Source organism: Arvicanthis niloticus, chromosome X (genome assembly GCF_011762505.2).
Source record: "Arvicanthis niloticus isolate mArvNil1 chromosome X, mArvNil1.pat.X, whole genome shotgun sequence".
Classification (NCBI taxonomy): Eukaryota; Metazoa; Chordata; class Mammalia; order Rodentia; family Muridae; genus Arvicanthis; species Arvicanthis niloticus.
The window spans coordinates 52,726,656-52,870,305 of record NC_047679.1 but is presented as its reverse complement, the minus strand read 5'-3'; the positions used below and the strand labels follow the sequence as shown (position 1 = coordinate 52,870,305).

Here is a 143,650-nt window from a genome sequence, read left to right as displayed (position 1 = left end):
GCTGATGGACAAGGGTGTTCCTCAGGCTGACAGAGCTGGGTGTCATTAGGATTGTTACATGCCCAGATAGGTGGGCTAGATTTCCAAGAGTGATTGCTGCCAGCTGTTCAGAGGGCCACTTGCTTAGCAGGATCCAACCTAGGACATCCCCAGGTGGGTTGCAACCCTCCTTTGATTTTTGGACCCACTTTACAGCCCTGCTTAAAGGGTCCCAAGCCAGCTATGTCCCACAAACATTGGAAATGCATCCTAGCCTCTTAAAATTGACTGGTCTCAACAAGCTCAAAGGAGCTTTGGCCTTCAAATTCTACAAAGCTGGCCTGTCCCTTTCTGGGGAACCCAGGCCTGGGGAGCACCTGCTCAGTTTGATTTCCTACATCAATTGGGCTCTGCTTGCAGAGGAAGGCAGGCAGCCTCACCCTCACCTGGGAAGCATCCTCTATCCCTGACTCACCAGGAGCTTGGGCCCAGCTGTGACAGGAGGAAGAGTAGAGGGTGGGGCTGCTTTGGAGCTGTAGCACTAGAGGACCACCCCCTTCTGCCTCCCTGGAGCTAAGCCTGGCCCTTTCCTGACCCAGACTGGAGTGTGAGGGAACTGGGTGAGAAGCACCCATGTTCCTCAAGTCTGGCAAGGAAGAGGCAAATGGGGAAGTGAGGAGTGGGGAGTCACCTGTTTCCCTGTCAGGGAACTTCTCTTATTTGAGTCCTCATGACCCTCTTCACCTGGTGTGTATTTTTGGGTAAGTTATGCCTTGCAGGGTTTCAGTTCCCCCCATCAAATATGAGGCAAGTAATTTCCCTACCTGCCATCTTCACAGACCATCTTCTGCAGCTCAGAGAGATGGACCATGTTACATACAGTACAGTTAGGTTCCTGGTGAAGGATGCAACATACTCGATGGTATACCTAGGAGTACCAGCCACAGCACTCGTGCCAGGGAGCAGCCTGCCAGGAGCTTTCTAGGCTTCGGTAGACTGCCCAGACTTTCCTTGGTCTCCTCCTACTAATGTTTCTTTATATCCCCACATCTTACTTCCAGGATCCTACCCTTGTCCCCTACCTCACCCCATCACCACTGAGGCAAAGGCAATTGACAACCTTGGCCAGGTTAGGGGACTGCTAAAAGGACACTATTGGGGAGGTCTAGGTAAGACTCACCCAACTTGAGATCAGAGACAATAATCTGTCCAGAGCTAGCCCTGGTCAGAGACCCCCAGCTCAGGCTGGGCCCCACTCTGGGCAAGCAGTCAAATAGCAGAGGTCTGATCTGATCCAAGCACTTCCTTTGGTTAATGAGAAACCAAATAAACAGACTCTGCCCCAGCTGGCTCCAGCAGCACCCCAGGCTGGCCCAGCCCTATTCTAGGCCAGCCTCTTTCCCCTCCCCTGGCAAGTCCCACAGTCTCAAGGCCCTCCTCCTCCTTCCTTCTCTATGCACTCACTACTTCCCTGGGAGCTGGGCCTGCTCCTTGCCTGCTCCAGTGGGCTTCCTGCTCTGGATCCCTTCCTTCCTCCTCCTCCTTTCCTCTATCACTTTCTTACCCATTTTTAGCTGGTGGGATCTCACTTGTCCTCCTCCCCTGATATCTGTCTTAGCTGTTGCCAGAGGCAGTCCCTTGAAAGGCTCGCAGGCTGCTCTGGGCCCTGCCAGTCTGTACCTCTTTTCAAAGGGTGGAAAGCAAACCCTGTTTAGGACCATCAGCACCCTTTCTGACCTAAGCAAGTCAATTACTCATTGTCCTGTGGAAGGAAGCCTGGGCATCACTGTTGTTCTAGCTTCAGGGCCTTCACTGCCAGCCAGAAGCCACCGAGTATACCATGGTGGTACCTCTGGTGTGGGCCCATTGTGAAGACAGGAAAAAAAAGATTGTTTTGGCTGAGAGGCCAAATGGGTATGAAGTCACCTAGTGCCCAGTGGGCCATCTTTGGACGTCAGTTCTCTCCAGCTCCAGACATCTTGGGGCAGGACAGGGCTGGGCCTGCCATCAGGTTCCACATTTAGTCCCAACCAGGTAATGGCAGTACCTGGAGACACACCCAGGTTCCCCACGGGAACACCTTCTCTCCATCAACCTTTTCTGGCTGAGCCTGGTGCCAGCCAGGGCAGGTGCCTATGGTCTGTGCCATGGAGGTGACAGGATGGATAGGGTGGAAGGGTGGACTCAGGCTCCAGGGCAGCAGAACGAGGAGGCCAAGACACTTAGGAGGTAGAAAGCGGCAGGAAGGGCATGGGCACTTTAAACACTTGCTTCACAGGACAGCCACCAGCCCTGATCACCTCCGGTTTCACAAAGGAATTCTCTCCCACACAAGTACAGGCACACACACATTCAGACACACTATCACACTTCATTCCCCGACAGCATGACACTAGTTTACACTCATTTCTCCATGTGGTTAATTTTTTTTTTTTTAGTTCTCATTTTTTTTCTAAGAAAAAAGCAACAAGAAAATAATTCAGAGTTTATACAAAACATCTTTACATTATTTCTTCCAAAAAAGACTAGTATTTACACAAATGGCAACAGAATCAAAAACAAAAATCCCTTCCGACTGCCACCTGGAAGGGGCTGGCTGTTTTGCTCCCTCTCTCGCCTGGCACTGGGGTGGGCAGCTGGCCAGGAGGCAGTGTGGAGGTGGGTGGTGTAAGGCCCAGTTCCTTCCACGGCAGCTCTGGGAGTGCCTGCAAGGCGCAGATGAGTGGCAGTCTGTTAGCAGCCGTGCTGGCAAGGAGCTGGGGTCAAAGTGCACTGCAGGCTGGCCCAGCCCCAAGCAGCCTCTTCCTCTTTCCAGGCCTCAGCTCAAAACTAGGGGCAGGGGGGCAGTGTGAGCCATATTGAGTGAGTGGGGGTGTGTGCGTGTGTGCTTACTTGTACTAGAACCCAGGGAAGGAGCAGGCCACCTGGCCTTACACCCTTAGATCTCCACCTTGAACCAAAGATGCCAAAGGTAAGGAGAGAACAGGGTGGTGGGGGGAAACTCCCAGCTCTGCAGGGCAAATAGCCACCTGGGCACCTCACCTCCCTCCACCCCCCATGAGGTCATCTGCCTGCAGCAGCTCTCCTGTTCCCCAGGCAACAGCCAATTAAGACATTAATTACCGTGAGAGTGAAGGAGGCAGGAGATGCCCAAGAATCCCACAAGGAAGGGATTTTTTTTTTTTTTGGTAGAAGGGTGGTAGTCACTACCCCACTGCTAGGAACAGCATTGTATCATGAGGGTCCGAAAAGGAGGGTGGTGCTCTCCTCTCCCTGGTAGGCAGAAATAGCCCTGGCCTACCCTCCCCCACTCCCCTGAACTACTGAGGAGTCTATAAAAGACATGCCATCCTATGTTTCCTGGCTGGCCACATCCTGCCCCAGGCCCTCTTATACTGGGTCAGGCCGGGCTCAGAAAGCCTGGGGAGGGGCTGCCTTGTACATTTTCCCATTTTTCTCAAAAAACAGATGAAAATGAGTTGACAGCTAAAAAAAAATCAACACAAAAGCATTAAAAACAGTGATGATAGTGGACGATAGTCCTGGGGATGGGTGAGGGGATGAGGAGGGGGCAGGGCCAGGGGGCTAGCTCCCTGCCTGCAGTCCGTCAGTGTCCAACCCTGCCCTCCAAGAAAGGGCACCCCCACAAAGCCCAGAGGCCTGGCCAGAGGGGGAAGGCACAAGAGCATGGGGATTGGGGGTACAAGCACCCCCTCCGAAGCCCAGGGGGCAGGAAAAACGGGGATTATAAAAGCCAAGAAACTACAAAACTAAATACAAAGGTGGGCACAGCTGGCAAGGGGAGGGGTGTGGGGGAGAAAAGAGAGGCCGATCCAGGCCAAGTGTCCTGTGGAGCCTGAGGCCATGCTGCGCCTTCAGACCTTGTAGTAGATGTTCGCTGGGCTCTGAGGTGGCATCTCCTGGACGATGTAGACAGGATGCCCGTAGTCCCCACTCACCTTCTCATAGTGGGGGCAGTAGTTGTTCTCTGTAGTCCGTAAGGGGATGATGATGTCGCTGGGCTCAGTGCCCGCTGTACCACTCCCCCCTTTGGGGCTGGCTAGGGTACTGAGCGAGAGGGCAGCCGCCCGCTGCTGTGTATGCTTGCGATGTCGCTTGCGGAGCTTGAGTAGTAGGACTGTCAAGAAGATGATGATAAGCAGGAAGATGACACAGCCAGCACCTACAGCTGCGAACAATGCCACCTTGGAGTTAAAGAAGCTGTCGGAGTCCCCGCTGCCACTACCACCTGCACCTGGGCCACTCTTCTCTTCCTGGTTCACAGTCTCTGAGGAAAGGAAAGGAAATCAATGGTCAGTCAGGAGACAACTGCAGTCAACATAGTGGCAGCAAACAATGCCACCTTGGATCCAAAGAAACTATCAGGGTTCCTGCTGCCACCACATTCACCAGGGATATACAGCATGTCTCGGGGAGGAGGCAGGCAGCAGATACTTCTTCAGATACAGGATGAAGAGGAGGCCTGAGAAATACCCTCTGCAGAATACTAATATCCACTTACCATGCTTGCCATCAGAGTCACCCTGGGATCCTCGACCAGGAGCCTGTGTGGCTGTCTTGATAGTGTTGTCTGACTCCTTGCTTGGCCGGCTGGTAGTCAACTGCTCAGGTGTCACAGCATTTGGATCTGAGGGCCGAGAGAAGACAGATCAGAGGGAGGACTTTGCCAACATGGGTGCCCTCAATTCCCTTAGGTGGGCTAAGAATGGCCTGAACATTAGAGCTCTGCCCCTCTAACCCTCTGACTACTTCCCCACTACCAATATACCCCAGGCAACTGCCAACATGGGTGTCCCAAAGGCCTAACTGGGCGGGTACTCACCTTGCCCAACCTTCATAACAATCTTCATAGTGCGTGTACGGCACACACCTCCCTCCCGGTTCTCCAGCCCTTCCAAGCTTCCATTGGACGTTGCTGTAGGAAAAGGCCAGAGAAATTAGAAACTGGAGTTTTCAATTTACTTTTTTCTTTTTCTTTTTTGACAGAATCAAGAGAGAGCCAAGAACAAGGATCAGCTGTAGATCATGGCAAACAGCTTCTACCTATCTCCCCAAGGCCTTCTACCTCCCTCCCCATAGGAAGTAACAGAGCCAGCCAGGCACATGCTGAGCCCCTCTACTGAGGGCACTCCTTGTGGCCAGGCCTTGGTCTTGGGGGCGACACTAAGGTGCGCCTTCTTACTGGGAGATGCTGCTCAGACCAAAACAAATGGAACTGGTACCATTAGAAGGGCTTTGTCCTAGACAGGAAAGAATCCAGAGTGAGGCAAGCCAGGCTAAAGCCTCTATATTATCCCATCAGCTCCTTGTGTGATCTGAGGGAAGGTGCCTATGCACTTCTTTGAGGGACCAGAGAAGGAGGGTAGTGGCTAAAGAGTGAGCCAGGGCCTCATGGATGTTCGTCAGGCACTACCACTGAGCTACATCCTGAGTCCTATTCACTTCTTAGTGCTATAAATCCACTCTATCTCACCCCCAAAGTGGGGGGGGGGGGCAAGGCAGTGAAGCTGGTTATCACAAAGGGTTCAGTCAACTCTGCCATTCTCAAGAAATGAAGAGAAAGCCACATGGATAGGAAGCCTTTCCCATCCGTACCCTGGAGCCAAGGCAAGCGGCTGTGTTCTGAACCTTGAGGACAGAATTCTAAGGTCAGGCTGGGATCACATCAGGCAGCACTGTAACGTGTGCATGTGGTATCACTGCATCACTCGGAAGCTGCCTACCCACAGACAGGAGACTGCAGGAAGGCAGAGCTGAGTCTAGTGAAAGAGCCAGTGATGGGTGGGTGTGGACTCACATGTAATGTAGTAATCATGATACTTTTTGAATTCCAGGCCCATGTAGTTGGGGCTGAACTCTTGGAACTTGATGGTAAAGCGGATTTCCTGCTGTGGCTTGTTGCAAGTGACCAGTACATTGGGATCAAGCACAGTGCTGCAAGCAGCTGCCTGCTCCGGCCGCACCAGGTACAGCTTGTAGTACTCGTAGGGCCGCCCTGCTTCTGCTCGGGGGCAGATGATGTCCAGCTTGTCGCCAATCTTCGGGTAGATCACCAAGCCCTTCCCACTTAGGAACCTGCCCAGAAGAAAGAAAATGGTCAATGTCAAGGTTGGGAGCTTGGGCTATCTCAAAACCAGGTGATATGACAGTGAAGGCCGGGCTAGTCCTACTGGGTGGAGATATTAAATCAACCTTCTGCCCTTCCTCTATCCTTGGGCTGGGGGTGGGGAGAAAGAACCATACTGCCAGCAGGGTGTGGAAGGGGTGGCCCATAGGCAAGGCTGCCAGGCTTTCAGTGCTTTACAGGGTGGAGCAATGCCTGGCTAGAGGAGCCCTTTGTCCTAATGGGGCATTTCCGCAGGGGGGCTGACGTGGCCAAATGGGCCAGGTACCTATGTGTCAGGCCCAGGCTGCCTGGAGGTGGTGCCTGTTCCCCATACTTCCCAACACATTCACATTCCTTCAAATGCCACTGCTACTGAGACACAAACACACACACACACACACAGAGAGAGAGAGAGAGAGAGAGAGAGAGAGAGAGAGAGAGAGAGAGAGAACAAGAAGAAGCAAGCCCACACATGTCTTAGCCACCACCACCCCCGCAGCTCCCAGCCAAAGGCTAGAGGAGCTCAACCTGGCTGGAGCCTGCCCCCCATCTTGCTAATCTTCTGCATGATGGGGAGATAGAAACAAGTAATAGAGCCAGGATCTGATGGCCGCCTCTGGTTAGGGACAGCTCTATAGTATTATTCTGGTGATGTACCCATCCCCACTCCCAGTATATGAGCAGAAATCCCCAAACTTGAGTAGTCTTTCACTCCTAAGATGACTCAGGGAAGGAAAGAAAGGGTACTCCTAGCAGGGGCAGCAGAAATTAGTCTAAGAGAGGACCTCAGAATCCCACACAGCTGTAAGCTAACCTCTTGCTCCTATACCACAGCTACTACAGATCCCAGGAGGCGATGAATAAATGCCTTGAGTTGGGCTTCACTGTCTAACCTGGAAAGCAGAGTAAAGAAATGAAGCTCTGCTGGCCATTTCTCAGCTTGTTCAGGCAGAAGCTGAGGGCAAGGAGAAAGAACACACGTTGGAATCAAATAGAGTGCTTACTAGCTCCATAGTCTGGGACAAGCTCTCTGAACTTCAGTTTCTTCACTTATGAAGTAGTGCCCATAACCCTAGGATTGGGTGGGATGAGCACCCACAGTACAGTAAATACTCAATGAGATTGAACCCTTCTTTGAAATAGTCTGCCAAGAGGCAGGAGATCAGATACCAACATTAAGTTCTATAGTTTCTTAGGTAAGATCTAGAAAGAGAAGATACAACATGACTGTCATGGACTTGATTGTCTGGTTTGGTCAAAAAAAAAGTAAACAGCCCACACTTCAGCTACAGACACCTCCAGGCTATCTGTAGGTTACAGGTAAAGACGGTGCTTCATACAGCCAGGATAAGAGGCATCAAGAGGGAAAAGATGGCTCAGCTGACAATAATGCTGTGATGCTCTAAAATGGCTTCAGACAAAGATCAGGATGAGGGTGGATACCAGGTGAATGATAAAAATGTCAGGGCATAGCAACAGTGGACAGCAATGGGTAAGACAAAACCCAAGCTCGTTGTCCCAACACGCCGCGTGGGTTTCATCCACTTGGTGGCAGGCCCTCCAACAGAAAGAACAATGGAGGACTAAACATAGCCCATAGGAAAAATTAAATGAAGAGTGTCATTCCGTGTATTGGTGTAGAATCCCAGGTCACAGGCTACCACAATGTAGTTCCATTTGCTGAGGCCCACAACCGAGTGGGGGACAAGCAACGAAGGCGAATTGAAAGCTCCAAGAAGCCTTCATTCACATTGTCAAACACATGCCCTTGTCCTGACATCTTCCTAGCAGAGGAAGGAATCTAAGTGGCTGAAGCAGATAGGGGGGGAAAAAAACCCCAGCCCTCCTTCCATGTCATGTGATGCTCCAAGCTAAGAGGTGCCATCTTGATATGCAGGAGGGTCAAAGCCAGAAAGGGGTGCTTTGTCCTTTGGACTCTAACTCTACAGCTCTGCAACAAACAGAAAGTAAGCAAACAGGGCATGGGGGTGCAAGTAAACATTTGACAAGAAATGCCCTCATCCCTTTTGCCATACAAAGCCCACAAGTTTCACCAAAGTGTGTGTTAATTCTCACGGCGGTTTTTTTTTTTCACTTTCCTCTGGTCCTCCCCAGGTAGCAAGAGCATTTCCAACATTTCAGAGCTCACAGGAACCCTAGGAACCAAGCCCAGGCCCTTAATATGAAGAAATGAGTGATCAGAGAACTATTCCCGCTGAGGAAAGCTTCTCAAATTCCTTAGACTTTAACAGAGGCTCAACAGTGTCTGATACTTAGACCATTGCACCTCAGCACAACATATAACTGCAGCTACACAGATGACATGAACATGGGAGACAGACTGGTTCACTTCCTAACCACTGGGCCCCAGCTTCCTCACCAGAGAAATGTGTGTCTGCTCTGGTACGCTCTTCCACTGCCACCCACCCAGACGCCAGAGCCCCAGGACTGAACAGGGCTTTTAGCTACTTGGGGTTCTACTTTGAACCCAGACACATTGAGGAAACAGATGTCTGCATGGTGGGGGGAGGGGGAGAAGAAAGGACTATTGCCCCCAACACCCCTCAGAGTGTCTCCAACCTCAGTGAACAGACCTCATAAATATTCATCAACTCATTTGCATAGCAGCCGGCAGAAGAAAACTCACCTTCTCCTAAAGTGTGGAAGGGAAAGGAGTCTAATGAGGCCTGCATCCCTGACCCCAATCCCACGCTTTCTTAGCATCTTCCCCTAACTGGAAAATTTTCACTCAGGAAAACTTCCTCAGAAGTGCCATGAGGAAGTCCAAGAAAGTGTATTGGATCACTAGGGTTGGGTGTATAGCCAGTGAAAGTGAAGCCCAAAGCCAGGCACAGTGTTACTGATACTTTTAGGGACACCATACCTAGCTACCCCTTTTCTCACCAAGTTATGAGTGGGAGGAGAGGAAGAGGAGGAAGTCTCTAACTTAAACTCTTTAGGCATCACCTTTCAGAAATGACTATCCGCCCCCCCCCCCCCCCCAATCATCAAGCCAAGCTTTCCTTCCTAGGGCCACCCCCAGACAAAGCCCTTTTCTGGAAAATAAGGGGATTGACATGGCCCTGCAGGAAGCCTAAATCAGGTCACCATGGCAACCTGAGGCCTTCCCTCCCTAGTCTCTGATAGCCCTGGGACCCCAGGGAGCCACCCCAGGGAGTAAAAAGACTTTAGGAAGGCAGCTGGAACTATTTCAACTCCAGTCTTGTGGCCTGTCCTTTCCCCTCTTCCCTCACCCGTCTTCCCCTCAAACTTTCTCATTAGAAGTGCCACTGTAAACTATTCAAAAGAACTCTGAACTATGGAAAGCCCATAGAGTCTGGGGACAGTAGCCTCCAAGGCCCAGAAAACACCAGAAATTAAATAGCCCTTGGACTTGCACCTCAATCCAGATGAACTACTCTCTACCTTTCTGTAGATGGCCTACTGGGGAAGAGCTTACAGTGGGGACACTTCTGCCTAGAAAGCTATTCTTATCCCACCAGGCCAATTCTTGGGCCTACCAGAGAGATTGGTTTAAGGGGGAGCCTGCTTTCCAGCCATGCAAGTCTAAATGTGGTAGAAGACTCTAGCCACGATTTTGGTTTGGTGACCCCACCACTATAAGGCCTGTTCTCACCCCACGATGACAATACTAGTGAGGGACAGACCCCAAGCCAGAACTCAAGTCTGCTCCCATCCCAGCTAGGGTGGGGAGCCCCGAAATTAAAGGCTCCTCTTTTACCCCCCAGCTCCACCCAGCCCCCAAGGCAGCAGGAGCAGGCCTGGCGTGTCCCAGCAGTGCCTGCCCAGGCGTGGGTGGGCAGGAACAGCAGCTGGGCCCTGGCACACACACAGCTCTGTCAGAGGCAGGCGAGCCAGAAGAGTCCTAGAGGAAGTCACTCTCACCACCGACAAGAACTGTGCCCGCCTCTTTGTCCCACCTGACCATAGCTAGTCTACTGGGGCTTAACCACACCCCTGCCATGTTTTCCCTGGAGTTCCTAAGAGGAAGACATTCCTGGCCTAGAAAGGAACCAAAGGAGCTACTCAGAGCTGGGAGGGGCAGAGTGCCAGTCAGTGAGTGAGGCTAGGTCACCTGTGCAGTGTGCCCTCAGAGCTAAGCCTCGGAAAGTTAAAGGAAGAAGCTGGAACACTACTCACCCCACACAGGCAGGGCTTGAGTCATAAAGCAGATGCAGGCCCGCCTGGGAGGTGAGAGAGGAGAACCCAGGGGCAGCAGAGGTCTGGTTCAAAGCCCACTTTGAATTCCTGTTCCCTACAGCAGGAAGGTATGGAAAGAATGGCACACAGTGTAGCTCTGCCTCTGCCGGACTCAACAAGTCACTGGCTGACCTCAGACAAGACATTGCCACTTTCTGAGCATATGCCTCCTTCTCTGGAAAATGGGGCCAATGCCTACTTCCCAGGGCTGTTGGGAGCACCCGATGAGATCATCTATGAGAATACACTGTAAGTAGCAAGGTACTACCTGCCTATTACTTAGATGTCAACCACAGTATCATTTAGAAGTAGCAAGCTGAAAATGCTTATACTTCTGGCTTCTGACCCCAAACCACCACCACCAAATCACACTGGAAAGAAGGGACTTTCATAGTCTCAGAAGGCCATCAGTGAGCAGCCCCCACTTCAGATGCCCTTATAATTATGTGAACTATCCCCCAAACCTGGTATTCCCATGACAAACAGCAATCTCCTTGTTGGCCCAGTGACCCCATACATAGCCCTAACCCCAGAAAACAGCGTTGCACAGCAAGCAGTATCGAAGGCCTGGCCATCCCCATGCACCTAAGCTAGTAAGGCAGCTGAGGGCCCCACGAGCCCGAGAGAAGAAAGGGAACCTCCAACTCAGTCCTCACCCCAGCTCCCTCATAGGCTCTTCTGGCCCTTGCCTAGCTTCCCTGGGTGGGGTCAGAGAACAGGAACCTTTAGGGCTCCCAGGCTCTCACCTGTGGCCAATTAGACGTAAAATAGAATAGTCGGGTCCCTAGCCACTCTGCAAAGGAGTCCCTTGGGCTGGCCTCCCCAGGACTGTGAGCTAGAACAGCTGTGAGGGGCTGGGGCCAACACTTTAGCTTGTAACAGGCAAGCATGGGTTGGGGTCTGCAGCTGCCCCACCCAAGTTTGATAGAGTCAAGGGTCCTGAATGCCAAACTGAGCCCCCACCCCACCCCAACCCCATTGTAGGGAAGGTCTGTAATGTGATCTCACATTCCCACTTCTTGGAGGTGGGGGAACCTGAGCGGGGAGCAGTATAGGGTCAGAATGGGACTGAGAGACTGAAGTGCAGCAGCTGGACCTGGCTGAGGACTCAAGTGTGAGGCTTACCGGCTGCCCCAAGTTCCCGAGGGGAAGCAGCTGGGGGAGGTGGCTGCCCTGGGACCATTTAGCCCATGCCCCCTCCCCAGGCCCCAAACATGCTCACTCTGGTTTCCACGAAACCCCAGTAGGACCAACCCCATCTTCTCACTCTTGGGGCAAATCTGACAGGAGGTGCCCAGGAAGCAGAAGTTCCTATCACCCAGGGACTACTACCGGGACAGCCCCGTAGCAGCAGTTCAGGAAATAGATAAGACCGGCAGTCTTAAGCTGGCCCTTCCAGCTCCCTAGAGCTGGGGCTGCATGCGCCCTAGAACCTAGAAGCAGACCCCATCACTTCTTTATTTTGATTTTTTTTCCCAAGGAGGAAGCAATTAAGCAGGGTTTATAGGCACTGGGAGATTTTTAGAGGGAGGGATGCCAGCTCCTGACAGGGCTGAGGAGAGGGGACCAAAAGCCAGGAAAGGAAGAGGGGAGGGATAAGAGAAAATGAGCCTGCGAGGGAGAGCACAGAGCATGGGCATGTGCGAGAAACAAAAGGACTTGAGAAAAAGAGGCAGAGAGTGACTAAGAGTGAGAGGGAGTGTGAGAAAGAGGGAGAGCAGGCGAGCCTGGCTGGAGAGGGAGGTGAGCTCCACGCTCACAGGGTGTGAGCGGGCAACAATGTCGCCTGAGAGGGAGAACTCAGGCAGGACACAAGGAAGCAGAGACAGGATTTATTGGAAAAGCTGGGGCAGCCTGAGGGTTGGGTGCGGTAGCACAGGCAGCCCCCCAGAGCTGAGGGCAGTGCCTTGGTCCAGTCCTCCTGCCCTACACAGGGTGCCAACAAACACAGACATAAACTGCATTCCAGACCCCTGAGCATCGATGAAATGGGGTTAGGAGACCACCAGGATCAGTCCAAACTGCTCCCAGAATCTGCTCAATTACGGGATAGAATCTAGGCAGGTTCTACTGAGTCCAAAGTCAGTCCCCTCCAAATCCCCAGGACGCCTGTCCTCAACTAGAGGTGGATTGGAGAGAGGGCAGAGGGGACACAGCCTCCTCAAGCTTGTAAACTGCTCTAGAGCACTAAAGGCAGAGAACACAGAGAGAGGGACGCTCCCATGGATCTGGTTTCTCCCAGCAACCTCAACTCTGCAGGAGGGCTCTTCTCCAGCTGTGGAGTTGCAAGGTATCTCGACCCAAGAGAGCAATTAGGTCACTCCCATGAGCCCCTAGGATAGGCTACCCTAGGGGGATTGCAATTCCCCTAGCTAAGGAGCACTTCCAGCCTCCACCCTTACATCGAAGAACTGGACACTTCACAAGCTCTTCCCATGGGCTTAACAGCCTAGAGGGTTCCCAGAACAATTTGAGCCCCAGCAGTTAAAGCACAGTGACCAAACAGGCTTCTGAGTAAGGTAGAAATCATTGCCAGTCAGTCCCTTTCCTTGTACGGAGGCAGAAATCTCTACCTTGACCCCACTTTAGCCGCGGACTGGTAATGGGATCCTACCTTAACCCGAGGAGAAAACAAGCCCTCTTCTCTCACTTTAGGGGTGAGAGATGCACCATCCCTGGGACTCAAGGGGCTAAGAACCTAGGAAGTTACCAAAAAGCCCACAAGAGTGGACAGGAGGAAATTCCAGAAACGGGAATCTGGGAACATGGAAGGAACAGGTCAAGCGCTGCCCCCCCCCCCCCCCCCCCCCCCCCCCCCCCAGTTTTCCACTGTTGTCCACAACCGGACTGCCAGAAAATGAGAAGAGTGATTACGACCCTGAGTTCCACTGTGAGTCCTAGATGCCAAAAGAGAAAAAGGTCCAGAGGTCACAACAGCCCAAGATACTCCCCACCAACAGCCCAGAAACCACTGAGCCACCGCCCTGAAAGGTGTGTGTTGTTTAGAGATGGGAGGGGGCAGAGTTAGGAAGGAGAAGAAAGAAAAGGACCTCCTTTATATCATTACCCCCCCCCAAACCATAGGGGAAATCTAAGCATGGCTCTAGTCCTGGGGGGGGGGACTAGGACCTGCCTGGACAGGAATCACACGTTCCCCACCCACCTCCCTCGCTGGCTCCACTACCATTCTCAGCCCTTGACTGGCTCGAGAAGAAGCTCTGGTGCCTGGCTCAGTTGGACCCCCGACGGGCACTGGATCGAACCCCCTCCTCAAACAAACCCTCTTCCACTCCGCCCTTCTCCACCCGCCGCCTTTGTGAGCCTGGAAGCAGCGCCCGCCTTTCTACCTCCCCGGCAGAGAGAAATGGGGGGGGGGGTGCGTGCAAGAAGAGACGGCAAAGAGAAAGACAGGGAGGCAAACAGAAAGGGAAGAAAGACAAATGAAAATGGGAGAAGCTGGAGAAGGGATACGGATGCTACCACTCACCCCGGGGTGATAGGTCCCGAGCCGCCCTGACACCTAAGCAAATGAGGAACCCGTGTTTTGGCCTGGTCCCTTGCTCAGGTCGATCTCCCCCCTGGAGTGGCTGTGAGTGAAAACCACCACGCTCCCAGAGGCCCTGGAGTGGGTGCTTACTCGCCCCCACCCAGCTCTCGGGTGCGCTCTGGAGCGCCCAGACATTCTATCTGCCTGGTGTGACCAATGGACTCTATCCGGACTTGAGGAGGCTAGGGCCGAACCGAAGGGTCGAAACCCAGCCAAGTGCCCCCACCCCACCCTTCTGCACCCTATCCCGACTGCCCGCAGCAAAACACTAGAAAAGGCCAGATATAAAACAGGGCTCCGTACCTCCTACGGACAACCCCCCCCCACGCACTTGGGGGTGCACGACCTCACCCCGAAGAAGTGCCTCCCACCCCTAGGGACCAGAGTAGATAAGTTACTCACTTAGGGTTAAGAGAGCTCCAGGACACGGGCTCCAGGTTCTTGGCCAACGGCGTGGCAAGCCGGCAAAGCGTCAGCACGACCATAGCCACAAGCCACTTGCTGAGCCAACGCTGCCCAGGCCGGGCCATTTTCCCGGGGGCAGGATGCACTTCAGGATCCCCTAGCGCCTCCTCAGCAAAGATCGCCTCGCCTGCCCGTGCCGCGCAGCGCTCGGAGCCACTCAGGCGCCCATCCTCCGCAGCCGCCGGCCTTGAAGCACTCCTCTCCCGCCGGCCTCGGGGTCGCTCTCCTGCGCCCGGCTGGCCAGGAGGACTCACTGGGCAGGCGTCCCCAACCCGCGCATGGACTGCGGCCTCCGAGGACTTTCTCCCCTGGCCTCTCCGCTGCACGAGGCGCGACGGGGGCTCGCCGCCCCCGAGTGATCCCGCCGGATTCCGCTCGGCTCTCCCAGACTGTTTGAGACTGCGAGTCCTCTCCCCGACCGTGTCTCCCTGCAGAGCGCTCAGTGGTTGCCCCGACGCCTCGACCGTCTTGGGATTGACGCCTCTGGGAAGAAGAGGCGGGTTGTCTCCCAACAATGCGAGCTCGGTCCCCAGACTCCCGACTGGGTCCCCCTAGCACGGACTCCGTTCCTCCGGGCCACGGTGGGACTCCGCGCCGGCGCGTCCCACGACAGCTTCTACTTTAGCACCGGCCCTTCTCAGTATACTTAAAAGACTAGTACTGCCCTGCTGAGCAAATCAGTCCCATCAATTTGCGCCTCTGAAGCCTCGGCCGGGAAGCCCGGCAGCCCGGTCGCCAAGTCCTTAATCCCGGGCGATTGAGCCTGAGTGTCTGCAGTCAGTGCGAATCTCACACACCCCCCACTGCTGTCCAGCGCGCATAGACTCCCTCCGCTGCCGCTGAGCTTTCTACTCTCCTGCTCAGGCGAGCACAAGGCCAACCCTGCTCTTTCGAACCAATAGAAAGCTCTGTGACGGGGTCCTTGCCCCATACCACGCCCACAGAGCAGGAAGGGGTGGGGCTTCGGGAGCTCTTAAGGACGCTGCTCTCTCGATGGCACTAATCTGAATGTGCGGCTCTTGCGGTTATGGTTGTGTCCCGCTTAGTCTGGTTCCCAGGGAGTTCTTGGGAAGTTGGCGCTTCCCAAAAGCTACTGGCCTGCTCTCCTTTATGCACACCTGGTCAACACCCGGCCCACTGACCGAGACCAGAAAAGCCCTGTCCCAAGTACCTCCAGAAAGCACCATTCTTGCGTTCTTTTTACACACACAAATACACCCCACATGCGCATACTCGCATACCAGCCCCAGAATCCCACTGTGTGCCCATTTCTGTCAGCCCGCCTGCTCCCAGTCCAGTATCCACACTCTGTTGGACCGTCTTTCTGTCCTCGCAATGCACTCCTTCTTTGCATTGACCACAACAGGAGTAATAGCTATGGGTGGTGGAGACTCAGGAAAAAAAAGTATTGTGTCCAAAGGGAAGGAGGGATTTATTTGCATCTAGTGCACCAACCCTTTAAAAATTTCATCTTTGAGAGAGAGCCCTTTGAGACCCTCTGCCCCAACTCCGGGCACGCAGATTTAGTCAGTCCTAGCTGAAGGCACACGAAAGGGCCTGGGGTAGGCGAGTAGGGACAAGAGGTCACAAACTGTACAGAAAGCTCCAGGACAGAGGGGACAGGAGCACAAGAGAAGCACTTTGAAAGAGCAAAAGCAGGCATCTGGGCCCTGAGATTCCGGACTCCAGCATTTCCCGGCCTCAGCCTCGCCATCTGGGTCTTTGTCTCCCAGCACTGGCCCATTCTCTCCGCCCCTCCTTGTCTCTTTGCTTATAATTTGGCTCAATCCCATAGCTCAGACCCTCCCGGTCTGACCTACTCGCCTTCCTCAGGTCCCAGCGGACGTACTCACGTGCTAATGTCTCCCCCTGCTGGCCTTCTATAGACTTACGGGTTTCCGGGATAATCGGAGGCCTCCCATGAGAGCCTGACAAGCAAGTCTGGCACTCAGAGCATACACGGGCAGGCATGGCACTAGCAAGAGCCCCCTGTTGGTGTAGGAAAGGTGGGAAAGAGCTGGGGGGAAGATCGGGGTTTGTGGACTACAAAGGTTAGAAAGGCTTCCTATATTCAGGCCCCTCCTTTTTCTCCTCCTCGACTGCCTCCTCTTTTCTTTCTCTTTTTAATGAATCACGGCTCTAACTTAAGGCCACAGACTTACTAGGCAAGGTCTTTACCAAGAACCAAATTCCTTCTTGTTGCTTCTCTATGGAGATAATTGTCTGAGCACTATTCTTTAGGGGCTCTGTCATTTATACGAGTTCTATGTCCATTACTGAGCTATGGAGTCCTTCACTGCATCATGTAATGATCTCTGTCGTTGTAGTGGGGGGATCCATGTTGGGGAGAGTAGGGAGGAAGAAGCTGACCTCCTACCTTTGGAGCCAGAGACCTTGCAGCATTCAATAGCTCTGGGTACACAGTCTAGGATCTTTGTTTTCCCAACTGGACTCTGCACTGGGATGTAAGCAGAGCAAGGAGAGATATAAGAAAGGTAGAAAGACACACCAGCAGTCCATCTGAGAGCCACACCATCAAAGGATTTCCAGACAGGAATCTAGAAAGCAGCCAGTTGCTTACAAAGTCCCCACAAGACATCAAGGACCATTGTAGATGATTTTCTTTCACCACCCTTTGAAATCAGTTTTTTTTTTCTTTTATTGGATATTTTATTTATTTACATTTCAAATGGTATCCCCTTTCCTGGTTTCCCCTCTGGAAATGAAATCAGTTCTGCTATCCCTGTTTTTACTTAAGAGGGAAACTAAGGCTCAAGATTGACATATCCGGATCCATCCCTGGAGTCATTCCTGGTGTCTCTGTCCCCAGTCCTATGACCATTCTCTTGTACAATCCAGATGGACCCACTGGCAGCGACTCCATGCATACTTGCTCTCTTGGCTCATTGTAAATTACAAGCTGCAAGGGTCCTGCAAACCCACGGCCTTCAGGATGGCCAGACCACTGCTCTTCACTCACAGGTCTTAGAAGGTCACTAGTCTGAGGAAGGGTCATTCATTTTGGCTCTAGACCAAAGTTCTTCTCAGACAGAATCACTAGTGCTAAGCCCAGATTGACCCCAGATTTTTCCTTTTCACGGCCAACATGTCTTGTTGTCTTCTAGAGGACAGCCCCACACAAAATGGGAGCTACCAGATGTGGGAAACCTAGGCAGATGGAAGTGGTTCCTGAGTGTGCCAACATCTAATTCTGGGCAGAGGGGACAGTGGAAGATGAAGACAGGACTCTTAGGTCCAGACTTCCTCCACATACTGCTCATCTCTGGTCACACCACTGCCCTTCGGCCTCAGCCTGCCCATGTTAGCTACCAGGACCTCAGGAGCATGGTTAGTGTAGACAGGCACTCTGTGCTTTAATCAGGGCCACCAGCTGAAAAGTTCCCACCCCTGCCTGACCCTAGCAGGTTCTTAGTTGTAGAGATCCAGATTTCCTGACTGAGGGAAAAAAATAATTCTCTAGGGGAGCCTGGGAGGAAGGCCGGCTCTGTGGGGACTGCTACAATGCTCTTACTAGCCCACGGACTGTCACAGTCTAAGACTCCAAGGTCATTGTGTCAAAACACACACACACACACACACACACACACACACACACACACACACACACACACACACAAGCTGTGTCTTTCTGGGCCCAGCTGCCCACACCCATAGGATGGGAGAGAGGCTAGCTGTCAGCTCCATCCCCTTGGGCAAATCCCCTCACCTCTGAAGGGCCTGTTACTGTTCTGTGCAGGGCCACCATTCCTCCTTCACAGCTCCCTGGGAGTATTTAATGAGATAATGTGCCCGCCAAGGCTCAGCCTCATGCCTGGCCTACCACAGGGCTTACTAAATGGAAACTCTTATTCTTCCACAGAGCCTCCCATGAAGACACTCTCATCCCTAAGTGACACACATTCATACCAGTTCACACACGCTTTGTGTGCCACACACATATTTTCCAACCCCCTCTAGTTTCACACATGTGTTCACATTCACATACAACCCCCCCCCCCCCCCCCCCCGTTTGCTGAGCAACCACTGGCAAGGTGAGGTTCTGGCCTGATGGAACTTAGAGTCTAGCCCCTGATTTTTCATATTCACTGTACCTATGGAGATCTGAAGACTACCTCTTCTCCGTTTCTGTGGATCATGCCCTTGACCTCTCTCTGCCTTCCTTATACTCAAGACACAGAGCAGTGAAGCTATTCACCCAAGGCCATACTGCCAAGAAGCAGAGAAGTTGGGCCATCTGGACAAACAACTTGACTTTCTACTCACAGCTCTCTGTTCTATCACAAGGCTCTGGGCTGAGGAGTGGTGTTTTGCTGAGCCACCAAGACCAGCCAGAGCTCGCTTTTCAACACCTGGAAAAGCAAAGGAAGGGTCAGGGAGCAAGTATAGTGATCCTTGATGTCATGCCAACTGGTGAAGCCAGTGAAGCTGGCCACCTCTGATCTCTCAACAGTTATCTCTGTGCCCCCTTTCTGCCCCTCTTATAGTTGTACATACCCACTCCCTCCAGGAAAAGAAGAGCCCCCTTCGTTAGTCCCCCCCACCCCGGAAGCCAGAAACAGCAGGTGACTGCTTTCATATGGTGCTGCAACACCTTTGTTTAGTGTTTGCAACATCCCTGACATTGTGCATTGCCCTGTTTTAAACATAAAACACCCGAGGCTTCGAGTTCAGTGTGATTGCATCCTGTCCTCTGCTCCGCCATCTTTAGTTTGAAAGGACCTCTATCTCTTGTTAAGCAGCGTAGCCTCACCCATGAGCACTTCCTGAGCCTCCTAATGGAGGGCAGCTGATCTCCAAGTTAACTTCCCGCCTCCAGTGAATGTCTTCCCTTTTCCCAAATGACTAAGTCTAGGTCTGGCTCAGGGGGAGCACAGGATGGAGAGAACTACCCCACTTCTCCCCGCCCCCCACCAATTGTTCTAGGACCCTAGAGCTATACTGCAGAGCCCTGTGCTCCGGAAGAGAGTTTCACAACATTGGCCAGGGAATGTGGGGGTGATCCCGAAGGCCAAAGGTTCAACCATTCTTTTCCCCTATCTCCTCCCTATCCCTGCTCCAGCTGCAGGCCTGGTTTATGGGTGTTTGCACTGAGATCTCCTTGATCTGTCAGGTGACAGCCCGGCTCTGGTCAGGCTGATAGCACCTGGAATGAAAAGACCTCCACCAAGCCCAGTCAGTCTCCCTCCCTGTGTCTCTGGACTGCCTCATGCCCCTTTAATCCCATCCTGGATTCCTAGCAGGCGCAACAAGTCTGTATGCCCCATTCAGGCAAGTGGCTTAACCTTGTACCCAAGAGAGTTTGGAAAGGGTGTACAGAGAGCATAGGAGAGCCGGAGCCTAGCAGGTGGATAAGGTTCTGGCCTGCAATTAGGGGCCTGGGCTTTTCTAAGGTATCACCCCTGGCATCTCAGCCCTCTTGTGTTTTTGCTGAGCTGATCTCAGCTTCCTCTACAAGGTCCTCTGTCCTGGCTTCTCTCTGGTGCAGCAAGAGGTAGCCCAGGTGCAGGAAAGCCTAGAAGAGCACTGTGGCCCGGGCCACCTGTTGCTCCCTCACTCTGGTTACCTGGAGAATGTACAAGGAGGGGAGAGGCCATTCATCACTGTCTAGGGCTCAGGAATTCAGGCGAAGGGAACAGCAGCTGTCCCCACTTATCACTGACCTTAGCCTGGTTCCCTATCTTAGATGGGGGAGGGCAATGGTGCCTGGAGAAACAGCACCTTTGCCCAGACCGGAGAAAACACCGGAGAAAACACCGGACACACGAGGCTCTGTGTTTACAGAGTAAAGTCGCTGTAGAGGAACAACCCAGACTGAGCAAGCAATGGAACATTCCTAGGAGATGCAACTGTCTGGGAGATCTAAGCCCTCATAAGCTTGTGTACTGATTTCTTGCCTCACATTCCCCGTAAACAGGCTAAAGGGGCAGATTCTAGGTTTTCTTCACTGATAACCTCAGCCCTGTGGGATACAGGTCATGAGTTGCAGGGGACATCCTTGGACAGATGAAGGTCTGAATCCACCTTTCCAGAAAACTACTGGCAGATAATAGTACTCCGGCCCACTGCCCTGTCCCCCACCACCCTTGAGTTAATTCAGAAACATGGCTGATACTGAAACCTCCCCTCCCTGCTCACAACTTAGCCCAGGTGGGCTTTATGCCACACCCCTACCTCCATCTACAAGACTCCAGGGTCTTCCTAGACCTTTAGTCTCCTCACTTAAGTCCCAGGACCAGACCTCTATGTCCCCAAAACTGTCTAAGGAAGTCAGGCTCAAATGCTGACTCATCTGGATTAACAAGCCACCTAGGATCTTCCCCCACAGAGCGTTTTCACTCTCACTACCCTGGCCTGGCTTGTCTTTCACAGCCCTTCAGTTTGGGACACAAAGCAAAGCATTTGTGGCAAGGCTTGTGAATTTTCTTCCAGAGATTTGTCCTGGGCAGAGATGTGAAGGTAGGAAGATTAGGAACCCCCAAAGGGAAGTTTCTGAGGGATTAGGGTTCCAAAGAAAAGAGAAGAAAGGGTTGGGTCTCAAAGGTGGGAAAAGAGGAGTTTGGGCAGGTGAAGGATTCAGAGATGGAGTCCTAGAGGAAGTAGTTCCCTTTTTTCTAGTACCTTCTCTATTCTTCAAACTCTGTCTCCCTCCAATGGCCAGTTTGGAAATTGCATTCTCAAGGCTGACCCAGCCATGATCCTGATGCTTGACCATCCAACAACAGGATGGGTTCAGGAGTCTGTCTATTTGCAGTGCTGGCTGGGTCTGAAGGAAGCTAGGAATGCATCCTCCACTCCCTTTCTGTATACCGTCTGTCCCAAGATGGAAAATCACATTTATCAAGTCTATCCTTAAGCATTTACTTCTGGGTGGCCTCCTTAGGAGACTGCTAGTCTTGCCTCACAGTACTGGCTGAAATTGGCATTTCAACTCAGGTTATTTATGTGCATTTAATTAATTATGTGCATCCCATTAAATACCAACCTAAAACAGAATTTTCTGACTGTTTCTCCTTTATCTGCTGTGCCAAGGCTAAGTAAAAGGACGGGCATACAGGAGACGCCCCACAATTGTTAATAGCAACACTACAATTTACTGAGCACCTATTATGCTCCATGTGCTTTCTATACATTCTCTCACACAAAATTTATTCTATATACAGACAAGGAAGTCTGGGCTCCCAGAAGTTAAGCACCTTAAACATCACCCCCTACCCAAGAAGTAGAACCTGAGGTTTGACACAGGCCTCCCTGGACCTTAGCTACAGGTATCTCAGTATTCTATGTGACAGATGCATCCTTGGTCTTTGAAAAGGATACAAGGATGACAACAACTCAGTTCCTAACAACACAACTGGTGTGAACCCCAGTGAGGCTTGTGTGTGGTGCAGTACACATAGTGGCATGCTGTATATAATGTCTCCTGTCTCCCATCCCAGGCCAACTCTGCTGTATCTTGTCATTAGCACACAGACAAATCTCAGCTTAGATGCTCAGTCTCCAAGATGCTGCCAGATGAGCAGCTGGTTAAGTTAAAGACTCTTGCAGTCAGCAGACCAAGGAAAATGTCAAGACTCCAGGGCTAAGGAGAGTGAGTCCCTTAGAAGTTTGTTCAACACTCCTAAGGATCAGCATGGGTCAGTCCAGTTCACAAACACTGCTGCCTTCTCCAGAAGCCTGTCATGTTCGGAGTCCTGAAACCTAATACACCAAAAAGAACCAGATTTGGTAATATATTCTGGTAATTACAGCCATTGATATATGAAAGTAGGAGGTTCAATTTCATCCCCAGATACACAGTGAATCTGAAGCTAGTCTAAGCTGCATGAGGTGTTAAGAGGTGAGAGGGGAGGGGCAGACAGAAACAGACACACACAAAAAGACGGTTTGTATGACTCCTGTCTTTGATGTTATACTGTTGGCTAACTCTCAAGACAGCAAGTGCTTACAAAAGAGGCTCCTATCAACCTGATCTTTACTTCTTAAAAATCTTTATCTTATGCCTACGGGTTTTTGACTGTAAGTATTTTTTTTTGTGCAACACACGTGTGCTCCGTGCCCAATGAGGTCAGAGGAGGACATTAGATTCCCTAGCACTGGAATTAAGCATGGCTGCAAGCCACCATGTGGATGCTGGGAACCAAACCCAGAGCATCTGAAAAGTAGCAGGTGCTGTTAACTTCTGAGCCATCCCTCCAGGGCCCTGGACTTTACTCTTCTCTGGCTTTGCTTGAGAAATCTTATCTGTGTGCAGCTGATGACCCTGGAGGAAGGTGAGGTAGATTACTCTTGCCAGAGGAATCCCACTATGAAGATCCCTTTGGGAGCTCAATTGTTGACCTGGGCAAGATAAGTGCCTGTTTTGGCTTGAGCCAACTGTGAGGAACGGGGGTTGGTGCAACACCCCCCCCCCCCGCCAATCCCTAGCTTTTCCTATCTCCCCACTGATGTGGCCACAGCCAGACATTAAGGCCTAGGACTTGGAGACTGTGATTCCTCTCCCCTTTTTTCTTCATTTGGTGAGGGACATACTGATTAATGCAGAAAATCTTGACTACCCTCAGGCCCCCCGCCACAGTCCCCAGGGCCTCCCACGACCCACTGCTGAACAAGAGCATAGTGGGCACACTCAGAAGGAACTGGTCATCCTTGGCAACTCAACTTCCACCAGCACGTGACTGGCTCTCTTCTAGCCCAGTTGATTGCTAAGACCGTTCTCGGCACTTGCCTGGCACTCAGAAAATCGGCCCTCCAGGTGCTGATTAGAGTAGATGGATTTACGTGCTGTTGTCCTGCACATCCAGAGCCTCCCTAAAAAGCAGAGCCAGCAGCCTGCCCCAAAGGCATTCAGGTCATCAAGCCTCCCTGACGTGCTTAGCCAGTCCCCTGATGAAATCAGGACGCTGGAGTCAGTGTTGCCCAGGTGGGCCTTGTGAGGAACACATGTCACCCCCTCCCCACAGCTCACCAAGGGTCCTGGACAGGGCAGAGCTGTCACTCAGGCTTCATTGTGAGAGGCCAAGAGCCTAGTTCACAATCATGGCAAAGGTGGAATTACCCATAAGAAGCATTTATGTGGCAAATGCCATAGAAGGATTAGACCTGCTTAGTTGTCTTCGACCTCTTCAAATATTTGCTCCCCATTTATCTCGCATTCCTGCTTTTCATTTTTATTGTAACTTGTCTTTGGAGTCTACGTTTCTTTTATTGTGTTACTGTTTTTCAGGTTATTCCTTATTTTATGACAACTTCACAGAGATAGAATCTGTATGCCATAAAATCTGCCCCTTTAAAGTGTACTAACCCAAGGGCTAGGGTGTGGCTTTTCAATGGAGAGTTTGCCCGGCCATGTTAAAGGCCCTGAGTTCCACTCTCTGCAGCACAAAAAAAAAAAAAAAAAAAAAAAAAAAAAAAAAAAAAAAAAAATCAAACAATTACTCAACCAATCAATCAGTGGTGCTTCGATTGGTACATTATATGCACTTGGATTGCTGTGAAAACATCACCATAGACCAGTGTCAAAAGATTTTCCTACCACCTTGATAAACCTATGTCCATTATCAGGCACTACCCGTCTCATTCCTCGTTCCTCATTCCTCATTCCTCCTCTCTCTCTCTCTCTCTCTCTCTCTCTCTCTCTCTCTCTCTCTCTCTCTCTCTCTCTCTCCAACTCCCGGTGAAGGCTATCCTAAATATGTCATGTAAATGCATACACTATATGGTCTCTGGTGACTGGCTTTTTATGCAGGATTTATTTTAGAGGTTCCTCCATGTTGGATGATACTTGTACATGATATTCTTCTGTACTGGTGGATGATATGACTTTACCCCTTCATCCATCCCTGAATATTTAGATTGTTTCTACTCCTGCCTATTAGGAATCACATTGTGGGGCTGGAGAGATTGTTTAGTAGTTAGAAAAGGTGGCTGTTCTTGCCGAATGAACACACACACACACACACACACACACACACACACACACACAGTGGCTCACAACTGTCTGTAACTCCAGTCCCAGGGAATGTGATGATGTGATATCCTCTTCTGGGAACACACACATCACACACACACACACACACACACACACACACACACACACACACACTCCCTGATGAGATGTGAGAAATCCACTAAGGATAACCATTTAGATGGGAAAGTTAGATGGGAAAGGACTCATGAAGGAAGTAGCAGTGGACTGTAGGGTGTAGGGAATTACTTGATCTTCCAAATAAAACCATTAGAAACCACAAAAAGAAACCCAGAACCCATCAAAATTTACAAAACTAAAATCTCAGTTTGAGTCCCCAAACAAAAAGAGTCAATGTTCCCACTGATGACCTCCAGGAAGATGGGGGCAAGGACCAGGCAGGCCTTTGTTCTCCTCAGCAGACCTTCAATTGATTGGCTAAATCTCCTCCACATTAGGGAAAGGCAACCGTCTTTACTCACTCCATCAACTTAAATGTTTATGTCAGGGATTAGTGGTTAAGAGCTCTTGCTAGTCTTGCAAAGGACAAGGGTAGGGTTACCAGACCAACATGTTGGCTCATGGTCATCTGTACATAACTTCAGATCCGGGGAATCCAGTGCCTTCTTCTGGCCACCTCACGCATATAGGATGGGAAACACATGGTGCTCAGACACACATGCAAACACTTGTACATATAAAAAAATAATGCTAACATCATCCAAAATCCCTCTCATAGAAATATCCAGAATAAACACTTGGATTTGGTGGTATTGTTATTGTTATCTTTTTTTTCTTTTGGCAGCAAGCTTTGGGGCTTTATTGTACACTGAGGGGGGCTCACACCTTCACCCGCCTATTCCCAGTGTTTTAAGTCATTACTACTTTAAGACTCCTCAAGTTTGTAATAAAGAGACCCTAATGTGATTATATCAGAAACAGCACTTTGGTGGTCTTTTGGGGTTCATGAACGATTCCTGCCACAACAGGAGGTGGTAGTGTCTGGTTGCTAGCTGTCTGGCTTCAAATCCAGCACTCCTTACTACAATGCTCAGCTTCCCTTTCAGAGAAGCATAGAAACTGGGCATTGATTTCATTTGCATCTTAATATAGCTGTTGAGGACCTGGACTCTAAGGTCAAATTGATTTAGGTTTCAATTCCACTCCTGACCCTTTTAAACTATGTGACCGTCTTGAGTACAGACTAAAGCTGATGTACACAGCTCTCTAACATGCACTACATTCTCTCAAAATGAGACACACAAAATGAGGTTTTGTGTGTGTGTGTGTGTGTGTGTGTGTGTGAGAGAGAGAGAGAGAGAGAGAGAGAGAGAGAGAGAGAGAGAGAGGCCGAAACAGAGAGAGGCCGAAACAGAGAGAGACAGAGAGACAGAAACAGAGAGACAGAGAGACAGAGAGAGAGTGTTGGAGAAGATAGCTTGAGTTAAGTGAGGGAAAGAACGCCTGGCCGGGGTACCTTGGGCCGTACGATACCTAAGTACTCCTGTTAATATCATGAAGAATAAAGACACAAAACTTCATGTGTCTCAAGACTCACTCTGCAAATGGCAGGTGATGATCTCTGGTTAGCCTTCAGCCCACTGGAGAGGTGAGTTGGGAAGGGGAACGGTTGAAAGCGATTATGTCCAAGTGAGAGGCTCAATGTCAGTCCACATGTATGACTTCTTGGACTTACTAGATCTTAGTCAGGGATGTCATGTGAGGAAAGGGCAGTAAGTGAGGGGAGCAGACGAGTGAGCACAGCAACATCATCATGCTGTCAAACCTGTTTCTCAGCCCCTCAGCAGAGCGGTGAGCACACCAGAGATGCTCTACTGATTAGATCCTTATGCTCCAGGGAGAGGAGAAAGGAGAAAAAAGAAAGAAAGAAATGAGGTAGGGACAAAGATATAGAGTCACCAACAGTCTAATGAGGATAAGGCAGGAGTATGGCTCAGAAAAGGCTAGTGCTGGTGGGTGAGGTCCTTTCAGAGGCCAGCATAGTGGTTTCCATGGGGAGTTCTTGTGTGAGCTGAGATCAGGACAACAAAAGGAGCCCTGATCATCACTACAGTTTTCCTACACCACAGGGCTGCTTCTGAACTCTCACTGTAGCGCAAGCTAGCTTTAAACTCACAGCAGTCCTTCTGCCTCAGGCTTCCTACTGCTGGAATTCCAGGCATGTACCAGGTACCAGAATTCTTAACCTTGACTAGTGACCTTACTGTGAGTGTTCCTTCTTTCTGTCTTACCTGGCCTTTCTTGGCCTTCTGCCATCTTATGATGAAGAAAGAAGGCTCCCAGATACTGACTTTTACTTTTTTTTCATTTGTTTGCATGCTGTTTAGTTTCTTGTCAACTTAACACAACTAGGTTATCTGGCGAGATTCTAAATTGAGGAAATAATACCATTATATTGATATTTTATTTGATTAATGGTTGACGAAGTACAACCAAGCTCACTGTGGGAAGCACTACCTCTAGGCAGGTGGTCCTGACTTAGAGAAAAAGTAAACTGAGGGGGCTGTGGAGAGCCAGCCAGTAAGCAGCATTCCTTCATTAGTCTCTACTTCAGTTCCTGCTTCCAAGCTGCTGCCTTGAGTTCCTGCCCTGACTTCCCTCCATGACTGCATTAATTGCTTTTCTGTTGCTGTGATAAAATACCATGGCCAAGGCAATTTATAGAAGAAAGCATTTATTTGGATTTACAGTTTCAGAGGGTTAGAATCCATAATGGCAATAGGCAAGTGAAGCATCAAACTGAGAGCTCACATCTTGAACTGCAAGAATGAAGCAGAGAGAAAGAGAGAAAGAGGGCACTGGAAATGGTGTGAGGTTTAGAAATCTCAAGGCCAGTGATGTATTTTCTCCAACAAGGCCACACGGCCTAGATTTCCCCCAAACAGTGCCATCAATGGGGAGGTGTGTGTGTGTGTGTGTGTGTGTGTGTGTGTGTGTGTCTGTGTCTGTGTCTGTCTGTGTCTGTCTGTGTCTGTCTGTGTCTGTCTGTGTCTGTCTGTGTCTGTCTGTCTCTGTCTGTCTCTGTCTGTCTCTGTCCGTGTCTGTGTTCAAACACATGAGCCTATGGGGGACATTCTCATTGAAACCACCACAGTGATGGGCTCTGCTGTAGAAACACACAGCAAATAAATTCTTTCTTCCCCAAGTTGCTTTTGATTACCGTGCTGGTTAGTTTTGTTTGTTTGTTTGTTTGTTTTGTCAACTTTACACAAGCTAGGGTCATTTTTGGAAGAGGAAACTTCAATTGAGAAACTACCATCCACCAGATTGGCTGACAGGCACACCTGTGGTGTGCTTTATTGATTAATAACTGATATTAAGAGTGCTGAGCCTACTAGGGTGGGGTCCCCCGACCAGCTGCTCCTGGGTTTTAAAAGAAAGCAGAATGAAAAACTCATGGGAAGCAAGCCAGCAAAGCAGCACTCCTACACAGTCCCTGCTTCACTTCCTGCTTTGCTTGAGTGCCTGTCCAGCATTCCTTCAATGATGTACAAGACTCAAGAAGTATAATCTAGACAAATCCTTTCTTTCACCATCAACTTGGTCATGATCACAGCAACCAAACTAGGGCAGTTATGGTGTTTATCACAGCATTAAAGAAACCTAACTGGGACAATTTGTTTGGTTTTGTTTTTTTCAAAGATTTATTTATGTATGTGAGTTTTGTGTCGATATGTACACCTGCATACCAGAAAATGGAATCAGACTCTTTAGGAATTGTTGTTGATATGGTTGCTGGGATCCGAACTCGGGACCTCTGGAACCTTAACCTCTTAACCACTGAGCCATCTCTCCAGCTCTGGCCTGGTTTTGTTTTGTTTTGTTTGAATCTCATATAGCCTAGGCTGGCCTCAAATTCACTATATAGAACAGGTTAGCCAACTCTTGATCCTCCTATCTCCATCTCCCAAGTGTTAGAATGACAGGCATAGAAACCTTCAATCTTGAACTTTGCAGCCTCCATAACTGTGAGCAAAATAAACTTCTTTTGTTAATGGTTTGTTCCAGTGTGGGGTAATTTGTCACTGTGGCAGAGAGCAGATCAAGGTAACTTGCTAGTGCATGGTAGGTACTAAGAACTTGCACTTCTCTTCTTTCCCATCCTTGCTGATGTTTTAAAACACTAACAATGTGTTTGTTTGTTTGTTTTATGATGTATATCCATCATAGAAAATATGGACTGCATTGTGAAGTTGAATGACAGTCCCCCTCACTGACTCCTGCAGGCCCAAACTGACCATGTTTCCACCCTTTTGTGCATTTCCTGCCAGGCTTCTCTCTATCTTTTTCTTTTCTATTTTCCCCTGATTGAGCTATATATTATTTTCCCCTTATTGAGCTATATATTAGATACCATAAAGTTCACTTTTTAAAGTGTGCAATGGGGTGGTGGATTACTACATTCACAAAGATGTATGGTCATCATCACTATCTAGATTTACAGTATTTTATCACCCCAAAAGGAAATCTTGTATCCATTAGCAGCCACTTCTACTTGCTTCTATTCCAGTCTTGGCCCTCCATAACCATGCATCATCTGCTTTCTGCCTCTATCAATTTGCCTAGCCTGAATATTGAATATAAACGGAGTCATACCGTTTGTGTCTGGCTTCACTTAGAAAGAGTTCAGGGCTCCTCCGTGTTGTGGCATATATCAGCACTTCATTTTTCCTCACAGTCAAATATAATATCCTGTTGTAGGGATATACCACATTCCACTAGCTCTTTTATTTTTCAGTAGACGGACATTTGGATTGTTTTCTTCTAGTTGTTATGAATAATCCTGCTGTGAACATTTGTGTTTAAGCTTTTGCATCAACATGTATTTTCATTTCTCTTAAGAGTGGAATTTCAACGTCATAGGGTGGTTGTGTTTAATATTTTTGAGGACAGGAAAACAGTCTCTTTCTTTTTTTATGGTTCTGGTGATGCTATGATACAGTTCACTGCCCTAGCTTCCTGAAATGTTCTGCTTTCCCCCTGGTTTCTTGGCGAGAACTGTTTTTTAATCATCCTCTCCAAAATTACATTAGCTCAATGATGCATGTTCTAAGCCTTGGGCATAGAAATCAGAATATAAGTGTGTCATAAAATACAGAGGAAAACTAGACACAGCTGGTTAAATTCCATGTGACCTGAGTTATCATAGAGAGGTAGCCCAAATGCTGGGAAAGCATAAAGGGAAAAGAGAGGCAAATTTCCTGTGGCGGGTAGAAGAGGGCTTCTGAAGAAAGGTGACACAAGCCTAGCCTGGCAGGGTGAGTGTGAGTTTATCAAAGAGATGGAGGAGGGAAGACAGACACCAAGTAGAGGCAAGAAGATTGCAAACTATGTGTTTGTAGCACACATTTAATTCCAGCATTTGGGAGGCAGAAGCAGGTGGCTGTCCGTGAGTTTAAGGCTAGTCTGGTTTACATCATGAGTTCTAGGCCAGCCAAGACTCCACAATGAGCCTCTGTCTCAAATAAAAACAACAACAACTACAACAACAACAACAACAACAACGAAGACTTGCAAAAGCATGGAGGACTGAAGAGAATGATTTCCAAGATGCTATAAATAGATTGGCATGGCCAGAGTCCCAAGTACTTTCAGAAAGAGCCAGGTAGGACATTGGCGGTGTAAGGCGAGATGATGTCGTGAAGGCATCCAAGTGATACAGGAAGAAGTCACAACTTACTCTATTTTGCTCTGTCATTTCTCCAGTCAAGCCTTCCCTTCTTTCAGCGCTCTCTCTCTCTCTCTCTCTCTCTCTCTCTCTCTCTCTCTCTCTCTTGGTAATGAGTTTTTTTCATTTATTTCTACTAATATGCTTATGCTGCTGCCTCTTAATGTGTCAATGGATGCTATAACCTCTACTAATGCTGTCTTCTCAGTATGTGCCTTCTCCTTAGGTCCTTCACTGGTTTTATGTGTAGCTTCATATAGCATACTGAGGCCTATGTTTCTTGTTTTGACAATCCTAGACAGTATGCCTTGACTCCATTCTATGAGATAAGAATACTAGGCATCCTGGTGTATTGTTAAATAGCCCATGGCTTCTCTTTAGGCTGAGTTTAAAAAGTTGAAAAGGAGATGAATATATGGCGCAGTGGTTAAGATCACTTGCTGCTCTTGCAGGGGACCAGAGGACCAGGGTTCAATTTCCAGCACCTATGTTGTGGCTCACAACCATCTCCAACTCCAGTTCCAGGGTATCTGACATTGTCTTCTGACTTCTGTGAGCACCAGGCAAAACACTCATACATGTGAAATAAATAAATCCTTAAACATTGAGAGTCAACGGTAGCTGCAGGATCGAGGGTATAGATTGTAGTCCTTTCACAGCCCCGCTGTATATTGCACAACTATTTCCATACCTTACGAAGTGTTTTGTTTCCCTGGAATTTCTCTTTCCATTTAAAATGCATGCGTTAAAAGCTTTTTTTTTTGTCATAGTGTGTTTTGTTTTGTTGAGATGGTCTCAATATACAGTCCAAATTGAACTAGAACTTTTCAGTGTGGCTCAGGCTGGCGGGCCTCTAGTTTAAGACCTTCCTACCTAAGCTTTCAAGTGCTGCTTCAAAGAGTGTAAGCATCACCACACAGGTCATGGCCAGACAGCATTATTTTATATGGATATGCAATATTTTGTTTATCTACTCATCCATTCAGTAATGGACATATTGGTCATTTCTATTTTTGCTACCATGAATAAAGATGTTATAAACATTTGTATAAAAATGTTTGAACAAGCCAGGCAGTGGTGGCACACGCCTTTAATCCCAGCACTTGGGAGGCAGAGGCAGGCGGATTTCTGAGTTCGAGGCCAGCCTGGTCTACAGAGTGAGTTCCAGGACAGCCAGGGCTACACAGAGAAACCCTGTCTCGAAAAACAAAAACAAAAACCAAAAATGTTTGAATATGGGTCTTATTTCTCTGAGGAACATAAGAAGTGGGATTTCTAGGTCAAATAGTAATTCTAGGTTTAACTTACAAAGTAGCAGCCAGTTGCTTCCATACAAGCTGCTTCATTTTATGTTTCAGCTACTAGGTAGGTCCCAGTATTTCCATGTCTTCACCAGCCCCTCCCCGTGTGTGTGTGTGTGTGTGTGTGTGTGTGTGTGTGTGTGTGTGTGTACTTGTTTGTATGTGCACATATGTACGTACTTCTTTGTATGTTTGCAGATGCATATGTATATGTAAATAGATATGACAAATTCCAGGGTCATTCCTCTAGAAAGCCATTCACTTTACTTGTTTACTTAGTTTTGGAGACAGAGTTTTTCACTGGCCTGGTATTCATCAAGTAGGTGGCCAGCCAGGCCCAAGAATTTGCTTATCTTCATATCCCTTGCACTGGGATTACAAGGCTACCCCAGCACACTTGACATTTTCCCATGTGAGTTCTAGGGCTCAAACTCAGGTCCTTGTGCTTGCCAAGCAAATCCCTTTGCTGACTGAGCTGTCTTCCCAGTGTAGCTTTTGTTGTTTTTGGTTTTTCAAATTATGACCAGTCTAGTGGAGATGAACTGATAGGTCTTTATCTAGTGTTTGAATTACCCCAAGGACTAATGATCTCAAACATCTTTTCATGGACTCGTTGGTAATTTTTCTATCTTCTCTGAAAAACAAACAAACAAACAAACAAACATGTTTTCTCTTTATGGTTGTCTATCCCTTTGGACTGTGTGCTTACTGAGAAAGAGGCTATAGAACCCACTTCTGTAATCTCAGCTCCTAACACAAGGCAGGCATAGAGCAGGCACTCAGAACACATTTGGAAGTAGTGAGGAAACTAGAATAGGTTTTTAAAAGAAGGCAGGGGGAGCTGAGCTGCCTTAACCCCCTGCAGCTTTAAGAATCAGCACTGCACTCTCATATCATGGTGGGCTGTACAATGACTAGGAAAGTTGGGGTCCATTAAGGAGAAGCTTTGAACTCTGTGCTTTCCTTAGCAGAGCCTCACATTGAACTGCTTCAAGTGGAGCATCAAGCTGCTGACCTTTGTTGTCCTAGAAAGAGATTAAGAAGGAGCAGGTCCTGTATGGTGCCTCAGTCTGGTAACCTTCCATACTCCTTTCATTTCTTTAGACTCTCTAATGACTCTCCAGCCTGAGGCTCTAGTGTGGAGCTTATCATGAATACTTTTCACCCTTGATTTGGGTAAGTCTCCCTGTATACTGTTCAGGGCCATTTCTTTATAGAAAAGTTCCAAGTCCCACAGTCTGAATGAGTCCTTTTATTAGTCTCCCTCAAAACCTATTACTCCTCGAGTGTGCATGCACATGTGCGTGTGTGTGTGTGTGTGTGTGTGTGTGTGTGTGTGCCCGCCTGCATGCATGCACATGTGTGTTTTCAGAGCAGTCATCACAATTTATATTTAGGGATCATTCGTAAGAATGTCTGTCTCTCCTAGTAGGCCAAAGTTCCATAAGGCAAAATGTTAAAAAGCCCAGTCTTTAACACAGTGCTTGGCAGATAGGAGGTTCCATAAATGTTTATTAAATAAGAGGAAAAATAATAATTAAGAGAACAAATCTCTGACTTTAATTTCTTTTTCTTTCCTCTAACCCATTCTGCCTTCATGTGGAATATTGCACCTGGCGATGAGGTAAACATTATTCTCTCTCTCTCTCTCTCTCTCTCTCTCTCTCTCTCTCTCTCTCTCTCTCCCTCCCTCCCTCTCTCTCTCTCCTGATATCCTTGATCCTTTCACCCTCTATCCCCACTTCCTTCTTCCTCCCTCATTTCTATTGCTAGCTAAATGTATAGGAAATTTCTGCCTGTAAGTGTTTGTGGATGACAAGCCATAGTAAGTCTGTCTTAAGTGTCCAAGACCTGTCACTCACCTTGCAACCAGGGCCAGGGTGGAGAACTCCAGTCCACGAGGCAAGTATGAGAAACAACGGGGATATCAAGAACTTTCTTTGACATTACTTACTAGTCCCAAATGAAACCTAGATAATGGTTCTGGATTACTGAGTCCCACTGTGCATCCAGAGAAAAACTGCATGGGGCTGGGGAAGTCTCTGGAAAACAACTAGACTGAATCTCCAAGTCCTAGTTCTAAATCAGGAAAGAACATAGAAATGTGTCTACTTCTATTCTGTGTCACCAGCCTCTGGTGCTCAAGTCAGTCTATCACATTCTTAGCAATAATGCTCAGAGTTTCTGCTTCCATAGACCCAGACATAGAGAACTCACTACTGCTAAATAAAACAATCGTCTCTTGTGTCAGTTGGGTAGTCTGTCTCTCCATACTTTGCTATCAAAGTTCAGACTCCATCTCAAAGGGAGAACGTTAGCTCAGCAGAATGATCTGTTGCTCAGTGGGTCCACCTGAGTCAGAGACATAAAGGTTTGAAGGACTTTTTACCAGTGGCTGTCTATCTATATCTAATATGGAAATGAAATACACAAAAACGTTAACAATGGTTACACTGGGTGAGTAGAAGTATTATATGCTTTTTTTCTTCTCTGTAATCATCAATACTTGCTGACTCTTGTACATTAAATCCATGAGATTTAAAAGCATTGTCCTGGGATATACTATGACTGAAATTTAATAGCACTATACTTAGTGGAAGAAACTGGTCACAGAAAGCCACCTATTAAGAGACACCATATATAGGAAGCTTTCAGAGTGGGCTATATAGTTGGAAAATACATCAGAATTGTCTGAAGCTAAAGGGTATGAGGGACTGGGTAAAGGATGTGAGGTTTCTCTCAGAGGACATGAACACATTCTTGACCATTGTGCTGGCTGATTTTTGTCAACCTATCTAGAAAGAGGGAACCTTAAGTAAGAAAATGCCTGTGACGGTTTGAATGACAACTATCACATTAAGCCCCATAGGTTCATACGTTGGAAGACTTGGTCCTTAGTTGGTGGAACTGTTTGGGAAGGGTTAGGTGGTGACATTCTTGGAAGATATGTGTAACTTGGGGCTGACTTTGAGTTTTCAAAAGCCCACACCATTCCCAGTTAACTCTCTCTCTCTTCTCTTTGTCTGTCTCTCTCTGTGTGTCTCTCTGTGTGTCTCTCTCTGTGTGTCTCTCTGTGTGTCTCTCTCTGTGTGTCTCTCTCTGTGTGTCTCTCTCTGTGTGTCTCTCTGTGTCTGCCTTATGAATCAGATGTAAGCTCTCAGCTACTGCACCAGTGCCAACCTTGCCTGCCTGCTGCCATGCTCCCATACCATGATAATTGTGACTCTATTTACAACCATGAGCCCCAAATTAAACTTTTTCATTTTTAAGTTGCTTTGGTGGTGGTGTTTTGTCATGGGAATACAAAAGTAACTGAGACAATGCCCCCATAAGATTAGCTCGTGGACAAATTTCTTGGCCATTTTCTTAATTAATGATTGCTGTGGGAGGGCCTCTGGAGGGAATGCTACTGGTAAGTTGATTGTCCTGGGTGCTATAAGAAAGCAACAGGCTGAGCAAACCAGTAAGCTTCTTCTGTTGTAGTTCCTGCTTTCAGGTTCCTGGCCTGCATGAGTTTCTTTCCTGACTTCCCTTAGTGGCCTCTAACTCAGGATGTGTAAGGCAAAGAAGCCCTTCTCTTTCCAAGGTGCTTTTGACTGCCTTTATCAGAGCAATAGAAACTCAACTAGGAAAATTGTGATGTGTACTGAACTCTGCAAATATAATAAAAACTTTTAAACTGTATACTTTCAATTTTCAAAGGTTATTCCCATATGATGTGGGAATTATATATCAGTAAACTTACTATTTTTAAAAGGACAATGGGTCTAAATTTTAAAATAGGTGCTGCATTTAGAATCTGAGAGAACGCACTGAAAAGTTTGGTTGTAGTTTTCATTGTGTAATTTTTCTATAAGGAAAGGTAAGCATGGAGAAGTAAGGTAAGAAAGAACAAAACTGTATGGGAGAGAGAAGGCAAAAAGAGGCTGCCATGCCCAGTAGCTCCTATCTTCCTGGCAGCAGCAGGCGTCCTTCTTGTAGTCTGATTCTACAGATAAGGACAGGGGTCTGCACGCTCACATGTGTACTGCTCACAGGCCCAGAGATAGCCTTCATTCCCAAGATTCCTACATGCCCATCCAGCATGATCTCCACACCCAGCTCTGTCATATTATATATGTATCATATTATATATGATACATAGATATATAAGTAAAATCTTATAAGTAAAATATATAAGTACACAAAAATCAGATGTTTTATCACTCTGCTTTATTTCAAAGTACCCAGGCGATGTGAAGCTTTCCAGAAGATAAGAGAAACACACTGAAGAATCCAGTGTGCTGGAAGAGGAGCCGGTGAGCAGAGGAAAATATTCCAGCTATGCAAACAAGCACAAGGCCACACATTTAGGATCTGCAAGAAATCAGATAACAGGTAGTAAACACTAGGGGATGCTTCAAAAGCACATACAGACTTTGGGTAAGGCCACCATCATAGCACTACCCACTATGGGAAATAGTGCCTCATCTAGACCCAAACTGGGAAGGGTAAGAGGTATTGGGTTCCTTTGTGGATATATGGTGACTTCTCCCAAGATGCCCTGAGCCCTTTCTCTAGGATGCAAGGGACATAGGGTGCTGATCTCAGGCTGGCCTCTCTTCTACCCTCACTTCTATTATAGTGGTTTTGAAGTCCTCAGCTATGGTATGGGGATAATGACACCACCCCATAGAGTAGCTGCAAGTCCCTAACAAGAAGCTATTTTGTCAGGCATGGTGGAAACTGTCTAGTTAGGCATGGTAGCTTATGCCTGTGGTCTCAACATTTGGGAGACTGAGGTAGGAGAACTGTCACAACTTGGAGGTGAGTCTGAATTACTTAATTAGTTTCAGGCCAGCTTGGACTGAGGTGTGAGACGCTGTCACAAAAATATGGTGAAGAAGATAGAAGAGGGAAAAAAGACGAGGATGGGAAAGAAAAAGAAAAGAGGAGGGAGGGGCGGAAGAAAAGAAGGAGAGAGGGGAGGAGGGAAGGGATGTGGAGGAAGAAAGGAAAAGAGAAAGGTCGAGAGAAGAGAGAGAGGGAGAGAGATGGAGGGAGAGGGAGAGGGAGAGGGAGAGGGAGAGGGAGAGGGAGAGGGAGAGAGAGAGAGAGAGGGAGAGGGAGAGGGAGAGGGAGAGGGAGAGAGAGAGAGAGAGAGAGAGAGAGAGAGAGAGAGAGAGAGAGGAAAATCCAGGGCTGCATATACAGGAGACCTCCAGTACTTGGCCACTTCCTTTCCCTACTTTAGAGGCAAAGCATGCCCAAGGGCCTTGCCATCTCACACCTTTTTTAAGAGGACAGAACAGTAGTTGTAAGGGCTCACCAGCACATCCTAGTTAGCTCTTGGTGAAGCCTTTATGCTCCCGGTGTTGAAGGCTTCCTTCCATTTGATTCACTGCCTCATTGAATGTTTTCATGTGCCTTGGAGGAAGGTGTTATCTCCACTCTAACATCATGGATGAGACATCATCATGAGTAAGGTGATGTGACTAGCACAAGGTTTCATGGCCAGCAAGTGCTGGAGACAGCTCTTGCAACAAGAAGTCTGTGTCTTTGGAAGGACAGGCTTGGGTCACGGATGTCACATGACTGATACAACTGAGTTGGGGCTCGTGGAACTGCTCTGTTCGAAGCGGTATGAAAAGGGCCGATCAGGACAAGGTTCAGCAGGATACCAGGGCTTATTGCCTTTGAGGATGAGGGGACAAAATTTCAATTAGGTAAGACAATGGAAAGTAAAGCAGAAAAGGCAACCCAAAGATGTGTGCCACGGGTCAGTAGAGCCCCAAGGGGAGCATCAGACAGAGCTGAATGCTACAGCGCTAACCCTTACTGCTTTTAGGCCACTATGGACAGCTTTTCTTAACTTTACAGGTCTCAGTTTTATCATCTGCAAAATGGAGGTGGTTATAGAAACTCCCTTACAGAACTGTTTAAGAGAATCTAAGGAGGACATTCAGGTACAACTCCAAAAACACTATCCATCAATTAGTGCTTCTTCATAGAGGTCAGAAAAGCAAGCCAAGGATGCAGGTCATTATCCTGGGTGTTCTCTGAATTCTTTCATGCGAATGGAGGGCAGTGGTGATGTGCAAACCTGGGAGTGTCTCAGGCCACAGCTGTGCTCTACAGAGATCAGATTAGCGGAGGCCTAATAGAGAGTCTCCTACGGAGGTCAAAGAATTCTGACATGTCTTTGATCTCTGGATACAATGGGAACATTTTGTGCTTGTGAACTGGATGGAGTGAAAGCAATGGCAGCTTGAGTTCTCAAAACATCTGCTCGGGAATGTGCTGCCCTAGGAGCTGGACAGCCAGGGGTGGAGTTTCTGTTTCCTTTGCCCCAACCTGCTACAACTTCCAAACCTTAAGAAACTCAGGCATGCCCATCTTTAAGTGATGAAGTCTCATTTTATTTATTTATTTTTGGTGGTCTAGTGCAGTGAGAGAGACTTGCCGAGTGTAGCAGAGGCTGAGAAAGCCAAGGGACTGGTGACATGAATGGGATTAATCAACCACAAAGAGGCCGGAGAGAGGCTGAGAATGAGCCAGCACCAGAGAGAATGGAAACAGAGTAGGTTAATTTTCTATGTCACTCTTTCAATAACAAACTACTCCTGAGAGAGTGACACCAATCCATTGATGAGGTCTTCATGCTCATGGTCCACTTACCTCCCATGGGCTCCTGGCAATCCTGTTGTGCTGGAGTCCCGCCTCCTATACCCTCATGCAGGAGTCCTTAATAGAACAGACAAGCTGTTGGAAATGACATGTAAACTCTGGAGCCCATCTATTCTAGGTCCCAACAGAAACCTATGGATCATGATTCCTCACTAACCTGCCTCTCTGAGTGTTCACTGGGGACTACTTTAGCTCTCATCACCTCCAACCACAGCCAAACCAGACTGGAATGTTCAACATGCCCCATTCTTTGATCTTCTCCTTCCACTGTCCCCTTTGCTTCTACTGGTCTCCGATTGCATTTGGCTGTTCCTGGACAATACTGGAAGGGAAACAGGTGGGCAGAAAACCAGTCAGCCTTTGGATTTGGGGGGGGGGCACAAGAGACTAGCTTTGGGTTGAGTCATAAGCTTTTTGGTTGGCAGCATAAGCAGGGGTGGGCTTCCAGGATACAGTGTACCAGTGCACAGTTGGAGACCCGGGAATGATGTGTCTTTTGCACAGGTCCTTCCCTCAATGCCCAGAGGTGGGGGCACTACAGTGATGGGCCAGGGGAAGGCAGTAACAGGAGATGACAATGGGTTAAGGAGACAGATAAGGATGGGGCAGTCTCACGGCAAAGCCAACATCCTCCAGCATTCTCTATGAAGCCACTGATGCGCTGAGCTGGCTGCCAGGGTAGAATGAGCCCCAGGCAGGCTCTGTTGCATCAAGAGAGCATGGGGTGGAGAGAGAAGCTGGCAACTCAGACTGCAGTTCCACATCAGGACCCCTCCATCCATGGTTTGACACCTTCTTCCACAGATAGTCATGAGCTAAGTAACTCAGCAGGGTGTTGGACAGCTGCATAGCCAGCCTGCCTCAGACCCACCTGTGTGCTGCTTGTAATCTTTCCAGAGACACACCTCAGGATTCTTAAGCACCAACAACTCCTGTACGATTGGTGACCCCATGGAGCACCAAGCCTGAGAACTTACATTTCTGGCTAGCTCTCTGCTGATGCCAGGCTGCTGGTTGTCATGGTCTCATTCAGTGCCCTCAGATCTCTGAGTCCTGGAGGTTAATGCGAATGACACATGTCCCTGCTCAAGCAATTCCAAAGCAGGTGGCTGAACTCCCTCTGAGGCCCACACACAGCCTCTGAGGTTCAGGAAGTGGCAGTTGGGAACCTCAAAATTCTTACTTTGTTCTAGCTGTGTCTTTCTTACCTAACTCTCAGAGCCTCCATCCTCTCATCTGTTGATGGAGAGGACAGCACCACACACAGAGGTCAGAGTAGTAAAGCACTTGCCCAGCACCAGCCCATGTTCTGTCTCTTGCTGCCGATTGGTCTTGCTGACACTGCCTCGCTCCTCCTTTCTTACACTGCTTAGGTTGTGAACTGATCTGTGAAGGGAAGGACTCTAGAAGAGGAGGAAGGGGCGCCTGTTCTGGGTGCCTCACGGCTACCCCAGACTGTATAACTCCTTCATTCACCCACCGTTCAGGGACCCTCCCTGCTCTGGCTTTCCTTGGTAGCCACGTTCCTAAGGCTGGTCTTCCCCTTCTAGGAAAACTGCATGGGTCCTCAAGTACATCCCTACACGATTCTGGCTCACAGCATGGGAGAGCACAGGCTGGCAAAGGACCAGGCTGCTGGACAGTGCATTGCCACCAAGGGGAACAGAGCATATTCCCTCCCCACCTCTCACGCCCAGGTGGGAACTCAGGTCCAGATGGAGATGATCACAGCTTTCAGGCTTCTCTGGGAATCCAGACTTCCAGTTACTGATGTGCAATCTACTAACTGTTAAATGGTTCAGTTAATTAGGTGAGAAATGTAAGTTCAGCACAACAGGCTAGTCAGTCATGCAAGCGTGTTTGCACGCAGGCACCCAAGCCCACCAGGCTGTATTTTGAGTCACTGTATCTCTGTTGCACAGGGTGTGGCATGACCAACCTCTAAGTCAGGGCAAGGCACCCCAAGCCTCTTGGGCCTGGCCCTGCCTGGGGTCAGCAGCCACTCAGTGTTGCCCAGAGTTCACAGCCCTGCAGGTGTTGGCATTGGCCTCTGAGCTTGGATGACCACAAAGCAGCTGTGCACACGCACCATGGGAAGAGGTCTAGGTGGATGTCACAGGCACTGCACAGACACTGATGGGAAGCTGCCGACTCAAAAAGGAGGACATGCCTCTGGGCTGTGCTTGCAGCTACCCCAGTGACAGAAGCTGCTGCTGAGCAAGCTGAGCCAGGAAGCACTGACCTGCTGGGTGGCAGGGAAGCTGCAGCCTGGAGCCATGCTCGGTATCGTCCACAAGAGGGCAGTGGTACTCCACGGGGATTGTGGGTCACAGAGCTAGGAAGCTACTGCCAGGAAAGCCCACCCATAGCTCCTGCTCACAGGCTGCTCAGGGTCCTCTGGTTTCTAGGCCTTTCCCTTCTCAGGCTGATCCTGACCTTCTACCTTCCCTGGCCCCTCAGTTCTCTGCAAGCCCTTGAAATAAGGAGGCCCCTTTTCATAGAGAAGCAGTGACTGGTACAGCAAATATTTACTGTTTAATATTCGATAGCCCCTGTTGTTACAGCAGGCATAGGCCAGGGACTGATGTCATCATGAACCCCTGTACTTGCTGAACAAGCGTTCTAGATGAGGAACAAATGTAGCAAGTCATCTAAATAGTGAGTGTGTTTGAAAGGGACCCGTGTTTTGGCAAACTGCAAGACATGAGAGAGGCAGGCACCAAAGCCTATATTTTGCTTCCACTGATTTATCCATCCATCCATCCATCCATCCATCCATCCATCCATCCATCCATCCATCCATTCTTCCATCCATCCATCCATCCATTCTTCCATCTGTCCATCCGTCCATTCACCCACCGAAGCACTCAGTCTTCTACTCACCCCACCGTACATTCATCCAACCTCTCAATTCTCCATCCATCCATCTATTCATCTATCTACCTCTGCTGGCTAGTCTTATGTCAACTTGACACAAGGTTAGAGTTATCTGAAAGGAGGGAACCTCTATTGAGAAAATGTTTCATTAAGATCCAGCTGTTGGGCATTTTATTAATAAGTGGATGCCCAGCCTATTATTGGTGGTACCGTCCCTCGGGTGGCGGTCCTGGGTTCTATAACAAAGCATGCTGAGTAAAACACAATGAGCAAGCCAGTAAGCAGCACTCCTCCATCGCCTCTGCATCAGCTTCTGCCTCCTGGTTCCCACCCTGCTTGAATTCCTATTCTGACTTTAAACAGTGATATATAGAAGTGCAAGACAAATAAACTCTTTCTGCCCCAACTTGGTTTTTGGTCATGGTATTTCATCACAGCAATAGAAATGCTACCTAAGACACCACCCATTCAATCATCCATCCACCCATCTATCTATTCATCTTCCCACCCACTCACCCACCCACCCACCCATCCATTCTGCTGCTCATTTGCCCACCCATCCATCCACTCAAACTCTCATTCATCTGTCCATCTACCTACCCATGCACTTGACTGTCTGTCTAATCACCCATCTATCCCACACATGTATCCACCGTCTGTCCATGCATCAGTTTACCTACTGATCCATCTTCTTTCCAGAGATCAAGGTGAGCGAGGTGAAGATCATGTAGAGAGGTCAGTAGGGCCCCTGATGAGATGGACCCTCGAGGGTACAGGCCCAGTCCTGTTCTATCTCCAGCTCTTGTCCTCTTTGTCTGTGGCTCCTTCTCGGTCTGGGAGACATTCCCTCCTCTGTCCCTTTCCACTTGTACTGTTTCCACTGAATCTGTTTGATGCTCAGAGTTGTCTCAGACATTTATGTCCCCCAAACCATCATGTCCTCCATGTTCTGTCAACCGACCACCAAATGGCCAGTCATGTCCGCATAGTGCAGCCCTTCCTGCCCATGGTATCCGGCTTCTTCATTTTCATCTCTCTCACTCATTTCCCATGCAGTAGGCAATGTCTGCACAGATGGAGGTAGGACATGACTTGACTTCAGAAGCCCCTGTATTTGACATTTTTTAATCTATTGGGGCCCTGAGGAAATTATTTAAACTTTCAGATACTCAGTTTCCCCAGGCTTCAAGGTCGGCTCACAAGTAAGCTGAAAAATGTATAGTCTGTATTGTATAATGCTATCAGCCTTTCCATGGGTAACTAAACTTCTAAATATATTTTAAAAGGTTATATTTAACTGTTTTAGTTAATTTTTGAGACAATTCCTACATATCCCAGAATTCTCTTGAATTGCATATAAGATGACCTTTAATATCTTTCTCATGCTACATTTACAATCATATAGCTTACACGTATGGCTTTATGTGGTAGGTGGTACAGGGGATCAAACCCTGCCTCTAATGCAGACTAGGTAAACACTTTACTAATCCATACCTGAAATCTAGAGGTTGCTGAATCTTCAGACCTCCCCAAAACTCACCCATCCAGTGATGCTCAGCTTGAACGTGCTATCCTTTAAACTTCAGAAGATTTGTTTGATCCATCCTTTCTCTGAGTGACCACCACAGTAACCTGCATCTTTATGTCTTTACTCCCTCTTAGGATTCTTGAGGTATCAGTCTGATCACAGGTTCTTAATCATCTGAATATGTAACATTCACTGGCATTCAACACATTTGCATTGCATCTCTCTAGTGTCAAAACACTTTCTTTCCTTTTTTGTCAAAAGTTTTTTTAAAACAAACAAACAAAAACAAAAGCGAAAAACATACCCATGTGCATTAAACAGTCAGTATCCAGACCCTTTTCAGTGGCTACCATTTAAGCAGTTTCTGTCTCTGGGATTTGCCTGTTCTAGGTATTTCAAACAAATGAATCAAATAATGTGCGATTATGCTTGTCCTCTTTCACTGAACTTAATGTTTTTGTGCTCTACCCATATGATAGCATATATTTATTTATCTATTGATCTACTCCCACCTCTTGTCTCTCTCTCATGAATAATGCCACTTCACACATTTGCAATTCCAACTTTATTTTTTCCCATTGGTTGTTCTCTCTCTGTCTGTCTCATTCTCTGTCTGACTCATTCTCTCTCTGTATCTCTCTCTGTCTATCTGTGTCTTTTCTCTCTGTCTCCCCCCTTCTCTTCTATGTCCCTGCTTCTCTTATTCTACTTTCTGTATTCTCCATTCTCTGAAGTTCTCCCCTCTCAGAGATAGCCAGGTCCATCCAGTCTGCTGTCCGTATTCACCCTACTTCTTTCTCTTTATGTTCTAGACTCTTCTAGATATCTCTGGCTATTCCCACCCCCCACTCTCTCCTACAATTAAGAAAAAACCTTTCCCTTAACCATACCACAGAATGGTCACATCATCACTTTATACAATTTTAAGTTCTTGTTTGTATCTGGAGTGAGGTAGTGATTCTATTTCTTTCTCTGCACATGGTCATTGTGTTCCTGAAACATTTGCTGATTTATTAACGCATCAAGCCTGGTTGGAGTTTACATGTGCTGGTCATGCTTTAGGTCTGTGGCCTCAGACACAGTTTGCCACCTGTTTGAATCTCAGCTGCTTCATCTGCAGAGTGCAGGTGCCAACAGTGTATCTTCCCAATTGCTGTGAGGTTCTGTGGGGCTAGAGAAACCCAGAAATGGTCTCCTCCATCTTTTTTTGTTAACCATATAATTTCTTGTTTCTTGCAAAACCTAGAAACAAACTCAGGGGATCATTAACATATTTTTTTTATTCATTCTGCCTGTGACTCTCCCCCTCCTAGAACTGAGCTAGCAAATTAAATGTACAGGCTACATGCTGTCTCTTTCCTAAGGGTTAGAGGCATTGTCCACTGTGAACAGTTGTGTTCTCACAGAAACAAGCCTTTCAGGCTCTTCTGATGCTTTGTTTAGACTTTCATGGGGTATTGTGCCAGACTGTGGCTAAGGTGCTCTTCACAGTAAATGCTAGAACTCTGCAGGGCATAGTGCTGTCAATTACCATCTTCCCAGTTCATGCATCATTGAACCTCTTACAGCTTAAAGGTTTCTCAGTGAGATGGTTCAGCAGATAAAGGCACTTTCCTCACAAGTCTGCAAATAGAAGTTGGATCCCCTGAATGTAGTAAAAGAGGAAGTAGAGAATTGACTCCACGAAGTTGTCCTCTGACCTTTATATGCCTCTGATAATGCACATACACAAGAAATAAGAATTTAAAAATATATTTTTGAAAAAATTAGACTTTATGGCTCTGAATCTGATTGTTGCATATATATATAATTTATATAAACACATTTTATTTATATAAAGTTATGTATTAATATATAATATATTAATATAACATATAATAACTATAATAAAATTTATATTTATACTTTATATATGGAATGATCTTGGACTTACATACAGTTATGAGTCACCATGTAGGTCCTTTCTTCCCTCTTGATTCTTCTTTTCTTCTTTTTCTTCCTCCTCTTTCTTCCTCTTCCTCCTCCTCCTCTTCTTCCTATCCCTCTTCCTCCTCCTCTTCTTCCTCTCCCTCTTCTTCTTCTTCCTCATCCTCTTCCTCTCCCTCTTCCTCCTCTTCTTCCTCTCCTCCTCCTTCTCTTTCTCCTCCTCCTCTTCCTCCTCCTCCTGTTTTTCCTTCTTATTCCCACATTATTTCAGTAGATTTAAATAGGGAAGTTGAGGTTTAGGATGGAAAAGCTCTAATCTGGTAAAGAGGATTTTCAGACAACTTTGGGAAGTTTTTTTTTTTTTTTCATTTTATTTTATTTACATTTAAGATGCCTTCCCCTTTCCCCATTTCCCCTCCCTAGAAAACCCCTGTCCCATGCCCCCCTTTCCTTTTTGCTATTATATATTTTTTTAAAATGTTAATCAAAGGATTTATAAGTTTGGTAATGCTCAATCAGAAGCGTAACCCAATACCCAACCTAGATATAAAAACTATCTTTGACTGGTGGAGACCTGTGAACATGTGCCTCCATGCCCCCTCTCTCTTTCTCTCTCTCACCACCTAGCTTCTCCTCTCCTTCATCTTCTCTCCTTACTCCATCTCTTCCTCTCAGTACTCCTTCCCACTTAGCTCCTCCTACATATCACTCTTCCTGTTAAAGTAAAACTTTTCTCTCAAAATACAGTTAGAGCATACTTATTCCTAATTGTACCAGTGAGGTATAAGATAGTTCTAATACCCAGTCCATCATTTTGTTGACTAACCAGAACCTCTGTCATCTCTTCTAACTAAAACACTTACTTTTGATCCTGGCTTTTTTTTTTTTTTTTTTTTTTTTTTTTTGGCTTTATAATGAATGTCAGCTGAAAACTATCTACTCAGATCTTTTCTCTCAAAGTAAATAGCCAGGATTGGCTATGAGACTATGGGTCTTCAACCCCGTCAGAAATCCAGAATGGCTGAGTTAACTGAAGTTATAGGAAGCACTAAACATAGCTTCTAAAACTTAGCCAATTTATAGAGACCTCTGAACACCTGAAAAGCCCCTATACTGCCGAACGTTGGAGCATCAAATCTTCAGCCTTCTGGCCCAGAGTCCTCTGACAGACCTTAGTGATGCAGGATTATTAAGGGCTGATTACTCTGTCTGGGCAGATATAATCAGTCGACTATTCTGCATGTGTGTCCTCTTCAGGACAGTAGTTAGTCTGTAGATGGAAAGAGGCAATTCTTGCCTAGTGGCTGTCACCACACAACTGGCATAACTCCAAGGATGCTCAATTTCTTCTTAGAATCCACGACAGGAAGCTGTCAGGAGCAGACAGGTCTCTAATCAGAACGGACATTTATATAAATTTTTGTAGCGTCAATTCTATGGACTTCTGACGTTTTGAAAACCAACTATCCATGTAAGATCACCTGGACTGTTGTCTGTTCACTCCTCTTGGCTATTTCTAAATAAAATATGGTTAACCTCCTAACAACTCAAAGCCATAAATTTGCTATAGTCCCTTAACTCATAGGTTAACCATCCCAAATCAGTTAAAAAAGTTAAGGAAGGACTAGGTCTAGGCCTTGTATTCCTAAATGTGTTATACAAGCACATTGCCCATGAGAGTATCAAAATTCATCTCACTTTTATATTAATAAGGAGCTCGTACCAATGAAAACCTTAAATTTGAAATCAAAGTAAATTTTGTACCATTTAAGAAATTATAACTTCATCTTGATAATAATTATACAGATTTCTACCAATAGGTTATGGCTGTGCAATAAGTCCTAACTAATCCTCCCTGTTCCAACAAAACCACTACTTTTCCCTAGAAAGACAGACCATTATTAACCACATTAGTCCCCAAGCCCAGGGAATAGGGGCGCTGACTCTTCTGTAACTTCTTCAGGCTGATTACAGGCGTTGAGATATTAGAAGAGGGGTGGGGGGAAGAGTAAGTTGATAATCCTCTGATGCTGTGTCTTCACTGAATCCAGATGGAATTCCAGGACATCGGAGGTTTGGGCAGGTCTGCTCTGTATACTTGATGAGTAGATACACCAAGGCTGTGTATTCTGCAATATACAATTCTCAGAACAAGTTTTAGTATCAGGGAAAAAAAGAAAAAAAAAAAAATCCCCCCCCCCCCGGGGCTGACATTTTTTTTAAAGATGTTGGTTCTAACAACTTTTCTCCCCCCCCCTTTTTAAAATTGGTTGTAATATTTACATTTCAGGTTTTATCCCCTAACCCCACTTCCTCCCACCACCCAGCTTTGGGAAGTTTTAATAGTAAAATACTCAACTTTGTTTAAAAATATACATCATGAGGCTGCATTTATTGCTTAAAATATCAACATAACCAAAGCATTATGCCTACCCCATATACACTGTAGGCAGTGAAAATAAGAGGTCATACGTACCACTGTCAGCATATATTCTGCTTTGCAAAGCATCTCTGGCAACTTAACATACTATTTACTTTTTGCTTTATTTATTTGTTTGTTGTCTGTCTCTCTGCCAGAGACCACATGCCATTAGGACAACGATTTTACCTTATACTTAATAGGGATTTGCTCCTTTGTTTGTGTGTGCTTACCACACTGCATCAGGTGCCAGGTGTGTGTTTAGGAAAGTATTGAAACAACCATACTCTAGAACATCACATCTGGGTGCCTATTCTATAGCTAACTGGTCTTGGGCAAATTTTGGTAACTTTCTGTGTCTCAGTTTTTTCATCTCTAAAATGAATGTAACCCTAGTTCCAAGCACACTGTATTCCAGAGCAAGAATCTGAACATGGCTACCTCCCTTAGGACCAGGGGCTTATATGGCCTAGTACTTGTGTCTATAGGTCATCTATCACTCCTCACACCAGCCACAGAGAAGGCCACTAGAGGCTATGAAAAGGACATGGAACCTCATGAGGGCTTGGAGCCTGTGAATACTTTTTTTTTTAGCTTTATGATCCCCAGGGAGTAAAATTCTGTTGAGTTCAGTAGCCTAAATGAAAGTTCCTTATTGCAGCGGCCTTGAGAAACAAATCTAATACCCTTCGTCTTCCCACGCTCTTTGCTCCCCTTGAAGAGATCTTAGGACAAGTAAGGATCTGAGGATCAGGGATAGGGCTCTTTTCATCCTTGTTCCATGGACCAGTTTCCCTCTCCAAGCTGCAGTGGTTAGAAGGACTGTGCCATCAGAGACTGATGAGAGTTGTGGTGACTCTTACCTTCCTATTCCTCATCATTGGCTAACCCAGCCACTCTAGGAGCTTCTGGCGGCCATTCTGCTCCATGCATAGCAACATATCTGACTTCAGGCTTTAAAACCACAGCCCCTCATTCAGCTTCCTGGCACTTGGCCCATGGACCAAAAGATCTATCTCTATTCTCTCTGCCATAGGTGGGCTCCTCTATTCTCACTGCAGTGACACATCTGAGTGGTGAGTTTTTAGATACTTGGTCAAGTGTTAGTTCAGTTTGTGTGGGAGGGTACTTTTGGATGGGATTAACATGTTTTAGTAAACTGGATAACACAGACTACCCTCATCCAATCAGGAGGAAGCCTAACTACGACACCAGCCTCCTGGAACAAAGAGCATGCTTCCAGCTGGATTGTGAAGTCCGGCCATTAGTCTCCTCCAGCCATTGAACTTGAACGGGAATTTTCTCCAGTCTTGAGCCTGCTGGCTTTTAGACTGGAGCTCATGTTGCTCCCTCCTTTGGACTAGGATCTGAGCTTACCTAGCTCATTCTTCCAGACAGTAACTACAGAACGTGAGTCATCACAGCCTCTCTAACGACACAAGCCATTTCCTTACAACCAATGTCACTCTTCCTCTGTTTATCCTACCGATTCTGTTATTCTGAAACTCCCGAGAAAAAACGCCAGGCCACCCATTTCCTCCAAAACCTAAGATCTTTGTTGCTTTGGCAGGTTCAGGATTTAGAGCCAGGGAACTAGGTTCAGATGCCTGCTCTATCACTCAATACCTTCTATGCTTCTAGCATAGAATGAATATGCTTCTAGCCTCAGGAGATGAGTCTAGAAAGATAAGGTTAACACCTGACTGGATTAACATCTTGCTGGCCAACCCATATGACAATGGTGCACCCACAGTAAATAGAAATTTCCACAGCTCTACTTCCATCTTTTTATCAAAACACAAAAATCCCACCCCCTTTATTTTCTTTTTATTTTCTGGCAGAGAAAAAAAAAGCCTTGAAGCTAGCAGGGATCTGAAACGCTGACATCTGGGCCCTCTTCCTGGCTTAGTTGGTGGCTATGGACTAGGGCTTTTTGTCCTCATGGTCTCAGTTTCCTGTGACTACAATAAGGAGTGTGGCCCAGCAGAATTGGACCACAGAATGGGAAATAATCATCTTTCAAGGATTTGGTCCCAGATGTCTTCAAGCAGCAGCTCCCAGGAGTGCTTCAGTTTTGAGTCTGGCAGGTGGTTCTGACATTTATTATTCAAATCAAATACATCCAGCACCTTCATCACGTCAGAGAGCAGATTTGCTAAACTGTAAATGCACCCGATACTTTGCCGGTCTGACTCACAACCCTGTGCATGGAAACTATTTTCTAGACAGTTTACTTACCTACCTTTTCCAAGATTGTCGTTATCTTCTGATTGCCAAGATTTCTTTCATGGGTGTTTCTCACTAAGAAAATAGTTTGTTTAACATACAGCAAGGTCTATGGGTTCCTTTCATCTTCTTGCCCCTTTGTCCTGAGTCTTTTCTTCTGCCCTTTGTAAAATACTAAATTGTGTGATGTCTTCAACAATAGGGCCCTATTGTCTAGTTCTACTGGGCAAGCAAGAGGAATGACAATAGTCTGGATTGTTTTAGGGGTGTGCCTCTGGAACTTTTCAGCTCTTACCTTAAAGCTATGTTCCTCATCTAGGGGCCTCCACAGAGATCTCGATTTCTGCCTGGTGTTTACTTAACCCTATCATCTCCCCTCAAGGCCCCCACAAGTGGATCTTGACTTAATTTGTACTGGAGATGAGGATGACAGTGAGGAATTCTTCACAGATGTGCAATAATCACATGGACACTTTGGTTAAGATGTCAGGATAACTGTCCTACCAGAGTTGTGAAAGACAAATAGGAGCCAATCTGCCTGAGGATACAGGGATACAGGGCTCTCTCTCTCTCTCTCTCTCTCTCTCTCTCTCTCTCTCTCTCTCTGTCTCCTTTTTGGAAACTTATTAATCTGATGTACAGCAAATTGCCTTCAGCTATGCAGCTATGCTCTACGGGTAATTTTTAGTAGTGGCAGGGAGGAGGCCTGGGAGCCATCCTCTCTGACTTCTACATCTGTGCAGTCCTGTGATCTCACAGAGCTATGCTTCTCCCACTCTGGATACAACACTGGGGACATATTCATGGTGGCTCCATCCAGTGCCTCAGAAACTGCCCCTCAGGTTTCAGACAGTAGGGTAGTTCCGTGACTACCTGGGCCCTGCATGGTTCATGGACAGTGGCAGATGGCTGGGTAGAAGGAGCTACCAACACCTCTGAGGAAATGAAACTGAGGAAATCAGTGGTCAATCAGGAATTGAAAAAGACCATCAGCAAGGATTCTGGGTTGTGTTGCACTCCCCCGAGAATGAGAGGTTCCATGGTTTTCATGTGTGTATCAAGATGTAAAGACTCATTTCCCCAGATGCAGGGCCAGCTTAACGTGTGTGTGCTGAGTGCCTGTGAAGGAGATATGAGAGGGTCTTGAGATCTAGCCAGTCTGTTCTGAATAAGGGGAGAATGTCTGCCCCTATCCCCAGGCCTTGTGTTCCTGTTTAGAAGACAGGTTTGGGTTGTTACCTTATTGTTGTCTGGGGACTGCTGCCTTCCTGTTTCCTTCTTGCTTCAGCAACCAGCACCCTGCAGTTAAGCTCAGAGCCAAGCCTCCTACCTGCTTGTCTTCCACCCCAACAGGATACCTCTTTCCCTTACAGGGCAAGTATCTAAGGAAAGACAATCCCAGGGCCCTGCAACAGATATGCAGAGCAGGGCCACCAGGCCCATTACCTTAGCACATATATGTTCCTTTGTTCCTATTCATGTTGCTGTCCACACCTTTGATTCAGCCCTGGCTACACAGTAGCTGGGCCCGCAAGTTGCAGCACCAGCATTTGGGTTCTGAACACTGTCAGCCCCAGGACCACCCGAAGGGAGCAGCCCTTCCTACCTGTATGGTGCTGCAAGAGCGGCACCTCCGCCCTTACCCATGCACCTGTGCCCTCCTCTCAGCTTGACTCCAGCACAGGCTGAGTCTTCACAATTCCCACAAACCAAGGTCATTCCACAAGTCAACCGGATGGTGACGGGCTGTGTGTGGGCCTGTGTATCCATGTAGACACATGATTGTCTCGGTGCCGGGGGATTTTCTGTGCTGCTGTGTGGACATGTGCTGGTGTGGCCTGCATATCCTTGTATAGCCATACTGTAGCAAGTTGTGACTCCAAGAATGCTTTGGGGACCCTTCTGCCAACAACACAGAACACTTACCAGATGGCCTTATTTTTTATTGTAAGGTGATGTGCGCCTTGGGCAGCATCCAAAAGCCCTACTGATTTCTAAATTCCTCTACCAGACCCCACCAGGACTAAGGTCATCAAGAGAGTGAGGTTAAGTGGAAAGATGGAAATGTCCTTTTCAAATAGCACTGGATAATAATAATGCTTGTTTTTAAGCTGAAAGTTTAGTGGTTTAATTTTAGACCTTATAAAAATCTCTGTGTGAAAGCCATCTCATCAAAGCAGTCAGAACACAGTGTTCCTTGTGTCTAAATGGATGCATCAAAGTGGTCAGGTCAAAGTGTCATGGTCATTTGTGTGGGTGTGGGTGTGGGTGTGTGGTATATGTGTGTATGTGTGTGTGGTGTATGTGTGTGAGTGTGTATATGTGTGTGCATGTGTGCACACAGGACCATGGACTCCCTTTTTGAACATTTGGAACAGCCCAGATCTTTGTATGTCTGTGGGATTTGTTCAGCTTACACCATGTGCATTTGTGGGGAGCCTTGCCTATAGGAATAGTCTGGCAGAGGGGTACTGCCCTATAACTTGTCTTTAGACTTTATTGTGGCAAGAAAGCAGGGCCAATGCACTGGAACAAGAGCCTCTATTTTTCCTTTCATTCTAGTCCAGACACCTCCTCCCATCTCTACATTTCAGTGCTGTCATGTAACCAGCGAGTCTTTCCAGCAAATTCCCTCTAATGGGAGGTCATCAAATGCTTCATAAAAGAGAAGGCTTGAAGCCCCATTAGGAAGAAATTAATTGTCAACTGTGGGTTTCATGGGACCCCATCCTTTTAAGGTTTCAGGTTGGAAAGAGGCCAGACACACAGCCTCCGCCAGTGCCACTACACAGTTGTCTTAGGCAGCTTGGAAGGGATCAAGTGGATTAGGACTTGCTGGTGCAGAGACCAGGCCCAGCATGGAACTTGGTGGGATAAGGAATCTCAGGACCAGGATGTGGTCAGGATAGATGGTATATTGACTAGACCCATTTCAAAGATAAGACAGGCTCTAACCCAGCTGCCACCCTTCATTGCTGTGGGTAGGACTTCTGTTTCCCTTGCCTGTACACTGCCAGTCATCTCTCCTGATTCCCCTGTTGTTCTCCTTTCCCTTCCCTATCCCCAGAGAGAGAGTTCAGAGAGAGTCTTCTGAAACACTAACCCATGCTTAGTACCCAATACCTAAAACCCTTTGCTGGGTACCTGGAGGCAAGCTGTTATATGTTATCTGAGATGGGCACTGTGATGTAAAGACAAAAATAGCAAATATAGTAGCAAGATTCTTGACACTCCCTGCTCCCCCTCAAATAAATCAAACATTTTGATTACAAAACAAATCAGTGTATTAGCTAAGTTAAGGTGTCCTGAGGCTTCACCAAGAAGAGGGAAGCCTATTACCTCACCTTTGACACAAGTCTCCTTTCCACTCCTTTAGAACACAGCATCCAGAGAATGCATGCAGTTTGAGAGCCAGCATCTGCAAGACTCTCCAGCCCGTCATGTTCGTTCATGTTGCCCGCAACTGGAACCCCTGCCTTGCCTCTCCCCATTGCCTCACTAAGGATTGGCGGGACTCTCAGGCTGTGTATGCTTCCTTCAAGAAACCCAAACACTATCCATCCTCCACTTTCCAGGCAGGACTGCAGCACGTTTGTCTTATTCTCTGCCTCTGACTTGGAAGTTACGGCTGTGTTTTAAACTCTTTCCATGTGTGCCTGATGAACTTAATATACAAGACTGTGTATTACCGACTACCCAAGGCCCCCATACCACAGTGAGGACGCACAGGGGGCCAGGGTACTCATTTGGGAGTACTCACTCAAAAACCCAGGAGGACCCACCCCAGGAAGATGGCCCCTATTTGGACCTCAAGTAGCATGTAGAGTAATCTTTGAGCTACCGTCGGGGCCTCTTTGGGAGTAAACTGGGAAGGAAAGACCTTCATTCAATTTCACATGAAGCAAGGGTGTATCCTAGCCCCTGTTGATGCACCTCTCATCTCTGGATATATTCCCTTCTCTTTGGCTCTGACACTCAGAGTTTCCCAGCCAGATACACAGAATAATTCATTCAGCATTTAGTCACTGAGTGTGTGCTATGTGGTTTAGATGCTGAAGATGCAGCAAAGGCCAAACCCTTCAGAAACCCCTGTTCTCCTAGGACTTTAGGTGTACCTGGGGAGAGAGATAAGAAACAAGTATGTAAATTAAGCATGACCTCAGAGAGTGGCAACGTAGGGAAATAACACAGTGAAACAGTCACTGGGTCAGGAAAGGAGCTGCAGGCTACATTCACACAAGGCAGGCTACACAGGAGCATAAGCAAGTCTCTAAGAAGGAGGAAGCAAGTCTTGAAGATATCGGAGGAACTGGGCAGGGTAAGGACACTAAGGCAGGGATGCTGTTGGCACGCTCAAGAATCAGAAAAGAGGCCAGTGTGGTCAAAACAGATGGCATGAATGGAAGGGAGTGACAGTAGATGGAGTCAGAGATGGGGGGGGGATGCCAAAGCTGGCAGGTTGGTGTGGATGTCTATAGCTCATATTACTACTAGAGAATACAGGGATGTTCCTGGTTGGGGCAGCTGGCAGGGCCCACATGGATGTCCAGGGGCTGTGTGCATAACTGGCCATACCCCTCACTGGATATGCTCCTCTAGAGATCAGGCCCATCTTTCACCAGTGACAGAATTTTGGAGATTAGGTCTGGCACCTCATCTAGGCAGCATACTGGAGTTGGCCCTGGTACCTGGATTGTGGGTGATCCAGTCCTAAGGGTGTGAGTGTGGAAGAGCTGACTCTGCCACTAGTCTGCCATGAGGTGGCAAGAGCTCAGAGGTGATGCCACACCCCCTGCCCTTTGCCACCTCCAGCAGTCGGGATAGCTGCCCACAGGGTCATCAGTTCAGAAGAACTAGACCAGTCCATCACCATCTGCAGCACTCAGAAAGCTGGCCCTGCACCTTGCCTGGACAGCGTAGCAGAGCTGACCCTGGTGGCAGGGATGCAGGCGAGCCAGTCCCAAAGGCGAGAGAGTACAAGAGAGCTGGCCCCACCATTCGTATGGTGTGAGTGCTAGGGTGAGGCACGCCCTAGCCACCTGCAGTAGCCAGGGGTGGCTGCCCCTGGGGGCATGATAGCAGGAGTGCTAGCCTTGCCCTCTCACTGGCTGTAGTACTGGGGGAGTGAACCCTGCACCTAGCCTGAGCAACACAGTGGAGCCAGCCCTGGTGGCAAAGGCACTGGTGAGCCAGATCTGAGAGTGTGAGAGCTTGGAGAGCTGACCCAGCCCCTCACAAGCTGCAGCAGGGCTCTGCACCTTGACTAGCCAGAACAATTCAAGAGCGCTCCCCCTGGTGGTGCAGATAAGGAAGAGCCAGACGGTTGACCAGCTCAGTTACCACCCAGGCCAGATCCAGGACTCTGAGATGAATTACCCCCAAATCTATATCATATGTAAGCAGTTGTGATGCATGAAAGGGCCAGTCCTGCTGATCCAAAGCTGCAGGATCTCCACGACACAGGACAACAGCAAGATAACTGGGAGAAGGCCCCCGTGAGGATCCAATATTGATGGTGTCACAGAAGCCAGAGATCTCCAACCAGACCAAAGAGTCATGGCAATGGACATTTGCAAGTGAAGATGTGTGGACCAAGGCATATACTGTGGGACACACTGTGACATACTATACCTTCCACGGTGAGATGTTTTCTATGCTTTGTTTTTGATGGTGTGTGTGTGTGTGTGTGTGTTTTATTTTATGAGGGAGGTTGTAAGGGAGAAGGGCAGATATGAGGGGACAGGGAGATGAGCAGGACTGGGATCCATGATGTGGAACTCACAAAGAATCAATAAAAAGTTTAAAAATAAAGAACAGATTTGAGCTATGTCTCTAGCAAAATAATGTGCTGCACAAAACACTCTCATACCTGCTTTGATGACAACGCTGGCCACTGGTGAGCTGGCTGCCCCATTTGGAGGTGTTATTTAAGAAAACAGTGGGAACATTTACAGTGATTGGAACATTTAAGAAAACTCACATGTTGTGGTACAATTCACCAGAGGAGTAAGTCTGTGCCTTTTGTCACAACTAAAAATTTTTCTATTATTTCCCCACTTTAATTAATTATTTTTACATTGTGTGTTATATGTGTGTGCATATGTGTGTATGGATGTTTTTGTCTGTGTGTACATGGGTGTATACACATGCATGTGTATGTGTGTGGGGGCCAGAATTTGGCATCCAGTGTCTTCCTCTCTGGATTTCCATCCTGTTTTTTCCTTTTTCAAGACAGGGTCTCTCTGTGTAGCCCTGGCTGTCCTGGAACTCTCTCTGTAGACCAGGCTGGCCTCAGACTCACACAGATCTGTCTGTCCCTGCCTCCCAATTGCTGGGATTAAAGGCATGCCCCACCATGCCTGGCCCCACCCTAGCTTTTAAGACAGAGTCTCACCGAATCTGGAACCCACCTATTGTCTACACTGGTTGACCAGTGGGTTCTGGGGATCTGCCTTTCTACACACCCTAGAACTGGGGTCACAAACACTCTCCAGCACACTTGGCTTCTTTCTTGTGTGCTGACTGAGCCATCCCCCAATCCTCTTCCAAGCATTCTTAAGTCTTGAAAGGATACTTTTCACTCTATCCTGCCCTCCTGGGCTCTCCAAAGTGTTCATGACCCAGGAAGTCGATTCTTTTTGGACCTTCTCATCCAACAGCTCTTTCAGGATTGTTCCCATATGGGGTGGGGTGGCTATGAGTGGCTTCCTTTCTTCAGAGATTGAGGGAAATGAAGAAATACTAAGGAAGGGACCCCACATTCTAGCATCTTTGGTATAGGAAACAACTCCAAATGCCATTACAATAGAAAGGCAAACACCCAACCTAGCCATATACCCTTTATCTACAATGGTGTGCAGCCTGCAAGATATGCTAGGGCAATGGTGGCACAAAGCTTGTGGAAATAACCAACCAATGTCTGATTTGACTTAAGACCCACTCCATGAAGTGGAACCTGTCTTAGTTGGGGTTTTATTGCTAAGAAGAGACAACATGACCAGGGCACCTCTTTCAAAGGAAAACATTTCATTGGTGCTGGCTTACAGTTTCAGAGGTTTATTTCATTATCATTATGGTGGGAAGCATGGCAGCATACAGGCAGACATGGTGCTAGGGGAGCCAAAATATTTATATCTCGATACACAGGCAGCAGAAGGAGACTGTGTGTCTCATTGGGAATAGCTTGTGCATATATGATCTCAAAGCCTGCCTTCAGTGACATACTTCCTTCAACAAGGCCACACCTACTCCAAGAGTCCACACCTCCCAATAGTGCCACTCTCTATGGCCAATCATTTAAATACACGAGTCTATGGGGACTATTCCTATCAAATCAACATGGAACACACTCCTGACACTCTTTGGGTAACCAAGAACCTGAGACTAGCCCATGGACCTAGAGTAAAACCAAGTACTACTGTTCTTAGAAAACAAAATAGCAATAAAATGACTCCTAATGACATTCTGCATAGAGCAGTGACTTGCTTGGCCATCATCAGAGAGGCATCCTCCTGCAGCTGGTGGAAACAAATACAGAGACCCAAGCCAGACATTATGCAGAAAGTGAGAGACCTTGGAACACACAGCCCTAAATGTGGATATATGTCTCATTCAAATCCCTCCTCTCAGAGCACAGGGAATCCAGCAGAAGAGGAGGAAGAGAGAGTCTCTGAGCCAGAGGGGATGGAGGACACCAAGAAAAGAAGACAGTCAAAGCACATATGGACTCACTGGGACAGCATGGACACAGCCAGCACAGGTCTGCACCACGTCCTTTGCGGATATATTATGGCTTCCACTTTAGTGTTTTTATGGGATTCCTCAGTGTGCAAATGAGTGGATTTCCATTTCTTGTGCCTTTTCTTGGGCTCTTTCCCTTCTGTTTTGTTTTGTCCCATTCTGATGTGTTGGTTTTTGTTTTGTCTTATTTATTTTATTTTTATTATCCCTTAGGAGCTTGTTCGTTTTCTAATGAGAAACAGAAAGGGAGTAGATTTGGATGGGGGGGGGCAGTGGGGAGGAATTGGGAGGCATAGAGGGAGGGGAAACCACAATCAGGATATACTATGTGAGGAAAAAAATCTATTTTTAATAAAAGAAAAAATAATTTTAAAAACTTTCTGAACATATTTAAATAATGGATTGTAAAGTAGCTCATTAAATTAGAATAATAAGAACATAATAAAATTTAAGAATAATAAATAAACACATAATAAATAAATAAGAACATAATAAATTTTAAGAATTTTAATAAATAATAAGAAGAAAATAAAATTTATTTTAGAGAGAGCAACTCAGCAAGTTTTTGTGCTACTGTACCAAAATACCCCAGGGTGAATAATTCACAAGGAATAGAAATTCATTTCTCACAGTTCTGAAGATTTGGAAGGTCAAGGTGTCAGCAGGATCAGTGCCTGGTGAGAACTGATCTATAATTCCTGGAAACCACCTGCTTGCTTCATCCTCCAGACCTGTGTCTTTAAGTAGCAGAAAGGGTGGAGAGGCAAAAGAACATTCCTTCCTTGTTTGAACTCTGCCCCTTTTTAGATAGATGCCAGTTCTGTTCATGAAGATAGGGCCCTTAAACTCAAGGGTCCTACCTCTTAGTGTTTCTGCATTGAAGATGAAGTTTCAGCCTGAATTCTGGAGGGAACAACTCTCAGCCATATTAGAATTGGACTGTGGTCTTGGAATTCTCATTAGAGGGAATAAACTTTATCTCAGAGGGAGATACAGCACCCTCACAGCTTGGGATAAGTTTGTCATCTAGTGAGGGAATGTCTTTCCCCATCCCAGGATGCTGTTAGGTTAAGAATGTGCATCAGTTGCTGCATCTGTCTTCATTTCCAGCTCCATGTGGCAAAGGGAAGCACCTCAGGCACATCTGCTTTCTCCATCCTATGGCTCACATAGTAGGTACCATGAGTTGAACATCAAGGTATTAGCCAGTAAAATAATAGTTATTATTATGATGGTTCTTACATATATATCATTATATTTTATACAACACAGATTTATCCCTAAAGAACATGTGAAGATACTCAGTACAAGTTATAAGTTTTGCCTGTCTTGTGGGGAGAAATATCTGTTCAAATCATATATTCATTTTAAAATACAGGATATTTGGTGAGGTTGCTATTCAGTGTTATAAGTTTCCTATATATTTTAAGTATTAACTCATTAGAGAAACAGTTTAAAATATTTTCTCTCTGTTCCATTTTATTTTGGTCATTTGAGGTAGTACCATATGAAGTTTAGGGTTGTTTTTGAAAATATTTATATTTTGACTATGAGTATAGCCTTTAATGGCTGAGCCATCTCTCATACTCTGTTTTTGGAAATAGTTATAAAATATTCCACCTATATATTTTAAATGTTTTTTATTTTTATTCTATGTACAGTGATATTTTGCCTATGTCTATGTTTTGTTGAGGGTGTCTGAAATTGGACTTACATACAGTTATGAGCCACCATATGGGTGCTAGGAATTAAACATGGGTCCTCTGAAAGAGCATTCAGTGCTCTTAATCACTAAGCCATCTCTCCAGCCCCCCACCTAAATCTTGATTGGAATATAATTGAACCTGTAAATTGCTTTTTTAAAAAGAGTATTTATTTATTTATTTATTTATTTATTTATTTATTTATATGTGCACATATGTGGCACACATTCCTGTGAGTATATGCAGAGATCAGAAGAGGGTCGTAGGCGTCCTCTATCAATGTCTGTCTGTTCTTTGAGGCAAAGTCTCTCCCTGAACCTGAAGTTCATGTTTTTTAGGATACGATGGAAATCAGCAAGCCCCAGTGGTCGTCCTGTCTCAGTCCTCCTTAGATCTAGGATTTACAGGTATTTATTTGTGCTGGATGCTGGATTGTTAGTTGGTCTGACCCTTATGATTGTACAGCAAGTTGGTTTGTTTTTGTTTTTTTCAGTGCTGAGCCATCTCTCCAGGCCACCATAGATTGCTTTGGTTAGTATGAATAATTTAACAATAGTAAGTCTTCCCATCCTTGAGCACGGAGCATCTTTCCATTTGGGTCTTTTCTAACCTCCCTCATCAGTTTAGTGCAGTTTTCAGTGGGGGGAGTGTTTTGGTTTCTTGTTTATTTCCAAATGCTTTGTTATATTTGATAGTACTTTAAATGAGATTTTCCTTATTAACTTTTTTGATAACTCATTGTTAATCTACAGAAATACAAAGGACTCCTGGGTGTTGACACTTTCCTCTGAAAATTCATTTGTTATCAGTTTTAGTAATTTTTTTTGGCTTGAAGAGTTTTTGATGTTTTCTATATTAAAATCATGACATGTATGAAAAGAATTGATTTTACTTCTTCCTTTCCAATTTGAACATAATTTCTTTTGTTTGATTACCTAATTGTTCTGGTTATTTTAACTGCCAGTGCTATGTTGACTAGAAGTCATGAGAGTGCATGCTTTAGAATCTTTCAGTGTTCACTGACTATGACAGCTGTGGGCTCGTTCTATGTGACCTTCATTATAATGAGGTACATTTTATTCCAAACCTTTGAGAAGTTTTACCAGTTAAAGAAATTGAATTTTGGCATGAAAATTATTTATTTTTTGAAATTAAAATATAATTACATCATTTCTCCCCCTTCCCTTTCTTCTTTCTTGACTCCCTTTCAAATTCATAACCTCTTTTCTTTGTGATCTGTGTGCAGGTATGTGTGTAGGGGGTGTATACATAAACATATATAGGCACAGACATAACAATCACAACTTCTTCAGTTTGTATCATGTCACTTGTATGTATATAATCTCAGGTCTGACCAATGGCTATTGAACAACTGGGGAAGGCTCATCTCTGGGAAAGAATATTTCTTCTGCTCTCACCAAGAATCCTTAGTAGCATGTGGTTCTTTGTGTTAGGGTTGAGGAGACCCTCGAGATTTCCCCTTCCATGTTAGTATGTCTATTGGTGCTTCTAGAATCCTGTCACTAAGCTAAATTCCTTGACACTTTCTATTTCATTAAGGATAGTTGCTGGAAATGTATTTGTTTCTTTTATGAAGTTATATTATCTTCCTCTTCGGCTTGTTCAAATGATGCTTTTAGTAGTTCACTGTGGCCTAGGCCCTAAAGAACTAAATTCAAAGTCACCTTCTGAGCATGCAGGATCTCTGCCTAGGCTTCGTCTGTTTCTCTGTGTCATCAGGTAGAATCATTTGTTTTGGTTCTCTCTCATCTCCACAAGGCTGATTCTGTGCTTTTCGGTTTCTCTCACTCTTCTGGCTCTCTCTCAGTGTTCCCTTGAAGTAACATTTTCTCTATGCCAGCTCTTTCGGGTAAACTTCTGCTACCCTGCTATTCCTCTAAACATGCTACTCCCTGGCATATCTACCATGCTTGGATCATTATTGGTATTTTTATAACCATATCCCATTTTCTGCTGTACATCCCAACTGTTTCCAATGCTTGCCGTCTTGCAGAATCCCACCCTTTCTTTTGGGCATTGGAGTTTACCAGACCAATCATCAAATGTGGGCTTCCTCATTTGCTACCGCCATGACTGACCTAAAGAGGCTTCTTCACCTCTCTGGGTTTCAGTTTTTCTCATTTACAAAACGAGGTCATTAGTAACAGAGCTGCTATTCTCTTAAAAATAGATGAGCCAGTGTGGACTAGGCTCTCAGCACAGTGCCTAGCATCATAAGACGAAGTTTGTACAATGTGTAGGCAATGGTTGGCATACTATAGGCACTAAGTGTTAGTTGCTCTGGTGATGCCCACCTTTTGGGAACAAGTCGGGTATACTTAAGAGGTAGTGCAGAGATCGCTCTGAATCCCAAGATGAGCAAAACCAGGAGAACAGGCACTTCGATTTCACACACTGTCCATCCTCCTGCTACTACGTTGCTGACTGATATCTAACCTATCCAATACTTTGAAGTCACCCAGACATTATTTGTTCAAATACAGCTTCACTACTAACTAAATATAACTAAGTATAAAGGGCAATCTTTGTTTTTCCCATTGTCTCTTGAGCCTGATCCTAAGATGAGGATTAAAAGGGTTTGCAATTATCTAATGACAAGACAGGTGGGGGAGTTGTGTTAACCATTTGGGAGAGTGGTATTTTTTTGTGTGGTTTTCCTTTTTCCATTCCTGAGATGGCTCCCTCTTTTGCTAAGCCCTGAAACATGTGTCCCTTGTGAGCACCCCACTGTCGTGAATTCTATTTCACACTCTCCCATCTCTCCTGCTTCCCCTTCTCATAAAGCTGTCACAGGCCAGGACACAGCCATTTCCTGTACTTGTTTATGTTGCTGGTTTTTTTCACTGACCTGGACAATGTGTCCCAGACCATGGACAGCCTGAAACCACCACTGATTCAGATATCCCCTGGTCCTGGAGGTGATTGGAAGAAGGCCAGCCTCAAGTTGGGTGCAACTCTTTCCCGACCCGTCAGAAGGGAGAAGCCTGGGAGCCATGGGGGTTCTCTCTCAAGCTTTCTTGTGCCTTGCTTCATCCTTTCCTAAGCAGGTCCCTAAATTGCTCTCAGCTGACGGTGAGAAGCTTGCCCTAGATCACTGGAGCCAGAGAAGCCCTGACAGGTATCTGCTCTCGCAGACTCTGGGCTAGAGTTGAAGGATAAGAAGCACACTCTAAGCATACCTGCTCTTGTCTAATCTTGGAACCCAAACAGAGTGGGGTCTGGTTAAGACCTTGAAGGGAGAAATGAAGAGATTCCATACTCTAGCGAGAAACCCAAGGAATGCTGAGAGAGCCCATAAGCTTGCTGTCTTCAGAGTGTGGAGAGAGATGTACAGCTGTCTAGCTGTAAGTACTTCTGTCCCCTGAGCAGCCATGTCTTACTCTTTTGTAACCTCTGGGTTGACTTTGCCGGGCAAAGTAACCATTGAACTCAGTACAGCACAAAAAAAAAAAAAAAAAAAAATGTAGTATTAATTTATTTGAACAGCAGGAAAAATTAATGTGCTAATAATCAATATGGAATGATAAATAGAGACTGGATAACACCTTTGTATCAATGCATTTATAAAATGCAATGGTAACATTATTGATGAATGAAGAGGCCCGTGAAAGTAAAGTAATCCAGGACCTGAGAACTGCTGGACTGTGCAGTAATCCCCGGCCCATTACTCTCTGGTATTGAGGTGTTCCAGCAGCTCCAGGCCACTTCAGGGCCCTTCTGGATGACAGCTAGAATCCAAGGGACAAGGTAGAAAAGGTCATATCCAGAAAGCTATTGGGGTGGCATGAGAAGGACAGCAGCCTCTATGGAGAGGAGCAAGTGTATACAGCAGCCCTGTCCCAACTCTGTGCTGTCTCTATTTTCTTCAGCCAGCTACCTTCTGACACCATTATTTAAATACAGTTCCTTACTGTTCAACATCTCTTATGGACCACTTTTTGTTCACTTGCTCCTGCCTCCTCCCACCCCCTTCTCCTAGTTCTGGAATGTTCACCATGAGGTCAGAGACTTCTCACCCCTTGCACTGTGCTGCCATGGAAAGAAAGCAAGCTTGCTAGGTGGGCCCAGTTCTCCACTGCCATACTCTTAGATATCCATCTGGAAGAGAGCACTAACACTTCACAAATGAACTTTGGGGATGACAGGACATTCCTAGTTAGGAAAGATCATGGCAGGATGCCTGGTATACAGCAGTATGCAGGGGCCATTTATTCATACGCAACAGAAGAGTGGATGCCACCCTCACCCAACATTCCCTAGGCTTGGTTCAGCTCTGGTTTCTGCTTCCAAACTACATCCCCTAGCTTCTGTTCTGTAACAATTCTCTACCTCTCCTGAGTCTAAATGCATGAAACCTGCCTCAATCTCTTGAGCTTCAACAGGTTTCTCTACATCAGACCTTGTACTGGTCACTCCCATATAAGATAACACTCCCCTATGTCTATCCTTGATGCTCATAGCCTAAGACAGGACATGATATTAGAGTAATAAGATATCAGGGATGAGTTAACTGAGGAAGATCGTCTGAGGCTTGAAGTGTGTGGATCCTACTGTGTCACATATGGCTGAGACTTTATAGCACAAGATCCTACAGTGAATTGTTGGGCCCCATTTTGGCCCTGTTTTGGGCTTGTGGACAAATCTGAGCTTGGCTCGAGTTTGAGACCTGTCTTAGTCACTTCCATACCGGAGTGACTCAACAGGACCTGTTTGGCCCTGCCTCTGCCCCACTGTTGCTGATGTAGAGCTTTGCATTGGCCCTGTCAGTCACCCCATACCCTCTGTCACCCTTCCCAGCCCCTATGTCATCTCACCCCAGCAAAACTCCCCCTCCCTATGTTCCAAGTTTATATAAACAAGAGATTGTTGCATTAAAGTTGAGTTCCTGCTTCCACAAGACTCCTGGCTGGGTGTGTTTCTTTGGGCCACCAACACTCACCATCCTGCTCAGCACCAGAGAGACCCGGTGGGACCAGGATCTCTCCCTCCTCTTGTCTGGACCTGCCAGCTTTAAGGAGCAGCACACTGTGTGAATGATGCAGCACACTAAACAGATTAAATGCATACTTTATGCCAGAATTGTACTGGGCAATGTGATAGGTATCAGTGCATTTCATGGAGTCTTGCTGGCACCCTAAAACTCAGATACTCCTCTGCCCATTTAGAGTTGAAGAACTGAGCTTCTCAGAACAATGTGGTTTGAACAAGTTCCACCTGGTAAGATGTGGCAGAAGCAGAGCTGAAACACATCTCAAAAGTGGCTCCAAACGCAGCTGGGTGGGTTTCTTGCCTCAGTGCATTTGACATGGCAGAAGACTCAGTGTGGAAGACTAACTGCACCTGATACCAGATGTCCCCAGGCTAATAAGAACTGTGGCTGTTGTAGGGTTTCCATTGCTGTGAAGAGACACCCCCACAGTGATGCACTTCCTACAAAAATGTCACACATCCTAATAGTGTGTGTATTCCCACCACAGTAGCCATGTGTTGTGTAGTGTTTTCCTCAGCATTGAAAATTAAGTGGCTTCTTAAGATTCAGGAAAGTAAATGAAACATACAAGGCTCAGTTAGCAAAACAAGCCCCACTGGTCTCAGAAAGTTCCAGAAACATTAAAAATTCACAAGACCGCCTCCAAAAATCCATATAAGCAAAAGTAATTGCTGGTGAGAAGAGATATACAAACCAAAGCTCCCTGTGAAGTAGTGTGGGTATAGCTTTTGGAGTATTGGTGATTATTGGATGAGATTTCTGACAACGCAGCAGCTTTTGAGTACATGTCACCCATACTCTTATAAGTAACCCAAAAATTTAATACTGACTAAGCCACTTATGGAATTGTTACTTTGGTCTGTCACTGCACTATCTGGACTGAGTAGATGTTTGTTCTTGACTTCCTAAGAAAAGTCACACATTATTTGGTGGCTATCTCAAGGACCTTAAGATTGTGTGTGTCAGGAAGCAAGGCATAAGCAAGACGGAGGCCTGATAAAATACAAAAATAAAGCCATTCCTAGAAATCAGGAGTCACACCTTTGTAGAAGCCTCGGTGATGGCTTCAAGGTGGAGAGTTGTTTGACTTCAATATTATCAGAAGGATGTAGCTTCAGAAGACCCTAAAATATACTAACCTCTGGACATTGATAACATTATGTAATAAACAAAATAAAATGCTAAATAACAAATATATACTGCAAGCCTTCTTTAGTTCCTGGGGAAATTGAGTCTAAAGGTTAATTTCCTCAGAGCCCCATAGATTAAAAAATGTCAAATACAGGGGCTTCTGAAGTCAAGTCATGTCCTACCTCCATCTGTGCAGACATTGCCTACTGCATGGGAAATGAGTGAGAGAGATGAAAATGAAGAAGCCGGATACCATGGGCAGGAAGGGCTGCACTATGCGGACATGACTGGCCATTTGGTGGTCGGTTGACAGAACATGGAGGACATGATGGTTTGGGGGACATAAATGTCTGAGACAACTCTGAGCATCAAACAGATTCAGTGGAAACAGTACAAGTGGAAAGGGACAGAGGAGGGAATGTCTCCCAGACCGAGAAGGAGCCACAGACAAAGAGGACAAGAGCTGGAGATAGAACAGGACTAGGCCCGTACCCTCGAGGGTCCATCTCATCAGGGGCCCTACTGACCTCTCTACATGATCTTCACCGCGCTCACCTTGATCTCTGGAAAGAAGATGGATCAGTAGGTAAACTGATGCATGGACAGACGGTGGATACATGTGTGGGATAGATGGGTGATTAGACAGACAGTCAAGTGCATGGGTAGGTAGATGGACAGATGAATGAGAGTTTGAGTGGATGGATGGGTGGGCAAATGAGCAACAGAATGGATGGGTGGGTGGGTGGGTGAGTGGGTGGGAAGATGAATAGATAGATGGGTGGATGGATGATTGAATGGGTGGTGTCTTAGGTAGCATTTCTATTGCTGTGATGAAATACCATGACCAAAAACCAAGTTGGGGCAGAAAGAGTTTATTTGTCTTGCACTTTTATATATCACTGTTTAAAGTCAGAATAGGAATTCAAGCAGGGTGGGAACCAGGAGGCAGAAGCTGATGCAGAGGTGATGGAGGAGTGCTGCTTACTGGCTTGCTCATTGTGTTTTACTCAGCATGCTTTGTTATAGAACCCAGGACTGCCACCCGAGGGACGGTACCACCAATAATAGGCTGGGCATCCACTTATTAATAAAATGCCCAACAGCTGGATCTTAATGAAACATTTTCTCAATAGAGGTTCCCTCCTTTCAGATAACTCTAACCTTGTGTCAAGTTGACATAAGACTAGCCAGCAGAGGTAGATAGATGAATAGATGGATGGATGGAGAATTGAGAGGTTGGATGAATGTACAGTGGGGTGAGTAGAAGACTGAGTGCTTCGGTGGGTGAATAGACGGATGGACAGATGGAAGAATGGATGGATGGATGGATGGAAGAATGGATGGATGGATGGATGGATGGATGGATGGATGGATGGATGGATAAATCAGTGGAAGCAAAATATAGGCTTTGGTGCCTGCCTCTCTCATGTCTTGCAGTTTGCCAAAACAGGGGTCCCTTTCAAACACACTCACTATTTAGATGACTTGCTACATTTGTTCCTCATCTAGAACGCTTGTTCAGCAAGTACAGGGGTTCATGATGACATCAGTCCCTGGCCTATGCCTGCTGTAACAACAGGGGCTATCGCATATTAAACAGTAAATATTTGCTGTACCAGTCACTGCCTCTCTATGAAAAGGGGCCTCCTTATTTCAAGGGCTTGCAGAGAACTGAGGGGCCAGGGAAGGTAGAAGGTCAGGATCAGCCTGAGAAGGGAAAGGCCTAGAAACCAGAGGACCCTGAGCAGCCTGTGAGCAGGAGCTATGGGTGGGCTTTCCTGGCAGTAGCTTCCTAGCGCTGTGACCCACAATCCCCGTGGAGTACCACTGCCCTCTTGTGGACGATACCGAGCATGGCTCCAGGCTGCAGCTTCCCTGCCACCCAGCAGGTCAGTGCTTCCTGGCTCAGCTTGCTCAGCAGCAGCTTCTGTCACTGGGGCAGCTGCAAGCACAGCCCAGAGGCATGTCCTCCTTTTTGAGTCGGCAGCTTCCCATCAGTGTCTGTGCAGTGCCTGTGACATCCACCTAGACCTCTTCCCATGGTGCGTGTGCACAGCTGCTTTGTGGTCATCCAAGCTCAGAGGCCAATGCCAACACCTGCAGGGCTGTGAACTCTGGGCAACACTGAGTGGCTGCTGACCCCAGGCAGGGCCAGGCCCAAGAGGCTTGGGGTGCCTTGCCCTGACTTAGAGGTTGGTCATGCCACACCCTGTGCAACAGAGATACAGTGACTCAAAATACAGCCTGGTGGGCTTGGGTGCCTGCGTGCAAACATGCTTGCATGACTGACTAGCCTGTTGTGCTGAACTTACATTTCTCACCTAATTAACTGAACCATTTAACAGTTAGTAGATTGCACATCAGTAACTGGAAGTCTGGATTCCCAGAGAAACCTGAAAGCTGTGATCATCTCCATCTGGACCTGAGTTCCCACCTGGGCGTGAGAGGTGGGGAGGGAATATGCTCTGTTCCCCTTGGTGGCAATGCACTGTCCAGCAGCCTGGTCCTTTGCCAGCCTGTGCTCTCCCATGCTGTGAGCCAGAATCATGTAGGGATGTACTTGAGGACCCATGCAGTTTTCCTAGAAGGGGAAGACCAGCCTTAGGAACGTGGCTACCAAGGAAAGCCAGAGCAGGGAGGGTCCCTGAATGGTGGGTGAATGAAGGAGTTATACAGTCTGGGGTAGCCGTGAGGCACCCAGAACAGGCGCCCCTTCCTCCTCTTCTAGAGTCCTTCCCTTCACAGATCAGTTCACAACCTAAGCAGTGTAAGAAAGGAGGAGCGAGGCAGTGTCAGCAAGACCAATCGGCAGCAAGAGACAGAACATGGGCTGGTGCTGGGCAAGTGCTTTACTACTCTGACCTCTGTGTGTGGTGCTTTCCTCTCCATCAACAGATGAGAGGATGGAGGCTCTGAGAGTTAGGTAAGAAAGACACAGCTAGAACAAAGTAAGAATTTTGAGGTTCCCAACTGCCACTTCCTGAACCTCAGAGGCTGTGTGTGGGCCTCAGAGGGAGTTCAGCCATCTGCTTTGGAGTTGCTTGAGCAGGGACATGTGTCATTCTCATTAACCTCCAGGACTCAGAGATCTGAGGGCACTGAATGAGACCATGACAACCAGCAGCCTGGCATCAGCAGAGAGCTAGCCAGAAATGTAAGTTCTCAGGCTTGGTGCTCCATGGGGTCACCAATCGTACAGGAGTTGTTGGTGCTTAAGAATCCTGAGGTGTGTCTCTGGAAAGATTACAAGCAGCACACAGGTGGGTCTGAGGCAGGCTGGCTATGCAGCTGTCCAACACCCTGCTGGGTTACTTAGCTCATGACTATCTGTGGAAGAAGGTGTCAAACCATGGATGGAGGGGTCCTGATGTGGAACTGCAGTCTGAGTTGCCAGCTTCTCTCTCCACTCTCTTGATGCAACAGAGCCTGCCTGGGGCTCCTTCTACTTTGTCAGTCAGCTCAGGGCATCAGTGGCCCCATAGAGAATGCTGGAAGATTGTTGTTCCTTCCAGGAGCCTGCCCCATCTTCCTTATCTGTTATATTGACAAATGAGTCATGTGTCCTGGAAGCCCACCCTGCTTTTGCTTCCCCCTAGTCCAAAGCTACCCTCTTGTACCCCCCAAAGCCAGAGGCTAGGTAGTTTTCTGCCCTTCTGGGTGCCTTCCAAAGTCCCATGCATTACTGATTATGAAAAGCCAAAGATAGTCCTTGGTAATTAGAGGCAGAAGGACAAGGGAAGTTTGTGATAGAGGTGACTAGATTGAGACCCTAGCCTGTTTTGGCTGTGGCTGGTTCTGACATCTGTTGAAGAATTCCCACCTGAACACTGGCAGAGCTAGGTATGTGACAGAGCATGATTCATAGGTCCCCTTGGAGCTCTGATGAAGCTGAGCTGTGACAGACAGGCAGCAGGACTTTTGCATTTAGGCTAATGGTACTCCTGGGCGAATGCAGATGCTTACAGGATTCTGAAGTCTGCACACTGGTGTGCCATTTAAGATTCATTCATCCCACGAATAGGCTGCATACCGATTAACCTTATCCCTGCGTGATGTCACAGCTCTGATGGACTTTCCTAAGCATACGCAGTGATCCTTGCAAAAATGACTATCTAAGTTGTATGACTTTCTTTGACCTGGAACTTAGAAGGTTTTGTTTTCTTTAAGTCTAGTTTTGCTTTGTTTTGTTTTACTTGGATTGACAGTTCTTTTAATATACACTATATACAGTACTTCATATCATTTACTAATGTCATTTTCAGTGACATCAGTGTTGACTTCATATAGACAGGGGACAGAAACTGGGTTTCCTTGTGTACCAAGTACAAAACGTGTTCAACAGTTAATTTAGACATTAGTTGTATAAGATCAACTTTTAGGATGACTCAGTTTACCATAGTGGCTTCACAGCATCTTATAGCAAGACTTGAATGCCACACAGTGCTGCCATGTTTCTTCAATGGCAGCCGGGATCCTGACTTCCTCCTCTTTGCTTGCCCCACTTTTGCCTGTTTTACTGCCGCCACCACCACCACCACTGCTTGCTACCACCATTGCTACTGCTAAACTTGCCAAAATATTTGAAGAGTCTTTTTATGAACTCGGAATCAGGCAATTCATGTGGGAATTCACCACATTTATTTGTGACTCTATCTCCTGCCTCATGTCAGGAACACGTGTGTTGAGCACATTTGGCAGAAGCACAAATTTCAATAATGGAAAAACCATCATCGTAACTATTGAATTCATCAGAAAGTCTGCCCAGTTTTGCGACTCCATTCTAATAATGTGAGGAGGTGGACCTGAAGTTTTCATTTGGAGAGGATAGGGTAGTCTGACCACCTTTATTGTTTTGATGCAATTCACATATCTTGCTCTCATTTTTTTTTTTTAAGTGATATCAACTCAGGCAGGATCAAACTAGTAAGCTGGAGAAATAACTTCTACTACATAAAAGCCAGATGAAAAATCATGAACTACAAAACTCACATCTGTCTTAAGGAAACCAACATGCTCTTCTCCATCTACCAGCACTAGGGACAAGGAGGTCCATTCCTGAAGCTCCACCCCAGAAACAACCACATGCCCCTTAATCTTGGAGCGATCTCCCTGGCCAATCGTACTACCTCACGGGCCCTCAGCAGCAGCCCTGGGGACACCAGCTAGAACCAGACACTCCTTGAGAGTAGCAATAGAATGGAAGAGTCCTCACAGAATGTCCAAAACCACAGAAGCTTTGATGAGTCAGGTCCATGGCCTACAGCTTGAAAGTTTTATGGACACGGCAAGCTGGTAAAGGTCTTTCCTTTGTGGAGGTCAAATAGAACCTGCCTTAGACATTCTAATGCTTTGCTGCCTCAAGGCACCCAGCTTTCTTTTAAGTGTTGTGTATGTGGCACAGAACCCCCAAACCTGAGACCTGCATCCCTACTGCTTTAGCTTTGCCTGGGCTGCATAGGAACGGAAAGAAAGAGATCTGAGCCAGGCACAATTCTTCTTAGAGCTGTTACGGAGTCCCGAGGTCACAACAAAAGCTGACACTCAAATCCAGAACCCTAGTCTAGTCATGGAATGGAGGTTGAAGGATTTGTCTGAGTCTTGGCTTCTCCAAATTCTGTCTGCCTTCACAATCACCATCCCAAGACAAGAGGTCTTTGCTTTTTCCTATGGTGTTACCCCAAGTCCTGACACCATATGTTGGGAGTCAGCAGAAGGGAAGGTAAAGGTTCACAACCTGTGACCAATGGGTATGAGTTGCAACCCAAGCCCCAGCCCATTGTCTCAGCAAAAGCAAACATCTATAGAGCCAGTGTGTGTCCAGTCATGCTTTATTATTCTGCAGAGGGAACTGCTGTGGCCTGCCCTTCACCTCTCCTTTCTTGTTGTACAGAAGTGTCCAGGCCCTCCAGACCCTACTCTGATCCAGAAATTATAATGCACTCAAGAGAGAATAGCTGTGTGTGCATGCAGATACATGTGTATATGTATAGGTATATTCATATGTATATACATACATATACACATATATATATTGGCTGTACAGTATTTATAGTTACAGACAAAACAGGATTAACATTACAATGATGGCTGCAACCCACCACAATCCAGTTTATTCAGCCAAAGACAAAGAAAGCACCACTTGACCTCTGAATGGCTGCTAGGTTTCTGTCTGAACAAACATAACCACTAGATGGGCTAGATCAGGCTGGTATCAAGCCCAGGTTGGCTAAGGTAAGCCCTTCCTTGTGTTTTTCCAGGGTGTCTACTCTAGGAATAAACTGTTCTTTTTTTTTTTTTTTAAGGACACTTGGTTTTACTTTTTAAAAAAAGATTTATTTATTTATTATGTATATGAATACACTGTTTCTGTCTTCAGACACACCAGAAGAGGGCATCAGATCTCATTATGGATGGTTATGAACTACCATGTGGTTGCTGGGAATTGAACTTAGGACCTCTGGAAAAGCAGCCACTGATCTTAACCACTGAGCCATCTCTCCAGCCAGAAGGACTGTTCTCATAGACCACAACTGTGGGCAAAAGGCATGAGGATACATTTGTATATCTTGCTGCCACTGTCGGCTTTGGCCTGGCCTGTGTCATGGGAATGAGCTAATTCACTTGTATCTATGGCTTTGAGTGGCCAAAGGCTGCCCACAACTCTTGGGAGTACTAGATAAAGTGTGGGTCAAAGTAGGGGAGGATGGTTCATTGGTGTCTTGGGGCTTGAGAAAGAAAGGTTCTCTATCCTCATATCCCAAGCTATCCCAATTCGTCATATTACCTACTAAGGGCCCATAGGGCCACTCTCAATCTTCTTCATAAAGGTCAGCATCATGTTTACATAAATAAAATGGATTGTGGTGGTTGGTGTTTCCCTGTGCTTACCCCATCTGGTGTTCCAGACCTGTATTCAGGGTCAATGTTGGCCCCAAAGGCAGGATCAGACTTCATATTCAAACTCAAAAGAACTCTAGCACCAAACAAGATGGCCTGGCTTCTTGGTATGGCAGAGAGCTCAGGCTGGACAATGCTCTCCACCTTCTTCCCCTGCTGGGTCTCCAGATACAGTAGCATCTTCTTGGTCGGGTAGACAGCAATGATCTTCTTGCCACTAACAAGATTCTCTTTGCTTGTGAGATCAGAATGTAGTATGGGGGATGAAGGTGGGTGGAGGTAGGATACCTACGCCCTCTTCTCTTATGTATGTGCAGAGTAGCATTGGGATGTGAGAGGAGAGGCGGCTGGGCCACCTAGGCCCAGCTGTGTCCCTAAAGGCTTCTCAGTTCATATTTCTACTCATTTCTTTGGTGGCAGGAGCCTGGGCAGTGTCAGCCCAAGGCTCACAGCTTTGTTTCAGGGCCAGCTGCCTGAAGTGTGGGGAAAGAGTCTCGGATCTTTGCCACTTCCATGGCACACAAGTGCCCAAAGACTTTGTTGTACCAGTCAGGAGAACGGCCCCTGGGGAGGAAGAGGCAGGCAGATATGAGAAATTGGGTTTTCACACAAGAAAGAAAGGAATTCTTTCCCACAGTGGGTATCATCATCATAGGGCAGAGGCAAGGGATGGGCTCAGGGCCAAGAGGGTGAGGCAGACATCCCAAGCCTGGTACCTGAGGTCAGCGCGGCAAATATGAGTGAGGCGAGAGCGACCCAGGCCACAAGGTTCCATGAGGTACTGGGAAGTGAGCATGAGGGCACGTACTCCAGACTCTGGCACCGGTTGCTCAGGATCCAGGGACTGAGAGACAAGGAGGCACCCACCGCGAGGCAGATCTGAGCGCCACATCCTGGAACACGAAGAGACAAGAACCCATGTTCAGCTCCCTGCTGCTGACTCTTCCCCTACCTTTCTGGTCCCTGAAGCACAGCAGGATGGTAACAGGAATGCCTCACCTGAGTACCACAAAGTCACGGCAAGGATGAGGTGCCATGCTGTCCGTGACATAGTGGTAGAGCTCCACACCTGGCATCAGGGCTTCCAGCACCTGGGCCCGTAGTAGGTCCTCATCCCACAGGGCCCGCTCCCGAAGAACACGATGCAGCACCACAGCTGGAGGTGCAGCCACTTCTGTGGATGCCTTCCACATCCGAAGCGGATGCCCATCTGGTGCCTACAAGCCAAATGGGTAGGGATAGGAACACTATCAAGTGAGAGCACTCCAAATGCATGCCAGTCCTCAGACTGCAGGGCCTGGAGCTCCCTTCCTGTGGCTGCTGGGCTCCTTGGCTGACCAGACCCAGACCCAGACCCAGACCCAAACAAACGAGCAGGTACCCATACTTCCATGTCCTTCCTATATGCCTGCTTCTCAGCCTGCTCTAGAGCACAAAGCAAAGATGAATGTCTCACATTCAGATGCTTACAGGGCCTATGGACAATGTGGACCTAACGTGGTATTCCTGGATGGGGGAAGACAAGGAGGTGATTATCCTTAATGGATTTGTTGTCAATGTATTTTTCATGTGCCAGGTTCTTTGACAGTTCCCTATCTTCACCCTATGGGGACGGTTTAGTCATGGTCATTCTACATACAGGAAATGCCTGGCTGACAATGCCACTCAAGATGGACATCCCAGAGGCAGCAAGGCTACTAACAGAGGGGCAGTCTTAGGAGCCACCTCCAGTCCTAGCCCAGACTGAAGGCACTGGATAGAGAGAGCTCTATAATGTGGCATCTAAAGGTGGCCCGGGAGAGGTTCTTACATGGAGGCATATCAGTCCAGGTAGCAGGACAACAGAAACACAAACACAGAGTGGGTATTGAAAGGGGCTTTGCCTGCCCAGGACTAAAGGAGACCCAGGCGTTTCAGTGAACTACATCATGGTGGTGGTGAGTCTGAGGTAGAGCTGTGGAAGAGAACTCAGGAAGCTGGTCCCAGAAAGATGCATTGGCCTCATATGGCTCCTGACTCCTTCAGACACTCATGCAGCTGACAAGTACCAAGCAGGGGCCCAGTAAGGCTGACAGAGCAACTCTATGGGACAGGCCTACTGCTCTCTCAACAGCCTACAACCAAATGAAGAGTGTGATGCTCACCTTCTTACAAGCCAGCTCTGTGTGCTGGGGCCCCGGCACATTGGTCCAGCCCTTGAAGCGTTCTGCAGCATCCCGAAGCAGCTCCTGCACACTCTCTTCCATGTAAAGGCTCAGACTCACCCCAGCAGCCTGTGCCTGCCTCAGCTCAGCCAGGGCTGGGCCAGGAGGGCTGAGCTCAGCTGCACTGTAGGAACCGCATAGTTGCACCACCATATCCTGGGGCACCTGGGGGTGGGGGCGCACACACACACACACATACACACATACTGAGTGGGTGCTGTGGGGAGCAGGGTACCCCCTGAATGTCAATGCAGACGCATGGCTACTGCACCACAGTGCAGCAGATAAGGAACTGAGGGAGAAGATTCACAAATTAGAGTCTGAGGAGTATGTGTCAAGCTGGGCTCCTTGCCTGACTTGAAGTCTGCGATGGCTAATCTTGGTTGTCAACTTGACTAAAACTGGAATCAACTAAAAACCAAGCAGCTGGGCACACTTGTGGAGGATTTTCTTTATTGGCTCCTTTGAGGTGGGAAGACCCACCCGAAATCTGGGCCATTTGAGGTCAGAAGACCCACCCTAAGTCTGGGCCACACCTTCTGATGGCAGCCCACATGAAAAGACACATTAAAAAGAAGCCTTTTGCTTTTCTCCTGCTTGCCCTCACTCTTGCTGGCAAGTTTTTCCTCTCCTGTTGCTGAGGCATTCCTTCACTGGTCTTGGAACCTATTTTGAGATTCCAACTAGATCAAAGACCAGCCTCATGGACCGAACAACTACCAGATTTTTGGCCTTTCTATTGGGATACAACCATTGTTGGATGGGTCAGACCACAGCCTTTAAAGCCATTCTAATAAATCCCTATATACACACATATATATTCACTCTCAGTTAGTTCTGTTCATCTAGGGTGGTGGTTCTCAACTTTTCTTATGCTCTGACCCTTTAATACAGTTCCTCATGCTGTGGTGACCCTCAACCATACAATTATGCTTGTTGCTACTTCATAACTGTGATTTTGCTACTGTTAGGAATTGTAATGTCAATATTTTGGGAGAAAGTTGCTAGAGGGGTTGCAACCCACAAGTTGAGAACCACTTCTCTAGAGACCCCCTGATACAGAGTCTAAAGGTCAGGCCTGACAATTCTGACAGTCAGGTACCACATACCACAGCCTTTCCTGACTGATAATTCTGACAGTCGGGTACCACAGCCTTTCCTGACTGATAATTCTGACAGTCGGGTACCACAGCCTTTCCTGACTGACAATTCTGACAGTCGGGTACCACAGCCTTTCCTGACTGACAATTCTGACAGTCGGGTACCACAGCCTTTCCTGACTGACAATTCTGACAGTCGGGTACCACAGCCTTTCCTGACTGACAATTCTGACAGTCGGGTACCACAGCCTTTCCTGACTGATAATTCTGACAGTCGGGTACCACAGCCTTTCCTGACTGATAATTCTGACAGTCGGGTACCACAGCCTTTCCTGACTGATAATTCTGACAGTCGGGTACCACAGCCTTTCCTGACTGATAATTCTGACAGTCGGGTACCACAGCCTTTCCTGACTGACAATTCTGACAGTCGGGTACCACAGCCTTTCCTGACTGACAATTCTGACAGTCGGGTACCACAGCCTTTCCTGACTGACAATTCTGACAGTCGGGTACCACAGCCTTTCCTGACTGACAATTCTGACAGTCGGGTGCCACAGCCTTTCCTGACTGATAATTCTGACAGTCGGGTATCACAGCCTTTCCTGACTGACAATTCTGACAGTCGGGTACCACAGCCTTTCCTGACTGACAATTCTGACAGTCGGGTACCACAGCCTTTCCTGACTGATAATTCTGACAGTCGGGTACCACAGCCTTTCCTGACTGATAATTCTGACAGTCAGGTACCACAGCCTTTCCTGACTGATAATTCTGACAGTCAGGTACCACAGCCTTTCCTGACTGATAATTCTGACAGTCGGGTACCACAGCCTTTCCTGACTCACCTGGAAAAGTTTCTTGCAGTCACTGATCATGTGTGACAGGCCCTGGGTGGCAGCCATGTTCTCACTCAGGTCCCTGGGGCCTGGCCGGCCAACCAGGCTGCGTTTGCTCTTGATCCTGGAAGGAGATAGGACAGAAGAAGATAGCACTAAGGCATAAGACAAGATGGGTGACAGCTGCCTCTTAGTTCTTGGGAAGCCAGCTTGCCCATCTTGACCATAAAATCATTTGGTGTCTTTTAGGAGAGGCCTTCTCCGCAGTGGCTAAGGCTAAAACCCCTTTAGGGTAAGAGTAGGAATGGCCCCAAGGCCCCAAATCCCATGGAGCCAAATTCTCCTGGACTGGCCCTAGCATGTGCTACCCAGATCACCTGGGTGAGGGGCTGTCCTTCTTGGAGACATTGAGGTGGAAGATGGAGGGTGCCAGGCACACTGCCAGGTTCCCAGCTGTCATCTGGTTTTCCTCAGCAGAGGCGATGTCACTTAGGAAGTAGAGCAGAGTCTGTAGCACTTCTCGGTTCTCGTCAGGGAGCAGCAAGGTGGCAGCTTGTGCCGCTGCCAACCACTGTTCTTTGGGGAGGACTGTAGGACAAGAAAGGCACAAGAACCTTCTTTATTTCCCTAGAAGCACCAGCAACAAGCTTCCTGTTTTCCAGAATGCACAAGGCCTGACAGTCTCCTAAGGAAAGCGTCAGATGTGCTCTGTGATGTCCCTGGTGGCTAGTTCTAGCACTGCTCTAATACACAGGACAGCCTTTGGGAAAGCCCTTTCCTTGGGGCCTAGGCCTACCCTACCAAAACTAGGTTTGAGGGAGTAGTAGGATGTGACCCCTCTCTGAGTGCCTTTTCAAATCCAGAGGGTAAAAGTTCCCATGAGCCCATGCAGCCAGCTGCCAGGTTCATTTCCCACAAGGCCTCAGGATCAGGCAGGCTGAGTGTAGGGCAGGTAGGTTACTAAGAAAGGGTCCAGGGGACTCACGCTGGTAGATTTGTAGGAAAGTGGTGGTGAGCTTGCTGGTAAAAATGGGCTCAGGCAGGTCTCTGAAATACTGCTTCAGTAAATCAGCCACGTCGTAGGCCGACTGGCCCTCATAGCAGACGTTGTCAGGGGAGCTCTCATTCATTTGACGTAGGCTCTGAATCCTGGATTTGACCCCAGACTTGCGGAAGATGCCCACCTAACCCATTGAGGGAAAGAAGAGAAGGGAAACTGTGAGCCCAGGACTGTGGTGTTGGGAGCATAGGCCACCTTGGAGACTGGGAAGCCTGCCAGGTTTCCTGATGGGCTCAGCAAGTCCAGAGGGAGGGCGGTTTACAGCCTGGTGCCAAAGAGAAAGATGGCTGTCACAGAGAAGAGGGTGAACAGGTGGCCTTAGGCTAAGGCAATCTCTGAGACTAGGAAGAATACATAGCCTGGGACAGAAAGAAGCTGTCCCCAAAGTGGGCAGAAGGCTCCAGCCATAAAGAAAGGAAAGGAATTTGGCATCAATCCTGCTGAGCCTTGCAAGGAAAGGGAAGGTTTCTGGTGAGTAGCTGAACCCAAGAGAAAGGGGAGAGCAGTCAGCCTTGGGCCTTCCTTGCCTCCCAGCACCCCTTCTATGCAGGCTCCCTGAGGAGGACTCACCTGGTCTAGACATTGGCTTCGTAGGTAGCGCATAGCTTGCTGAATGCTCTGGGGCAAAGGCTGGCCTGTGCGCTGCACATGAATGAGGGGTGGCACCCCAAACACATGGTGTCCCCGGTAGTCTGGGGTCTTGTTTCTCTTCATAAACTTAGGCACTGACCTATGCAGGGGTTAATAAGAAATCAGGAAAAGAGAACTCAGCTTGAAGGCTATCTTTTGTCTAGAAGTGAGAGGAGTAGGGGACATATTATGTCCTCAGAAACCACGTCCAGTGAGTGCCTGCTTTAGCCTCAGCTGGCAAAAGCCATAGGAACACAGAAGTCCTCATCAGCAATTCATGTGGCCCGCAGTAGGTCTTGAACTTAGAGGAAAGACCATTAGGAAGAAGTACACCTACTAGGTGAGAGAAGCCTACAGAGAGGAGGTGGCAATTGAGCAGACCACTACAGGACAGAGCGCTAATGTCCCAGAGGAGGAATAAGGCACTCCAGGCAGAAAGGATCACATGAACGAAGGAACAGAAAGAAGGGCATCTAGTCCCACAGGCTGTCAGATGACACTACTTGAGAACGGGTGAGTAAAGGGCCAGAAGGATGGGGCTACCCCAGAACATGAGAGGATCATGACAGAAAGGAATCTGGACAGCGGGAAGCCACAAGGCTGTTTATTTACTCAATACACAACAACCGAAGTGTACTTTAGGACAATCTCACTGGTGGCAGGGAGGATGGGAAGGAGAAAGGACAGCTGGAGGACCTGGGGATTTCCAGAACATGTCTGTCCTAACACAGCCATCCCCCAGGTCTCCTAGAACAGTACCACTCCACTGGCCTGTGGGCTCAGCCTACCTGTCTGTTCTGCCTCTGGGCTGTGCTCCCAGGGCATAAAATCTAAGAAAGGCCATCACTCTTGTCCTGCACAGCTCAAGAGACACTCACCACACCCAGGCCTGTTTGTGGGGCACAGTGTACTTCTCCATGAAGCCAGTGAGCCGCAGCAGTGAGCCCTTGTGAAGCAAGTTGATCTGGCCTGCAAACTGCCTGTTGATCTCCAGCGACTCTGAGTTGAGGCTAGGTCGGTGGGAATTCTGGAAGCTGTGCCAACGAAGTTTCCTGAAAAGGGGCAGAGAGCACCCAAGACACAGGTTTGCTAGGCCTTAGAGAAGGCCATGTCCTTCTGGTCCCTTTTTATCACCCTCACCCCATCCCTGCCCAGAAAGGAAGTATAGGGAAGTGGGAATACACTGAGTGCTACTCCGGTGCTTTGGGGTGGCAAACGCTTGGTTTTAGCCTTTGGGTCACCCAGGGTTCAAGAAGCCCTCATGGAGGGTAGCACCAAGTTCAGACCCATTTAGTCCCAAAAAGCAGAGCCAGTCTCAACTCGTTCTAAGGCTACTATGGGGAAAAAAAACTCTCATCATCAAAACTGAGAAGCAGAGGCCATCTTTAACACCCTTGCTGCTAAGATGAGGAAACCAAGTCCAGAAAAGGCATCACTTTCTCAAGGCCACACCAGGGTTAGAGCTTGTACTGACCACTCAGAACTCTAGGTACTTGAACTCAGTCACCTTTTCTCTTGGGACTGGCTGCCTGGAAATGATCTCCTGGCCCCCAAGAACTTTCCCCCGGGCTTTATGACCAGGAAAGCAGATGAGAGAGAAGGCAGAGACTGAGCAGGGACCCCACCCCCATCCCTACTCCAAACTCATACCTGCATGGTCTGGTAAGCGAGGCCCCGACACCTGAGTCACGCCGTTCACGGGGTACTGATGCTTGCGGTCCTGCCAGGGCATCTGCAGCATCAGCTTCATTCACGGAGTTGCCACTACTGTCAAGCTCACTGGAGGAAACCGCCGTGTCAGAAATGGAATGCCCTTCCTCCACAGACAGGGTGGAGGCAGAAATAGGCTCCGCAGCTGAGTTTGCTTCTTGCTCAAGATCCTGGGCCTGAGCTGGAGCCTCAGCCCCAGCCCCAGCCTCAGCCTCAGCCTGTACCAGTGGTTCGTCGACCACAGATGGGGCCTGATCTAGGACTATCAGTGGGACTTCCTCCTTGACTTGGGTTGGGAGCCCTCTGTGGACTTGGGACTCTGCCTGAGCTAGATCTTCATCCTGGCCTTCTACCTCAGCTGTGGCTATTTCTACTGATGAAGTAGCTTCCTCTTCTTCCTCTTCTTCCTCCTCCTTATCTCCAGGCCTCAGGTCTGGGTACATGGTCTGAGACCACAACTCTACCCGTTGCTGTAGCCCCCACACATGCTCCAGGATGTCATCTAGATGGGCATAGCTGCCTTCACCCTCCTCATCTTCAGCTTCAGCTTCAGCCTGTATAGGTTCAGCTGGGTAGAGCTCAGGCAAGTTGTCATAGGTGCTGGTGTGGCTGCCTGTGGAGCCACAGGAGCCCCGGCGCCCCTCATAGCCCCAGCACCTACCTGGCTGCCAATCTGCCAGGTGACGGCCATCATCTGGACAAAGGCTTTCAATGGACAGAGAACGAGGGAATGTGCCTGGCTTATGGTCCCCAGGCACATGCACCAGGCAGTCACGCCTGCGTATAGGCTGAGGATGCCGGAATGTGGCTACAGGCCAAGCCTCCCAGGCTTTCTGAGTCTCACCATCTCTGACCCTGGCTGAAGTGGTGACCCTGTTCTTGGCCCTGTGAAATCCAGCTGAGAGGAAGCCCCGACAAGTGCGGAAAGATGAAGCTTTAGTGGTCTTTTCTGAGGTGGCTAGGCGTTGCTCAGGTTCTGTTTGCCGGCTGTCACCCTTTTCTTTTCTCCTCAGAGATTCGAGGTGCTTGAGGAAGCTGCGAGAATAATGCTTCTTTACTTTGTCTTGGGAACCCTCCTGGCCCTGGGTGGGACTAAGGAAGGGCTGGTTACTTGGGCTGGGGACGCGACCTAACAAGGGCAGGTCTGCTGACTCTGGTGAAAGGCTCACGGAGATGGCTGGCAGGGAGGCAGCGCTAAGCTCAGTGAGGACACTTTCACAGCTTGAGGTCCCCAGGAGGCTAGGGCTTGGTGGGGCCAGCAGGGCAGAAGAGCCAATGAGAGACCCACATTTGCTTTGCTGCTCAAAGGCCCAGTGGCTGCTGATGGTGCATTGCTCCTCTTCTTCTGAGTCGTCATCCTGGGGAGGCATCATAGGGAGGGGTTACAGAAGCCCAACAGACAAGTACCTGCTTGTGCCCTACTTTGCTGCCAAGTGCTTTGGGGTAGGGCGTGGTGAGGAGCTTTGCTTTCTGGTTGAAGACATGGAGTAGGAATGGAAAGTTGGCTCTCACTAGGAATCATAGATGGAAACTAGATGTATAGTGACAGCCATCTAATTAATCCAGTGTCCCCATTTCACAGATAGGGAATGTGACTCAAATCAAAAGACATTTGCCCAATATCATTTATTGGCATGGTTATGCCAATGAAAGAGATTATTAAATGTTCATTGGCTATAGCTGTAGATTAAAATTATGGTATCTAAGAGCTGAAGGGGATTTTAGATTTTTTAATTCACTTTCTCCTTGGCAAGGGGAGGAAACATCCAGACAGGAGTTGAAGCTTGCCAAAGGGCACTTTAGTTGTCAGTGACAGAAGTGTCCCCAGGCTAGTGCTTTGTCAGTTTGGCTACCCTACCTGACTGGATGCCTCTGGTAGGGAAAGCTCCAGGGGAAACCAACAAAACTTGTCCCCGAGAAACAATGAGGCCATAAGGCTTGCTTCTGAGGCTATATACAAAGAGGCCTTATGGGAGGGCCTTAGACAGCTATCAATCCAGTCTCCTGACTCATTTTAGTGATGGGAAAATGAGGCTAGGGGCCAAAGGAATAAGATCTTCTGGAGGTAAGGCTATGGTGATCCTGACTTATAATACCTTCAAGGTAATGACCTTTCTGCCACATTGTCCCATTGCGTCTCCTGTTCAAGGAATTTTAGCTATGACAAACCAAGTGGTGAAGGTAAATAGTTTTCTCTGGGGAAGGCTGTCACTAGATCAAGTTATTGACATAAACAGAAGGGAGAGGTGGTTTGAGTAGGGAGTGGGCATGAGCCAGGGGACTTGTTCTGACATGTTCCTCTAGGTGATGCTCACCAAAAGCCTAAGCGATATTACAGGACCTGCAGTACAGAAGGTCCCTGCATCTCCACCCACATGCTAGAGTTGTTCGCAAGTGCAAATCCCAGCCCTGTGCCAGGTACCGTGACCTCACCCCTTGCCAGGATTCACCTGCTTGCATTGAAAATGAACCTCAAGCTTCATCGAAGCACAATTGTTCAGGGTCATCAGCCTCCTGCAACACAAAGTATGTGTTCACCCAAGGTCGCCAATTCCCCAGAGCCTGAGATAGCCTACCAAGACACTTGCAAGATGCCATCCACCATTTCCCATGGTCAAGGGGTCAAAACTCTTCCAAGATTAATGTCCATGATGTCTTAAGTATGATGCTGGGAAGATTAGAGTCTCTGTCTTCTGGGTACTGAGAGATACAGAAACCAAGAACAGAGCATGCAGAAGGGACAGCAGACACACTGAGGATAAGACTGGGAACTTTCAGGAAGAGATGGGGAACAGTGTAAGAAGGCTTTCTGGAAAGCAGAGGTGTGATGCGGAGGATAAAAGAAGCAGGAATAGCTGCTTATTCCAGACTTCTGTGGGAGTCTGTGACAAGGTAAAGAAGGAAGGCCACACAGTCAGTCAACAAAGAAACTAGCAGGAGAGGGTGTGATCAAAGCTAAGGGAGGTCAGAAGAAGGGTGGCAAACATGTCATGGTGAAATGGCCTTGTAGTCTTGCATAGAGGCAATGGCAGATTTTAAACAGGAGAGACTGCCTACCAGGGGGTGACTCTGGTGGCTGCAGAGAGGATGGCTTTGTGGTTAAGGAGGAGCAGAATACAGAGGCTAGCCACCGAGGCAACTTTAATAGACTCAAGGAGAAATGGTAGTTTACCCTTAGGAGACAGCAACTGGTTTAATTAGAAAGAGTCTGAATGCAAGGCATGCTTTGAGGAATTTGAATCAAGACCAGATCTGGATCTTCTAGCTACAGTGACAGGGGAGGGGAACCATAGACACAGTGACCATAATGAACAATGTGATTGCACGAAATGAGCCTTGTTAACAAATTATGCTCCCCTCTAATAGAAGGTACACAAGGGTTATCTTTTCTACAAAGAAGCACAAAATTGGGCTCAAGGCTTCCTAGGTCTGGTCCTCAGCCCCCTACCTGCACAGGGCCCCCAGAGAGTCCTGGTCCAGAAAACTGTAGTCCTTCTTCACAGAGCCAATATCCAGGGGGAACACACCTTCTGTATGGTGGAAAGAAGCAACGATGAGTCTGGCAGGGGATCAGAAATGGCCCCAGCTACTCTTGACCTGCAGGGGTTGGGGCAAGGAAGACAGGAAGCAAGAAGGCAAGGGCCACAGCAGACAGGAAGCCTAGGAATACAATAGAGGTTGGTAGGGTTTGCTTCTTAAAGCCTCTCTAAGCCTTAGACCTTAGACCCATAGGGGTCGCATATCAGATAGCCTGCATATTAGATACTCACATTACAATTCTTAACAGTAGCAAATTATAGTCATGAAGTAGCAACAAAGTAATTTTATGGTTGGAGGGGTCACCAAAACATGAGGAACTGTATTAAAAGGTCACAGTATTAGGAGGGTTGAAAGCCATTTAGAACTTGAGAACCATGCTTGCTGTAGAGTGTAAAACATGGGAAAGCTTACATCCTCAGCTGCAGGTGCCTAGAAGGCGGTGGAGCCTTTAGGAAGTAGAGCCCAGTGGAAAGAGTTGAGTCATTGAATGGGTATCAGAATTTCATCCCTGTCCACACTGTCCCTCCTGACCCTTCCTTTTTAGCCCACCCCGAGGCATGGAACTTTCCTCCAGTCCACTTTATACCATAATGTTCTGCCTTGCCACAGGCCCAAAGCAACATGACCAAGCAACCATGGATGCAAATCCCAAGGCCAAGTAAATTGTCCCTCCTTTTCAGCTCTTTTTCTCAGGTATTGTGTCATGAGAAAGAAAGTTAACGAGGCAGAGAAAACCCAGGGAGGTCAGAGTTGGCAGCTGAGGGAGAATCTCAAGAATGTCCTGGAGGCCTGAGCTGAAATGAAGAAACAAGTAAAGCAGGTCCAGGTTCAGACAACAGGCCTGAGACTCTCCATGGCTGCCAACAGCTAACTTGAGTTCTTTCATTTGAACTCTGAGCTTTCAGATAGGGGACCTCCTGTCAGTCCAAGGCAAATTAATGGGGTACCTGGACAGAGAGGACAGTATGTAACCAATACAATGTCTTTCCAGAGCAGTGGGAGCCATCTTCTCAGGATTCGGGGAAAGGAGGGGAAAAAAAAAAAAAAAAAAAAAAAAAAAAAAAAAACAAGACATCAGGAGAAAAGGGAGAGAGAGAACCCCATCACACATTCAGTCACTGGGCAAGGCACAAAGTAGTGCTGAACAACACAAAATTGGGGTCACTGCCTTCAGGAGCTTAAGCTCTCACAGGAAACAGGCAGCAGCAGCAAACAGTGCACGAAACCTAGATGAACACAAAGGCTTCGAAAAACCCGAAAAGGGTTGACAGGGCAAAGAGAGGCTGGTGTCAGTGTGACTTCTTGATGAGATGGAAACAGTCCAGGCCTTTCTAGGGGTAATGTGTGTGTGTGTGTGTGTGTGTGTGTGTGTGTGTGTGTGTGTGTATGTGTGTGTGTGTGTGTGTGTATGAGAGAGAGAGAGAGAGAGAGAGAGAGAGAGGAATGCAGAGATAGCAGAGAGAGACAGAGATAGAGACAAAGAGACAGAGACAAGAGAGAGACAGAGAGACAGAGTCCACAAGTTCTTGAAGGCTGAGAAAATGGGGGCTAAGTAGAGAAATTTGAAAGAGATTTTTTTGTCCAGAAGAAACAAAATTACCAAGGTTATGATGAGGGAGAGACCTGGATAAGAGCAAGTAGGAGAGAGTGCAGGGTGTGGTGAGCAAAGGAGACTGGTAGTTCACCAAAGTGTAGCATTTGCACTCATTCCACTTAGCAAAGTACCCGAGTCGCATGGTCAGTCACTGCCAAGGACAGGTCTGGGGATGCGAAATAGAGACTTGAAGTCACCAAGGACCCTGGTGCCCTAGTCTGAGCGAGCAGTGGTGGATCACAGCAGACCTGGCGGTGGAGGTGTTAAGAAATGTATTTTTTTTTCTGGAAGAAGAAAAGGCTTGCAGGATATTTAACCATGGGGGAGAATGGAATTCAGGATAATTCCTGGATATACAGAACCTAGGCAAAGGGTGGATGCTATGCCTTTAGGAGGTTTTTTTTTAGGCTTGGCAAAATCTCAGAGGCACCTGATAGATCTCAGAGTAAAACCACTGAGTTGGTGGCTCATTAGAGGAAATCAGAAGCTGTGAAATGAGGTCTGGACAGACCCCTTCAGGAGCTGTCACCGGAAAGATCAAGGAGGATCTCATAGCAAAGAAAAGCAGCGAAAGCAAAAGGCTGAGCCCTGGGATACCCTAATATTTGGATGCCAGTTAGAGGAAGCAGAGTCAGCAAACATACTGATGGCAGCAGGCCGAGATGCCGAGGTGGGGGAGGTACTTCAAAAGACAAAGGGGAGTGGCTATCAGCACCTAATACTACTGAGAGAGAAGAGTAAGGTGAGGGCTGGATCTCTAAGAACAGAACCCAGAAAAGTAAAGAAAAGAGAAGGAAACCAGACGCGAGGCCTTTGCATGGGCGAAGTGGCGTCCAAGACTGAGCCACCAAGACTCACAGTTCCTCCTTCACCTTGTGTTCAGGAAGGACACAAAGCAGCAGGATGAGCAAGATAGGGATCGCGCGGGGGGGGGGGGGGGGCGTGGTTCCTAAAATGTGGCTGGCACCAGAGGTAGAAGCTGATGAGAGCAATCTCATAGAGAGTTCTGAGCACCCGGAGTTCATTCCCTGCACAAAGCCAATCAGGATGTACAGGAGTTTTTGTGCAGCTGCAGTGGGTGTGTGCTTTACCCATTTTTCAGATGAAAAGCTGCAGGAGAAAGCAGGTTTTGGAAACAGGGTAAGGAGAGCATTTGAGTGGCTTTACCTTCAAAAAGCTGAGCATACTGAGGGAATCCCGTGGCCCGAAGCCATTCACATGCTTTTTTGGCCTCCGCTTCTACAAGAGAACAAAAGAAAAGAAACAGGCGGAGAAATGGGATTAGCAAATTGTTGGCTGAGTACTGCTTCACACCCAGTAGGCAAGCATGCCTAGTTCTGGTGATTCCTGAATCGCAAGGGAGGCACGATGTGACTGGCCAATGAGGGCACCCTCTGCTCCCTGAGCACCATTTCCTGTATCCACCACAGCTTTCCTGAATCTCATTCCCTACCTGTCCCAAATCCTTCCCACTCACCCAACCCATGACCTAGACCAAAACACAATACCACCAGTGGCTTCTAGGATTGTCAGTCTTCCAGGTCCCAGGCAGAGCATCCTAGTTCAGCTTGGAGATGCGAAATATCCAACAACACTTACTACTTCCTTTCTCACTTGCAGACTTACTGTCATTCAAACTGCTGAAAGGGCAAATCTCATTTAACACATAATCACCTGTAAAAGAAGCCTCTTCTCCTCAGGGTAACAGCCATATATACAAATTCAGAAAGGGAATGACTCAAGCCAGGCACAAGATCTGCCCATAATCTCAGCCCTTAGTTGTTGGAGGTGGGAGGATTGTGAGTTCAAGGCCAGCCTGGGCTTGAGAAACTGAGAGGAGGAGAGAGAAGTAGAGAGAATCAGAGAGGAGATTCACCTATAGTTTCATAATTGGCAAAGCGGTAGTGCTGGGACTGGAATCCTAGTTAAGTCTGACTCTTTTTCTGGGCTTCCAGTCCTTGGGACAGCAGCTTCCCCAGTCCTTTTCCTCCCTACCTACTCATTAACGTCCAGTTCACCTTCCCCAGGTGGCTTCCCAGGACAGTTCTACCTTTCCTTATGGGCTCAGCCTGTTGGTGGAACACTCCAGGGCTGAACTTTAGGCTGTCACAGTGCTGGCCTGTGGAGGTCTTGGAAGGTAATAGCTGGGCTGGTCTATCTCTTCTGCTCTTGGAGTGAGTACCTGGCACAGAGCTGGACACAATGCCCAACGAGACGGAAGCCACAGAAGAGGCCCTACTGTCCACCAGAAACACAAAACACTAGCATTAGAGTTCTGGGATTAGCCAGCAGTAGCTACTTGTTCCCCGTGCAGGCCTAAGGAAGGCGCTGCTCAGGAGGAGCCTGCAGCCGCCATGGACTATGGCATTGTGGGCTTGGCAGGGGAAAGCTGCTGCTCTCCAAAGAGCTGCTCTGACCATGGTGTCTTGCCCTCAACATTTCCTCTCTGTGTGGTGGCCCTGCTGACCAAAGAACTCTAGGGAGACTGCTGGGTTTCTTCCAAGACAGAAAGAGCTCTATACTCTTAGTGCTCGGTTATGAGGAAATCTAGGAGACCCTGGCAGCCGGGATTGATGAGAAAAAGGACTCTTAAAACACTGTTTCAGAAATGCAAGTACACAAGAGAGAGAGAAGAGCAGAAGGGAAGGGGGAAGGTATCAAAAATAGTAATGAGCTCTCCGAGGATCAAACACTGGTGAGAATTACTGGGGAGAAAAAGAGAAGGTCTGGGAACTTTGGGTGTATTGGCAAGCTGCGGGGCAGATGGGGAATGCAGAGGTGAGCATCTGTGCATTCGTCCAAAGTTCACGCATCAGCTCAGCATCCACGCTAGCATCTGTCTCTACATACAGCGGCAACTAAATCTTCTCATGACTATGAGCCATGTGTGCACCCACATCTCTGTGTGTGTCTTTATAGTGCAACTTAATGCTATGAGGTTCTTAGGGTCAGAGCCCTACTAGCAGTACCTCAGCTCGTCTGGCAGGGGGCAATGCAGGTCTAATGAAAGATTCATCTCCCCAGGCCAGTAGTTCAGAGCCAATGGGAGGGCAAAGGGGAACTACACAGCAAGTGAGGGAGCATCTGAAGCATATGGTTTGGCCACTACGACAACTAAGCTGCCTTCCACAGCCACTCCCTTGTTCTCTGTTTCCATCATTGCCGAGAAGGCATTTCTAATATCGGAGCACCCAGCATGGCAACCCACATTACTGTCCTGTTACTAGGATAAAAAGAAAAATCTAAAGAACTGAGCAGGCCAGACTTTCCAGAGAGGTGTGAAAAGGAGACAGGGACCTCTAAAAGGTAGCCGAGGCTGGTATGCTTACTAATCCTCTGCATGCCAGGGACACTTCAAGTATTCTTTTATGTATTTGTTTGTGTATGCGCACGTGCATGCACACATTTGATCTCACCATGCCTCCAGCCCTGTATCAATATTTTTTAAAGCTATAATGCATGAGGGTACACACACAAAAAAAGGTTTTAAAGTAACTATCTAGTGTCACCCAGAATTAAGTATCATAACTGAAGTTCCAACCCTGAGCATTTAAGTCCACGTTTGATGTTCTTTTCCATGACATTACACTACCAGCCCTCGGATTCCAGACAAGCAAGGAACCAATCCTAAGTTCTGAAAAATCACAAGCTTGTGTTCAAATCCTGATGTTTCCAGTCACCAGTTCTTTGACAGTGGGCAAGTTAGCTAATCTCTCTATTGCCACCACTAAAAGGAGCATTAAGCAAAACACTAGGGAAGAGAAAAGCTATTGGCACTTTATGCCAAGCACTCACTAACTGTGCTCCCTCCCAGATCTGCTTTCGAAAGCCCCAAATAAAAGATGTGGGGGACTGGAGAGTGGCCTGGCTGACATGAGCCTCTGTCTGAGCAATGAGTCCCATCAGTCTCAGAATTAGAGCCAAATGGCCCAGGGAAGAGAGGTTAAAAAGCAGAGACTTGGAGGGGCTGCAAGACAAAGGAAAGGAGCAAAGGAGTTTGGGGTAGGTCTTAGGACTGAATTCCTCAGCAGCCCTCCATAGCAGGAATCCAGAGAATGTAATGGGTTATTACCGAGCAGGATGTCAGGGACACTGACTTCTGACAATCCAGCATTTCAGGAAGACCTGGAGGCCCCGAGGCTCCTTCTCAGATGGGGCAGTCAGGGACATATGTCTTGGTGATTAAGGGGTGAGCTAAAGTACTTTGTTTCATCCATCTAACATGCCCCGGCCTGTCAGGCTAGGCCAGAAGTGACCCCCACCCCCACCTACTTTAGAGTCAACTCACCTGAGGCTGGAACTAGCATAGCCCAGACTGAGAAATGGCTTATGTGCCAAGCAGGAAGAGTGACACTGGGCAGGCTGAGGCGAGTGGGGCAGGAATGTCTGCAGCCCCTGGCCGTAACCTCTGTGTCCAGATGTGCAGATTCCAGAGCCCATCTGCCAGTAGTTTTAAGTGTTATATTCTGCAGCTACTGCTCTGGCCAAAGCCAGGACAGGTCAGTAACAGCATTTGGCTGGTACAAACTGGATTCCATCTATATTAAAGCTCAATATCCCCAGGGGAAGTGCCTAACTGATACAGGGCACAGAGTAATAGTAAGCGCCAGACAGAAATTAGGCCTCACGGGTTTACCCACAATTCTCCTGTAGAGAATATCAGAAAAAGGATAATGGTATACAGAGCTGTCACAAGACTTCAGAAGTCAATGAAAATATATGTACCTGCATATATACAAGTCACATACCATAGCTCTTCTTAGAATACAGATTTTTTAAATTTAATTTGTTTGTTTGTTTGTTTGTTTTGCAGAGGAGGGACCAAGGTGAAAACAAGGGGTCCTGTAGCTCACATTCTATGAACTTGGGAACATTTCATATACTCAAAAAAAGCAGCAATATCTGTCTAAGAAAATAATGTCTAATGATAACAAGTAAACTGAGAAAAAATTAATCAAGCCAGTTTCCCTGGGTACCTTACTTCATTCTCTAAAGTATGATTCCCACATTTATACAGTGAGGATTAAAGACTCTCCTGCTAGAAGGAAGCCCTCTGAATCAACTAAGCAAGGCATAAATTAAATGAGCTCACAGATACTGAAGCAGCAAGCACAGGGCCCACACAGGTCTGCACTGGGATATATATATATATATATATATATATATATATATATATATATATATATATATATTAGTTCAGTGCTTTCATAGGACTCCTGAATGAATGAACAAGTGAGTCTCTTACTCTTGTGCCTGTTCTTGGGACTCTTTTACTTTTCTGTTGGCTTGGTTTATCCAACTTTGATCTTATAGATTTTGCTTCATCTTCTTATATGTAATTGGTTGCTGTATCTTTAGGCCTGTTCTTTTCTAATGAGAGACAGAAAATAAGTGGACCTGGAGTAGAAGAGATATGAGGAGGAACTAGGAGGAGTGGGGGACTATAATCAGGATATATGAGGAAAGATTCTATTTTCAATAAAAGGGAAAAAAGATTCTCCTACTGAGTTCCTTGGTTACCATATAGGTGGTAGGTGACCTTTGGCAGTGGTCCTCATCCTCCTTCTCATCCTCTTCATCCTCATTGCCCTCCTCCTCCTCTTCCTCCCCCCCCCCACTTCTCCTCTTCATTCTTCTCCTCCCCTGCTCCTCCCCTCCTCCTCCCGTTTATTTCTGCATTGGAGATAGACTATAGGGCCCCATTTTTCCAGGCTAGGCAACCAATCTGCAGCTGAGCTCTACAGCCACAGTTTCACTTCACTCGTTTGAAATATGACAAAAGTTGTCATTACAGAGGGCTAGTTTGCTTGAGGCTATTTGAACTTTGTAACCTCATAAGACTTTAAGACAACTGGAGATCCTGTGTTAGTTTCAGGGAGATGGGAAGAGAGAGATAAGGTGCTAGGCAACTATGCTGCAGGAGGTAAGTAAGGCTTCACTCAGCCAACCACATGAACCTTAGTCCAGGGATGGGTAACCCTCTTCACATGTTTATGTGCCTTAAATTAAGGTCCTTCTGTTTATAGATACTCAGTGATCTGTGAAAGTGCTGCCCAGGCTCCAGGTTCATCCTTCTTCTCAACCAAAGAAGTCCATCTCAGGCCTGGGCATCAGGTAAGACACCTGGCTCAAAGCAAGGAATGAATAGATGTCACAAGGGCTGACATGCAGATGTCTCTTGTTAGTTACTGCTCTTGGGTATGCCATTTCTCCCTCAGCACACTAGGAGCACATTAGCTCCTGGGGAGATTTGAAATGTGCCAGTGACCTGGCTCTGCCATGACTAATCTCTTGGGATGAAGTTGGTTTTCATTTGTTTCTCTGCTTCTATGAGCTCTACAAGTGATTATAAAGAGCAAAAAGATAGAGAACTATTGCCCTAACAGTATTGGCCAACGAAACAGACACACACACAGAGGGAGGGAAGGGAGGGAGGGAGGGAGGGAAGGAGGGAAGAAGGGAGGGAGGGAGAGAGAGGGGAGAAGAGACCTGAAAAGATGCTCTCCAGAGCCCCAAATCAGGCCTATTCGAAGCCACTGGCTGAAGTTTGCTGCAGGACTTGAGGGTATGGGCAAGAGAACAACGTTAATATGAGTGCCTATGGTGGGGAGAGGGGAAGGAGTCTCGGGTACTTGCGGAGGTCAGTTAAATCATTAGTTGACTGTTCTTATCTTTCGGCAAACATGGTGATTTCCTTTACCTTAATGATTAGCCTCCTGTTTGGAAAAGTATCTTCCCTATGGTCCTTGTCATGGGTTGGATGCCTCAAAAGCAGGGTCTGGTATCAACGTTGATCTCTTTCACTTTTAGTGTGAACGGGAGGAAACGCTAGTATCCCAAGGGTGCTGGGATACCACTGTCTATGGGACAATGTAAGTTCTCAGTGTAGGCTCTCTGAAGCTAAGCTGAGACCCTGTGTTAGGCTAAGAGAGAGGCAGGCAGGCGGTGGAGCTACATACCACTACAGACCCTGTCGCTGCAGCTAGCTCTGCCTAAGCGTTTCTCAGTCTATTCTTCTTGGCTGATCCAAGGTCCAGTTCCTGTTTTCACTCCCCATCCCTGGAAAGGAGCCTTTTCAAGACAGAATGGCCTTGGAAGGGGACTTTCTATCTCTGAAGATACCATCCTTGCTTATGACCAGCTCCTTCCATATCTTTCATATGGACACACTTTACCCACCTAACCTTTGAGTCTGGCACAGGAATTCGACTCTTATAGGTGTAGCCTCATTACAGTTTATGCAGATTGGTAGCAGTCCTGGGAGAGATGCCGTGACAGATTACTGGTTGATTTTCCTACCTCTCTAGGACAGAGAGAAAGGGTCATTACTCGACTATCAGGTATTTTGGGGCCACTGAAACTTCCCTTCTTGACCATGAAGTGGAAGAAAGTAGTTAATTCCCTGCCTCCTGGAAGGCCCGACACATCCACAGACACTCTCTGCTATTGCTGCTCTTAGCTGAAATTGCCTCTCTAACTCAATTCTGGCAGGGGAGGGAGGCACAAGGAGGAAGGGAGACAAGACCAAAATAGCTCCCATCCCACATTCCAAACCCCACTGGAGGGGCACCACAGCAAGGGCCGCTGTGTTTCAGCCAGCCTACTTTGGCAGTACTAGACACTGGCTGGCCTCCTGCTTGCTAGGTCGTAGGGCAGGACTAGGGGCCCGGCTGCACCTGTTCAGATGCCAGCCCGAGTCTCTGCCGGAACTGCAGCTGGATGCCAAGCTCCTGGGCCCATGTGAGCAATACTTTTAGAGTCTTCCTGTCACAAATGAAGTACCCACAAAGCAAACAGCCTACATATAGGGAGGCTGTATGGGAGCCGGTAGTAGCAAGCCCTCGAGCCACTGAAGTTTTTGGCTAGACTTGTGCAGACCCTTCAATGTGCCTCTCCTCTGACACTTAACTTGGAGTCCCTGCCAAATGGATTCCCATCCAGGGACAAATTCCCTTCCCATTTGACAATGTCTGTAGACATTTTTGGCCATCCTACCTAGATGCAGGGGGAGGGTCCTGAAATGTCAACTTCAGTCTTGCCAAAGGGGTGGGGGTGGGGGGCTCAGATGCCTTAAGGCAGCCGTATCTACTTTGGGAGATGTTCTAGTGATGAAGTAAAGAATACATCAGTCTGTCAGTAGTGGTCCTTTGGCTTTATGGGTGAGCTAGAGAGGTGGCAGCTCTGGTATGGAGTTCTAGATATATGGAAATTATACAAGAACCCCAAAGACAGTGTCTCCTCTGCAACTCCCCAAAGTTGTAAATAATAAGACTCACATGAGCTCTGAGGTTAAGTAAATCCTGGTTCACTGGGGCTGTTGGAGAATCTAGGTTCAGAGACAGCAAGGCCTATGGTCTCCAAGGCTAGTAATTGACACACTGGGGCCAAAGCAGACAGCTGACATTCCTACCCAGTCCAGGGCTTCCCTGTGACAGTGAAGGTCAAAGCTGCCACCTGCTGTGTTGCAGTTGCTCTATTAGCTTTCTTGCCCCTAGGAGCTACTGTCCACATCTCAGTCCTAGGTGCTCTGACAAGGTGACCAGTGACAAAGAAAGACATTTGTTTTAATAAGCTATGTGCTATTTCACCCATTCCAGTCTCCAGCCTAGAGGAATGAGATGCCAACCAAACTAGTCTCAGGCAGATGCTAGACCAGTAATAACTACTCTCCACTGCAGTGTGGGTTCAAACTTTTAGGCTGAAGGTCAGGCAAACCACCTTATAGCTTTAGGTTCCTTACTAACTTGCATGTAGCCCTAGGGAAGCCACTACCTCTGTCTGAACCTAGCTTCTCATCTTCTAGTGGATGTTCCCCAAATCCTGGGGCCAGAGCTTGTCAATGGCAGTTGCTGGTTCATCAGAGGAGCTGTCCTGGATTGTGAAGGAAGATGCATTTGGTCTTAGGTCCTCAAGGAGGAAATGGGAGGGAAGAATTCTTGCCGATGTTCTCAAAAGCCATCCAACACCTTGTCCTCTTCTTTCCTCCTACATATTGAGTCATCTCAGCTTCTATTTCTCCCACTAAATGATCAGGTTTCCCACACACAACTATGCTCTGTGTTCTCACGCTTAGAGTACTTCAGCCCTCCATCTCTCCAGTCTCCAATCTCTCCTGTCAACAGGCTACCCTACCAGCCTTCTTCTACCAAAGACCCCAGCCCTAACCTGGTTACTCTTCTGTTCTGAAACCTAACTGGCCCCAAAAGACCAACACTGCCCAAAGCCTAGGGCAGAAATTGGCATACTTATAAACAGATACCCAAACTACAGACTAGATTGAGCATCCCAACCCATGAAGCCTCCTTCACTCTCAACATTCACCAGCATGCAAAGCTGTCTTCCCTGCTTGACTGCTCCATTTCACTGTCTCCTATTTGTCAAGGGATACTGAATGTTCTGGCAATGCCCGGACAGGAAGCTCTGCTTCCCAACTTAACAGTGTACGAACACCTGGCTCTAGCTCCTCTTCTGTTATCTCCACAGTACAAAACAGAATGTAGCATCCTACCTGAAGCTCACAGCTGCTTTACTTCAGGCAACACAGCTTGGCAGAACATCGTGCCCTGGGGCAGAAAGCAAAGTGTCTGGACCATCCAGGTACGAGAACAGAGAATGAACTCTGCCTAAGGATGGAGGCATTCCACCCTGGGGGAGCTATTAGCTCTTCCACTTGAGCTTAAGTATGGGCGAGGAAGTTCACCTGAGCTGTTCAGGAGCACGTGTTACCTCCCACTTCCCTCTCCGCCTGCCAAGCCTCAGTGTTCACTTCTTCTGACCCCGCGCCACCACCTTTTAGTCCTACTCCCTTTGCCTATTTCCCTTTCCTTTTGCTGAAGCCAAATATAAACTCTGGGCAGGAAATGCCTTAAAGTAGCCTGGCCCCACCCTGGGATCCAGAAAAAAAAAAAAAAAAAAAAAAAAAAAAAAGAACCCGTCTCTGACAGAAAGGAAATGGGCCTGAAAGAAGTGGCCTCTTCAAGAAGCAAGCTGGCACAACCCCTCCCCTGAGCCCTGCCGCAAGCCAGAGAGGGCTGTAGTGTGCACATGGCTAGGGGTAGGGCTGACAATGTGACTGCTTGTGTCATGGAGGGACCATAGGAAGGAGAATTCCAAATGGTGACCTGTCAACTGTTGTAAGGCCTACAGGAACAGCATTGTGGGATGTGGTGGGAAGAGTGAGCCTAACGGCCTGAAGACAGTCCTGGCTTTGCTCCTTGTTAACAGGCTCCGCTCATTAGTGGCAATATGTGTGATGCCAACCTAACAACAATGAATACAGACAGGCTACTATTATAGACAGTAATAGTTATTGAAGATTTACTGTGTTTCCAGCCAAGGACTGTACAGATGGTGTTCCTTAGGCTTCATAATTTCCCTGTGCCTGTGTCCTTGTCTCTAAAATAGGGATGTAATCTCAGAACCAATATGGTTTTGTAAAGATCAGATGAGACAACAGCCCACTTATCCTGTGTGTGTGTGTGTGTGTGTGTGTGTGTGTGTGTGGTGGATGGTGTGTGCGCATGTGTATTTGGGGCTCTCAAAACAGGGCTAACCACTGGCCCTCCACGGATCTCATTGTCCCTAACCTAACCACCGTTTTACCCCCACAAGGCCTGCATGAGCACACTTGGGAGTGCGGTTTGAACGCTTAGCCTGAGAAGAAAAGACACTTTTCCATCCATGGAAAAAACACTAGATCACCTCACATTCCACCTGGTGGTCACACCAACCCAGTGCAAAGCGAGTGATGCCCATTGCTTTACAAACATAAAACTGAATGTTGTGAAAGACCAGGTATCTTCTGCTGGAGTACAGATGGGGCTTGCTAAAATGCCAGAACCCCTCCTGTTAGTGAGTTCCCATTTCAGCCTCTCTTGAATTTCCTCCTCCAAAACCATTCCTTGTGCACACTGAGTGGACTCAAGTAATAACACACCAGCATCAACTGAATACCAGGCCCTGTGCTGGGTACCAAGGTCCAAAAACACAATAAAAGCTCTCCTAGTATATTTGGCCAGAGATGATGTCTGGTCCATTCTACTCAGGAAGGGAAGAGACTGGGACAAACTATCCTTTAGGACAAGATAACAGGGGACAACCTCCAAAGCAGGGGAGCTGGCAGCTAGTTCAGTCTAAGGAAGGAAGCCCGCAGCCCCCAAAGAGTCTGAAATGCGTAAACTTAGAGGGGTTGGGGGAGGCTAGATGTTCTGGACGACTCCCCCACCCACATAATCCCAATACAAGCATGGGCTACATGAGCTGGAGGGATCCCATAAGTGTTAATCCACCCAGTCTTCTGCCTGCCCCTTCCCACCCACACTTTCTAAACAATGCAACCCGTTGTCAAGACAGCACATTAAAATGTCTCTTCTTCCCCAATGACACCCAGCACCCTGTTTCCGACTCTCAGTGCTAGAAGATACTAATAAAACAGACCTATTACTGATGCCAGAACCACCCCCAAATCCCTCCTTCGGGCCCTTCTCAACTCTGGTGAGGCTCTATTTTGGAGTCTTTTTCCCACTACTTCATGTTTTTTCTCTTTTTACCTTGGTGGTGGCGGAGGGAGGGTGGGGGGAATGTGCAAGTAAGCAAGTGATCTGGGGACTGACTGTCTAGAAAGAAAAGATGCTTCTGGATACGATGTACACTTGGAGGAAAAAGAGAGGCCCAAACCCATGCCCTTGTCTCCAGGCCAAGCATCAAGAAAGAGAGCCAGCTACGAAGCTTATAGGAATTATAGTCAGACTACCCGGGTGGTCTTTTTAATTGATCCTCAATTGTGTGACCTTGGGCATGTCCCTTTTAAAAAAAAAACTTGCCTTACTCATCTTCTTTATATTTAAGGCAGGGAAGATAATAGCTCTAACTGCCTTACAGAATTGTCACGAGACTTAAGTATGGTTAAAAAAAAGTGTCAAGAATTTAGAATAGGTCACTATTATTGTTATTAAGAACATTAGCACAGCCTGTTGCAGTGTCACAAATGTTACCAAAGATGGTCAGAGGAAGGAGCCCTATAAGGACAACAGGAGAAATTTCCTAGATGTAATAGAATCTGAAGTCACAGGAAAGTCCAGACTCAATGCATGGAGGTGGTATGCTGGAGCCCTGTATAACTCTAGGTCAGTGAAAAACAGCAAAAGAACAAGTCTTCCCAAAGAACTACTTAGTGACACTCACACAGAATTTTATTTATATAGTCAGAATGAATGTTCAGCGTCCCTGAGAGGTAGGTACATGTCTCCTCATTGTTGGCAGATGCCTGCTCAGAGAGGTGAAGCCTCCCAGAGCTTTTTACAATACTATCAAAGCAGAGATTGTGTTCTTCACAGCACTCTCTTGCTCGACTCCGGACCTTTCCCCACACTGCATTCTTCCTTATCTTTCTTTTTGATAGGGTCCTATATGTCTCTAGCTGGCATCACACTTGCTATGTAGCTGAGGACAGACCTTCACCTTCTGATCCTCCTGCTCTACATCCCAAGTGCTAGGATCAGGTGTGCATCATAACATCCTGTTTATGGGGTACACCATAAATTCAGTATCCCACAGTCCCTTCAGTAGTCCCTAAAACCTAGGGCTTCTTGCAGCGCTAGGCAAGTATATTATCAACTGTGCTACATTCTCAGCCCCTCTATTTTTTGCCCATTGAGAAGGTCGTGCTGGGGTACAGGCTTTGTGAGCCAGTTGTTTAGAGCCAAGCCCTTCCTACAAAGTCCCTGACCCTGCCTGACCTGATTTGACCTCAGCCTGGAGCAAAATGGTGGGCTACAACTCCATACCTCAGACAGGCCAGTCTTTGGCAGGCCCAGATAAAGGACAGGAAATCCCAGGCCAGCTCCCCTGGACGTTGTTGCTTCTTCTACTACAGGAACAGAGTTGCAGCTCAGGCAGAGGTTCCTCTGTGGTGAGGAAGCTGCCTAGTCAGCCCCAGCTGCCTTGGCTGCTGGGTGTGGTTTGTGGAAAACAGGGAGAGCTGAGTGTCAGGAGACCTGGGTCCCAAATCTTGCCTCATTGCAAGCCGCTCTCTTCCTCTCCCGAGCCTCAGCTGGGAACTGCCAAGGATCACAGCCAAGGAATCAGGGGAGCTGCTTGGCCAGACTACTCTGAGAGCACAGAAGGAACACGGAAATGAAAGGGTCCTGGAAACTGAAGAAACGGGACTGGTTGCTCTCATCATCGCTTGCCACAGGAAGGAGTGACTGAGTGGGTATTTCTCTGTGGTCTGATTCACTCTCATAGTCCCCACAGCTCACACTCATTTCTGGCTTCTGTAGTCCCTAAAATACCCCCTTCCCTCCCGCCATACCAGTTGCTGAAAACAAACGGCAGAAAAGCACAGTGTTCAAGCCCCCTACCCAGATGACATTATAATCAGCTGAATACCTACTCTCAACAGTCTTGTCATCAAAAAGGCCTTGCATCCCCAAGGTTCCCCAAGTTTGAGATCTGGTTGGTCCTGGATAGGGTTCTATAAGATGTCTCAGCTCAAGGCTTAGTGTCTGCCCGTTGGGATCATCAAAGAGGGATTATTGAGATGGCCATTGGGAAAAGTTCAGAGTGAAAATAAACTGAGAAGAATGGGGCATACCCCACTGTTAAAAGGGCCACAAGCAGTAGCACACAGAGGGGACAATGATGAAGCTGAGGGAGGCAGGTGTGTTGACCCAAGTCTAGAAGGAATATTTGCAGGAGCCGAGCTCTTTAGGCTGGAGAAAACAGAGGGATCTGTGCTCAGTCTTCAGACTTCAGAAACTCAGAGAGAAAACAAGGTTCTAGGTAGTTCCAAGAGGCAGAACTAGGTCTCTGGCTTAGAAGCTTCAAGGAAATACTATTAAGGTTAACAGGACACCAATTTGCAGTAATCCCATTGATGGGAAACAATGTCTTGCAACTTCCATTGTTCCAGGATGCTGAAGTCAGGTAAATAGCAACTATACAAGCACAGGGGAGTCTAGCTTCAGAAGACGTGGGCCTTGTGTCCTCTAAAGGCCCTTCTTCCCTGGACTGTTTGCATACCTACCACTAGGGGAGATGGGGGGGGGGGAGAGAAACAGGCCAAGCCCGCCCTGATTCCCAGAGTTCTGAGATCCCAGGGACACCTTGGGCTCATATTCCCCAGAGGGAAATGTCACTCATTAACTTGTGGCTGAATGGGTCAGAGGGAGACCTCCTAGGGCAGATGCATACATGGGGAGGGGCTAGAGACCAGATTACCCATGCCTTCGAGAAAACTCCAGGACTCAGACAGCCCAACCAGACACAGGCTATGGTGATTTAGTAGCTGGACCCGGTTGAATTTGTATCACCCTTAATCTGTATCTCCCTGTGGATAAGCAAAAGATATTAAGGGGAAACACAGCCTCGCATAGCTGGAAGGGAGCTGGGAAATTCTGAGTCTATGTACCTGCCCCCGCTCAATTTACAGATGTAGAAATAGAGGCCCAGGTACCCCTCAGGTACACGTGCATTTCCTGAAGTCACTCAGAAACAGAAACAGAAACAGAAACAGAAACAGAGGCCAAGTTCCTGGCTCTGTTAGACACACAGGGTTCATGACATGTTGGTTCCTCTGTTCCTTCTGGAACTATAGAAAAGTTCTTGTGGCATAGAATTTTCTAAATTGTGTCTGGGTTCCAGCTGGACTCGCCTCACTACCTGTCTAGATACAGGTTCTTGGTCAAACACTTTTTCTTTTACACCTTAGCCTCTCAGCTCACCGGCTCCAGACCCTCTTCTCCCTGCTTCCCATCTCAGCAGCACCTGGCATTGGACACTGGGCCTCGCACATGCTCAGTAGGTATGGGAGCTGAGATTCTCTCTCTCTCTCTCTCTCTCTCTCTCTCTCTCTCTCTCTCTCTCTCTTATTTTGAAGCAGGGTCTTGCTAGGTTGTCTGGATGTCTTTTAAATTTACTCTGCAGTAAGACAGGTCTTGCACTTATGATCCTTCTGTCACAGCTTCCTGAGTAGCTAGGATGACAAGCTTGTACTACCAGGCTTCGTTCTTGTTCTTTTAAGTTGCTGGAGATACCCCAAACCCTTTCTTACTCTAATGTGAAACAAACAAACAAACAAACAAAAAAAAAAAACGAAAACCAAAACCACCACCACCAACAACAACAAAAACCTCAATGACATCTATTCTGAGTATATATACTTCAAACAATGGGAACAACTGCTTCTCTTTGACCAAACATAGGACAGAGAAGCAGAATTTCAATTGGTTCCAGAAGCTCTCATGATTAGGTATTTGTCACTATCCCTCTGGGAAAAGGTAAAGGTTTAGGATGGGGTCCCTTTAAGGCTTGGAGTGGACAGGGAGTTAGTTAATGGCCATCCTGTAGAGGTGACTTTCCAAGGTGGTTATTATGTGGCTCAATCATTAACCAAGAAGTGGCAGGACCCCAGGCTTGTTGGAAAGGGGCCACTCCTCTCCCAAGGACAGCCCAAGAGCAAGAAGCTGTAACCAGACAGGACATTCCTGGGGTCTTTCTCTCCCTGACAAACCAGCAGTGGAGTAGGCGAGGCAGAGGCAGGCCACCCTGCCTACATGGGGCTGAAGGAGGGCTGGTCCGGAAATAAAGGAAGTCAGTACACCCTTAGTGGGGAAGGAGGGAAAAGAGAGAGACAGTGAAGGGTTTTTATCATACATGAAAGAGGAAGCTCCAAGCTGGGCCTTGGTGATTAGATGACAAGCTGGAAAAGACGCTCATCCTGGATGCATCCTGTTTTGTTTCAAATTGGCCTCAGGGTCCTGGAGCTGGGGAGGGGCCTGGAGAAAGAGGGCAGCCTCCCAGGAATTCTCTCAGGCCTGCTGACCTCAAACTCTTGGGTGGCCCCTGAGCACAGGAGTCAAGTGGGAATTAAATCTCTCTTTTGCTACTTCAGGAATGAAGGCAAGGAGTTTCTGAAATTTCTACAAGAAGCTTGTCCAGGTCAGCTGTGGGATCAGGAGCCCCAGAGGCAACTAACATCTGCTATTGGCAATGTGGCATCTGTAAAATGAAGAGCCCATGCTCTGTAATCCCTCCAGCCTGTGTTCTGCAGTGCAGATCAAATGTCTCCTACTGGTCAGTCACCTTCTCCTCAGCAATTCCCCGTGGTTTGAACTCTAGAGCAAAACGACTGGAAATGTGAATACTAAGCACACTTTTGGTGACACTAAGGGACTAGGTTTGGTGCGATAAAGATATTGTGGTTATTTTGTTGTAAGTCCTTTCTCTTTTAGAAAGATATACTGATCTATTTTCAGTTCAATTTGATAACATGGCTGAGATTGGTTTCAAAGTAACAAGAAAAGCAGTAGGTAGGACTGTGATCCATGAGTCCTAATTACACTGATTGCGTCCCTTTTAAAAATATGTTTAAAATTCTTTATTTTTAAGCCCTCAATGAGGAGTATCTCAGGCTGCTAAACCCCTCGACTGGATGGCAGATTTCCCAATGGTGGGTGTCAGAACCACGGGTCCTTCATGAGAACTAGCCATCCGTTTGTAGCTTACAAAGCACTGAGCTATTCATCCCCTTGCTGAATCTGGTGAAGTACAAAGAAGAAAGCAACTGAGGAGTGAAGGTGTGGAGAGAACAACAGACTAGATTTAGACCTTCAATCCCTTGTTCTTTGTTCTGTGACACCCTGGACTGCTAAGGCACTCAACAGTGGATTCTCAAATCCCTGCTTGTGGCTGAGGTAAACAGGAACAGCAAGCGCTCCGCAGGCAAGTCCCCACTATGGAGGGCCACACCAGAGGAAACTCAATACAAACTCAGCATTTCAGACTTGTGACTATGGCACAGACTGGGGACCTCTAAAACACTGACTCATACCGACAAGGACCCATGTACATATAAGCATGCCCCCCCCCTCCACACATACACGCCAAGCCCCCGAGTCACAAATTATGAAAGCATTAATAAACCTTTGTCACCAATGACTGCATGACCAGCACAGTTCTCAAACATCTCATCTGGGGTTGTGGGGTGGGAGGAGGACTATAAAACTCACCAATGGTTAGGGGTGTCTCTCAGTACTGGAGTGATTGCCTAGAATGCACCAGACTAAGTGTTCCATCCCCACATCCCAACACCAAAATAAAACCCCCACCCTCCTCAAAGACCTTAACACATTGATGAACACGGGCCTCCTATTCCAAACCCTGAAATCTCTGACACCCTACACTGAGCAGCCAAGTGGCCTAAGGCTATGAGGTTTGATCCTACCCAAATTGGGAGCTAGAAAGAAGAAAGAAAGAAAGAAAGAAAGAAAGAAAGAAAGAAAGAAAGAAAGAAAGAAAGAAAGAGAGAGAAGGAAAGAAAGAAAGAAAGAAAGAAAGAGAGAAGGAAAGAAAGAAAGAAAGAGAGAAGGAAAGAAAGAAAGAAAGACAGAAAGAAAGAAAGAAAGAAAGAAAGAAAGAAAGAAAGAAAGAAAGAAAAGAATCTCTTTTTAACTCAGGAATAAAGTAACTCCTTTCAGCTGAGGACCTTTTTTTCCCCCATCTTTCCCCAAGAACTTGCCATTCATGCAATCCACATTACCCAGGGCTGGAACAAGGAGCTTCAGAAGCTAGCTAACAAAAGGCAAAGAAGCATCTCAGCCTGAGATTACCCCTCCTTCCCTTGCTGTTGTGTCCCTGCTGCTATGCTTTCACCTGGCTTCAGATGTCCTGTGCTCCCATTCCAATCTGTAGTCTCCAAAATGGATATTTTAAAATTTCAATACAAATGGAAGGCAAGAGATGGATGGTAGAAGAGGTGACTCTGAGCAAAGGACAATAGTAATGCATGTGTGGAAATATAATGGCATTCATTACTTTACACATTAACTAAAAATTAATAAGGATAAGACAGGTCAGTTTGGGCCTCTTGATACCCCCTTTCTTTTTCTCCTCTGCTCCAGCCTTGAACGTATTAAGGCCATCATTTTTACAAGACTCGTTGCATCCACATAAGGTGCATGGCCACTATGCCATCTTTACAGCTCCAGAAAATCATCTCCTGGCAGCCTCTTATGAAGGCAGAAGGGACCCTCAGACACACACAGAGGCCTGTTATTCTTCAAAGATCCCTTAGCACTGTGGAACGAGGGTAAGTGAGCAGGGGAGAACAGCCTCTGTTCAGTACGGCATCTCTCAGCTCTAACTATAGAGGTTCAAGGAGCAGAAATTCCAAGTCCAGAACCTGGCTGAAAGACCAACACTCCGAAGTAAGGAAGTAAGGACCAACACCAGATACCTGGTGAAATGTCAGCTACAATTTCAGGATAAACCTTTATCCCCACCTCTCCCACTCTGCCACTCACCTAGACACCACTGTGCCTTGGGCTGCCCACCTCTAGTCCCCAGGAAAGAAACGTCTCCCTTTCATTCCAGGAAGGCGAAACCGAGAAGAAACCCAGACAGCGAGGATACTGATGGCACAGCCAGGGACTGCAACCCTTAGAGTGGGCGTGGGTGCTGGTGATGCAGCAGGAGTCAAGGTTTGAAAATAGCCCTGGGTGATTCATTACCCTCTTCTCCCGGGATTACTGGGTGCGCTGAGTGAGACCCACACAAACTAGGACAGCAGTTCTTTGCCTGACCGTCACATCTAAGTGCAAGCTCTGGGGTCCCCAAAATGAGAAACCTGGTGTCTGAAGAAAAGTCCCACCCCTCCTCACCTTCAGTTTAACATCTCCCACACAGTAGTTTTGTAGCTAATCTATCTGCATAACCCGCCAACTGCCACCCCAAGTGTCTCAGAGACTTTTTTTCTTTTCTTACTGGTTTAAACGACTGGGCCCAAGTACCAAGTTAACCAATGTCAGAGCAGAAGAAACTGGGGCCTTTCTCATACTGAAATCTAGCTGCCAACTGAAGTGCCATTGAAAACACTTGACACTCACGAAAGCATGACCCGCCTGAGGTCATAGGAACTGGCGGAACCCCGGTTTCCTGAGTGGTAATTCAGTGCTGAACTCAAGTGTTGGAAGAGACATTGAGACTACCCCAAGTTAGAGCTTCCCCAAGCTTCCGTCTAATGGCCTTTCGTCTGAGCTTTTTAAATCTAAACTTACGTAGGACTTCATGGCAAACTGAGTCCCAGCGACTTATCCAGAAGTATTTATTAACTTGCTCTGCACAGCTACCCTGAGAACAGCTCACTCTCCAGAGTTGTCCAGGTGGGAAAGCAGTGAGGCAGGGGGCCGACGGAAAAGTCCATGGGGCTGAAGCCTTTCCTGGAAATGTCCCCCTAAGTAGGAGGGCAGAGTGGGCAACCACCCCCAACCCCGGCCTGCTGCCCACTGAGTCCCTGGGAAGGCCTTGGCGCCAGTCACGCCAGGGGTCCTCAGGCCGCCAGACCAGCCCGTTTGCGGGGTTCCGATGGGAGTGTGCAGCCGGTGTAATCAGGGGTCTCTAAGTTTCTATAACTCTGAACCCCGCCCATAAGCAGAGGCAGCCCGGGCTACTTTCCTTCCTGTCTCTCGCGTCCTCAGGCCAGCGGAACTGCCAGGAGAGCACAAGGGCTGGAGCGCCACAGCGGCTAAGCGGGATACTGGAGGTCAGGGCCCCAGTCTGCCTGGGTGTCCCCCTGACGTCGCCCCAAATCTTACTTGGCAGCTGTGTCCACACAGCGGCAGAGGGATAGGAGGCAAGCGCGGGCAGGGCTGCTCGAGGAAGACACGCGTGGAGCCAAGGGTAAAGGTGCCAGCCAGAATTGCAGCTATAGCAGCTGCTTAGCCGTTGTCAACTAGACTATGCTCGCCGCGCAGGTTGGGAGAGAGGGAGCATTCGCGAGTAAGCCTTAGTGGTGCTCCGCCCACCTACAGGTCCCTAGACCAATGAGGGCAAAGTACCGTCCCCCTCCCCCTCCTCCCCAAAAGCGGTCCAAATAGGGTGGGCGGGACACTGCCAGCCGCTCCTCCAGCGCCGAGCCCCTGCCTTTCCCTCAGGTCACTCAGCTGGAGGCAAAAGCCCAGGACCCAAGACCGAGCTTAGAAAGAACAGAGCTTGAAGGAAATGACCACACAGACTTGTATTTATTGAGTTCCGAATGTGTCTGGCACTGCATGCAGGCTTCAAATCTAAATGCCATGTGCACAAGAGGGTTTAAGTGACTTGTCCAGGACAATTTATAGTAAGTCCAGAAGACTGCTTCTGGGAGATACATAATTAGTAGATGGGAAAAAAAACTCCATAAATGACCAGGAAGTTGCCATTCCCACCTTATCCAGGCACCTGCATCCTGCAACCTCCCCAGTACCTAACCCTCTGCCCACTCCAAGTCTAAACTCTACTTTCATGTAGAAACACATGGAGAACTTACGGCACCAAAGTTAATTATAGTAGGAGAGGGCTTCCGGGAGTTCTGAAACTAAGTACCCCAGAAAGCCTGTTCAAATTCAGTAAGAAATAATGTTAAGAATTGGTTTCTTCCTTGCCTTGCCTGTGAAGTTTCCAATATAAGCTGACAACCTTAATTTCGCTGCTGAATTGAATACTCCTATTTAGCCAGGGCTAGGAGTATGCAGTTCTCAAGGCACTACAACTGTGTTTACAATGACAGAAACCGAAGAGAGGTGACTTATTCTGGGCTACTCGGCAAATCCATGGCAGGCCAAGACTTGCACACTGGTTATTTTCTCCATATCTGGTAGATGAATGGCATAGAGCTAAGGTCTTTAGACTACAGGGACTGAATCCATCGCACTGGCTTGCTAAAGTAGCCAACACGGCAGTTTGCTGTTACAGGTCACGGGAGGTGATGACAGAACCAAGCCTCCTGCCTCCACTCTACCAGGCTAAACAAATTTCCCCACCTTCCTTCCTCACAAGAAGCAAAGGAGTAACAAGGAAGTGAGGCAACCCCTAGTATGAACGCTCTGCTCTTATTAACAGAAGGGCTGCAACTGGAATCCTGTGACAATTTTTTTTTCCCCAAAGTGAGCCATTTCCTCACAGATCTTAAAGCTGATTGCAGCCTGTACACCTGAACTCATTCCTCAAGCCAAAATCCTACCAGGAGGCTCTAATACTTTTGGTAGGTAGGAAGTCTTCTTACTGAGGCAGGGCTGAATATAATATTGTCAGCATGCTTCAGGGTCTGAGTTGGAGCCAAACGTATATTGATTGTACACAATGTTAGAAAGACTTAGAAGTGGAAGACCTGCCATGACCCTATCTATCCCTAAGGACAGAAAACCATGTCAGAGCTGAGCTCATCTGAGACAGCGCCGAGCATCAGTGGTTTCTTGGGAATGTTCACTAGTGGGTGACGAAATGTTAAAAGACACTCAGGGATAACCATGAAGAAATTTTAAGCATATGAAGAATGCAAAACCCAATCTAACATTTAATAGCTATTACTTCTTAGACAAGATTTCTATATAAGCCCAGGTTGTCATCAGTTGAAAAAAAAAAAATGTCTCAATCTCCTAACGGCCACGGTTACCTGTAATTTAGTAGATTGTTCTAACTGGATTAAGATAGTTTGGGTTCTGAAATACCAGTGTGTGTGTGTGTGTGTGTGTGTGTGTGTGTGTGTGTGTGTGTGTCTGCAGGTGCGAGTGTGTCTGCAGGTGCACGTGTGAGTGGTTGTATATAAGAATGCACATGTGTGTGGAGACTAATGAACAACTTCCAGTGTCATTCCTCAGGTGCCACCTACCTGCTTTTATTTTCAGTCAGGGTCCCTCAGTGGCCTGGGGCTGGCTAGCTAACTAGGCTAACCAGTAAGCCCTGGGGAATCCACCAATCTCGCCTTCCTCAATGCTGGGATTATAAACCCACTACCATGCACAGAAGTTTTTATATAGGTTTTAGAATAGAACACTGGTCCTTCTGCCAGTTACCAGTTAAATTATCTCCCCAACCCCTCTTTTTTTTTAAAATACAAAAAAACTCCCTGCAAAGTGTCAAAGCACAAAAAGTACCAAAAATCTAAAACAGCATGAAAAACTACAAAATCTAGAAACTGATATAAAAAATACAGCCCCAGATCCTCAGTGCCTGACAAGCATAATGAAAACATTTTTTGTTGTTGCAACACACTCTGCCTTGAGAAGCCCACATCCACGTTTTTGGTATGTACTGTCCTTTTTCTTTACGTTCCTTTCTCTTTCTTAATGCCTGCACTTAACTATGTGGTAAAATATCTTTCTTTAATAAACACCAACAAAATGTTGCTGAATGAATGAACACGATAATTGAGGAAATTTTTAGTCATAAGATTTATAATGCACAGTCATGCCACTTTGAAATAGTTCAGTGGATATTTCATTGGGTCTTTTTTTTTTTTTTTTTAAATCCCTGTTTTATCTTAGGACTTTTGAAAGACAAAAGTATTTAGCTCCTTCACAGGGGACAACAGCACTTTCAATAGTACCAGCCTCTTCTCCTAGCCTCAGAACATCTTGCATGAGATGGATAGCCCATAATAGTAGCCAGAAAGGATGGGGGGAGTGGTGCTTTTTCACAGGAACAGACTCTCAAAGGGTTGCGGGGAACTTGGCATGGGAATGTAGAAAGAGGGAAATGGATTCTTTAGAGGGAAATAGGTTATGCTCCAACCTGCTACAGGCAGCATACAACTCTCACACAAGGCTTCCACACATCTCTCCATACCTTGTTCAAGCCCACAAGAAAAAACAGGTTCTTGTTGGACTGGGGGGGGGAGGGGAGCTCCCACCAAGCCTCATGAGAGGGGCCTATTGCTCAGGCTTGGATAACATGAAATAGTAATGGGTCATATAGATAACTCTCACAGAGGCTCATGTCAAGGGTGGTGGACTAAGAGGGACCTTTTCAGCATGCCGAGCAGAGGCAGCAGAAGCAGCTGTGGGAGGAACGCCATTCTGACCAAGAATTCTTAGATGGTAGAAAGGGAGGTTCGGAATCTAGCCAGGCAAACTCAGGTTAGGAGGGATGTCAGGGTCTTCTGAACCTTCCCTTTACTCAAGGACACAAAAGTCCTCATTTCCTCAACTGACAGTGCCAAGTAGCTTGTGGCTGCCTCCTGGCATTAGATCAGGCCCCCTTCTGCAGCAAACATGCCCCCTGTCCTGGGCTCACTGGCCCATCTTAAAGGAGCCACAGTCTAACTGCTGTAGACAGAGCATACATATTCTCCCACCGCCTAAGGGACTGCCACCTACTCCAAACCAACAGGTAGGTTATCCTCAACAGAGTTCTTGATGCTTGGTGAACCTGGCACAGGTATCTAAAACAGGATGTCTACTGCGCTCATACCCACATTTGCCCTGTTGGTCACAGTGTACAGAGGGGAGATAAACAAAGATAAGCCTACATCTAACACTACCCCCTCAACCAACCAACACACAGAGACGCACACATAGAGAAAAAGCCAGACACAGACTCACATCCCCCCTCCCCCCCATACACACACCATCAACGTCTTGATCTGGCCTTCAACCAGGGCTGAGGCTTTCCAGAGACTACCATCAACCTTGCCTTTCTGGAGCCTGCCATATCACTACAGGGAGGCAGAGACCAGTTCTCACACAAAGAATGCCTAATCCAAACAGGTGGGTAGCCTGAGGCCAGGTCCCAGAGGATGTAGAGGAAGGGGCAACAGGCTCAGAGGTGGTTTATATCTCTGAATCAACAGATCACCCCAGGAAATTAGTTCCTATCTACACACACACACACACACACACACACACACACACACACACACACACACACCAAGACATCTGGATCAGAGGCTAGGGATCTAACTCTGACCTTATCCTGCTTCTTTTGTGAAGAAACTGTAGGACCTGACAGACTGCCCTGTGGGCGCTGGATGTTACATATATTCACTCGAAAGTCTGTCTGAGGATCTCAGAGAGCCCTATAATTCAGCATTTCAAGTTCCATGATACATCTACAGCAAGGAACCTGAAAAAGCTGCCTATTTTCTCCCTATAATTTGGAGGAGAAGAGGAGGAAATTCTAGGATAAAAAACAGGGATTGAGTGGAAAATTTAAATCCCCACAGAGATATTTTTCAATGCTTAAAGGCATGAACGCCAGACACCTTGGCAAACCCCTGAGGATTCTAAAGAGAGCTTGGGATGAAGTTTTCAAATGACCAATGTCAGCTAAAAAGGTGCTGTCGAGGGTGGCAGGAGCCAAGATAGCATCCGAGACACTGAATGAGAGGGGAGAGGCTAACTCTTTGAAATTACAGAGGATGTCGGGAACTACTATCTAGATGTTAAGATTCAGAGATATGGAGTCCAAAAAGAGAACGGAAGGATAAAAGGACAGACCCACAAGTGAATGGTATAGGAAAAACATCACCTAGGGTTAGTCATACAGAGGGACAGGAAGGCAGGTAGGATAATGCACCGTTTGACACCATAGGCAAAGTCCCAAAGGAAGCAGTGCTAAAGGACATACTCTTTACAAATGTCAACTGTGTGTCTGTAGACAGATTGTTGAGTGGAAGCTGGTAATGGAGTTCTTAGAGACCAAGTCTGATGGATGGGAGGATGGGGCACCTATGGGATTAAGAAAACCTTGGAGGGGGGATTTCATTAGTCACAAATCAGCCCCTCTACGTCCTAGGCATTTTACACATCACCATCCCAGTTAGAGGCATGGGAGGAGAGTTTGTATAACAGGCATATGAAGAGAGTAATGGTGTTGGCTCTGCACATCTTAGTAAACTCTGACTCAGCTTCCTCCATCCGCACTCTCTCACCCTACTGGCTGCTCTCACTGGCTGCTCAGTGTGCAATGAAGTCATCAATATCAACAAAGACACAGTGGAATCCTAGTACCGAGAGTCTCCCTGAGTAGATGCAGTCTTTAGAGACTCTCCTATACTACAAATGGAAAACTAAGGGCCAATAACACAAATGACTTGGCTATCCTTAAGCAAGGATGATATATGTTGCAGAACAATCCGAGGATCCGGAAAGCTTTGAACATGGCATCTGAGACGGAGTCCAGGCTCCATAAAGGATCAACTTTTCCAGGTCTCACTAAAAGGCATACAACCTCCACTCGCTACAAGCAAACTTGTTTTCTTATAGAGTTGGTAGCGGGTCTAATTTAGCTGTTTTCAAATGAAGTGAAGACAAGAAAATTGTCGCTCTCAGACTTTGTCACTTCTACTCCAGTTCTCTTGATGGCCAATCAAGGGTCCAAGACTCTCATTCTGGCTCTTTGAGAACCGTGGCATAACCTGGGCCATAACTCTAAGCCTCAGCTTCCTTGTTTGTAAAATAAAGATAATAACCCCATGGCACAATGGAAATAATCAAACCAGAGTGTAAACAGAGCATTGTTTGTATAGCTTATCACTTACAAAGCGTGTTCCATATTCCCATTGTAACACAGGTCTCTCTCCCTCCCTGCCTTCCTCCATCCCTTCCCCCCACCCACCCACACACACCACACTTTGTCCTTTAATTTAGGGGAGTCAGTTCTATTTGTGAGTATAAGCTAGCCAGAGCAAGTCTGCAGCAGTTGGTGTTAGCTGAGATCTGAGCTCTCTCTTTAGGAGACTGTCAGCACTGGAAAGGACTGAGAGGGTCACATTTTGATCTCTCCTCCCTGGAGCAATGGAGGCGTGCAATAGACTTTTTGACATCAAACTATTTACTGATCAAATGAGTGTGTTCTACAAGTGAGGGTGAGGATTTGCTCAAGGTCACATAGTGAGTTGAGTCTATTTCAGAAGAAATATGACTCTGCCATCTTCCACGCAGCCATTCCACAGTACATTCTGTGTGTGTGTGTGTGTGTGTGTGTGTGTGTGTGTGTCCCTTTCCCAAATGTTCATAAATCAATGAGGAGTCATTTCTCCTCTCTCCCTACCTTCTGGACTATCATCATCAAACATACTCTAGACTAGGACAGTTAGCCATTGGGATGACACTTCTGTGCCCAGTTTGGTACTGCCAACTAGACATTGGGACTTCAGAGTTTCCAGCAGCCCCTGTCGTGATCCTAACACAGGGACAAGATCTTCCTGAGGAAAAGGAGGCTCCAGTCAACTTCCTTCAACCCCGGGAGTATCCTTTTTGCTCTCTGCTTGGTCAAGAGTATAGAACACAGCCCCTGGGTAGCAGCAACTTAGGAGGAAGGGCAGCAGCAACCACTTCCCATCCTGCAAAGGCACCTCCCTCCCTATCTGTCCCTTCCCTACTTCCTGAGTTCTGCTGCCTCTATGGGTCAGAACAGTGAAAAGAAAGGACTCCAATGATTACTTAGCAACCCAAAACATTGAGCTAGAAAGACCACTGAGGGAATTGATTCCCTCCCCAGGGAAGGACTGCCAGCGTTTGCATCAAGAGAATATCTTATCTAGCCCCTTACAGTGTCAAAGGATCATGTCCACAAAATGGGACACTTTGCCAACAATGTCACTGTGAATCTGTATGCAAAAACCAACCAACCAACCAACCAAACAAACAAACAAACACAATTGTTCTTGTTTTAAGACAGGATCTTTATATGGTTCCTAGGCTGGCCTTGAACTAGCAGCAATTCTCCTGCCTCAGATGCTGAGCACTAGGATTACAGGTGGGTGCTACCACACCTGGCAAGGAAAGATTTGATTATATCTGAAGTATATAGCCAGCACTAGCTCTGTGCCAGTCATTGTTTGGGGGCATTTAAAGTAATATTTAATGCTTACAAAGACTAATGTGTAGATTTTAGTATTTATTATCCTCAACATCACCCCCCCCCCGCTTTACCCATGAAGAAATGGACAAAGGCTGAGCCCTCACAGCCAGCGGGTAAGCAGCAATAACAGAAGTCCAAGGTGGATTGCTATTTTCACCTATGTAATGGTGAAGCTCACACTTCTGAGTTGCTGTAACTTTTTGCATTTATCTAACCCTAGGGGTGGAAGAGAAGAATGCTGAAGATGTAACCTGAAGCTTCTACTCTAAGCAGGGAATGTCTTTGAAGTCCCTGCTCTTATCTTAAACATCCTTTTGAATTTTCCAGTTGACATCAGTATACATCCTTGTTGGTGTTTTCTTCTTTACACCTTTAAATTGGTTTGGCACCAGAGGAAGATGGCTAACTTTGGTCTCATGAATTCCCATATCACTGCTTTGTATCCTAGGAATTCCAGACGCTGGGAGTAGGATAGGCTCTCATTCAACCGGAATAGTTAACATTTGTGGAGTGCTTATGGTAGGAACCAACATTCTGGGCACTGTTTTTCCATATAATTTTTATAATTCATATAGTGCTCGCTTATTTGTTTGCTTGCTTGTCTTTGAAACTAGATCTCACATTTTAGCCCAAGCTGGGCTGGAACTCACTGCATAACCCAGGTTTACCTCAAACATATGGCAACCCTCCTGCTACAATCTCCTGGCTTTACAGAGGCAAGCCTCCATACCTGGTTCTACTTACAAGAAAACTGCAGCACAGTGAATTTTATAGTAATTTGCCCAAGGTCACAATTTGGACTGTCAACTCTGGCTACTAACTACTATACATCCTGGCTCTCAGGCCACACAAGAGCTTTTCTTCCACTGTACCCACCCCCTTCCACCGCTCCTTCCATGTACAGTTGATCTGATCATTGACAAGCATTAAGCATATTCCATTCAAGCGGGCAGAGCCTTGAAGGTAGAAATGTGGTTTATTTTCCCTAGCCCAAGGGTTAGGTGGTATATTCATGGCTGTTCCTCATTCACATTTGGCAACTATTTCAGGCCTCTCATCTGTTGTCTGATAGTTACAGCACCAGCTTTTCACACTCACACAGGTCCTCTGCTAGTCTTCATGCAAAACCCCAGCTTCAGAAATGCTCCCCGCTACCTACAGGAACGAGTCCTTGCTTCTAAGGTTGCCATTCAGAGTGCTGCCTAAGCTCACACAGCCTTCCCAGAACACAGTGTCCTGCATTATTAACTCTCCCAATGTGTTCCATGTACCCATCTCTCTCTCAGGAATGTTCATCTGATTTCCTTCTTATACCACAAACATTTACATGGTAAATTCCAAGGTGTCTGAAACCCTGCAGGTACTTTTCTTCTGAGTCAGAATTTCTCTGTGTAGCCGAAGCCTGCTTGCAACTCTCCAGGCTGGCCTGGAACTCAGAGATCCATCTGCCCCTGCCTCCTGATGCTGGGATTAAAGGCATGTGCCACCATTGCCTAGCCCTGCAAGTGCTACTATCATCCCATTTTACAGGTGAAGAAACTGAGGCACAATGATGTTGATGTATTTGCCCTGTGTACTGCATCTGAAAAAGTCTCACACCTCTTTTAAGGATCCCATATGGAGAGTGTAAGTTATTACCTCTCTTTTTAAAAATTATGTGTAGGTGTGTGAGCCTGCAAGAGTATATATGCACCACATATGTAGGAGCCTGCAGAAGCCAAAAGAGAGGGTCCTATCCTCTGAAATTGTAGTAAAGGGTGGTTGTAAGCTGCCATATTGGTGCCAGGAACTGATCCCTGGTCTTCTGCAAAAGTGGTAAGCTATCTTAACCACTGAGCCGTCTCTCTAGCACCACCCTTCCCTTTCTTAATGATTCCACAACTCAGCGGCATTAATGGTGGTTCCAAATTGAATGAACTTGATTATCTATATATCTTTCTGCCCAGTAAGTGAATTTTCTGAGGGTAGAGACTGCTTTTTATCATTTATAGCATATCCATTGCTCAGGAAGTTGGTACTTGGCACAGAGTTGGCACTTAGAGAACGTTTGTTGAAGGCTTGAGTGAGCAGTGCCTGGAGGAGAGCCTAGGCAGGTAAGTAACAAGCCAGGAAGCAGCCTTAACCAAATCAACTGTCAGAAAGCCTCGGGATGTTCTTTCCTCAATGTTTGAAATGAAGTGGGCATAAAACCAGCTCAGTAACCAAGCATGGATTACAACGTCAGGTGGTAGTAAAGAAGACATTCCTGTGATCACATCAAACTCAGGGTCATAGTCTCAGCATTGCTCTGGCTGAGCAGGTATCTAGCTGGCCACAAGGGCCAACAGTCCTGGGGCTGCTCTGGAAACTGTTAGTTTCTCTACTTCCCTCTCAAAGGCCCCATGGTTGCCTCTATGAAAGAGATTGAAGCCCCAGGGAGTTGGGGTTTGTTGTTTTTGGTCCATAGCACTATGCTTCAGTGGTGAACTTACCCTGTTCTCTCCTGGCCCGCCAAACACACTTTGTGAAAAAGGAAACCAGAGTTTGGGCACAACTCTGGGCTTGAGTCCTGGCTATGTCACATAGTAGTTATATAATCTCTAGCAAGTCACTAAAACCTAAGTTTCTTTACCCAGAAAATGGATTTCTCTCTCTCTCTCTCTCTCTCTCTCTCTCTCTCTCTCTCTCTCTCTCTCTCTCTCTCTCTCTCTCTCTCTCCAGGCCATAAGCCTTGAGAGAACAGGTAGGTGGGCAGGTGAGTACTTTGTGAAGGGAAAATGACCTGCCACAGATAGACTTGCAGGCTTGGTAATCCTTCCAATGGTGTGCCATATCTTTCCAAAGGTGAATCTCAGGCCTTCCTCAGACTTGCCTGGAATATCTGCGTCCCAATTCTAGACATTCAGTAGCCTGGCTGGCCTAAAGTAAAAGGAAAGTCTTTTTCAGCCAAACCTCAGATAGCGGTTCTCAACCTGTGGGTCGCAATCTCTAGGGGTGTGGAGGGGTGTTGCATATCAGATATCATGCATATCAGACATTTACATTACAATTCATAACAGTAGCAACATTACAGTTATGGAGTAGAAATGAAATACATTTATGGTTGGGGGTCACCACTACATGAGGAACTGTATTAAAAGGTCATGGCATTAAGAAGGTTGAGAGAGCCACTGCCTTAGGTGGTTATTGGATAGGCAGCCACTGGGCCTGTGAGTATTCTGCTTCCCCCCCCAGCCCCCCCCAGCCCCCCCTCCCCCAATGCTGGAGAAAGTGCTAAGGACTTCAACTCTCTAGAAGCCTGGGAGGCAGACACTAGTTTCAACAGGTGATATGTCATATCACTCCTCAGAGCCTTCCTTGTTAAATAAGGGAACTACAGCCTGGGCTGAAGCTCAGTAGTCAGTGGTAGCATACAGCTCAACTAGCAAGCACTGAGGCCTGAGTCCAGCTGCACAGCTGGAAGAGAAGAAGCTGGTGGGAAGGTAGAGATAATGAATACCCACCTTCTCAAACTGCCAAGTAGATCAAACCCTAGAACATCAGTCAGATGTGCATGTCAACAGGAAGCACAAGACCTAGCCCCTCCCCGTTGCTTTCTTCTTGGTTCTTCGCTGAGCATGGTACTCAGATCCAATGCCCATTAATTCTTTCTGCATTTATCTAGGACGTAGTGCCCGCGTGTACTCGCAGGTGACTCTGATCCCTAGCTACCCTCCCTGGCCTTAGTACCACATACTAAGTCATACTTAGTGCCACATACTAAGTACCTCAGTCAAAACTTGGAGAAGCGCCTTGTCTTCGGCTCCTCACTTGACAGGGTGTGTAGCACCAATATACATATAGCACACACCATGAAATCTGGCTCAGGTTTCTAGGCCCTGTCTACCTGAGCAAGTAGCCTGGCCATGAACAACAATCTTTGATTTTTTTTCATCCTGAAACTCAAAAATCCCACCCTTTAACCATGAGGGCCTTCTTGGAAGCTTATCCTATCATATGCTCTTCTGGGTTTCAAAGCCAATACGTCAGTGACCAGTGGGGGTTCAGGGCCTGCCCAGCAGGCTACCCTGGAGTTGGCATCATCCATGAGCCGCAGATCCATGTCTCCTGGTCCACAGGGAGATTCTGAGGCCTGTGCATAGAGAAACAAGTCATTCACTGCCTTGTACCCAGTATGTGCCTTTGCCTTGTCTGGTCCCCAAATTCTGTGTTCCAGGTTTCTCTCTACACCTCAGTGGCTCCAGAGATCTGCCAGGAAGAACTAATTCCACAGAAACCCTAAAGTTTACTGAAAAAAATTTACTCCACAATTTATCTTCAGGGTGGTGTCTCCAGGTACCTCATGTTCAAGTTCTGGAAAGAAAAATCAGCAACTCACAGGTTCTTAGCTAAGCAACACGGGTGGTAGAACACCCTGGCCAGCTAGAGGCACAGCTGCAGGAAGGGTGAAATGCCAGGCTTCCCCCCAAGCCCTGAACTCCCTCTACAAGTATGGGTTGGAAGTCAGGCTTTCAAATTTCTAGAACATGGAAGAGGAGTCTTGTAAAAATGTCAGCTTGGGCTAAGAGCCTCATTAGAAGACCTGGAGGTAGGACTCAGCTTGACTGTATTCCTCAGATCTCAAACCCAAGCATAAGGGAACTACAGCCCTTGTCACAATGGGAACAAGGAGAGGTCCTTGACTTGCTGTCTTCAAGTTTGAGGTGGTCCAGCAAGATAAACCTATCCAGTAAGGCTGATCCCACGAAGGCACCTCCCTCCTGTCCTGCTCACCCTTCCCCCTACTTTTTCTCCACCAGTGCCTTGGGGTAGCTCTTCTGTGTTTCAGCTTACCCAAGGAAGCACTTCTCCTTGACCAACCTATTGTCCTCCAAGCCCAGTAGTGCCACCTAGATCCCACTCTGCCCACCACTTGCTACAGACTCTGGTGCCATGCCTTGCCCTCTCTGGATTGTGATAGTTTCATCTCTGCATGAGGATTGCCTCGGAGGAAATGGGGGAGGGGAGAACTAGGGAAAGCTGAGCCCCATGCCTGTTCTTCCTTGTTTCTATCAAAACCACATAGGCAGATTCATTTAGTATTCAGTCGGGTGAGGGCAGGGAGTCTCCATTAAAGGAAACTTTAAAACCAATAGACATGGTGATGTATGCTTTTAATTCCACCACTATGGAGAAAGATAGGAGGAGCTCTGTGACCTGAAGACCAGCCTGATCTACATAGTGAGTTCCAGTTCAGGCAGAGCTACATGGTGAAACTGTGTCTTGAAATGGGCAGGGTGCTGGAAAGATGGCTGAGTGGCTTAAAGCATTCTCTGTCTCTCTGTCTCTGTCTCTGTCTCTCCCTCTTTGTGTGTGTGTGTGTGTATGTGTGTGTGTGCGCGCGCGCGTGCGTGTGTTGAGGGTTTTTTTTTTTTTTTTTATCTTTTTGCAGTTCAGACTTTATGGTTTATTAATCATGTCTTTCCACATAATTTTAACCAAGCAGACTGAGAAAATATACTGTAATCATTAACAGATGACGGCAGTATTGATGAAAGTGTTCACATGTTTATAGAAGGTGACAAGAGACACTGGCCCCATCAGTGCCAGAGGTTTGTACATTTCATAGAAAAAGAGGGAAAGTAGTTCACTGGCATTTAGCTAGCACTATTCTTTGTACGAAGAAGAGTGTTGGTTCATTCTTTTAAAACAGGGTCGCACTATGGAGCTCAGAGTGGCCTCAGACTCTGCATCCTCCTGCCTCAGCCTCTGGGCTGCTGGAATTATAGCCCTGCATCACCATGCCTGGCTTTAGATGTGTTGTTCCTGTACTTGAGCCTCAGCTGTCTGCTGACTTACTATTGAACCCAGCATGTCACAGTGATTCTTACCAGTTCTAAAATTACATTTATTTATTTATTTATTTATTTATTTATTTATGGAGTGGTGTGCCTGCATGGCAGTCAAAGGACAAGTTACTATAGGCTCTCTCCTTCCACCATGTGATTATATGAGTTCTGGGGACTGAACTTGGGTTGTCAGGCTAGGCAGCAAGGGCTTTACCCACTGCACTATACCACTGACCTACTCAACAGTTTTGAGCACTAACAATGTCGCAGGCACTTTTTGAATGCTAACCCTGGACCCACTTCTTTGATCCTTTAACACCTTCTTTAAAGGCAATAGCCTTTAAAAACCCTTGTTTTTTTGTAAATTCAGTCACCGAGGCACTGAAAACCTTGGCAGTTTGTCCAAGGCCACTCAGTGTCAAGGAGGGCTGCAATTGGTACTCAGACACAAGTGATTGGGGTTAACATAGGGCTTGTTCTGGAAGCAAAGGGAGGCTACATGATGTGTTCCCATTGGTGTGTCACATTTTCTGAGACAGAGCCTAACTTTTGGACCATTTCTCTAAATAGCCAGCAGTGGTGAAACACTGTTTGTTGAAAGCAAAAACAAAATCAAAACAAAACAAAACAAAAACAAGGACCAGTTGACATTTTCAGAGTCTAAAAGAAAAGAAGCAACAACAGCTGTGGCAGGGTCTTAGAAGGGGCTTGGATATCCACACAGAATAGGACTCTACAGATGGTCTCCTTTTCAGCTTTTATTGACCTTGTCACTCCAGATCACCCCCCCCCACTCCCCCAGCTCCTTCTTGTTCCACTCTTTTTTCTGGCCCCTACACCTTTCTCTTCCTCTCTCCTCCCTCCCCTTGCTCAGTAAGATTCATAACTTGCTAAACCACAACCCTCCTCTATTCCCACTTTTGGAGGCAATTTTGCATCTGGTCCGACTGCTTCTCCTGATTGATGCTCCCTTCTCAGTGGCCACATTCATCTCTATTCCGGCCCCACCTACCTCCCCCAGGCTCGTTCCCTCAACTTTAACCTCACAGCCTACAGGTACAGTGCGGAGGCTTGCCCCTTCCCACTTCACCTAGCCTTCCAAGCTGCTCCATTGTCTTGACAAGCCCCTTATCTTTTCCAGGTCTCTCAGTTTTCCCATCTGTTTGTCAACTGTTAAAAAGGACAGATAGGAGGTTGGAATGCCTGACATTCTGCAGCTCTCTTCACCTCTCATTGCCAAAAGTTTTATATCTGCTTCATTTGGATACTAAATATTCTTCTCTGCATCTTTCTACTTCATTTATATGAATACACATTTCTTTTTTTGGCAGACAACTTTGAAAGAATCCATTGAAAACAGAATCTGAGGAACTGGGTGCTAAGAGGGGCAGAAAGCGGAAACAAGACTTGCAGACATTTCAAAGAGATTGAAAGTGCTTGGGGACAAGGCCAGGCCAGTGCCCATTTGGTGAAGCAACAATATTTTACAAGCCAAGCAATTTTAGAAAACTGATTCCCTCAGCTACGTTTAGCTTCAAAGAAAGGTCAAGGGACAGTGAGTCTGGAAACAGGCAGTAGCAAAGCGTCAGCATCTAGGTGTGTAGCTCACAACCAGAGGTGCTGTCCCACATTACCCAGCATCACCAGCTGCCTGCTCTGCACAAGACACGGGGGAGCCAGGGGCACAGGGGACAGAGCTCCCGATGGGCTGAGGTTTCTATTTCAAAGGTGCAGAGACAACATGGAGATTAATAGAGAGCCCCTTGCAGTTCCTGAGATGCTTTCATCTGGTTTGCTTTTACAGCAACCCTGTGAGATAGTGAGATAGGAAGGTTACCCCATTTACAGATCAAAGAGGAGACAGAATTCACTCAAGTTGATTTGACAGCAAGGGGCTAGCCAGACCTTAACCCAGAGTGTTTTGACTCCAGAGCCAACACTGGAGTTGCTCATTCAAAACCCTCATGCCACTGCTTTTATTTATTTTAAGGTAATGGAGACAGACCCCAGAGTTTCATACATGGTAGGCAAGCACTGTACTGCCGAGCTATATACTCAGTCAGTCTCTCTCTCTCTCTCTCTCTCTCTCTCTCTCTCTCTCTTTTCTTCTTTTGGCATTTTTCACTTTGAATCAGGGTCATATTAAATTGCTTAGGGTAGCCCTTTGGGCCACCAGGATCAACAGACATATATATATATATATATATATATATATATATATATATATATATATATATATATGGTGTGTGTGTGGTGTATGCACACATGTACCTACATGCTTACCTGCATGAACAGGCACTATAATGCATGTGTGGTCAGAGTATGACTTGCAGTTCTTGGTCCACTCCTTCCACTATGTAGGTTCCCAAGGTGGAACTTAGGTTACTGAGCTTGTTGGTAAGTGTTTTTTACCTGCTGAGCCATCTCACTGCACAACTTTGTTGCTTTCAATTACCCTGAAAACACACACACACACACACACACGCACACATGCACAAGCACACACACATACACACCATGGATGGGGATGGGGTAGAGAGACTGACTCTGTAACAGTGGCCAACTCCAGTAGTAGGTTGTGGGATTTAAACTATCTTCTATTTGATAGGCAGATACCCAGGTTTAAATTTTGACCTGGAGATGGGCTGGAGAGATGGCTCAATGGTTAAAAAAAAAAGATTTTTTTTTAACCTGGAGCATGTATTTTACTTATTCTATATATGAAAGGAAATAGCTCAAACACAAGGCAGATCATGAGCCATGTGACACAGCAGATACACAATCTTCTGGGGATTTGGAAGAGGAAGGAGACAATATTTGCACTAGGCTTCCAAGAATGACAAAGGTCTAAACAGACTAGAGTCTTCCAAGTGAGTCTGCAAATTTACCATTCTCCCTCCTCAGCAGTTGCTGACTTCTGAGACAGCAGGCCAGCTGCAAAGGAATTCTTCCTGAACAATTAGGTGCACACAGTGTGTAGGATTTCCTGTTTCCTTTCCTAGCTTCATGTTATACTGTGGTACCTGTGGCAGAGCCCCAGGCTTGGGGAACACCTGCTTTGATCCATATGCCCTTCAGTCTTCCCTGGGCAGCTCAAACTGAACCAGTTTAGCTAAGACAGAAGGGATTACAGTGGCCAGGCAAGGCCATTCTTCCAACTGCTTTTTGCCATTTTCTACCAGAATCCAGGATTCTGTGTCATACTACCTGATCACATTTTTGGTATGTCAAGGACAAATCCCTTTCCAACTAAGGATCATAGAAACAATGTAGACACAAAACAACAACAACAAAAATCCCAAAACAATAAACAAACAAACAAACAAAAAACCTCACCACCACCACCACCAACAAAAACCATAAGGACAAAAATCAAACAAAAAATCATAGACTCCAATCCTCTCATTTTAATTATGAGGTAATGAGGACCCAGAGAAAACAAGGATCTGCCAAAGGTCAGAGGGTCTGTTAGGAGTGAAGCCAACATATCCTGCCTGGTTATACTTTAGTCCCCAGGAATGAGACCTTTTCAAAGATGCTTATTGGCAGACCTAAGACAGAAAGCACATCTGCTCTTTAGAGACCTGGTCACCAGGCATTTCTGATCCTGCCATCCATCTATCAGCAATTCCTCTCTGGCCTGCATGCTCTGGTCTCCCTGGAGTGGGGGTTGGGGCTCTGGAATCCTGATTCAACATAAGCAGCCTCTATCCCAGAGGCCTGGGGATTCATTCCTTGAGCCTCAGCAGATGCTTTTGTGATCTCAAGTCAGATTTCTGGATGGAAGGAAAACTCTTTCCTTAAAGCCTCTCTACTGCCTGAGTTAGTGACCGTGGCAATCAAGTCATCATTTGGTAATCATCATCATGCCTTGTCTGAGCAGTCTCATTCCCTCCTCACACTTAAAATCAAGGATCCAGCTATTCCTATGCAACATGTACATCTATAGAAACTATGTGGTCTAAAAGCAGAATATTGGGGTCTCCATTTTCAAATGTAGAGAAATGCCAGGGGTAGTGCTACATGCCTTCATCCAAGTGCTCAGAAGGCTAAAACACAAAAAACACTAGTTCAAGACCATCCTGAACTACATAATGAATTCCAGATTAGCCTGGACCACAGAGATAGAGAGAGAGAGAGAGAGAGAGAGAGAGAGAGAGAGAGAGAGAGAGAGAGAGCGCCAAGTCTCAGAGAGGCATTACAGAAATGACAGTGACAATTCAGAGCCAGAACTTTGTGAATTCTCTTGCCATTCTATAGTTATTTTTCTCTTTTTCTTTTTCTCCTTCTCTTTTTCCTTCCCTCCCTCCCTACCACCTTCTGTTCCTTCCTTCCTTTCTTTCTTTTGCTTGATTTATGTTAAAGATGGATAGGTCATTATAAGGGAGGAGAGAAAAACTGTGACAACACAGGAAGAGAAAGGAATCTCTCACTCTGGAGTCTGGTTGATACTGGTCAGGTGGGAATGAGGAATTCCGGCACAATTAACATTTGCTGTGAACATTGTCCACATAGAGACAACATTTCTTTTAATACAAAATTACACATAATTTTTAAAATGTAAAAAGAGCAAGAAACTTAGCTTAAGGACTAAGCATGTATAACCTGGAGCATGGTGTTACTCCTCTGGATACTTCCTGGGGACCACACAAGCAGGATCATTAATTTTTGTTGACAGTAAAGATCCCCTCACTCAATGCACACTACCTTGTCCCACAATTATTTTCTGCAGCAAAATCAAGGATCCAGCTATTCCTATGCAACATGTACATCTATAGAAACTTCAGGGGTGGGCAGAGCTGATTTTCTTGCAGGGTTATATATTTCTCTGAGGCCCAAAGGCAGAACTACACTTCTACCCTGGAAGCTAGCTACAGACTATTCATGTTTGTCAACCCAGAAGCCAGAACTATAAAAGACCTAGAAATCCTGTAATATTGGACATTTTTTTCTGTTTTTCTAACTTACCCTTTTGCATTGGCCTTCCTAGTATTTGCATAGGTAGGGGCACATGATAGTTCCCACTTCTCAGTGGTAGAGAGCTGAGACAGCAAAGCCAGGCAAACTCACAGCAGCTCATCAGGAGTGGTAAAGTGGTTATCCCAGGAAACAGTTGGGATAAAGCAAGGCACTTCTCTGAACTGGGTTTGTAAAAACAAGAAGCTTGTACTTTGCAAAGCCTGGGCGCTGTGTGTTGTTTTTGTGTGTATAATTAATGTCTGTTCCCTCTGGACTTTAATGGAAGGTTTTGAGTGAGTGTCCTTTAGTTATCCTCAGAGAAGAGAGAAGTCCAACTCTTCCTTTAGCCATAGCAGCACATAGAGCAGGGCATAACCAGGGGTCAGATGTGTCGATACCAGTGGTGAGATCAAAGAATGACAGTTGTCAGTGAGGATGGGGTGTGAGAAAGGGCTGGAGAGTCTCAACCTACAGCCTTACCCCTGCTTAAAAGTCTCCCTTTGACCTTTTTCTCTTTCCAAACCTTGAAGGGCTCCCTGTTTTGTTTTTAATATGGAAGGCCATTCCCTTCCTCTGTGGAATGTATGCCCAGAACTAGCCTGTTCCAGGCACAAATGGGACACAGGATTAGAAGCCTGTGTTCCCGGGAACCCCACTTCCTATGTTTTCATTTTTCTTCTCAAAAATGCAAACCAAATCAACTCTTCCTGTTTCGGGATTTGGGATGTGGAAGGTCACACAGCAGGAACCTCCAGCAAACAGTTCAGAAAGGGACTGGGAAAGCTGGCCCCGGGCTGCCCTGCATGGGGGTGGGGGCTGTTTGAGTGGATTCAGACCTAGAAGAAGAAGGGTGGAATGAGAAGCAGCATTCAGGCTGGGACAAGACTCATGTCTGCTTCTGACACCAGTTTGCCCTGCTTTTCCACAGCAGACATAAGCTGTCGTGGGGCAATCAACAGCACAGCGCTTCATCTCCCTGGTCATTGGGAGGCTAACTGGGGCTGTGGCAGAAGATCTTAGAGCCAAGGCTATTCACTCTGTGGAAGGACAGAGTCTCAGGAGAACATTGTCCAAGAGTAGGAACTTGTCCCTAGTTTGTCATTCATCTAGCTATCTATACGTTCTTCTCTAGTCACTTCCTTGCACTGAGTTTTAAGTTCTCACCTTTAATGAGCACATTGGTCAATGCAAGCAATAAGATCCCTTCTACCTCAAACACCAGAAAAGTGTAAATAGCAATCAATAGTCACAGGGAAGATGGAATGAATTCACGTTCATGAATCTCCAAGGGCTAAAAACTGGATCAATAAGTAGAAATTGGTTTACACCCAATTTGGTCTCAATATTAATAATGTTCACTAGGCATAGAGTACTTGAAATCTTAACATTCAGAAAGGTGAGACATGGGAATTTTTGCAAAGAGCTGCAAGCATGAAGCCCTCCAGGACTACATAGTGAGATTATCTCAAAACAGCACAGGAGGAGGAAGGGGAGGATGGAAACTTTGAACTGAGTATAAAATACCAAAGGCTTCACAATACCTAGAGAGTTTGGTCAGAGCCAAACTAGTCAGTTAGCAGGAATGGTATAAAAAAGGGAGCCAGCTAGCATCTGAACATTAGGTTCAGGTATAATCTCTTGCTTCTTTCTATATTGAAAACTCAAGACTCAAAATGATATCTTCTGGAGACCTCCAATTTATAAAGCTGGAACTACTTGAACAAAGCGGGCAGTTCTGTCCTCTCTCATGGCTCCCAAGGACTCTCTGAGGGTTCTAGGGTTCCTTAGTACTTGCTGTGAGAAGTATTAACATGGCTCTTAAGGACTTTTCCTATCTTGAGATGTAGGGCAAGCTCCAAGTTGTAATGGCTTAGTGGAAACATATGTCACATGGATCTGCGCCCCAAAGCCATGCCTTAAGACATTTTGCCATCTGAAACCAGTGGGTCTTTCTATTGATTTGTAATAGATGGATTCAAAGCTGAAATGAGAGGGGAGAAAGTATAATGATTCACCAATCCTATTGCCTTAAGGTCTTTGGCTATACCATCAGAAAATTAAAGACACTCTGTGGCAGATTCACTGTTTATGTGAAGTCCTCAGCTTAGATTTGGGGATATGTGGGTCAGGCATGTAGACAATATACAAGAGCTCATAGTCTACTAGATGGACGAGAGAATGAAAGCATATCAGACAAGGTGATGTGTTACAATGGAAACAGGCAAAATGGAAATGATGTCTGAATGGTGGCTTGACAAGCTGGCAAAGCTAAGGATAGAGTTGAGTGGAAGAGAAGTTGCCTACCATATGAAGCCATGGGTTTGATTCTCCATAATATAAGTAAAATGAGGAAGAAGGATAAGGAGGAGGAAAAGGAGGAAGATAAGAAAAAGAGGAGGAGGAAGACAAAGAAGAAGATGATGAAGTAGAAGACAAAAAAAGAAGATAAAGAAGAAGGAGGAGGAGGAAGAGGAAGAAGAGGAGGAAGAAGAAGAAGAAAAAGAAGAAGAAAAAGAAGAAGAAGAGGAGGAGGAGGAGGAGGAGGAAGAGGGGAGGAAGAGGGAGAGGAAGAGGAGGAATGGAAAGTATACAAAAAGCTTAGTGGTAGACAGAAATTATGAAACAGTAGAATTCATCCATGCATGTGCTGCTATAGGTCCAGATGGAGGGCTGTGGCAGTGTGGATGGAAAAGAAGGGGCAAATATAGGAAGCATTACAAAGAAATTTCTTGGGTTAGAGAGATGGCTCAGAGGTTAAGAGCACTGACTGTTCTTCCAGAGGTCCTGAGTTCAACTCCCAGCAACCACATGATGGCTTACAACCATCTGTAATGAGATCTGATGCCCTCTTCTGGTGTGTTTGAGGACAGCTACAGTGTACTCATAGAAATAAAATAAATCTTAAAAAAAGAGAGATCTCTTTGTAATGGCTTAGTGGCTAAATGGTAGCAAGTAAGAAGGATTCTGGAGTCCAGGGGACATCCATAATCCTTGCTTGAGTGGCTGAGTGGCTACTGGTGCATTAACCAAGAAAAGGAGTCTGGGATGAGAAGGTTTCCTGAGGCATAGTGAAAACTGTAATCTCTGGTGGTGAGTTTGAAGGGACCACATGCCCTTTTGTGATAATGTCTGATAGCACCTTCTAGATCCTTCTTGGACACTTCATCTGCAATTCCTGCTCCTCTCTATCGTCTAATCTTCTGGATTGGCTTGGGCTATGAAAATGGGCAAGTATACACTGTGCCTCCATGCATTTGTCTGATTTGCATCTATAAGCCTGAGATGGACTCTGATTTGTCCTGTTGAAAATAATAATTGGGAATCTAGGTGTCACAGCACCTTTGGCCTCAAGCAGAGCGCATAGGATTCTACACAGTTCTGGAAACCCTTGCCACATCCCCCCTCCCCCAAAATCTTGAAATTGCCCTTTCCATCAATCTCAGTTTGACTCCTGCTTAATGCAGGAATGTATGGGGTGAGACATAGGAGACAATGCAGAGCCAAATGCAGGAGACCATGATGACTTCTTGGTTCAAACTTCTCATTGGATAGATGATGAAACTAAGGTTCAATAAAAGCAACTGACAGAAAAGGTGTTGACGGCAGAGATGGGACTAGATGCTCCGTCTTTTCAGCTCAAAGCCAGTGTCTGCCTTAGCTGTATTTACTTTAGATCATGGCTGAAAGATTTCCTGTCTCAAATGATAATCCGTTCCAGATACCTTTCCAACTAAGTAGATGTTTATGACCTTCAAAGTTGCTGCAGAAAATATGTCAAAAGATAAGCAAGTCATGGTCTGCAAATGTTCTTTGCAAAATAGCAAATATGGAGTGGTTGAATCTATCAAGAACCAGTTATAAGAATGATTTGGTTCTTTTCAAATGAAAGAAGTGGCCTGGGTTCTGACGATGATGATGGTTTTCATATGCTTGGTATTTTAGTCTGCTGCCCTCCTGAGTTTGGGAGGTGACACCCAATAGTATCTTGGATTCATATATTTAAATGAAGAAATCTGTTTCTATTTTCTACCTTTTACATCCCCCCCAAGAATCGGAGGACTCAATTGATAGGCAGAATCCAGTACAGAAGACAAGCCTGCAGCCAGACTGGAGCCAGTCGGGTTGGGAGTGGGAGCTCTGGTTACAGGCAAAGTATTACCCCCCAGGTTGCTGCAACCATTTTGGCAGCAGCCTGGAGAGTGGCTCTGAATGGCTTTGGGCAACAAAGGAGCTTTGTGCAGTGGGAGCAAGGGGCCTCAGAGAGGATTTGGCACAGAGTGGTAGGAAGAAAGGCCCCGGCTCCCCTCATCTCTGCTTGCTGCTGGACAGGGGAGCTAATGACTTCCATGGAAATGTGGAGTGTGCAGTGGAGTGACTGGCTTTCAGAGCAACATATACCTTACTGGTGCTTTAGTGAAGAGTAATACATTGCGTAGCTAGGAACACTTAGACCCAGAGAGGAGAAGGAAGAAGCCTAAAGTCACACAGCTGGCAAAGGACAAAGCCAAAACCAAAATAGAGGTCGCCTGCCAGTCACACACACCCCCAGCCCCACACCCAGCTACAATCAAGTATTAGAGACTGGTTTGAATTATGGTTTTATTTGGAGGAAGTGGGTTTCTGCTAGGTTCCAGAAATATATCCATCATAGAAACAATCTATGCTTCAAAATTATGGTGGGAGAACCTGAAGGAAGTGGGACCCTGATAGCAGGGGTCCTGGAAGGTCCATGTGAGTTGAAGTGAGCTGGACATTCCTCTCACTCTTTGGGAAGGTAAGATCTAGGCAAAAGACCCCATGAACTCTCATACCACGTTTTCCTCTGCACATAGAACAGAGGGAAATAGAACTGCCTCAGAGAAATCTTTGGTTAACTCATCGTAATAAGAAGATTATATGTACTAATCACAGGCAACTGCCAGGTTTCAGGAACTATCTTGGCTGAATTTGTTGTTGTGGTGGTGGTGGTTTGTTTATTTGTTTTTGCCTCTGGCTGGTCCTTTCCTGTGCCCCTCTGTTCTGCAATGCTAGCATTCCATGGGCACGTGGCTGCACTGAGATTCCTAGAAGGGAAGGAATCTGCCTTAAGGGTAGTTCCAGCAGAGGGGGCAGAGTCCAGACTAACTCCCAAACAAATGCTGACTCTACCACCCCACATTTCCTGCCCTCACAGTTCTTCCTCTGACACCCTTTCCGCATGCCCCTCTCCCCACCTCCACGGTACCAAGCAGCTCCCTTTCTTCAGACCACCTAAACTCATTGAGGAACCAAAAAGCTTGTATGTAACACTGGTCACCTCCAAGAGGATTGTTCGGCAATTGAGAGACAGGAGCAGGAAGACATTTCGGTTTTGTAAAACTCCTGAATTTTGGAACACGAACACACTATCTATTCGACAAAAAATAATAAAGTAAAAACAAGATCTTCTAGCAGTGAAATATCAGAAACCATCACTTCATTCACTACTTTGACACTTGTTTTTTTTTTATTCAGGCTCTCGCTATGTAACTAGGGCAGCCTGGAAACCATCATCCTTGGGCCTTTTCCTCTGCTTCCTGAGTGCTGGAATTGCAGGTGCGAGCCACATGCATTTTACTGTTCCTGTGTCTAATCCTTGTGGACCATGCTCCTTTTCTCTGGCTTGCTCCACTTTTAGTGTATATGCTGCTAGTAAGCACAGCTTTGACGTCTGCAATGCACTATTCCTTGTGATCTATGTGGGTCTTGTGGAAGGAGTCCCATTATACTGATGCGGATAGCACTCTAGAGAGGAAGAAATTGGCTGGGGCTCACACAATGAGATCTGAAAGGAACTCTGGGCTAGCGCCTTGCTGCTGCAATTACCACATTCATACAAACTCATAATTGCTGCTAACTTGTCCTTGATTTGGCCTGAGAACATGCCCTCCAGTAGACATTATTTTCAAACTTGAACCCAAACCAATAGAAGGAAGGGCAGTCCTATCTCTGCTTCATAGATGGCAACCTTTCCTGCCACCCTCTAAAAGATATTCCTCTCCTCTGGAGGCCACAAAGTCCCCATCCTCCCAGGGGTTAGCACAAGCATGCCAATTTTGTACAGATATTCTTTTTTTTTAGCTCAGTATGTACACATGGATGACCTTGAACTCTGATCCCCTTCTTTCTGGTCTGCTGCCCTACCATACCCCATTTTTGCTGTTCTACATATTGAACCCAGAGTTTCAAGTATGTTGGGTAAGTAGTCTACCAACTAAGCTGTATCTCTGGCTCCCCTGCCAGAGATATTCCTAATGAGACAACCTAGCAGCTGTAAGTCCATTTGTCTGAGATGCAGGGGTCACTATTTCAGGGCCCAAGGGGTTTCTTTTAGCCCATGCAGCTGGTGTCTGGGAAATGGAGAAGTTTGTCATTCTCCTAGTATGGGCAGCACCCAGAACTTATGCTCCCAGGGGTCCCTGGTACAGAGAAGAAACTGTGCTCAGCAAGAAGTCCTGGAATGATGATGAGGTCTTGAGAAGCAGATGCATGCTGTGTGCTTGTCAAAGCAATGCTTCTTCAAAATAGGTCTCTCCCATCTGCTGTCATAGCAATGCAAATAAACACCTCGCCCTGCAGTGCAGTTCTTCTTTTTAGAAGCCACCACCCAAGAACTCTGGGTTCCTCAAGTGGAAACATCCTTGGGAAGTCACCAAATGCCCCTTGACTTCTGGGAAGATTGCACCTAAATCAGTTCCAGCTGTCTTGGAAGGTCCTTGACAGCAGAGTTCCTATTGTCCCTCCTGACACCTTCACAGAGGGTCTCACCTCAGCCTTTAGCATCAGTGATGACTCACTGTTTCAGCGACCACCCCCCAGCCCTATGCACCATCTAGGAATGATGCTCATTCAAGTCCTGGGCTCCTCCAGACAAAAAAAGATAGGTGAATGACAATGGCTGAGGCCCGTGATCTCTCGGAAGCCTGGCCTAGGCTATAAGTTCTGGCAGTGACTGCAAACCCTTTCCTGGCTAGCAACCTACTATCTCTTGTTTGCCAAAGCAGCCTCTCTAGACAGCTCCATTCTCTTCAGCACAGCGAAGATGCTTGCAGACTCCCAAGGCTAATTCACATCCAAGTCAACACCAGGGAACAGAAGGAAGATAGGAGGTCAGACTCAAAGAAACTTGTCAGAGTGCAGAGGGACTTATTTAACTACACCTGTCCCCTTAATCTAACTAGTCCTGAAGCCTATTTTGTCTTGAAATCCTTTTAAACACAGCAAGTATTGGCATGTCATGGACATGAACCCAGAATATCAAGCCTCCTTTCTCCCTCCACTGCCCCTTGCCCCTTTCCTGATGCCTTGTCCGTCCATATAGTACACGCGCCAGTGGGAAGAAAGCAGCTGGAACAAGGGAAACACATGGGTGGCTGCCACGTGCTGATAGCTCTGGAGGGAAATCCTCCCTTGGCTCACAGACAAGAGCCAGACCCTCATCTGAGAAATAAAGTGGCACTGCCCATAAGCGAGAGCCAAAAAGCAGGATGGGAGGGAGCCAGGATGTGCCCGGGAGGCACACAGAGAAACTGTCTCCAGCGTTGCCACTCAGCCACTGCCTCCATTCCTTGAGATGATCAGCTCGCCCTTACAGATCACGGGGGAGGTGGGGGCTTCACCTCATTGGAAGTCATTTATGAGGTGCATCTTGCATACTCACCGACATTCTTCCTCCCTGGCAGCAACGGGAAGCACTGCAAAGGAAACAGAGAAAACGTAATGGCACCGCAGAGAGAATGTATCAAAACTGAAAAGGGGTCAGTAAAATGGCTAAGCTTAGGTAAAGGTACTTGTTCCCAAGCCTGACAACCTGAGCTTAATTCCAAGAACAGTCATGGTAGAAAAAAAAAAAAAAAACTAATTCCTGCAGATTGTCCTCTGATCTTCATATCTGTGACATGGCAAGCACATACTATACTCACACAAGAAAGAAACATATATTAAAAACTGAAAGGGATCTTTAAAACTAGCAAGTTCAATCTACCCATTTCATGGAAGGACCTATTGAGGCCTATAGAAGAGAAGGATTAAGTAAGGAGAAAATTGGAGCTTACAGTCACAGACTCCTAGCTACCTACTTCATACTACTTCCCCTTATTCAACTGGCTACTTCTGGTTCTTTTTTTGTCTTACAGAAAAGAGAGTGCCCCCAAGTAGCTCACAATACAGTTTCAATGCCTGGCAATACAGACTGCCAGAGAATTAGTAAGCATCTACTGGCACAGATATTTAGCTCTGTGCAGGCTAGAAGTAGGGTTCTTTAGTGGAAATATTAGTATTTAGAACTAGAAAGCCCAAGTTGAGGGCAGCCTTCCTTTTCTGATTATATGTGATACTGAATAGCACTCATAATCACTTGAGTCTTGGTTTCTGTATACTTAGGAGTAGGAAAGTAAAAATCCTGACCTCACAGGCTTTGTGAAAAAAAATGTACATAACAATGGTTTTTCAGTATCTTAAAAATACTTTGTGAATTCATTTGGCAAATATCTACAGAACACCATGCTACATGTTAAGAGTATAACAACCCTCTAGACAAATAAGGTCCTTATGGCAGACACTTCTTAGTGGGAAGTGACAATCAATAAAGAAAGAAACAAAAACCTGTCCGGCATCACAAGACCCAAGGAGAAATCTTGAGTTACAAAGTGACCGGGAAGAGTGACTAGGAAGTGGAAACGGTGAGTCCCTCCCAGGAGCTGAACTATGAAAGCGACCTGTTCGGTGAAGATAAGGAGAGATGTATAGGAAGATCTGATACATGATATTCCAGGAAAAATCTGAATCGACAGGGGTTGGATAACAGGCAAGAGTCTGCCGGGCTTTGGAAGCCAGCGAGAGGATCTTGGCTTTGCTGGGAAGTACAAGTAGGTGGCCATTGGGGAGCAAAGAGTGCAATGATAAGACAGATTTCAACCTTAAAAGAGTCATTTGGGCTGCCGTGCAGGGAGGGTTGTGATGCTGTAATGGAAGCAGAGATATCTATCAGAAGGCTTGTGTGTGTTTTCAGGCAAACAATGTCAGAAGCTTGGACTAAAATGATAGTGATCAAGCTGTTAGGGGAAGAAAAAAGGAAAGAAGGAAGGAAGGAAGAAAGGAAGGAAGGAAGGATCTATTTCTTAGAGATAGTATCTTCTTGCTTGTTTGCAACTTGAAATCAACCAAAGCATTATCAGCAAAGGGGCTGTCTGAATAGGTACCATGTCTCTTACCCTCAGGACAATGATGACCACGTCTGGTACAGACACTTAGTCCCAATGACTCCTAATCTTATGAATATTTATCTCCAACCTAGATCACCCTAGAAGAGCTACAAGCCAAGTCTGTCCTCAAAGAACACATTTGTCCAGAAGAAAAAGAAGGGATTGGAAAGCATATTTACTCTATTATTCACTTATGACCTCTAAAAATGTTAATGAGATAGACAGAAAGTTCTAGAATCAGAGAACTGTGCTCAGAGAGAGTCAGATATGAAAGTCCCCTGAAAAAGCTTCAAAGTGGAACTATGAGTGAGCGAGTCACACCCCCCCCCCAATCTCTCAGACTTGGTCTTATGTAATCCAGGCTGGTTTCAAATTCAATAATTCTTCTACCTTCACTAATGAATTGCCACGTCTACTCCCACTTTAATTTTGCTATCAGTCCTAATGTTTATCCATTAAAGCCTTGTACAAGAAGATGGAGTATGACCACCTGCATGTTCTTGTTCTTGTTCTTGTTGTCTTGTTCTCCTGCTTGCTGAGCATATTGCTGCAAGATCTGGGAGTTCTGAACCCAAAAGTCATAAGGGCAACATCAAGAAAACACGGTCACTCTGAGCTGAAAGTGGTGGTGGACACCTGGAACTCCAGCAATCTAGAGATCGAAGTAGGAGAATTGTAAGCTCAAGGCCAGCCTGGATATACAGTAAGACCTTAAAGAAAAAAAAAGACGACAACAATGAGGAGGAGAAGGAAGAGGAGGTGAAGGAGGAAGAGGAGGAGAAAGAGGAGGAGGAAGAGGAAGAGAAAGAGGAGGAGGAGGAGGAGGAGGAGGAGGAGGAAAAAGGAGGAGGAAGAGGCCAACATTACTAGTGATTTATATTGTGTTTATTCATTCCCTCATTCATTTCCTAGATATCCCCTCAGGAGTAGGCCCTATGCTAGGAACTCAGGAACTGAGACATATCAGATAGGTTCCTTCCCTGCCTGTGAATCCAAGCTACACATGGAAAATATCATATGTTCAACTCTTACCAACCCCACTACAGAAAGCTTTCTGGACTGAGCAGAGGGAGTCTTTTGGGAGTTGGGGGGAGTAGGAGGATATTCTGTTATGAAGCCCTTCTCAAAGCACTTGGATCAGGTCTTCAAGGCAGACAAAGAGGCAAGAAAGCATGACAATCAAAGGGTAGAGCATAGAAAAGGGCAAGAAGGGGTCCAAACAGGTTCTTTGAGAAATTGGAACTGCCTGTAGTCTGGCTGAAGAGTAGAGTATCAGATACAACCAGATCAGCAGATAGGCCCCAGGTTATGAAGGGCTATGTCAGCCTGGAAGACCACTGAAAGGGCCTCAACAAAGAAGGAACACAGTTAGATTCAAGCTGTCATTTGCTGTTATTATTTGGTTGGTTTGATCTTGTTTTTGCTGTTGCTGCTGTTGTTTGTTTGGTTAGTTAGTTAGTTGGTTTGGTTTGTTGTTGGTTGTTACTATAGTCTTAGATGGGGTGTTACTTCATGGCCTAGACTGTCCTGGAACTCATTATATGATTTGAGTTAGCCTGAAACGTAAGCCAATCCTCTTCCTTCAATGACTGAAGCTCTGAGATTACAGGTAAGAACAACTATGGGCCCTTCACTGTTTTTGAGTTATCTTGTATTTGTTGGTTTATATGCTGGGGATTGACCCTAGGGCCTCATGCATGCTTGGCAAGTGATTTACTAGTGAATTACACCCCAGCCCATAGATTCATGTTTCAGAATGTTACCCTAGATCCGTGCTTCTCAACATATGAAGGGGTCAATATATCAGATATCCGACATATCAGATACTTACAGTATGATTCATAACAGTAGCAAAAATTACAGCTGTGAAGTAGCAACAAAAATAATGTTATGGTTGAGGTCACCACATCAGAGGTCACAGCATTAGGTAGGTTGACAAGCACTGCTCTAGATGTTGAGTGAGGGATGGCCAGACACAGAGATCAGAGGAGTAGTAAGGCTCAGGATTGGCAGGGCAAAGACCTTTGGAACAGGAATGGGGGGGGGGCCAATAAATAAATAGGCTATTCACATGGTGGAAGCTAGATAAAGGACAGAGGATGAGAAAATTAAAAGAAAAAAGATTTCTGGATGACATCTAGGTATCTGGCCTGCCAACTGGATGGATGCTGGCATAAAAATCAGAAACAGAGTAAAAGGCTTGATCCAGACAATGAGACAGTAAGATCCAGAACTCTCACGAATATGGGTAGAACCAAGCCCCCTGCCCCTAATATCCTCTCTGCCCAGCCTACAGGCTCTCAACAGTCCTTGACCTGCCATCTGAAGGGAGACTTGGAAAACCATTTCTCCTTTCCTTGCCTGTTTTCTTGGCTTCATGCTCCACCTTTGTTGCCCCACCATCCTGTCACCCCTGATCAACCCTGTGCTGTAGACCCAGGCCTCAGGCCACAGTCATGAGAGCACGTTCCTCACATTCCAGCCTCCCCCAGTCCTCTCAGCTCGGCCACACAGAGCCCTATTCATGGTCTGGCCCTCCTTTCTTCACACTGAGACTTCACCACCCACCCCCAAGGCCCAACCCAGTTTTTGCCAACACAGACTATGGTTACTGTGAAAAGCAAGCTCCCTTGACTCCTCTAGAGCTGAACATTCAGGCTCCAAAAGTCTTTCAGCTGGTATGTGGGTATATGAATTTCACAACCTATATGTGCGCATGTGTGTGTGTGTGTGTGTGTGTGTGTGTGTGTGTACGATGTTTATTATACTCAGTAAACTTGCTAAGGCTACAGTGGTACAGTGGGTGCTGGATTGGGCTAGGCTCTCAGTGGACATGAGCAGCTGGGATATGGGCTGGGTCCTTACAGAAGCTTGAAGTTTAGTATGGCAACAGCTGGATAGGTGGAGGATGACATGTTGGCTGGGGCTAGACTGAGCATGTCACTAAGTCCTACATTGGAACACTTCTATCATGGTTCCACTTTTAAACCCTATGCCAGTGTCCTGCAAACATGCACTAGTGTTCAGTATATGTCCTCTGATAGTAGAAGATAGAACCCTCTGTCCTAAAAGGGCAGTGGAGAGCTGGTTTTAAGGACACAGGCAGTCTAGACTTCACTTGCCCTTATAATAGTAGGTCCCTAGCAATTCTTATCCTTATATATAACAGAAGGGGGAAAAACCCTAGTTGGTTGAGAGCAATAGAAGAAATACTTCTAGATTGCTTTTGTAGAGCTCCTTCTGAGACAACCCTGCCCCTTTTTTGAGACAGGGTCCCTCATAGCCCAGGCTAACTTAGAAGTCACTGCATGGCTAAGGATGACATCGGACTCCAGACCGTCCTTGGGTACTGTAAATTCCAGGTGTGTGTCACCATATCTGGTTATATATCACACCCTGGATGGAATACGGAGCTTCATGCAGGCTAGCCAAGCACTTTCTCAGCTGAGTTACATCCTAAGGCCCCTCAAGTCTTCTACCAACTCCCTCTACTGTATTGCCTTAGCAGGCTAACAGCCAAGCTGGGAAGAGAGTAATAGAGAAGCTACAAGCCCCAGGGGTTCCCTGGATAATCTCAGGAATGTCCTGTCTCAAAGATTTGACTTTCCCACCAGTCAACACAGATGCTCCTTCCTGCCAAAAGCTTGGGAATCTTTTTAGGGAGAGCAGATCAGCTTTAGAGTGAGCCTTATCTCCAGGCTCAGAACTAGTGTGACCAGAGGCGGGAGGAAAGAGTTGGGGATTAGAAGACTAGGAGACTGTTTAAACAACTCACTTCCTGAAATACAAGGTGACAGCATCAGTGTTTGCTATCCTTCTTTTGCTTCCACAAGATGCCTTCAGTAATTGGCTTTCCAAAGTCAGAGGCAGAAAGAAATGGCAGGTGCATAAGTTTCCCTTATTTTACAAGAGAGACAAATGAAGGCCCAAGCTATGGGCTCAAGAACATGGAGAGTAGTGTGTCTTCTATCTTCATATCGATCCATACTTACTGAGTACCTACTATATGGCAGGCTTTTTCACATATGACATTCCTGCAATTTGAAAGTGAAGTGTGTATTCTTCCCTGCAGTGTAGGTAAGGAAACTGGGGCACAGAGCAGCAGGCAGAGGGGGACCCGGGTGTACTGCTGCCAGTTACTTCATTGTCCCACCACAGCTACTTTCCCCTCCAGCTCCCTGAGTGATCCAACTCAGGGCAGAAGAAAGGCCAGAGAAGGTTTGCCTCTGACCATTTCCAGGGTCTCAACTCCATTCTCCCAGTGCATGACTTCCTTCTTTCCTTACCTTGGCAGCTCCAGCCTCAGAACTACCCACTGGCCTGGCCCATATACTTCTTGGCATCAGGAGCACAGGTGGCTACCAAATGGTTGGACAAAGAGATGGGGTTGAAGAATGCCCCTTCCCTACCCCCTGGGAAGCCTCTGTCTCCAAACCCCAGTACAGGCCATCTGGGCTGCTGATCCTTTTATTTTTACCACTGACTTGGAAACCTAAACCAAACTCTGGCTTCCATAGCTTCCTGGGTCTCCAGCCGTTCTCAGGCTCTAGGGCCTGCTGGAAGGAGCAGTCCCCAATGTAGGCTTTTTTCCCTGAGCCAGAGCTCTTTTTCTCTCTCCCTAGGGAACTTGAGTGGAAATCACTGACATTTTGGGAGCAGTATTTTATATTTCATTTGGTGGTGGTGGTGGTGGTAGTGGTGGTGGTGGTAGTATGTGTGTGTGTATCAGAGCAGGGAGGACTCAATAACCAATCCAACCTTCAAATTTTGTAGGCAGAAAAACAGGCTTAGATTACTTAAAGCCACAGTAGACAGGGTGATTGTTATGATACATTGAGCTAGTAGACAGGGAGGGCTTGGAATACTGTGCACCCCGTGCTGTGTACTTTATAAATCTAACGAGCAGTGCTTGGAACTTTCTTTAGTTTTTAGTCTATAGCTACCTCCATTTCTCCCCCCAATAAGCCTAGTGTTGGGTGCATACCCAACAGCCATCCACACTTCACACATTTCGGCACCAATGAAGTTGAAGGCAAAGGTGTGGGTCAAAGAGGTGAAAGCATTTAAGGACATGCTTGGAACTTTCTTTAGTTTTTAGTCTATAGCTACCTCCATTTCTCCCCCCAATAAGCCTAGTGTTGGGTGCATACCCAACAGCCATCCACACTTCACACATTTCGGCACCAATGAAGTTGAAGGCAAAGGTGTGGGTCAAAGAGGTGAAAGCATTTAAGGACATGTCTTCTCACTCTAAACACCTGGTCTTTTTCACTACATCAGGAACATCAAAGTAGAACTTCCACTTGGAAGTTTCAAGGTCTCAGGTTGAAGGTACAGCGGAGTGGCAGAGCACTTGTCTAGTCTGTAAAAGGCCTTGAATTCCACACCCACCACCAACACAACTTTGTCAGTGGCTCCAGTTCTCACGTATCAACACCCCTTCCCTTCACCATTCACTCCCAGCCCCTAGACCCAGGGGAAAAACCCTGAATCTCTGCCTCCTTCTTCTCCTGTTTCCCTGGAGATTTGCTTGTCCTTTTCATCAATAGACCAAAACCTGAGATTTAGATCCATGTGCCAGGTTCTTATTTATATGTTTCTTGGCAATTCCATGAAGGAAGTGTCTGGCTCAAGAGAGCCCTTGGCCTAAATGCAGCAGTTGTCCAATGCTTTTTCCCCTACCCAGTTGTCTCCCATTCTATGCTAAAGAGTTTTTCCCAGAAAACTTCACAGAGTACCTGAAAACTAAACCACAGCTCCTCTTGAACTCCATCTAGACCAATAAGGTTCCCACCACCTATTTTCTTGCTTCAGTCCATGGTCCCTTGACTCAAAAAGCACTGGCTTATGTCAGCATCTAGTTGACTTACAATAAACCATGTGGAGACAACCCCCACAGTATGGGCTGTTCACACAAGAGTTGAGAGCCAACACTCACTAGTCACCTAATGTAATAGTTGACTTGGTTGAAAAATTCTGCACAGAGCCCACGAGTTGAATCCTCTATCTATAAGACAGATGGCTTAGCTCTGCTCTTTTAAAGCACTTTTATTGTGACCTGAGTGTCTATGTCATAATTTCTTTGGCTCTAATAATTGAGAGTTAGCCACCTCTGCATATATATAGCTCTAATGTACACATATGCACATTACCAGAAGCTGGTTAATTATCCTGTGGAATGTAGAGATAGGATCCAGAAGTCTGAAGTCCTTTCCTAGCTCTGGGAGTTTGTATACATTTGTGTATACTCAAATTCTTCACATTCTCCTTGCCCCTCTCCCAACCAATACACAGTGCATGTGATAGCTATCTTGTTTGTATAGATAAGGGCAAAGAATGGAAAAGGCGAGGGTTTCCTGGAGGGTTGGAGTAGAAACCCTGAAGCATTGTCACCCTTACACTCCATATCCTGCTGAGGCAATTTGCAACAGAATGAGATGCTATGAGTTGACATAGGGACAGAGAAGACCTACCCCTATGCACATTCCATTCATATATACACAGTGCACATATGTTTATATGTGATGACCATCGTCACTCACCCACTAGGAGTCTGTAGTAGTTGAAGAAATCATGGGTTGAGAAGTCTCTAGTACACTGGGAAATTTCATGGACATTAACCAGTCAGGTGTAGTCTAACATGGGTCATATGAGCATGCACATATGAGAATGCATACTCACCTCATGTGCATGTAGGTATGTGCACGAATGTGAGACTGTATGGTGACTGGGAAATCTCACTGTCACAGAAACAAATGTTTGAGGAGCCATGTGGAGCTGGTTGCTGAGTACAAACTTATCCCAGGACTTAAAGTCTCAGGCAGGCAAATTATCCTGAATTCAAGGCCAGCCTGGGCTACATAGTGGGACCTAGTCTTAAAAGAGCAAACATAAAAAGAAAACAAAAAGAGCGCCATGTAGAAGTCCCATGTGTACTTGCAAGAGAGAGTTTACAAGAGAAGGTCCTTGAGACTGAGCACATGGGTGAATTGGGGAGAGCCCTATACACACATGCTCAGTGCAGGAATGCAGTGTAGGACTTCAGTACATGAATATAGTGACTGGGGCAAGGCATGCTGAGCCCTGTTGGCTGACACCTGGCTGGTTAAGTTCTCTGAGCTTTCCCAGTGTACTAGAGACTTCTCTACCCATGGTTTCTTCAACTACTACAGACTCCTGGTGGGTAAGAGATGGTTGTCATCACATATGTGCACTAGGTATGTGTGGGTACAAAGTGCATTTTTGATATACCTACCTAGCACCAGCTTGATGGTACAGAGAGATGGCCATAGCTACCTTCTCAGCCCTGCTGACTCCAGGGAAGACACATTAGAAACTGTGCATTGGGTTCATTTCACATCCCAATGCCTTTGCTTAGGATATCCCTAAACTAGAGAAACTAAAAACAATTCTAAGGCCTGGATTGGCCTCTTGCACCTTTGGAGTATCCTCTGTTTCTGGGTTGTCAGTCTCAGTTCCTAAATTAGTCACTCCTGTCCCTAGACCAAGGCAGGGTCAAAGTAGAGAGCAGAGAGATAATGGTGACAAAGGATTAGACAAGATCCGAAATCCTAATCCTCACTCTCCAAACACAGACTAAACCCTGCTCTTGGCTGGTTTAGCATACCCAGTATGCTGCTTGGAAATCTGCTTTTAGCAGGACCAGCTCGCGGGATGCTTATAGTTTCTTTGAGCGGCCAGCATAGGCAATATACGTCTACAGGCTGTAGGCTGTGGCTCACAAAGGTCATGCTCAAAGGTGCATGGCTAAAATACATGCACGAACACTTGTGGTAGAACTTAAACCCAGTTTGTCTGCTTTCCTCCTCCATTCTCATGGGGTACAAAGTTATTGAAACTTGGTTTCCCTATCAGGGCCCCAAGAAGGCAGACCTAGATGATCTGACAGTTTTGTTCAGCTACAGCAGGCTCTGCACAACCTTTGGGCAATCTTTTCATAGTTGTGTAACTGTTCATGGGGAGGCTTGGCTCAGAAAGGGAGGCTAACTCAGAACAGCACCTTCCTTTGAGAAGGCTGACAGGTTCAGAGCATCCAGCCTTTGACTGAGAACTTAAAAATGACAGCATTTGAAAGGGGGACAAGAGGTCCAAGTTAAATATATGTCTGGCAAGCTGCCTTTTAGCTCCAGGATCTAATGATATATCACTTTGTATCTCTTAATGATCACATATGACCACAGGACTTCTGCATTTCTGACCATATATATATATATATATATATATATATATATATATATGTGTGTGTGTGTGTGTGTGTGTGTGTGTGTGTGTGTGTGTGTGTGTGTGTGTGTGTATGCACATGTGACCTTACTCTACACAACTTTGTGGATATGCCTGGATCTATATATCTTTATACATGTGCTTGGAAGGGTATATGTGTGTACCTACATCAGCGGTTCTCAACCTTCCTAATACTGCAACCCTTTAATACAGTTCTTCATGCTGTGGTGATCCCCAATCATAAAATTATTTTTGTTGTTATTTCCTAACTGTAATCTTGCTACTGTTATGAGTCAGAATGTGAATATCTATGTTTTCCGATGGTCTTAGGCGACCCCTGTGAAAGGGTCATTAGATGATCCCCAAAGGAGTTGTGACCCACAGGTTGAGAACTGCTGATCTACATACTTGTACATGTTGTGTATGTATGTTATCTGTGTATGCACCTACATTCGTGTGTTTTTGTATGTATCCATACTTGAATGATATGTCTAAGTGTGTATGGCTGAATGTGCACAAATGCACATGTATGTTTTGCGTTCATGGGCACATCCATGCATGGAATCATAGATGTTTCTTGTGCATGGGATGGAGATCTCTGACCTTCTCTTTTAATTTCTCTAGTCCAGTGGCTCCTAAGAAACTGTCATAAATGGGGAGGGGGAGGGGGTTGCCGAGCACCTTGGGCTAATGAGGACAAAGGGATATAATGTAAGTTCATGTCAAACACCTAGCATAGTCATTGATGGGTCAGTAGATGGGAAACATCTCAGGCATCAAACACCAAAGTCCCTTTCAATTCTGCTCCTCAGTTGTTTTCATTCTACCCAACTCGTCAGCCACTCCTCCCTGTCCGTACCCAGCGCCATGGCCATTGCAGCTCTCACCATCCTGACCCCTCCCTCCACTTGGCCCTTCCACATCACCCTCACCTACTCTGGCTGCTGGAGTGCTTCTCCCGAACCCACCCATTTAATTATATGCCCACCTTCTTAAAATCGACTCCCCAGGCCCCTAGACATCAAGATTTCATGGGTAAAGGATACTGATTTAAAATATATATATATATATATATATATATATATATATATATATATATGATGAAAACAGACACTAAAACTTTTCTCAGTCTTCTTTTGTAAAAGAAATACCATCTGAACCCTAAACCCATAGGAAAGACTCAATAATTTCCAAATAAACACTAGTTCATTGAGTTGAGTTACTTTGTATTTACAAAAACCGCACATTGTCTTTGCTTTTCTTCAATTCTACCATACATCAGCAAACCTTTTCATGAAAAAATCCCCAGTAAAAGAAGACCATTGGCCCCCAGATCAATTTCAAGTCCTTTGAGAGGTAGCCCTATATTTCCTACTCTCTGTGCTCCTCTCTTCCAAAGCTTCACTATGAAACGTGCCCTACCCTCAGCCCACTGACCATGCACCAACTTCCAGACCCAGCACTGCCTGCCAGTTCTTGCTCATGTAGTTCCCTCTGTCAGGCATGCCTTGAATCTCATGCCCATTTTTGTGGCCTGACAAACTCTTCTCTTCCTTCCACCCTCAGGCTTCACCCACATGTGACCTCCTGTGAAATCTTTCCACGTTCCCCTGGATGGAATGGGGCTTCCCTTTCTAAGAGCCCCAGCAAGTCTTCCATCCTATCTTACAGTTAACCTAGTTGCTCCAAAGTCTTCCCAAGAGACTGGACTTTGAGGAGCTATGTCATATCAAGAAAAGCATAGATGTTAGCATCCAGACTCCCGACAGTGCCAGTCACAACTGAGTGATGTTGTGTCACTTAGCCATTTACAGTGTCTCTTCCACAACTATCAAAGAAAGAAATTACTGGATAGTGGTAAGGGTCACCCGGGTCTGGTGCACGCAGATACTAAATACATGTTAGTGTCTTGGTTCTTGAGAACAGAAATTGCATCCCACATTCCCATAGAGTCTGTTGTGTTTCCACGTTTCCCATGACCAGGATGGAGCAGGCCTTCAACTACTATATAGTGCTTGGCTGGCTGGCTATGTAATGTAGTGCTTGGCATGTAATAAGGGTTTGATGAACATCTGTCATTGGTCTCATTTTCTCTTGAAGGATACAAGACACACCCTTTCTATTTTATGTAGCTCTCTGGTACCTAGTACACAGTAGATGCTTGCTTGCTACATGTTGATGGATTTCAAAATTAATAATAATAATAATAATACACACCATTACTCGTGTGAATGTCACATGCCAGGCATCATGCTAGAAACTTCACACCTTAGCTCTTTATGTTTGCAAATATTTTACTATGGAAACAGTAACAGCATCCTCCTTACCCTCCGAGGTTAGTTTAACTATCTTCATTCTAAAGCTGGAAAACTAAAGCTCAAAGAAGTCAAGTATTTTATCTCTGTGGCAGGCTTGGGAAGCCAGAGACAACTAGATTATTTGCAAAAGTTCGGAGACTCAGTCAAGTGGCAAAGGGCAGGGGTTGAATCTAGTCTTATCTGGCTGCAAGAGCTAAGCCCAGTTTCAGAAGCTGGCCAGGCCTTCCCAGTCATCACGCAATGGGCTCCGCTGCCTGCTTCTCCCATGAACAGAGGGCCTTCGCTGGGCTGCAGCTGGACAGACACTTACCTTCACTTTCCTGAAGCAAGCCCAGAAGACATCCAGCAGAGGCATAGTGGGGCGTGAGAAGCTGGAGGGACTCGGCAGGGCTCTGCTGGGTGTGAACCCTCTATCTAGGGGAAAAGCCAGAAGAGACCCAGGGCTCTGTGAGAGCCAGCCCTAACCCTGTGTTCCATCAGCAGCACTGGGAGGGGAGAGGCGGACAGCAGCAGCAGCCTGATCAGCTCAACAGCTCAAGGGCAGGCCCCTCCTGGAGAGTGAAGGGAGGAAAAAACTGGAAAGAAGGAAGGAGGGAGGGAGAGAGAGGCTGGCTAAGGAGGAGGGACCAGGAGGCGGGTCACTGATTCAAACTCCGCACCGTTAGCCAGTTGGCTGGGACAAACAGCGACACTGATTGAAATTCCCTGAATATTACAGTTCCCCCAGCTTGGTTGTCCAGACTGTCTACTTGGCTCACAGGCTCATCCTGCTACCTGTGCGTTGGTTCACTGGCCAAATTGCCTCCTGGCCTTCTAAGCAACATATAAGCTGTCCCTGGAGGCTCTCTGCAAAACCGAGACCACATGGAAGCTGTGGATAGTGCCGGGAAAGGACTGACGAACAGATCCTGCACAGGAAAAACAAGGAAGGTGTGAAGCCAGGGGGTTGAAGGGGAAAGTCTGTGACCTTGGACATCCTTCAGACTGAAACTCTGAGCTCTGCATCACGGTGTTCATTTTCCAGCCTGGTTCTAAAACTAGCAATCTTGCCTCAGTCTGGCACCCTGCAGAGGTCACAGCCTTCTGGGTCTCGATACTTCCAACCTATACAGTGAGAAGCAGGGTTACAGGTTTCATTCTGTTATGAATCTGAATCCCGTTATGGAGTTAGGTACAAGGCAAGTCTGGAAAAACCCTGTTGTGGACAAGTACATCTCTCGGAATTCCTGAGCGGCCCCTGAGAGTCTGCAGAAAGTCAGACCACACCCCTCAAACAGCAAAGGGCATTTCATCCATCCTCCTGCCTCAGGGCAGATCAGCTCTCCCCTATCTCACATAGGTTGGGCGTATATGTTTTAATGAACATCTTCTGAAGAGTTGATGGCTTCCTTCCTTTCTCTGCACCACGCCAAGAGCACTTCACGTCTTAAAATCTAAACTTGAACCCTGTGGATGCTATGAAGTCAGTTCTATTAGCAGTAATAGAGCAGTGGGCAGTTCTGGAGGCTTTCTGGGCAGGAAGCCATTTAGAAAACAGTGATCCTTCCACAGGGCACCCACCCTTCCCTAGACCTCAGAAGGCAGGGTGCCATGGCTGGTGTCCAGAGGCTCCCGGGGACCCCATGGCATAGAGCCAGGCTTGAGTCTCTGGGGGGGGGGGTGCCTGTCACCATGAGGCCCAGAATAACTTACTCCCCAAGGCCTCACTTCCCTTTCAGAGGGCAAATTGGTACGGCAAAGGGCCAAGCTCTGAGACCCTGACTGGTCCCAAGCCTGCTTTGAGCAAGCCTTTGTCTGCCTTTAAGGACTTTCCTCACCAGTGGTTTTGTCTTGAAATTAATTCAGAGACTTTATTCCTAGATCTGTTTACAACTTACCCCGTGACCCTCAGTTTCCCCATTTGCATCCCAAGGAAGTTACAGAGCTTTTCTCCCATCTCTTCCCTAGCTCTGGTGTGAGAGTTACCTTACATGGGGCCTGGTCAGAAAGATAGCAAAACCTAAGGCAAGCGGCTCCTCCTCAACCAGCTCCAGTTGAGGACAGGGCTCAACAAGAAGCTCTGCTACATGGCATGGCACACCATGACAGAGAGAAAACATTCCTTTGACTATGTGCCCTCTGTCCCTTCAGCTAAAACCCTGAGCATGGACTGTTATGCAACAACTGCTATGGGGTAGAGAGTGTGGCTGCTTTCAATGACAGCAGAATCCCTTGCTTTCTGGAGTTTATCTCTGCCTTTAGATTCAGCCTCTGGGAGGAAGTACATCCTCTGTGGCTTTGGGTATTCATTCAACAGGCAATAGTGCACAGCATTCCACTCTGACCTTAGAAAGCCACAGACTTCCGTTTCAATCCTGACCTTCCACAGGA

General features: G+C 46.8%; 2 protein-coding genes and 1 pseudogene across 4 annotated transcripts; all 3 read right to left on the bottom strand.

Moving 5' to 3' along the window:
- Positions 1-2,452: 2,452 nt before the first annotated feature.
- Efnb1 (ephrin B1) lies at positions 2,453-15,160 on the bottom strand. Its single transcript, XM_034485616.2, has 5 exons — positions 14,277-15,160; positions 5,798-6,075; positions 4,823-4,915; positions 4,502-4,627; positions 2,453-4,267 (listed from the first exon to the last, which is right to left on the bottom strand). The coding sequence occupies exons 1-5, from the start codon at positions 14,402-14,404 to the stop codon at positions 3,855-3,857; spliced, it is 1,038 nt and encodes a 345-aa protein (XP_034341507.1). The 5' UTR covers positions 14,405-15,160; the 3' UTR covers positions 2,453-3,854.
- A 53,894-nt stretch (positions 15,161-69,054) lies between these two features.
- On the bottom strand, positions 69,055-71,618 carry LOC117694964 (endoplasmic reticulum membrane protein complex subunit 7 pseudogene; annotated as a pseudogene).
- Stard8 (StAR related lipid transfer domain containing 8) lies at positions 70,352-141,839 on the bottom strand. Of its 3 annotated transcripts, XM_034486245.2 has the most exons (15): positions 141,591-141,839; positions 129,179-129,212; positions 85,283-85,354; positions 82,430-82,511; positions 81,432-81,495; positions 78,922-80,339; positions 78,150-78,323; positions 77,212-77,371; positions 76,567-76,765; positions 75,959-76,169; positions 75,591-75,705; positions 73,583-73,807; positions 72,438-72,655; positions 72,155-72,331; positions 70,352-72,002 (listed from the first exon to the last, which is right to left on the bottom strand). In XM_034486245.2, the coding sequence occupies exons 1-15, from the start codon at positions 141,633-141,635 to the stop codon at positions 71,885-71,887; spliced, it is 3,312 nt and encodes a 1,103-aa protein (XP_034342136.1). In that variant the 5' UTR covers positions 141,636-141,839; the 3' UTR covers positions 70,352-71,884. The 3 variants fall into 3 exon arrangements, with proteins under 3 accessions (XP_034342136.1, XP_076775054.1, XP_076775055.1); XM_076918939.1 differs by lacking the exons at positions 129,179-129,212; positions 141,591-141,839 and adding an exon at positions 103,708-103,874; XM_076918940.1 differs by lacking the exons at positions 129,179-129,212; positions 141,591-141,839 and adding an exon at positions 102,418-102,436.
- Between the last annotated feature and the right edge of the window lie 1,811 nt (positions 141,840-143,650).

Excerpts from the sequence above, each read along its gene's own strand:
- Efnb1 (XM_034485616.2), bottom strand. The coding sequence starts at position 14,404 with ATGGCCCGGCCTGGGCAGCGTTGGCTCAGCAAGTGGCTTGTGGCTATG. Across the intron at positions 4,916-5,797 it reads TCATGATTACTACATTACAT|CAACGTCCAATGGAAGCTTG; the intron begins GTGAGTCCACAC and ends CTTTTCCTACAG. Across the intron at positions 4,268-4,501 it reads TGACTCTGATGGCAAGCATG|AGACTGTGAACCAGGAAGAG; the intron begins GTAAGTGGATAT and ends TCCTTTCCTCAG.
- Stard8 (XM_034486245.2), bottom strand. The coding sequence starts at position 141,635 with ATGCCTCTGCTGGATGTCTTCTGGGCTTGCTTCAGGAAAGTGAAG. Across the intron at positions 78,324-78,921 it reads TCGCTTACCAGACCATGCAG|GAAACTTCGTTGGCACAGCT; the intron begins GTATGAGTTTGG and ends GCCCCTTTTCAG. Across the intron at positions 77,372-78,149 it reads CACAAACAGGCCTGGGTGTG|GTCAGTGCCTAAGTTTATGA; the intron begins GTGAGTGTCTCT and ends ACCCCTGCATAG.